At 38.5% G+C, this 144,179-nt stretch overlaps 5 protein-coding genes across 6 annotated transcripts; 2 read left to right on the top strand and 3 right to left on the bottom strand.

The window, feature by feature from the left end:
* Positions 1-30,186: 30,186 nt before the first annotated feature.
* Positions 30,187-41,043, bottom strand: grxcr2 (glutaredoxin and cysteine rich domain containing 2). Its single transcript, XM_084940636.1, has 5 exons — positions 40,529-41,043; positions 39,857-40,040; positions 38,150-38,259; positions 33,218-33,445; positions 30,187-31,509 (listed from the first exon to the last, which is right to left on the bottom strand). Exons 1-5 carry the CDS (start codon positions 40,583-40,585, stop codon positions 31,336-31,338), a joined length of 753 nt encoding a protein of 250 aa, XP_084796762.1. The 5' UTR covers positions 40,586-41,043; the 3' UTR covers positions 30,187-31,335.
* Positions 41,044-75,850: 34,807 nt separating this feature from the next.
* Positions 75,851-91,438, bottom strand: plac8l1 (PLAC8 like 1). 2 transcript variants are annotated; one of them, XM_084940635.1, is made up of 4 exons: positions 91,159-91,438; positions 90,317-90,777; positions 88,673-88,809; positions 75,851-76,954 (listed from the first exon to the last, which is right to left on the bottom strand). In XM_084940635.1, the coding sequence occupies exons 1-4, from the start codon at positions 91,182-91,184 to the stop codon at positions 76,934-76,936; spliced, it is 645 nt and encodes a 214-aa protein (XP_084796761.1). In that variant the 5' UTR covers positions 91,185-91,438; the 3' UTR covers positions 75,851-76,933. The 2 variants fall into 2 exon arrangements, with proteins under 2 accessions (XP_084796761.1, XP_084796760.1); XM_084940634.1 differs by lacking the exon at positions 75,851-76,954 and adding an exon at positions 86,837-88,265 and having other exon boundaries at positions 91,159-91,399.
* Positions 91,439-93,644: 2,206 nt separating this feature from the next.
* On the bottom strand, positions 93,645-114,657 carry lars1b (leucyl-tRNA synthetase 1b). Its single transcript, XM_084940633.1, has 32 exons — positions 114,546-114,657; positions 114,190-114,311; positions 113,736-113,823; positions 113,542-113,622; positions 113,138-113,275; positions 112,707-112,868; positions 112,358-112,470; positions 112,052-112,115; positions 111,387-111,475; positions 111,005-111,230; positions 110,747-110,834; positions 109,916-109,992; positions 108,454-108,507; positions 108,212-108,352; positions 107,790-107,867; positions 107,614-107,699; positions 107,336-107,401; positions 107,049-107,131; positions 106,065-106,203; positions 105,584-105,796; positions 104,594-104,651; positions 103,743-103,806; positions 102,423-102,606; positions 102,142-102,232; positions 101,789-101,929; positions 100,467-100,607; positions 99,312-99,422; positions 98,949-99,059; positions 97,674-97,778; positions 96,834-96,929; positions 96,451-96,583; positions 93,645-94,587 (listed from the first exon to the last, which is right to left on the bottom strand). Exons 1-32 carry the CDS (start codon positions 114,549-114,551, stop codon positions 94,382-94,384), a joined length of 3,555 nt encoding a protein of 1,184 aa, XP_084796759.1. The 5' UTR covers positions 114,552-114,657; the 3' UTR covers positions 93,645-94,381.
* A 239-nt stretch (positions 114,658-114,896) lies between these two features.
* Positions 114,897-134,820, top strand: rbm27 (RNA binding motif protein 27). The gene is made up of 21 exons (XM_084940632.1): positions 114,897-115,073; positions 118,266-118,384; positions 119,617-119,744; positions 120,251-120,324; positions 121,040-121,245; positions 121,706-122,014; positions 122,745-122,972; positions 124,431-124,607; positions 125,533-125,679; positions 125,769-125,922; positions 126,395-126,548; positions 126,687-126,920; positions 127,020-127,151; positions 127,347-127,472; positions 127,648-127,722; positions 127,826-128,002; positions 129,114-129,218; positions 131,079-131,306; positions 131,510-131,593; positions 131,750-131,869; positions 132,803-134,820. Exons 1-21 carry the CDS (start codon positions 115,015-115,017, stop codon positions 132,905-132,907), a joined length of 3,141 nt encoding a protein of 1,046 aa, XP_084796758.1. The 5' UTR covers positions 114,897-115,014; the 3' UTR covers positions 132,908-134,820.
* Positions 134,821-139,690: 4,870 nt separating this feature from the next.
* Positions 139,691-142,206, top strand: pou4f3 (POU class 4 homeobox 3). Its single transcript, XM_084940631.1, has 2 exons — positions 139,691-139,931; positions 140,284-142,206. The coding sequence occupies exons 1-2, from the start codon at positions 139,809-139,811 to the stop codon at positions 141,214-141,216; spliced, it is 1,056 nt and encodes a 351-aa protein (XP_084796757.1). The 5' UTR covers positions 139,691-139,808; the 3' UTR covers positions 141,217-142,206.
* Positions 142,207-144,179: the final 1,973 nt, after the last annotated feature.

The raw sequence follows: 144,179 nt of genomic DNA, 5'->3' as shown, positions 1-144,179 counted from the left end.
CCTGTGACACCCCATTAAAGAGCCGTAGGCTGTGGATCTCTTAAGATCTCACTGTTGGGTTTGTAAGGCCATGTTACTCCTAAATGTCTGTCTTGTTCAAAGAGAAGATATAAAACAAAGTTCTAAGCTAATCGACCTTAGTGTTCTCCTTTTTTAAAAATAAGAATCGATAAGAGAATCGATAAAGAATCGAATCGTTAAACAGAATCGAAAATGGAATCGGAATCGTGAAAATCTTATCAATACCCATCCCTAACCATGTGTGGAGGATTTCACCCCAAATCCAGCACCCTGAGACTGAACACTAAGCAGAAGAATAGAAACCCAGGACTAGTGAGAATCAGAAGCATGATACGGGATGAAACAACAAAGATCCATGAGTACAATACAAAAATGGTCACGGAGCAAGAACAGGAACCATTATGGGAGGACAGGCCCCTGCACAGCAGACAGAAGAAATGGCTGAGATCAAGAAAATGACTGGACAGATTTGGCATTCGTTTGTTCCTTATACATTAAAGCAGTCCATATCAGATGTCTGTATAGCTGCAGTATATTTGTCTGATCTTAAACTGTCCCCTTATGGGCCGTGTAATATTTGATCTTTCTTCTTTGGTCCAGCTTCTCTGCCTGAAACTCCCATGCTGTATGCTGCCCCCTGCACGAAGCCTCCAATATTACAGTATGCACAGTCAGCTGTAAGTGTAATTAATTTCTCATTAGTGTAGGCAATAATAACTCTTGCTTGCCCTTTCTCCCTCTTGCTTCCACTCTCACCCTCTCCCTGCATATGTATTCCCCCCACACCTTGCCACACCTCCCTCATTTTTGCAACGCCACCGATTCCATGCTGAGGGGGACTCATGTGTGTACTCACGTTTGTGAAAAAAACAACACGCAAACAAACAGCAATTAGCTTCCTGTTGACGTGGAGAATAGTAGACTCATCTCCTGCAAATTACCGCTCACTGAGGAATAGGCAAGTGGGGCTTTTATTTTAGGTGTTTTTAATGACCCACCTACATGGAAGCTAATCATGAAACTACACACACAGGAAAAAAAAGCATCCACAGTAAGTAAGGCACCTCAATAAAATTGCTATCCTAATTGCAATCATTTTAAACTACTTGTAAAAGCTTATTAACTTAATGTTACTTGTAATTATTCTTCTTGGACCACTAAGTATCTTGCTTAAAGTCAGCATTACTGAACAACTTAAATTCACTTATTTGGTATTAGCAGAATAACAAGTTAGGCTGTAACGCCTTATTATTTAGGGTCAATGATAGTGCCTACACATTTATCACTATTTTCTTTCATTTGCTAAACCACACGCTGTCTCCTCATGTCTGGGGCAAACTCTGTAATCAGTTAAATAACTTACTGATGACCGAGTTCTTTCTCGCAGAAGAAGGGTTTAATTGTGTGAAGAAATATCAATTTTCTGGCAATCTTTAAACATTTATGCTTCAATACCATGACATTTGGAGCAGAAGAGCATGAAATGCTGTTCTTCCTGTGTTTCGCAGGCTAATGTGCCTCTCACTCGCTCTCTCTCTCAATGCACATAATCCATCTACTGCATATTTTATCTCTTTTTCTCTTCCTTCAGTTTCCTTCCTTCATCCTTACTGGTGTGAGTCCTTCTGTCCCTCGCTCCAACTGCAGTAATATGTCAGATAAAAGTTAGACTTTGATCGCTCTTTGACTTCGAGCACAGCTGTGCCCCTCACTTTTCATCTAATAGATTTACCATTTCACCACAGTCCAATTTCAAATCAGCTCAGAGCTTCTTTTCCACTCGTTCATTATGCATCACTGAAAGTTGAGAACTTTTGGGCTTCCTCTTGAATACCAAGTAGTGTCACAATGAAGCAACTCATTAAATACAACTTTTCACTTTGAAAGAGCAACATTTTTGTAGTGACGCGTTTAGAATTTGGTTGTAAATAACACTTTAGCTGTGAATTCATTAGATGCTAAGTGTGTTAGAATAGAGAATTAAGTAGTGAAACGCGAAAGAGAATGTTGAATCAGCATTTCTGTGTCACTTATCACAGCAGCCTCTATCCGTGTGAACACACCCGAGCTGAACTCCAGTAAAATGCGTGGTTTTAGAGGACCATAAAATCTGTTTTAACCAACTTCAAACATTTTCAGTGGGATGCTACATTTAAACATGTAAACTTGCTGCATTTTGATATAGAAATGAATAAATTGTGAGTTAATAATTACCCAAACATGGATAGCTTTAAAAAATCCACATAGGCACAAGTAAAAATATGTGGATTCCATTTTTTTTCTAAAGGCCGTCCACAATAACAGTGAAAAAAATCCAAAACTTTTACCATATGATCCTCAAGACTTTCATATATGGCAAACGAAGGAAAAGATAGAAGGTGTCTAAGGGGAGGCAATGAAACAGTGTAGGGTCCATCACATCTCAGCTGCTTTTATCCCAATTAAAAGTGGTACTAACGTGCACCCACGCTACACAAAGTTAAGAATGCTAAATAATTTAACACCTTGCCTACTGTTATCATTTATTGATGAAATGCAGAAACATTCCCTATTATAAAGCCCAACCTTTGATATTACAGTGAAATGCTTTCAATCACTGTGTGCTCTCTTTAATTGGGTAAACAATACTGAGGCTTATTACAAGAAAGATCAGCCTATTAGAGGGACAAGGAATTAACCTGACATCGTTACCATTTCTTTTTCTCTTTGTACTTATAAAGACTGAACACATAACACAATCATATGTGAAATCTTGCATTAAAGGATGAGCATGTGTCAATCAACCAAGGGAAAAGTAGTTTAACCACAAAAGGCACCCCCCCCCCCCCCCCAAAAAAACAAAAAAAAAACACACAATGGATGTCAGTGGATATGATGCATTTATACAGAGCAGAAAGGAGCAGCTAGTGGATGCCATTTATAAACACAAGCATAGCATTAATTCAAAAAAAGCTGTCTAATGAAGTGCCCTTTTCTAAGCACACAAAGCTCTTAGCCTCAGTTTAATTGAACCCTTTTGAGACTTAACTAAAGTCTAAACGTTTATACAGGAAAACGCTCCTTTTGTGAGGTGAGCTGCAAAATAAGATCTTATATGAGCGACGGCAGAAATTACAGGTGTCACTCTCGGATGATAATGACTCTTTGTTCCTCTCTCCCTTCATTACGTAGACTTACATGTGTAGGAATCCTTAAAAATGTTGTTATTGCTGGTTTATTGTATGCTCCTGTCACTGAGTTTCTTAGCATATATACTATACATCCACCTCTCATTTTCTTGTTTGTCTTGTACTCTTGTTTCCTTACTCAAGCTTTCCAGCTATTATTTCCCAGTTTTTGTGTTTCTGTTGCTTTGCTTGTATTTTCTCATGTGACCTTTGCTGTTTGAATGCTCTGCATTTAGCTCTGTCTGGTATGACCACTGCTGTTTTTGATTAACTATAAGATTTCAGATTTTACACAGCCTCCATGTGTCCTGCATTTGGGCCCTCTCCTGTAGCGTGTTCGTCACATTACAAAAACAAAAAGAACAACACATGCTCATGAATGCCAATGCATACATTTACATACATATATCCCTGTTTACACATTTATCAATGCAAATTATAAGATAAAAGTAGCTCCTGAGCTATAAATCAGTCAGAACAGTTCTTTGAAGCAACAATCAAGTTTAGCATCTCCTTTTTTCCATTTCCCCCCCTTTCCTTTGGATCCTACAAAGCTAAGCTAAAGGCACACCTTCACCCTGTGGGGAAAGGCTCATCAACCTAATAGCTGCAATCAGAATATTCTTTGTTACTGAGAAAATCTTGGAGCTAATTGTGTAATCTTCTGTGCTGCATGTTGAATTTGCAAACAATGGAGAACGCTGCGTTCTGCTCACAGCTCATCTCTGGGGACTGTTCTTACAATAACCATTGCTGTCTTGTGGCTAATGGAACGAATAAAAGATGCATTAAAGAGGTTGTGGGAAGAAAAGAGAGAAGGAAAGGAAAGTTACAAGTGCTGGAGAAACAAAAACGAACAGCAGTTGAGTGTAGTCTCCAGCATACTTGATCAGTATAGGTCCGAAATCAGGGAGGGGTTGGAAAATGCCAGTATGGGCATGATCGATTGCGGCTTTATCACCAGGAAACCAAACAGGAGAGAGAGAGAGGAAAGCATCCCCTGACTACATTTGTAGACTCTAAAACGCAGAACTGCCATATAAATGTTACCTCAACCAGAAAGGAGTGATTGATTTAAAACAAAAAGAGAAACCCAAGGTGCTCTGAACTTTCTACCCAAAAGTATAAGAGTACTTCTTTTTACTAACGTAAGCAGCACACAGTCTATATTGAGTCCCCCAAGCTATATTTTTTTAATTTGACATTTTCCTTTTCTGGCAGTTTCACTTTACAAAGCCTCTCTGAGCAGTCAGTTTTCATCTGTGTTCTCAAAGACTGATTCTCTGAGTCAAAGGATTAATAAATAGAATGACACAATTTATTTCATCACAAAATGACCTGTCAGTGTAATCATTTCTCGTTGTCGATGGTGAACGGTTAGGAGATTTTAGATTCACATTGCATTGCCACAGTGTTGACATGTAATTCAACATTCCTGCTTATTTAATTTGAGCCTCGGCAATACCTGCCCCCTCTCCTACACCAAAAGCCACAGTCTGGTTGTACATAGACTGCACACCACCAGCCTCTCAGCAATATAACTCTTGCTTTTTGTCTCTTCTGTAAAAATTTGCTGGCACTATGTGCAGCACAAAATCTAATTACGGTTGTTAGTGGCGTTATGGAAAAAAGGAAAATTATTGGCTTATATCTTCATTAAAGCAATGAAAACAACGTGTGTTTGTTTGGCTGCACTGTCTACATATATACAAACTGGTTTTTTCCCCGATGCATTTCTCAGCAGTATCTGAAAACCCATATTATAAACAGGAACCACAGTTGTTGACAGATCTGTCAGAAGTATTATCTTTTCTTTTTTTAGAAAAAGAACATGGTTTTTGAGGTCTTCACATAGCAGTTGGCAACACAGCAGATGTTGCCACTATGTTACAGTTCAAGAGCTTTAAAAAAAATTCACACGGAACAGTTTTAAGGACTATAAGTTGAAAGCATATTGTAATGAAAAGTATGAAACTGATTTAGGAATACTCCTTAGAAAGACACCATGTAGTCAACAACTGCAAAATTGTGGATGTGATTCCAGGTTTCTGGTCCTAGTGTTTGTCCAGGAACTGACAGCAAAATGATCTTGTATGCTATCTGTTAGTCATTTTGCATGTACACGGTGACGCTGCCACAGCTCTGTATCACTTACAACCAGTGTTGGTCAAGTTACTTGAAAAAAGCAATTAGTTACTAATTAGTGATTACTTCTCCAATAAAGTAATCCTGTTACTTTACTGATTACTTATTTTCAAAAGTAAGTAGTTACTTAGTTACTTTTCAAAAACATGATGCACAACCTGAATATGTTATAAAGCAATAGACCTTTCAGCCCAATTTTTTTTATGCATAATCCATCATATAAAAGTGAATCAAATGGAAAACCTCTTTCTAAAAATTGTTTTATTAGTTTTCCTTTTAATTTTATGCACATTGCATCAAGCAAAAATTAAATTATATGCAACTGTCTTTGACAGAATTTGTTTAACATTTAAACCTATTTTATGCATAGTCCTGTATATAAAATAAAATAATGTTTTGTGTTTACACTCACTCGTTCAAATAGATTCAAGTAAAACACAACAAAAAATGAATAAAATCAAAGATTCAGCAGCACTAAGTCCTGTTGCTCTTAAATCTATTGTCACCTGTTTAGCAGGAGTGGGGCGGGCGGAGTTTTGCCCGGTGACACAGCGGTCATTTCAGTGGGGGGATTCGGGGGGTTTCTCTGTGAATTTCACATTCCTGTGGCGGCTTGCAAGGTGCTTGCTCAGATTTAAGGTTTAATTTTTCTTTCTTAAGTTTTCTTCCCACGCAGAGTGTACAGCGGACGCTAATGTTTTTGTCACTTTTCACGAAATAAAACATAAAGTAATGTAAGTGCGTCCACGCTTTAAACGCTGCATGGTCATACTCTCTCCCGCACTCCATATTATCCATTGTTGATCTACACACGTCTGTTGCTGCCGCGGACGTCACACGTCATTGTCATGAGACACTCTCACAAACAAAATCATGGCAGTTTAGTAATGCAGTAACACAGCGTGTTAATTGGAAAGTAACAGTAATCTAATTACTTTTTGGCAATAGTAATCCCTTACATTACTTGTTACTTGAAAAAAGTTATTGGATTACAGTAACGAGCTACTTGTAACGCGTTACTGCCCATCTCTGCTTACAACAACCCTGGTATATGAGAAAAAGTCAAAACTGGGGGCAAATTAATTGCAGTTTTTCCAAAAAAGTCTCATCTCCTATAATCTATGAATCTCTGAGGTTCTGTTCTAAGCCATTAAAATGGAAAATAAAAATAAAAACTGACACAATTTTAACATTGTGTCTTTGATCCAGCGGCGGCGTGCCAAACAATACAGTCTGAAATGGCACCAAAGCACATTGTGTGAGAGCGGATTTGATATCACTTGTCATCCAGTGTCATTTGCAACGGCAAGAACAGCAAGTGTAAATTGGGAATTATTGAGAGGTAGCCATACATTTACGATGGCCTTGTTTTTATTAGGATAACATCGGCCAGTTATATGAAAAAATAAAAGACCTCCAGTATAAAGGAATTGAAATTACAATCTACAGTAGCTTTCTTTCCTTTTTTTTAGTTTCTAGGTTTACATTTGGTTTCACACTAAAGTGTTCCACATCCACTGCATTATGGCATCTTTCTTTCATGCTTTTCTGCTTTTCTGTTAATGTTTTTATGTCACTAACCTGGGCAGCACAAGGCTTGGTGATTAGCACTGTTGTTCAGCTCCACCACCTGGCCAGGCCCTTGCTGTGTGCATGTTCTTCCTGCGTCTGTCTGGGTTCTCTCCAGGTACTCCAGCTTCCTCCCTCAGTCCAAAGACATGCAGCTAGTGGGGTTAGGTTAATTGGTGAATCTAAATTGCCCATATTTGTGAATATGAGCGTGAATGGCTGACTGTCTCTCTGAGCCCATGCCCTGCAACCTGTCCAGGATATACCCTACAGCTGCCCCTCCCACAATCCTGACAAGGATACGTGGAAGAAAATGGACAGATGGATGTTATGCACCTAAAGGGGTCCAAAAAGTCCTGCGATGAGCTAAAGCTTCCTGTGAGGGGCTAGATTTACTCAAGTTTAAAACAAACCTATTTCCCTCTCAGACCCTATGACAATATGACAATACGCTGAAAGGCAGTTAAGGACTACTTCCCTGTCCAATGATCCTAAAACCATGTTGCCTACCCCTGCTGTAATGCACTCAGTGATATCATTCAGAGTTTAATTTAGATACAGCATATTGAGTACTTGGCGAGCTAACAGTTATGATTGCTTTGATGTCTTCCCCCATTCAAGTACTATACCATCTACTTTCACTAATAGCGTTCATTTATAAAGCAAATGAGTTCATACCACTGCTGTTCACAAACAGAACACTTAAGTGTGTGCAAACATGCACAAACAGAGGCATATTGTCATTCATGTCACGGGTATTAATACATTTGCAGCTAATAGTCACACACACCCAAACTATAGTCACATCACTATTCTACAAACCTTAATTAATCACTTGTGTGCTCCCGGTCACAGTGATTCTTTGACCGTCTGCACTGTCACTCGCTTCATAAAGAGGTCCGCACTGAGGAGAAGACAGGAAATGGGAGTCTATTCAGCCACGCAATACTAGCAAATGATGGTCTTGTGCGTTCCTGCAGACACTGGGTAATATGTCCACTGCTGAAAATAGGATTCTAAATGAAAAATATATAGCACAATGAAGGACAAAGAAACAAGAAAATGCATCAAAATCGAAGGACCACATATGAAAAGAGTTTGAGAACTACTTCAATTGACCATTACTGGTTTTATGCTGTAGTTCTAATAATACATTCCAGTTGTGCTCCTGTTGTTATTCACAACAGCAGTTTATGATGTGTCATGAATGTTCTCTCCTTCTCTTGGACCTGACAAATTTTTGTATCCTCTTACTGTCTTTATTCAAAAGAGACTCATTTGAATAAAGACAGGCACTGGACATGACAAAAGCCTGTTCTGTTTCTGGGAATCCTCTGCTTTTATTTGGCCCTTAAAATAAGGCAAAAGCTGAGACATAAAAAATTCACATTCAGCTTTAAAGTAATTATGTGGGGAATATGAGTATCATTATATATTGGTGTCATTCTGTAGTTATTGCCCATAAGGATACAGGACTAAATGCCCTTAGAACCACTTCAAGTGGAAAAAAAAGTGCCAAACATATACAAGAATGGACTTTAAATAAATACAGTTAGGGGTCATAAATATTAGGAGAGAGACAACTTTTTTGGTTTTGTACATTACCGCAATGAATTTTAAAATGAAATGACTCAGATGCAGTTGAAGTGCAGACTTTCAGCTTTAATTCAGTGGGATGAACAAAAAGATGAGGAACTAAAGCATTTTTAACACAATCCCTTCATTTCAGGGGCTCAAAGTAATTGGACAATTTAAATAACTAAAAATAAAATGTTCATTTCTGATACTTTGTTGAAAACCTTTTGCTGGCAATGACAGCCTGAAGTCTTGCAATCATGGACATCAGCAGATGCTGAGTTTCCTCCTTTTTAATGCTCTGCCAGGCCTTTACTGCAGCGGCTTTCAGTTGTTGTTTGTTTGTGGGCCTTTCTGTCCGAAGTTTAGTCTTCAATAAGTGAAATGCATACGTATGTGACTGACTCTGCCATTCAAGAGTATGCCACTTCTTCGCTTTAATAAACTCCTGGGTTGCTTTGGCAATAAATTTTAGGTCATTGTCCATCTGTATTATGAAATGCTGCCTAATCAATTTGACTCCATGTTTTACAGATGATGTGGTAATGCTTTGGATCATGAGCTGTTTCCCGCCTTCTCCATACTTTTTACTTACCACCATTCTGGTAGAGGTCTATCTTGGTTTCGTCTGTCCAAAGAATGGGTTTTCGTTTTTGTTTTTTTAGCAAAGTCCAATCTAGCCTTTCTATTCTTGAGGCTTATGAGTGGTTTGCACTTTGCAGTGAACTCTCTGTATTTACTTTCATGCAGTCTTCTCTTTATGATAGACTTGGATATTGATACACCTACCTCCTGGAGAGCATTGTTCACTTGGTTGGCTGTTGTGAAGGTGTTTCTCCTCTGTTGTCTACCTTGGAAGTCTAGGTCATTTTGCGTTGCTGAGTTCACCAGTGAACTTTCAGTGAACAGGATGTATCAAACTGTAGATTTTGCCACTCCTACTATTGTATATCCTTGTATAGTTTTGTACATACTCCTAATATTGTAGCAATTTCTCAGATGGGGTTTTTTTTCTGTTTTTGCAGGTTAGGGATGTTGTTTTATCTGTATGGGGAGCTCCTTTGACCACGTGTTGTCTGTTCACAGCAAAATTTTCTAAATGTAAGCACCACACCTCAAATCAACTCCAGACCTTTTATCTGCTTAATTAATAACAACATAACAAAGGAATTGCCCACACCTGCCCATGCAACAGCCTTTGAGTCATTGTCGAATTATCTTTGGTCCCTTTAACAATGCACAATGCACAACTCCTAAACCGTTTATCCAATTTGAATTTGAATTTGGATACCCTCAAGTAAAGGTCTACAGAGTCTACACAGCATGTCCATGTCCATTATATAACTATTACTGATATGTTTCTTTAAACATTTAAAAAAAAAACAAAAAAACTTGTCAGCGTCTAAATATATATGAACCTAACTGTATGCAGAACTTGCAAACACTGACAAATAACTTCTTTCACATCTCATATAATTTCCCTTTTGTTAACTATTTATAGAAATTGCAGTCAAACCTTGTTTTGACCAATCTGATTAAAAGTTACAGGGATATTGTGTTTGCTGTTGGTAATGGAGAAATGACACCGTCATTGTTTAGCTTGGTTGCCTAGAAATCTTTTTTGAGGAAGTGTGTCACCAATTACACAAACCCAAAGCTCTACATTTTATCTTTATAATTTTGTAAATTGTTATGCTTGTTGTTGTCATTGCTTATCTGTATTCTGCTGTGTACAGTGTCCTTGAGTGTTTTGAAAGACGCCTTTTTAAATAACATTTATTATTGTCATTATTATTATTATTATTATTATTATTATTAGCTGATAAACTGAAACCTGGAAACAGCTAGCCGTTAGCAGCTAACTATAGGTTAGCCTAATGATGTGAATTGTTTTCAGAAGCCAAAACAGAGCAGTTACTTATTATATAAGAATTTTTTGAGACTCACTCATCAAGGTTAGGATGTTCCAGTGACAAAAACAGAGAAGCATTAGTAGGCTAGTACTTGTTGTATAATATATACACAAGTGTGTTGCATTTTTGTTAAAAATCCATTCTCAAATAAAAATGCACTGTGAAAAAAATTATCAGCCTATGATGAGCTGGTGCTGATTTTTCTAAACAAGAAAAGGAAAAAAAAGAGATTTTGGGCTCCAAGCAGGGTGAATATCATGGTTTGACCGGGAGTTGATGCTGAATCATGGTTGGTTTCATCCATATTTCAGGATGTCAGTGGGGCAGTTTGAGCTCTCGTTGGCAGAGTTGGGACCACATTTAACAAGTCTGGAAAATAATTTGAGAGAGCTGATTGACCTGGAACGGCATCTAGCTCAATGCTTGAGGTCAACTAGTTTTATTTATACTATTTGTATATTCAGTAGCGGTGCATGCTTTGAGCTAGAGTGCAGTTGTTGCCAAATGCAGTGGTCAGATCAATTTATTCAGATCTGAAAAATCGAGCTTTAAAATTTGTCCAGAAAATTAGTCTAGCACCTAGCATCATGTGTCCAAAAAATATTTGTAACCCACTAAATATTTGCACAAATTTTATGCGTCTGGTGTGTAAATGATTCATATTTTAGACATTTTTGTTTTATTTATTTCCTTTTTTTTATTTGGTGTATAGATAATACATTTGTATAGTTAGTAAATATAAAGACACATGGACAGCAGTTTTATTATAAATGTATTTTAATAGCCCGTAATGAACAATACTCTTTATCATTATGGTAAACTGTCGTCCACTTTTAGAAAGTGTGTATTATGTCTCCCAAAGGGAACTTACTACATCATCTGTCTAAACTCACTCAAGAAACCCACATAGGTCTGTGCCAAATCCAATGCCACAAGCTGGTTACTAGGCAAGGTAACCAGGTGGCGTAATTGAAGTGAGGCTATTATCCAATCAACGAAAAGAACAACTGAGCTCAGCTTTCTGTTACAAAACGTGCTACAAAAGAATTCATACATTTATTCAGGTCCTTTGGCAAGTGGAAAAGAGATCCCATGCCACTCAGAAACACCCAGATAACACCACTGGATCACTTCTGGTACCAAATAAGTTGCAATTTAATTTTATTTACTGAACTTTTACTTGTTTTTTGCCTGTGGACGAAGGAGATGATTGATCTCAAAATGGTTAGTTATCTGTACTGCTAGAGCATTATCACTATAAAGCTGTATTTTCCAATGAAATCAGTGCTCGAACCCTAATTTATTTTTTAATTGATTCTGTTTTTTTATTTGATCATTTGTTAATAAGGCCTAAGAATTTATTTAAAAGTTTGGTCTTCTTACATACCCAATGCCTCCATGGTAATGTCAAAATAAAAAGACGGACCAACAAACTTGTAAACTTATACCTGATTTGAAAAAAAATCCTGGAATCAGACTCAAAATTAGAATTTCTATTTTTCATGACATTATATTTTATATACTTATATGCTTTTTTAAAAAAAACTGCATTACTTATAAGTGATAGGCGGCACGTTTTTTTGAGTATTTGTCAGATAATGATGTGACCATTATCAAAAGCTGTTGCAAAAGATCACAGAATTTTGGATAATTAAGTCTTTCTATCCTGCAGTACTGCATTAAAAGGACAACACTTTGGATTAACTCAGGAAAGTGTTAAGTTCTCAGGATATATGCTAAAGAATACTACTGGCTTTCTGTTATATTTACATCGGCTACTAAGAAGTTAAATTGAGGCAAAAAAAAAAAGATGGACTAGCTCACCAGCTTCCAGAAATGTGAATTGCTCATGAAATTTTAAAACATAGTAGCTTCTGTCATGAGAAGGCTCTGATTGAATCCCACACCAGCTCTGTTCTCAGAAGTAACTCCTCCGCTCTCTCAAGTCTCTTCTGCTGTCACTTCAGATCAGCTTGCAAGTTCACTTTTAGCTGGATAGCTGGAGGTTAACTTGCAAAAGGGAGAAGTCAGAGTCAGCAGAGCACCCAGGCTGTCTGCAGACAAGAAGTCCATTTCTAAACACTCACACAGGGACAACACTCCATTCCTCGCTCGCTCTCCTCTCTCTCGCTCTTTCTCTCTCTGTCTCTCCTTTCTGCACCTCCTCCTGCTCTTTGAAGTATATAAAACAGATTCCCAACTTGGCAACTTAATTTTCCCAATTGTATCACACACTGAGCCTTGAGCTATGCATAATTTTCATAATGCACAATTTCACACTTAAAACTCCAGATGAATCTTAAACCAGAGTTGATCAAAAGTGTTGCAGTAGCCTGTGTGTGAGATGGAAAAGGAGAGTATATGAAGTTTTTATTCTTCCTCAATTTATCCATTTTATAGTCAAGTGCATTATGATGTAAGAAGTATTGATTGGACCCTTTTATAAGCGATTATACCATTCGATCACCCAGTCTTTGTTTACACAGCTACATCAGACAAATCACGATGCATGCTGGTGGACAGACTGACAGACAAGACCGTGTAAAAGTCTCTGTGAACTGTCATGTTAGCAGATGACTTTGTGATCCGTACTGAGAGCAGGAGTGTGTTTGATTGAGACTGAGGACAACAGAATATAAGGAGCGAAAGTGGTGAAGGTGGTTGAGTTAAAATAGTCCACCTCTCTTCTGCACACCCTGAGGGTGCAGTCAGCGTTAAGTGGATGGATAAAAATCTCGGGAGTGATTTGGGGCAGAAAAAAAAGAAGCAAGAGTAAAAGAAAAAATTTCTAAAATGGTGTTGAGGCCAGCTGTGGTATACGGGCTGGAGATGGCACCTTTGAAAATAAGACAGTAGAGGAGCTTAAAGCAGTTGTGTTAAAGATGCTAAGATTGTCACGGTCTGGGTTGAGTGTTAGGTTTTTTTGGTGTAATTTTCCACTTTGGCTCCTGTGCCAGGATTCGCTCTGTGGGGCGGAGTTCTGCTTCCCGCTCCAGCCTCCTCTCACCTGTAATGGATCAGCCGTAATGAGCAGACCTGCATTTAAGACCAGATCAGTCTTCCACTCCCCACCGGATCATCTGCTAAACCGCGATGGTAAATCGGCCTTCATGTTGAGCTCATACCTTGTTACTCCTTGTGTCTCCAGTTTCCTCTGCGTTGGATCTGTCACCCTTCTGGTTTCGCTGGTGTACTCTGCCATCCCGCTACTGCTGAACACTTCCCTGCCAGCCTCTTCACTTCTCTCTTTGCTCAACGCTTCTCCATGGCACTCAGGATATAGCATAAGACTTTTCCTGCCTGCCTTCCTGCTCGCCGCTTCCCCTTGGAATGCTGGGAAAGACAGAGAAGGTCTGATATCTTGGTTCTTCATGCTCTCTGACACTCACTCCACCTCTGAATTTATTGCTCTATGCTTCTCTTCTAAGCATTCCTCACCCACGCTCTGAAGAAAAGGCTACCTTAACAGTCTTTGCCTGGCAATAATCCTCCTCTCCCTCTGTTGCAGTGGACTCCACTCAAGTGACACTCGCTCCCTGCCTCGCTTTAATCATTAAGACTCTTGAGGAGGTTTGTACATTGAGGTAGTTGGCATAACAGAAAAGACAGTAGGAAGTGTTCCCCTATGATCAGCTTTCATGGCCAATAAGAAATACCAAAAGAGAAAAAGAAGATGAAGGTGATGTCACTATTGAAGACAGGGAAAAGATAAAGACACTTAAAAGATCATTAGCATTCCACAGCCTTCTCTGCAGAGCAACAAACATCGCAGACCCCAGAGGATAGATACCCCCATCCTCAAGGACCCTACCTACCCTGACATGGGCTATTTATACTTCTATCCTCAGGCCAAAGGGATAGAAGTGTGAAATCTAGAACCTGTATATTAAAGAACTCATTCTTCCTCACTGTCATTAGACTCCTAAACACCTGACAGGGGTTGATAACCTTGGTCTACCTCAATCTACGACTGTCTATTTCTATGTTTGCACACAGATAATTGTGCAGTCACTCCTGTCTACTCAGTGTGGTATTCTTAATTACATAAACAAGTACATCTCTTATTGCAGCTCAGAGTTTTTTATTTGTATAGTTATATTTTGTGAAGATCTTATATTTCTTATTTGCTGTTTTTATTGTTTTTAAATTAAATGATAAATATCATTTATTCTATTTATGTATTTTATATATGGAATTTTCTGTTACTGGTTGTGGACAGCAAATTAAGAGTTTCACTGTACAAGAAAACGTGTGTCTTTACAATAAAATGTTTATGACAGGAGATGAGCGGGTAATATGTCATACAATAATGCCATTTTGCCGATTTGGGTAGTCTAAAATTTAAAAAAAGACCTTAATTGAATTCAAAGTTTCCTCTTTCATCAGTAATTAAAAACTTGAATGCAGATTATTGTTCAAAAAGTAAACATTGCCAAACGTTACATCACATTATGCTAGCAGATAAGACTTACTTATGGGGAGGTATTGTGGAAGTTTGGATACATAATAAATATAAATAAAGACTGAATAATTACATCCATCCAGCACTGAACCTGGATAGAGGTGGTCTGTTTGTGTTGACTGACTCAATGATATTAGATCTGAACACAAAATATTCTAGGCTCAGCTAGCTCCTCCTTATCGGTATCTTAGCATATTTGCTAAAAAATAGGAATGATCATACTCTCCAGATACCAAGGTAGAACTTAATGCCAATGTAGTCTAGCCACAGGAAAAAAAATGCTGCATTTGTGTATTTTAAAACATAAATGAGACCGTTTGAGTTTGACAGTTGTTTGAGTAGCAACCAGCTAGGTAGAAAATGCCACATTACGGCTGCAGGCTACGATCGATCATCCTGTCATCATGTAAAACATTTGGAGAAGTCAAAGCTTGCGTCCACTCTGGCTTGGTCTTCCTTTTTATCTCCTTCTCTTTCTCTTACACACATACACACACACACACACACACATCGTGATTCACACATTATTTCATTACCTCCTTGAGGAGTTGTTAGATAATGAAGTCAATAGTCTCAGGGATAACTAGTGGGGCTTGAGTGTAAACAAGTCACTCTCACGTCTACTTTAGAATTCTCTTTATTCTATCAAGGATGTCCTCTAAAGGAGTCTGCAGGCTATAAAATTGGCAAGCTAGAAGAGCTTGAAAATTCACTTCAGTGCTATTTAACTGGGCGACCTGACAAAAGGAAAAAGGAAGAGGAGTACGAATAGCCATGTGGAAAACACAATAGCACATTTTTAAAGAGAGAAATCTGTTTGTGTCAGAAGTAAAGTTTGAGTGTATCTCTCATAAATAAAAGGTTAACAACTCGCATATTTCATAGTTATTGAAGAAAACAACATAAATGCTTTCAGACTATAATACATGATCACTACACTAACTGATTTCATAGGACGTACAGTTGGAAATTTAATCTACACAATTGGTAACATCCTTTACTGCGGCACTTTCATGTCAGGGGTCGCTCTTTGTCTTCCTGGATATAAAGGCGATGCAGAACCAGAAGGCAATTTAGATGTAAAGTAAGATGCACCACCTTTAATTTTAAAAAATGAATAGCAGGAAATAAATAAATACATATTTAAGAGGTGGCACTAAAGGAACAAGCAGAAAAGGAAAAAGGCCAAGAGATCAGGAGCACAGACAGGCATACTGATTTTGTTTTTCGACAGTTAAGGACTTGGAGAAATTTAAAAGAAGCTGAACAATTACCTGATTCATGTGTTTGTCTCGATTCTAGATTAACATCCTTTAGTGAAGTCTTTCCATTTCCAACTAGTTGTTCAGTCAAAAAGTATATTTTTCTGTCACCAGTTGAAATACCACAGCTTGTCAAAAACCAGTGGATAATTTACAGTACTTTGATCACAGAAATGCTGTTTCTGCTCTTCAAGTACAGATCTAAAGATGGTAAACAGTCTCTAAACATTTTCCACAACAACATTTTCCCACTGCAATGGAAATTAAACAAACAGCCTAAAATCTATGTCTGACTTCATTTACAATTGTTAAAAATGAAATTTATAAAAACAAAAACTAAGTACACTTTTACTGCTTCCACAAGAAGTCCACAAGTTCAAACTGATCAGAATGATCAGAGAAATTGCAACAAACCCAAGAGCTACATCTTACTTACTCTCTTACTTTGCATGTATATGGTAAATGTCATGACAGTATAGTTAAAAAGAACATGCCAGAATACATCTAAGCAAATCACATGACTTGTGGAACAATGTTCTTTGGACAAAACCAAAGTGGAGAAGTGTGGCCATAATTCACAGTGCCATGTTTGGTGAAAACGCATATCTGCACAAACACCTCATACCAACTGAAAATTACAGTGGTGGTAGTGGTGGTAAGATATTCATGGTCATGATTTTCAAAGTATTCTAGAGTGAAGAAATCTGTACAAACACTAAAGCTTTGTACTAATTGGCTCATGCAGCAAAGCAAGGATCCTTAGCACAGCGGCAAGTCTACAACAGAATGACTGTAAAAGAAAGGGAATAAAGGTGTTGCAATGAGGTCAAAGTCTAGATCGCAATCAGATTAAAATGCTGTAGCAGGAACCTAAGAGAGCTGAGCATAAACAAACACCCACAAACTCCAATGAACTGAAACAACATTATAAAGAAAGGTGGGCCAAAATGCCCACTCTGCAAGATGTTTGAGACTACATAAAGTCATGATGAAAATAAGTACTGTAATGGCCCAGTCAACAGCCCAGGCTAAAATACTGAGGTGGGACCTCAAGAGTGCTTTGCATAAGTGAATGCCAGTGGGTGAGCAAACCATCGATTGTATCATGATAGCGCAAGTCAGCACGCAAAACCACCACACACTTGTGCCCTCAACAGCTCCCCCAAAACTGTTCTTGTTACAGTCACTGCAATTCCCAACTAACGATCTTTCTGTATCAATCAGCTTTTCTCCCATAAGGCAATCTACTGCTACAGCTGCTTCCACCATCACAGCAACTCTCAGTCTCTGTGTTTCCACCAGTCTGCCTCACACTGCCTCAGTCCAAGACATGTTGGAGAGCGGCCCAACAGGGTGTGAATTGATGCCTCATACCCATCTCCTTTTCTGATTGGACTCCAGCTCTTCAAAGATGAGCATCTTCTCAGCAGCCGGGCAGAAGCTGCCAAGGCTGCTGTGATGGGATTATGGTGATTATTGTGTGGCACATGCAGCCAGTGACGAATAATAGCTCGGTTGACTGACTGTCGTTCAGCATGTGGCCATTTAGAAAATTGTTTTACAGGTACGATGTAACAAAAGTTTAATTTGTAAATGTATGTTATCATTTTTCCTTGAAGCTGTGATCCAGTCTTAAAAAACAAACATGACTACGGGAACGTTGTTTTCTGTTGTTCTCACTTCAAAAGTGTGGTGAGCTCAGATTAGTGCCAGTATTCTAATATTATTTCTCTTTAAATAGCAAAGTGTGTTGCTGCTTTATTAAAGTTTAAAATCTTATTTATAGAACCTTTAATTCGCAACCTTGCACCTACCCACACAAAAGCACTAACCTCATGCCTAATCAACTGAAATTACGTAGGTGAAAATGCATGGTGAGATATACTGTTATTAGCTTGTCCTCTATTATAAATATTTTATATTTTTTCAAGCTGGGCACCATTTTCAACAACATGAAAAATAAAGAAAAACATTTAGCTTCTGTTTATTCACATTGGCAGCAGAAAGTGCCATTATTTTTCTTCTTTTCTTCTTCTTTGGTCACTTGATCACTTAACAAAAGAATTAAATCCTCAAAGAATGAAAATCTGTTCCTCTTTCTAACCTGCTTATCACAGCAGGTTTCAATGACGGTGTAATTAATGACCAATCAAGGTGTCTTCTGCTTCATATTTTAGTAAACATCAATCATTCACCTCTTTAATATTAGGAGATATAGTACTTACATTTCAAATTTGCCACAAAACTATTTAAAAAATAGTTTTTTATGTATCTGTTAGCTATATTTACTTACCCCTCAATTATTAGTAACTAAAAAGAATACGTGAACACGCTCCTATATGCTACATTAAATGACAGGATAATAAAAATAAATGATTTTACCTTTCACTCGTCTTTATCGGAAATACACTTTACACCATATTGCTACCATCATTAATAATCTGTAAGTCTTGCCACACTTATATCACTGTGACACCAACTTTATACCAACCATCTTTACTGACTGTCTCAATAAAATAGATTGACTAAGGACCAAATAGATTTTTCAGCCTCTTGTCTTCTTGTTAGGAATGAAACGTTCATATTTTAAATACATTAAGTGCATTAAGGGGGTCCAGAAGAGCCATTACTTGCTAGCATTACCTGCTTATGTAGCAAAACACAATAATTATTTAAGCTGGCTGTAAGCCAGTGATCCCTTTCTTCTGTAGCCTTCTTTGTTGCTTTCAGTAGAAGATGTGCAGGTCCACTTATAAAGGGCTCACATTTGAAAACACACAGTACATTTGGGCAATCTTTGATACAATTATCCTAAGCTCATGCAAATCCAAAACAGTGATAGTTTTTTTTAAATTTAAGAAGATTATTTATTGTTATGATAGATGCATTTCCATATATACAAGCAAAACGTGTGTAATGTAAAATAAATAAATAAATAAGAGCCATGCATTGTGCTTTCCGGATCCTATTTTGGGATTTGTACACATTTCTAACCATAATGTAATATTAAGTAAATTGTAAAGAAGGCCAAATGTAACATTCTCAGAAGGAACAGAAAAATAATATAATGTATAGAGGAAAGAACAATAGATTTGTTTTCACAAGATAGGGTGAAGATTGTGTGTTTCTTGTGATTTTTATGATTTGCGCTTAAAAAATATTCCAGCAAGTGAACACGCCAGATAGATCTGCAAATGATCTGATTTTTTTGTCATTGTTAGTAATAATACTTTTGTCATAGTCAGTAGAGCCGTAGGACTCAATATGCAGGACTTGGAAGGATCAGTTACAGTGTGTTTATTCACAGAGCAATAGGGAACAATGTTAACAATGGAAGGTTTGTTAGTAAGTGGGTCCAGGCCTCCAGTATTAACAGGTTCTACAGAATGAATGTTGAGCTGCAGTCCACGAAGAGCATCCTCAGGCCTTCAGACAGGTGGGAACCGTGGCATGAGTCAGGGAGAAGTTGAACAGCCTGATGAGAATCCCTGCCAGTTGGTCTGGGCAGGCTTTAACCACAGCCCCTCGGTCAGGGCAGGCAGCTCTCCTGGGGTTCGCCACTCTCAGGGGGTTAGGGGGCTCTGGGCTCTTCAACTTGGGTGTTGAAGAGAAAGCCCTATATCCTCCTCCTGTAGCTCTCCTTGCCTTGTTTGAATCCCCTCCTCAGGTTGGCTCTGGCAGTGCTGTACAGAGAACTGTCCCTCAGCCTGAAGGCTGAGTTACGTGTTTTGATCAGAGCTTGTACTTCACTCGTCATCCAAGGTTTCCGGTTAGGTTTTAGTCAGTGTCAAATCCTCTACAGAGCACTTAATGTAAAAAAGGACAGACTGAGTGAAGGTCTTCAGGTCCTGCTGTTCAAAGCTGGACCAGTCTGTCAGATTGAAACAGTCCTGTTACTGGAGGAGAGCACCATGCTTTAATGACCTGGGTGCTTGGTAGGGATGGGTACCGGTATCCGGTGCCATGATGGCACCAGTTCTGACATAAACGGTAGTAACCAGACCGAAAAGCATCGCACATTTCGGTGCTTTATTTCGGTGCTTTTTTTTCCTGAGATGTCATACACTTTGAATTCTAGCCAATCATTTTACGTTTCCGAGGATAGTAGTACATACGTTCTTTTAGAGCAGAGCTACAGATTAAAAATGCCCAAGGCAAAGCGGTCAAAAGTCTGGCTGTACTTCACAGCAAAATATGCAAACTCAGCAGCCTGCAACAAGTGCTTTAAGGTGATACTGTGATACTGTCAAAGGAGGTAACACCTCAAATCCGATGAAACACCTGGCGACGCATAGCGTTTTTTTTAAAAGCCGAAAAATGCGCCGTATTTGATAGCTTGCTGCGAGACCTCACACCGAGCGCATCTACTGCGGGTGTGGTGCCTGTTATCGGACCCGGAGTTAGCAACATCCCCCAAAAACCTGAAGAGGAGAGTCCTGGCCCCTAGCCCTGCCAGTGTAGCAGAAATGATGACGGATGATGATGGCAGCAGCAGCCGTTCTTCTCTGCGTGAGTAGCTTAATGTTGTTCGTGTATAATTTACGTTGAATAGGCTCACCGCGTTCTTCTTGTGGAAAACAGTTAAACATGAGAGGTTTTTAGACAAAGTTTGTGTTTTTTCCATTGTTTAAGCACTGCTTCCAGCCAAGAGTGAGACCATATATGCCCTATAGCTGCAGAAAAGGCTAACATTGTTATCTTTTTACAAAAAAAACAGCTGAACATGAGAGGTTTTTGGACCAATTTTGTGTTCTCCATTCTTTAAGCACCGGTTTGAGCACCGTTTAAGCACCGTTTCAAAAGTACCGGTTTGGCACCGGTATCGGATAAAACCTAAACGATACCCATCCCTAGTGCTTGGAGGAGTTTGTTTCCTGAGAGGGGTGTGGCCAGGGATGAGAAGCAGAGAGAGGTGGTCAGGTTGTCATAGGTGGGGGAGGGGTGTCGCTCTGTAGGTATGCTTGATGTTACTGTACACATGGTCCAGTCTCCTGCCCCCCTGCAGGTCACTTAACATGCTGGTGGAATTTGGGGAATACAGAATGCTGAGCTAACATTAGCACTGGTAACTATAGCTACTGTTAGCTAGTAAGGTTCAGCAGGAAGACGCAGTGAAAAGGCATGAGAAACACAAAAAAGGTGTGCAGTATTTCTTGAGGGCACAAACGTGTGCTGACATTAAATTTTATAGTGAAGTAGCAGGTAATGTACAACTTACCAATATAAGACATGAGCTACAGGCAGAAACACATAAACAAAGACGTCTAACTTATCTATCTCACTCATTTGCATTGAATGAGATAAATAGTTGTGGGACCTCATATAATTTGCAGTTTAGTATTAAAACAAATGTAAAATTCTTCCAGTAAGGCAGCATCAGAGTTAATAACATATGAGCCATGACAGTGATTCTGAAAGAGAACTGTAGTCACACACCTCAAGCTGATCAGCGTCAGGTGAAACACAGTCGTCAATCACGTTCAAACAAAACCAGTCTTCATCATCAGCTTTCACTCCCAGGTAATGGAACCCTTCTGGTGATTTTTTATTTCTTTTTTGATTGGCATGACCGATTACTCTGTCCATCAGTGTGCCTGTTTCAGTTCTTATTACCGCACTGAGTGATCATTTCTCTCATTCTGTGAATTTTGTGTATCACATATCTCATGTGACACTGAGTCATTTGGGCTCTGCTCTGCGCAGCACAGTGCAGATTGCTCCAGCCCTGGCCGATTCATACTCTGTGCTTAAACACACTGGGGAGTGCCTTCAGGAGCAGAGCCTATTTCATGATATGAAAAGCCCCGCCTTTCCTCTATATACATCTCCCTCTCTGTCTCTAACAAGAAGGTTGTGTGAGGACCATTTTTGTCTTAAATTATAATTGGTAGATTTAACTTTGCCTTTACTGTGTTGCTCAGTGGTATTTGCACAAGGTAGTTTGTAAACAACAGGAAATCGACAGAAACAACATGTGGCACAGTTCACTTTACACTAAAGGATTGCTTACATACCGAGAAAGGAATTAATTCTAGTTTGCTGTTGCATAAATGTTTGCTTGCTAGCTTCTCAATTCCACTTGGGAGATGCTTTAGGACTATAAATTGATTTCTGTTCTGACTGATAAACATTCAGTATATGATGAAATGTTTGCATTTGTTTCACCCTGAAGCAGCAAAGCTAGTTCAGTCAGGGAGATATCATGCTGGTCTGCATTTGCCTAAGGGAGATATTTTGCTGTCTGGCTTTTTAAAGAGAAATGATTAAACCCACTGTTTGGATTCAAGACACTCTGCATGTTTTAGTTGCCCTTCTAACCGCTTTGCTGCATCATAAAACCTGCAGTGTCTGAATTATTTTTTTTTTTAATCAAATCATGGCTGTGAAATTAGTTGGAAACGCACTGGATGGTGCAAACGTTTTTGATGCTTTGGATGTTGAAATGTTGAAAGGCTTTTGAATCGTTCTAAATTCAGTCTGCAGCATGACAATGACCCTAAACATCTGTTGTCTATATAGCAAGAGACAGCAAAAGGATGACGAGGTGTCCCACAGACAGTGGAATTGCCCCCACAAAGCCAGTCTGGAGCTAAATGAAGATGCCACTGAACCCACCGAGACAGCTTAAAGACGAGCTCCGCCAAGTTCCCCAGGAATCTTGTACATTAGTCAGTCACCACCGAAACAAAATGACTTAAACTGTTTTCCTGGAGTTAACATGAAGTTAAATAAGAAGAATATTCTTGATGTGACTTTAAAAAGCATCCTCACTTTGTTTTTAATGGCAAAAACTTTTTGTGTGCTTGCTAATATAAGAAAATGTACAGGCTCTGAGCGGCAACCTCGAGAATCTGCTACATGGATGAAGCACTTCATTTTTTTTTCAATCCCTTTAAATAACTGCAGCTAAATGTGGTGATGACTAGCTAGTGAAACTTTTTTAAAAGTTCTAACTGTATATAAAAGTTGGCTGCTTCCTTCTTTTTTTTTCTTTTCTTTTCTTTTCTTTTCTTTTCTTGAAGGCCAATAGGGTGGAGTGGTACCTGTGTTATCAGGTTTATGAGCAAGCATAACACAGACATATACAAACAAATGCTACTTGGATACATTACAAGAATGTCACTTATTAAAAACAAAAGTGATAAACTTGCAGTCATGTGTATCGTTATTTTCCATGTTTCAAAAGTGTTGCTACCACTCAGCGAGTTGCAGGCAAGTGTTTGTAGACAAGTTGCCATCTTCTATACAAACTACAGGCTGTTGCAACAATTTGCTTGTGACCAACGTATTCACAGGGACATTTTTAGTCTTTGTGACCATTTACATTTCAGGATATACACTCTTTCCTATTGCAAGCTGAGCTATAGGCCTGTGTGACTGGGCCCTAAGAGATTGCTGTCACCTAAAGTGGCTGTGCACCTGATTTTGATTTATATAGGTTTCAATCTTATAGCTTAAGGAGCTATAAGGTTGTCATTATGTTTCTTTAAATTTAAATCTAAATTTGGGGATTTTGACATGGAGACCTATGGGGTTTGACATGATTTTTGGCCATTTGAGGAACTTTTTTTTGGCACCTCACACTGGCTTCAGCTTTCAGCCACATGGTTTAAACAGACCAAAATGCATGTACCACAATAACGTGTCAGTACTTGTCATTTGTGATGCCAACTTCCTGACAGGTGCCACCTTCCTGAAATAAAAGATTATAGTTAAAAATTATTACACTTTTAATTCAGTTTAATTCAATTTCATTTTTATAGCATCAGTTTACAGTATTGGAAGGTAAAGACTCTACAATATTAGAGAGACGTCCCAACAATCATAATGATTCCAATAAGTAAACTCTAGATTTTAAAGTAGTTTCTATCTTTCTGTTCATATTTTGCTGTTGCACAAATGACCATTGCCACAGGTCTGCACTGTAGTACAGCGGTTAATACTTTCACCTCACACTAAAACTCTAAAAAGGAAAGCAGGTATGGCTAATGCTGTGGTACATTTGCCTTAGTGCAGACCTTTAAATCAGTCCACTCTACTGAATTGACTTTTTTTTTTTTTGATGGATATGTTATGTAATAAGCTGAAAATTCTCTCTGATATCAGGCAATTTAAAGTGCGCTGCAGCGCTTGTAATGGAATAGGTCAACAGTTTTATGAATTCAGTCCATAAACTGCAGAATTCCCCATCCTCTGTGTTTTGAGGTAGTTTAATCTTTTGTTCCTAATTCCGGTGAACATGAAATTTGCCAGCAAAGCCTCCAGAATGAGGAATTAGAGGCAGCGAAAAGAGCCATGCTCAACTGTCGTTGAAAAGCCACAAAAAGACTTTAATTTGTTCTCTAACTTTCTGGATCTCTCTCACACATGCATGAGCAGGTGCGCATGCTGGGAATGGATAGAGTCATTAGAAGTTTCCACAAACTTGGAGGTGGACTCCAGGGATGTAATTCGAAAGATTCGTCACAGGTTTACTGTCTCTTTGACACCACAGTCTAAGAAAGCTTTTAGTATTCAGGATGTTTCCATATAGACTGCTTTGGGTGGCAATAGGCCTGGCCAGCCGATAAGGAAGGTGGAAATCACATGACACAAATTTTTATGGGACTGATTTATAAATTCGGGTTTTAGCTGCACTCTCACCCTAAGGCAGTACCGTAAGAGGGCTTTGGGTGTTGGACATTTGATGGGATTGTACAAACAGATTTTTATTTTTCTCATTTGCTAACACAAGAGGGGGGGAGAGTGCTGTAGACTACTGCACATAAACTGAAACTAAGTTGCAGCAGGACACACAGGAATACATAGTTATATAGTTACATGATCTAGCACTAAAAACAAACAACTACGGGATTCTGACTTGATGCAAGAATCATCCATGGATGCTGGTGTTCTCAGACAGTGCAAAGAGCATTGCATGAAGTCATCCTGTTTTGATGGTGTGCAAGAAGAAGACCATTGCTCACAGAAGGGGAAAGAACCCTGTTGGACACTCCCATGCTTTGGTCAGATGGAACCAAAATGAATGTATTTGGATTAAACATTAACATGAGGCAAAAACATGATCTCAGTGACTTACCGTGGCATTAGTGTTGGATCAAAAATGCGTGACACTCTTCTTTGATGCTTTAGTTTTTGGATTTTTAACAGTCCACAAGGTTTACTCAGCAAGGTTTGGAAAAAAAAAAAGAAAGAAACACTTTGTTGATGAGAGAGGCCAGAGGAGAATGGCAAGGCTGGCTGAAGCTTAAAGAAAAGCTACGGTAACTCAGATAACCTCGCCTTATAAATGTTGTGAGCAGAAAAGCATCTCAGCATTCACAATACATCCTTGAGGCAGATGGAGCTTCAAGAGAAGTGGAAGTTCACTTTGGGTTACACACATGTCAGCCAAGGAAAGAAATCTGACTGCAGCTGCCAAAAACTCGCCGAAATTGAAGTTTTTATACGAAGAAACAGATTAAACTGAGATGGTTGTAGCATCAGATATTTCCAGATAGATTTAATTTTATTGTACGTTGCTAGAAATATGACTATCATACTTATTGCTGATGGTAATTTTTACTTGTTTATTTCTTTGATTTATAATCACTAATTGTTGTGTTGTTAAATGTTAATTGTATTTGAATACTTTTTGTAATTAAAAGGAAAATGTGATTGTTACTCTCCCTACAGAGAGGTCAGAGGTTGGGAACAGCTAATAGACGCTGAAGCCAGGGCGAGTGGGTTGGAGTAGCATTTCGCCTGACAGAGTACATACTTGCTGTGATGAAGGTTTAAAGCCACAACAGCTTCTCTAATCAGCTTCTCTCTAATCACTACACAATCACTATCCTGCTGCTGTGATCTAATAAAATGAGGCTGTAGCCAGATAATATTCTAATATTTAGCTACTATTAAGACATTATGCTGGTAAATCTAAAATCTAGAAGATTTCTTCTTTTTTCAGAAAGTATCTAATTATATGAAAACTCCTCAGTACTAAACAAAGAGAAAAAGTTAGGGTTTTCACCAACACGTTATTGTATGAGTGCTTATGATTAATGCCCACAGGCTGCTCCCGGCTTGTTTCCTTTGTGTTATGGGCTTTAGGAAATCACAGATATTTTTATCTATGAAACACCAGAAATGTTGAATCCACTAGTGAGGGGACTGTGCTCTTCTCAATTTAAAAGCCATTGTTTGCTAGCTGCCGTGGGAAGACAGGACATTATCTCAGATTGCAGTGGTTTTGGTGTTTTTATAGTTTTGGCTCCTGTTTTTTTTATGTTGTAGGACCACGTTCCCAGTATCTCAGCTGCTTCCAAGGCCTTCTCCCCCCCGTTTGTTTATATTTGCTTCTAGTGTTTCGGTTAATCATGCTTTCATTTCCTGTCTTACTGGGTTAATTTTTCTTGTAAGTCTCTGTTGGTTTTACTGTCTTTTGATGTGTCTGTGGACGTCTTATTGATAAATCAGTCTTCTCTGAGCTTCTCTGAACCATAGATAACACAATGAATTTCACATTTCTCAGATTGCAATGATTTTGGTGTTTTTATAGTTTTGGCTCCTGTTTTTTTTTTTATGTTGACCAAAAACCAGCATATGAGGTTTGCACTGAATTTGAAAAAAAAAGCCTAAGCAGCTCTCAATGAATAAGCTTAAGATGTTGATGAAATTTTAGTCTTCACTGTTAATAGAATTGGGCTGTTTTTGCATTTTACTCTTCATCACTTGTACTGTGGTGTACTTATTTTTTGTATTTTCACTGTGTGTTTTGTTATACAATCTGATATCCCTGTGTCACTGTTGTTGTCATTGTTGTTCCTCCATCGTCATAATTAAGTTGACCCAGGGCCCATACTGCAACTGACCAGAGATGTTGCCTGAACATTCAGTTAGCCAAGAAGTTAGCTAATGCTATTAAAAACAAACCAACAACGAATAACCTAAAATCTGGCTGACAGCAAACCTAACTTGATGTTTATTAAACTGTTTAGTTAATAAAGAAAACAGAAGGCTTGAAATGTTCCAGAAAGGAGTTTATACAGTTTAATTAGGCAGTTTTTTCCTTTTTCCCATCACAACATTACATCCAAACATGATTGGTCAGTTGCAATGTTGATCCTGGATCAACAATATTATGATGATTCAGGAACAAAAGATAACAATGTTATCTTTTACGTTAACAAACGTAAATGATTGGCTAGAATCTGAAGTGTATCACATCTCAGGAAAAAAAAAGCACCGAAATGGGCGCTGCTTTTCGGTCTGGTTACTATCGTTTATGTCAGAACCGGTGCCAGATACCGGTACCCATCCCTAGTCAGCATCGGTGTCCTTTTTTCAGACCCAGAAGTTGCTCCTATTTTTCATAAAGTCTGTAGTGATGAGGCATCACAGACAAAACACTGTGATTCAGTCTATGAGTACATGAATTGAATAAGCTCCCAAACCTAATCAGACTCAATCATACAATTATGATTGTTTCACTAAAAATAATTTTTACACACTTCGATTTCCTGCTTTCAGTGATGCCAGTAATTTGAGTGATTGGGACAGGTGAAGTGGAATGATATTTATCAGACTTAATGGGCTGTATTCCTGTTTTTGGGTACCTATGCATAATTACAGTGCATGGAGGTCATCACTAATTCTCGGTGACTGGCTGGAGCACCCATCCAGCTCATCTATATCCCCATAGAAATATTTTAATAAGCTGGGGCTCGCTCGGGCCACTTCGGGGGTGGGGTGCCCTCGGCCTCTCGGCCTGGGGCTCGGTCACTCTGGCACAGCTGGCTGCCAGCGGAGCTCACGGGCACGTCACTGCAACCCCCCCTGGCTTCTGCTCTGCGGCTGCTGAGTGACCCCTCATCTGGGACTCTCCTCAGCTCTTTCTGGGATAGTGGCGCAGCTGCCCCTCTGTTGGTCTTCCTTGGTCTCTTGTGTTCTGGGGGCCTCTGGATGTCTGGAGTCTTGATCTCCTCCATACCTGCTTCATGCCCTGGAGGACAGGGCTGTGGCTCCCCACACCCTCTAGCAGATCATTACATGAAGGAACCTTTTAAAAACAAGCGCGTCCATGCTTACAGGTGTACACACGGGTGCTCACACACACAAACTACACCCTTTTTGGCTCCTACCTCAAAGCACACTGTGCGCTGTCGATCTTACGTGCTGCACAATAATGTTTAATATTTAGTATTTACTGTTATATTCCCATATATCATCGGGATGTTGTTTATTGTATTACTCTCGTTTTCTTCTGCTTGTTTTCTTTTTTCTTTCTCAACAGGTGATCCAGGTGATTGATATATGTATTTTTTTTGTCTGCTTATTTAGTTGGTTTTTGTTTTTTTTGCCCTTTATCCCCGTCCCTCTTCTCCGCTGTTTTTCCCCCTCTTCCTTTCTCCCTTTTCTTTTCCTCATTCAAGTCTGTCCCGTATCTAGCAAGTGAAAATAAATAAAATAAACAATAAAAGGTGAATCAAATAGACCATTACGGCAAGGCTGGGATGGTCAATTTGGTAAAGTAAATCCGTTGGGCATCTTTCTTCGCCTTTAGACAATAATTCTGATGGCAAAAGAGCCAAACGGGACAGGCAAAAAAAAAAAAAAAAAAGAAATCTTTTAATAATTATGCCTAAGACTCAATAAGAAGTGCTAATTTTGATTTTTGATTTTTCTTTTATAGTTTCCTTAGTTGTACTGCAATAAGACCTGATAAACATGACATTTTTTGGATATGTGTTGATATTACCTCACTAATACATCCTGGGACATATAATCAAATGTACAAGGGCATTTTCTTTACCAAACTTTACTTTACTTTTCTGCACTTATTAAAAGTAACACTTGTACACACAGCTACCCTTTTTGAACTTGCAAAGTGTGTGATTTCCATTCCCCAGTGAATATCATCTGTCTCAATTCCCCTTTCTGGAGTCCTACAAACTTACAGTATTTAGTGTTACACTTGAGTGTTTTTACCTTCTCCCTTATCACTGTAGGTCCTGCAGGATAGAGGAGGCCAAGAACAGTGGCAGTGACCCAGTTTCCCCTCACTTTGGTTTACCCCGTGGAATACTGAGTGAGAAGCGCTAAAATGACAACGTTGGAAAAACACAATTTTAACTTCTGCATGGGTGGCAGATTTTTTAAGCAGAGAAAGAGAGTGAGACAGAAAAGAGAGAATATAGAGTGAAAAAAGAATAAGAGTATGGATTTGGGCTACCGTGGTCATCCCAGAAATAGACAGAATCTGATTGCTGATGGGGCTTTTGACCAGGCTGCTGCTAACCCTTATAGTTTCCTTTTAAACAGAATAAAATAGTTGAAGCCCAAGCACAAATATAGGTGCAGAGGCAGGGATAGAGGGCTCTAATGGTGCTTGTCTGGCATGACTTTTTGCCACTGACATCCCAGAAGATGTGGTCAGCGCTATTGAAAAATAATTTGATTGATCATCTCTGCCTTGCCAAATAAAGGTAGTGGTGAAAAATGCTACTTCAGCAGCCACTGGAAAATGTCCTGGGGATCATTGCAGTTCAGATTTGATTATAAAGGCATACTAAGGGGAGCCTGCTGTTTTGAACTGCAAACTATAGTCAAATGCACAGACATGAGAAATCCTCTGATTTTGGACTTTAAAGTTAAACCTTAAAGACTTGAAAAACCTGATGGGTAGATTTTATTAGCGCTTGCGATGAGTTGATGTAACCTTGCAAAAATCAAATGCATGAAGGTGATCACTCAAAGCTGACAACAGCAGTGTCAGAGCTATTAAAAGCCTTTCCCAGTGAGGCAAAAAGATTTAATTTTGTTTTCCTTCTCTGTTAAATCATCCTCAAATGTCACGATAGAAAGTAATATGGTTGATTGCCTTTGATTTGAGGTGCAATGAATACGATGCAGACACTGGGGATTATGTGGCGTGTTGCATGTTTCCTATTTTTCAAATTTGTAACAATAAACAACTAACTCACAGTAAAAACAGCCATCTGAGGAAAGACTTTTAGGTAATCAAACATGTATGATTGGAGACAGAGAGTGACGCATAAGGCTTTTAGGAATAAAGTCAATAAAACATATGCTCACTGCAAGCATCACTGTTTTAATAGATAAGATCTGAAATGTTGCCATAAAAACACATCTCCATGGGCACCCTGGGATGTGGATTATACAGAGGACAGAGTAATCTGATCCATACAACAATCCTTTTTGCATCAAAAGCTAAACTTTAAAACAATAATGAATAAAATAAAATAAAAAACATTGAAAAGGTATTCAGGTATTTTTATTTAATTAATTCACCCCCCCAAAAAATGTGTAGATATATCTTTAAATGATCTAAAAATGTTACAAAACAATCCCAATCTCCTGAGCTGAGCTGGTCTACAATACTTCTTCACTTCACTTCTGTCATTTAAATCATTATTTTCATTCATATTTTCATCCATAACACCTCTTAGACTTTTTATTATTAACACACCATCTGAAATCAATACTGAGAATGTCAAACATTTATTATCTGTTGAGATGAAAAGTGGTTTAAAAAGTTTGCATATTTACCCCCCACCAACGAGAAAAGCACGCACGTCTGTGTTGCAGTAACACCGTTATTTGGGGGGAACTCACATTAAACATCATCTCCTGATTATTGCTGTCGCCGTTTATCAAACAGTCCCATTTGTCTCATTCCTCTCTGTATTTTTCTAAAAAATAATAGCATCAATTATCCCGGTACAACCCATTATGTTCAAGTGAAAAAGGTTTCAGTGTCTCTGGTGAATAGACAGGGGAGCTATGAACAGGGAACCCTTCCCAGTAGACACAATAAACTGTGAAATGTTTGCATCATTTTAATTAAAATGATAACTCTGTTGTGGAACCAGGTTTTATCAGGATGAAGGCAGCAGATGCAAAATAACGTGACAACAAAAAAAAGCGATTATGTATTTGTGTTATCGCAAGCCATGTTCACTGCACACAGTAATTGTATTTTATGATTTTGTGCCCACAGTCACAATCCCCCTCTCCAATGTCCAATGATGGCTTATGTTTCCTAGTAGTGCTTCGAAACACCCCACCAAGAACGTTTTGGATTAGAGCAATACTGCCACTGAGACAATTCTGAAAAACCCGTAGCACACTGGGCTTACACTCACTCAGCCACACACTCTCATTCACTCACTCACACGCTCGCTCTCTCACTGCCAGATATGGGTGTCAGCCAAATGGTGCTATTTACTGGAGCAGGACTGGCACTTCTCCAGACCATAGGGGTAGCAGGCTTGGCAACGCAGATCACTGATGGACTCATTGAAGCGGTTCGCCAGCATGGACAGCTTGCTACCGTGACACAGAGAGCAGGGAGCGGAGCCCGAACCGCCACAATGCTGGCAGCTGTCAGCCTCCTGGAGACAGAAAAAACACATTAGGAGATGGAAGAGGGGTCCTGTGAGGTAAGCAAAGGGGTCACAAAGGGAGGAAGGGGTGAAAAGGAGAGGGGATGCAGGGATAAAGATTGAGCCGAAAAGGGGAGTCGGTCAAGTTTGAAGGAAAGGCTCATGTCCCCCCATATCTGAAGGCCTGTATGAAAAATGTGTGCAAATGTGAGGTTTGTTGCTTTTGAATTACAAACATCTGTTTCTGATAATAAAACACAGTTTTCCACTTAAAGTTAACACAAACATTTACAATGCCACCAAAGGCAGCGTCATAATCAGCAAACATTAACGCCGCTATCATGTATAACTGGCGTGCCTGCTGGCAAAACACTAGAAACCTTAATGATACAAAGAATTTTTCCAATAATATTTCTAATTAAATGGCTGTGGTAAGTAGCTGTGCTGCAGGATAATGTCCAGCCAGTCTGTCATTTATTATACCCAGTTGGTCATTATTGCAAAGTTTACAGTAATGAGCAGCTGCTCTGTATGTTATCAACCGAATGATGACTGAACAGAAACAGAAGCTGAGCTGTGAGGTTACATTTGAAACAGGATAATTAAAAAAAAAAAAAAACATATTCACTTAGATCCTTCATGAGTCCCAAATTGTTGTAAATGGAAGAGCTAGACAGCTTGGTATGCAAGGGTCAGCCAGAAAAAAGTCTATAACACACAAAAAAAAGTCAACAACAACAAAAAACCCTCTAAAGGTGCTGCTTTAGTAGGGCCCATTATTTGCTTCTATATGAGTGCAATACAACAGAGTCATATAAAACAGGACACAGTATTTTCCAGCAGAAAGCAGCTACAAAAATAAAATGGTGCTGAAATTCACAAGGCAAAGGGGCAGGTAAGGTTTGTCTTTCAATTACAGTTTATGTTCTCACTTATAGCTTTGGTGACTCCAAGATAAACATAAGGATGCTTGTATATTCAGCTATTATTATTTCACAATCAGGTTCATGTCCAGATTGTTGTCCAACAGTTGCAGAGAATTTTCATGTATAAAATCAAGTGTGAATCTAAGCTCTTCTTGGAAAAAAAGGAAGACGATGAATATAATGAATTGCCGCTGCTAAAGATGGTGAAGAAGAGAACGGAACAAACAGGAGTGAGATGACGAAATATAAAACAAAAAACAGGCTGAGAATGAACTTGTATGGAGGCGGAGAAAATGTGAAAATAACAAGAGAGCTGAGAAAATGATGGAGGGATAAGGGAGAAGAGAACAGTAATCATCCAAGGAGGTGAGAGGGAGGGAATAATAGCGACCTGGGTATCCTTGCTGGCTGGTAAGCAGCAGGCAGATGCTGCAAGGGCAGAGTAAAACTGTGGACTCATCAGTATTTGTTCACAGTTGTCAGATAACACTAGGACAATAGGTTGGTGGCTGTTGCAGCAGGAAGGTAGAAAAGAAAGAAAATAAGGATACAAACAAGTTTGCATTTACAAGGAAACACAGAGGAGACTTTGGTGTGAGGCAGAAACAGAAGAAGATCCTGCAGTTGTTTTCTTGAAAGCAAAGATAAAGTGAAGAAAAGATGGCTGAAGACACATGCAGAGAAAGTGGGATGGGGAGGAGGACATGGCGAGAGTGAGAAAAGCAAGAAACAGAAATGGGGTGATAAAACCTTACCACACCACTGAGAATAATTTGACCAAGGATCATTACCTTGGTATCAGTGTCGCAGATCTGTTTCTCCTCCTTCTCCGCCTCCTCCTGTGTGAAAACTGCTTTAGCCCTCCTCCTGCTCCCCCTTTCCTTGGCCTTTGGGTATCCTTCCAAGTCAATGAGAGGCACTGTGTGCTGCCGAAACATTTCAGGCTTCTTCTGCGGTGCTTTGATAATGCGCAGATTGCTGGTATAGATGATTATCTTACCAAAGTCCAACACTGGGGACTGAAAGAAATATAAAATATCAGATAATCCTGCATCATTTTCTATTAACAACATCAGTGCCATGTTGTTGTCTGTGTCTGTCTATGTCCATATGTCTCTCATCCAGAATTATGAGTTTTGTTGGTTCATGATTTCTTTTTGGTTTTTAGGAAGAAATTTATGATTTTTAGTTCTTGTGTATTCTTGTAAGCTACAACATTAAAGTTGATTTTATTTCGTTCATTCACATCTCCCCAGTCCTGCATCTGAGTCTGCATTCTGTCTGCCACACAGCTGTTTCATGACAATTAGGCCCAAACAGACAAATAATTTTAATTAACTTATACATATGCTAGATGTCGTCTACATTTCCCAACTCCAACTGCTCTCTGATATTAAGAAAAAAAGATTTCATGTTGAAAAGTGTCATCGCTTGTCTAGAAAAACATGCACATCCTCAGTGGTTATCTAGACAATGAAACAGTGCATCTGAACAGGGCAATAGCCCTAATCAATGCTAACAGCTGACCTAATTGTCTATCTACCGGCACTGTTTTGGGGGGCAATAATGTGCAAATATTTATTCTTTAATCTATTATTCATACCATTTTTGTACTTTTTATCCACTTTAAAGTTTACTGTGTTGTGTCTGACGTGGGATAGTTTTCCAGTTTCACTGTACTATTGTAAGTATGACTGTGCAATGACAATAAAGAGTTATTTTATCTTATCCTATCTTTAATAATGACAAATATCGATACTTTTTATATACATTATATTCGCTGGCCACTTAATTAGGTGCACCTTACTAGTATCTGCTTGGACCCCCTTTTACCTTCTGAACTCCTTTATTCTTCATGGCATGGATTCAACAAAGTGCTGGAAACACTCCCCTGAGATTTTGGTCCATATTAATCTGACAGCATCACAGAGTCGCTGCAGATTTGTCAGCAGCACATTCATGATGCAAATCCTATTCGCTCTGTTGGACTGGGCTCTAGTGTCTGTGCAGGCCATTTGAATATATCAAACTCCTTGTTACTGTATGTTTAAGATTCCAGTTTGAGTTGATCTGAGCTGTGTGACATTTTATGCTATACTCCTGGAAGCAGTCATCAGAAAATGGATACACTGTGCCATTGATGGACATGGTTAGAAAAAATACTCTGGTAGGCTGTGGTGTTGGTACTAACGATCCCAAATTATGCCAAGAAAATATCCCACATACCATTATACCACCCCCATTTGGTTATGCCAAATTCTGACCCCTATAATCCGGATGCTGCAGCAGAAATCGAGACCCATCAGACCAATCTTCTATCGCACAGTTTTGGAGAACCGCGCAAATAGACTCTGTGTTTGCAGCTGACATGACTGGCATCCCAGTGTGGTCTTCTGCTGCTGTAAACCATCCGGTTCAAGGTTCGAGGTCATCTTCACCATGTCTATTTTAGAGCTTTTTTAAAAAAAAAAAATTCTTCATTACATTTAACCCTTTGTTATTTTGATGGCTGCTTTCTGTGGGAACAAAGCAACCAGAGAAGATTGGCAACCTTCATCTTATTATGCAGGGATGTCTTACTGAATCCAGACTCATGTTCACACTCTCTGTAGTATTCAGGATGATGTAAAAAAAAATTTTTAATACATATATATATGAAAATATGAAAAATATACAAGCAAAATAAAAGAAACATATTGATTCAATTTATCTCTCTTACTTTAAAACTGAGAGTGAAACCCTAAAATAATGCAGCCTAGAATTATCATTAAACCTTGTTAGGTGAGGGACCTCTGTAGAACCACCGTGCCATCCTTTCAATAATGCCCTAAAAGGATAAGCTAACTCCAGATTGCTGCTCTCTACTGATAAATGTGCTAAATACTGACTTGGTGACCAGGGCCAAGCATTCCTTTGTTTGGAGGATAAAGGAATGAAACTGACATCAAGCCAGCAGGCAATGTGGCTGACCTCCCTTTTAGCCTGCTGCACTAATGAAGCTGCTGCCGTTGTAGCTCAGTAAAAATGCATTTTTCAGTCAGATTAACAATTTTATTGCTTTTGTTGCACAAATTTCATTGAGCAGCATGCAGCTGATGTTCTAATTGCCTAAGATCCCTGTTTCATATTTTAAATCTGGATTGTATGTTTTGTTTTTGTGTAGCCATAAATTAATTATTACATAACTTTGCATTCACTGATAATTGTGTAATGCTTTACTGTGGTGTGTCTGCTTGCTTTTCAGTACATGGACTCTTACTATGCATGTGTATAGTGTATAGTGTAAATCACTGAAATCAGTTTTTAGGTGTGACAACTGGCCATAAAACATATTGAGAAGATCATGTAAACAGTGTAAAAACAAAACAAAAAAATCTTGATCTGCATAATATAGAACTCAAGATCATTCATTAAACCAAATATATTAGAAATTTACAGTTAATTGCTAGCTCAAATCTGTAAAATCTGCGGTATAGCTCGTTGGTGTTTCTTTTAGCATCGCATGGTCTGACTTTGGGCTAAATTTGTTGATAAGTCTGCATTGTTTTTTTACACACCTGAATGCTCCAGAGCAGAAATCTTCTGCTTTCACAGAGGTGGTCACAGTTAATCACAAGCATCTACAATGAAAACTCTTTTTCACATGACAGAAAATCTAAAAAAAAAAAAAAAGTTCAATAATTGGGTGGCACATAAATATAAGAAAAGTGCGATTAAGAGTTTATGAGTTTAAGAGTTTATTAAGTTTATGAAACATTAGTTTTTGTCTTGATTGGCTTTTATTCTTGTCAAAAATTATTTTTAGTTTTCTTACATAAAAAAAACTATTAATGAAGACAGATAATTGCTATCATTAAATCCAGATGGTGTATTTGCCAAAACTATAAATGTATTATTCTAAATCAACTGATGCATGTAAGTTATCAAGCTTCCTCTACAGTATATGCCACAAAGTAGCTACGAACTGCCCATGGAGACAACCGTTGATATTTGGTCAGCTGTGATGTGCTGTGATTTACAGTACATGCTGTAGACAGGGATGGTTATTGCAAAACAATGTGATGAGAAAACTTTTACAAACCCAAAGTATTTGTTTGTGCATTATATACTGTTTCATATACCAATCTGGACCAATCTGAATATCACAAGGTACAGCTGATACTGGCCAGCCTCTTTTTTATGTATACATTGTTCCACTGTAACCCTAAGTGTCTGTATATCAGTGCTTTCATTTTATATGCAGAGAGAAACAATGACACTTTATGCTTTCCATAAAGCATCATTGAGATGCTAATGACTCAATTTCGTTGCCAGTATGTTTTCTTGAGAATAAAAGTTAACTAAATCGTTCGTGAAACTCTTAATAGCGACTGACTGTTTTGGTTCCAGCTCATTTAAACTGACAAGTGAATTAGAGTCTTTCAGAATTTACAAAATCTGAATTATCAGAACCAAATGGACAGTGTCCAAAACGTATTTACTGAATTAATCTTGTTTTTTGGCAAAACCTTGAACAATTATATACAGTTTGCATATAAACACATTTTAACTGCCATGTGTGGCATAACAGCTGATGGGTGGCAGAAAACATGCAGCACAGATGCCATTGCATTAAAAAAAATGCTACAAAATTGTTCACATTTGTTGCTAATGACATGATAAAACCAGTAAACACCAGTTTGCAGTGCACAGAGAGCAGTGAAAATAAAAAGGCACTAAACACTTATATTAATTAATTTAAAAAAAAAAGCATGCTGCTTAAGAGATTAAGTGGTGTTGTATCTACACATCACAGATAACTGATGTGCTAGCACAAAAAAACACGCATAGTTACCATTTCTTTTTAAACAAAACTAACAGTTTCATAGCATTTCTGCACAAACAATGTGATTCCCATATAGCCATTGACTGAAAACTTGTCATGCCATAGCATGGAGTGCACCCAGATTAATGTAAAAACCAAACAGTTACAGTTTCACGACTTTCAGTAGTCCATAAGATTAAAAGCAGTCACACTGACTTCTGTGTTTTCTCAACCCTTTAAACTGACTTAGACCCAAATTTCAGGTCCTTATGTAGCAAGTGTACAACACAAACTTAGAACGATCTAAGATGAGGTCAAAGCCTTTTCTCTGGTATCCTCTAGCTCAAAAACGTGACGCTGATGAATAACTATCTTGTTTACCATATGCTGTAAGATGCAACAAGTCAGTGAGTCAAAAGTAAATGTTTTACTTGTATATGCGAGTAAAGCATTGATCTTGACCATCATATATGATTTATTTGTAAGTTGGAAAATAATCTGTAGTTCAGCAGTTAACAGTTAGCAGTTAAGTTTCCCAGCTCAGGATCAGGGAGAAGACACGAATGCCTGGGAGGGTTTCGTCAGAAAGGGCATCCGGCATAAAAAATCTGTGCAAATCAAATATGCAACCTCTTGCAAAAGGAGCAGCTGAAAGAATCTTTATTTTTTTTTCCCATGACTTCTTCTTATGTTACAAATGAAGCACCTTTCATGAAATCTGACACCTCAGCCTAGACCTATGCATAAAGCACATTCCTAGCCTCACAATTCATGCCCAAACATAGAGTTCTTTAAATTAATGAAGTCTGAAAACAATGTGTTTAAAATTTTGAGAAAAACAGACATATATAATTGTCACTGTTAGTGAAAAACCTACAATAACTCAACTAAAATATAATATCAAATTCTGGATTTTTACCTTGCTGTCTCCCTCTCCTTCCTCAGTCTGGCCAACTGCAGGTTTGTAGCTGCCCATTCCTCTATATACATTTATTCTCTGGGCTATGAGCCCTGTTGGAGGATAGACACCTGGGTACAGAATAAAACATGTTGTCAGGCTACAGTGAGAACTTGTATACAGTATTACAGACTCAAGTGCAGTTTTCATCTGTAGCAACAGCATGTGCTCTATTTCTAACACATCGATGTGCAGTGATCACTTAGAGCCAACTACTGAAACCAAGCCTATAAACAGTGGTATCCAAAGCGGCTGGTGGGAGTGTGGACCAGCAAAAGACATCCAAAGTGGTAGAGTCCATTTCCTTAGAGCTGTTTTTCTTATTGGGTGTGGATAAGTTGTGGAACACTTAAAATATTGCGACCGTGTCCAATCAACTTGCAATCGCTCTGCCTTTGAAATGGTCGCTTTGAAGAGGGAGACGAGGCTTGAGGCCACTCTAGTCAGTTGCCCTCTTCAAACCAACTCTGTTGCATCAAAACAGTGATAAAATGGTGATAAAGTGGCAATAAGATGGGTTCAGATTGCTATCTTATTTCCCCAATCTATTTGTGATAATACAGCAATCGGCTGTGACAAATAATGCATTTGTTGCCGTCTGTTGCAATTCTTTTGCCCTCTGATGTAGATGGCAACCAGTAGACCATGCAGAATTCACACACGTGGCACAACTCTCTCAGCCACAGACTGAGACAGATGGAAATAGGACAATACAATTTATAAATTTAGAATATCTAAATGTATGTAAAGTACAATCAAAGATGAAGATACTTCATTTAATCAATGACCATAAATCTACTTAGAGATGTGTACAGTAGACCTGCATAAAGCTTCAAGATCATCAAGCAAGAAACAGATGACTAACAGCTGACTAATCAACAACATTAGCTGGTTATAAACTCCCATTATACCAGCTAATCTTAAACTTGAGTGTCCTAAAAATAATCACACTTTTCCTCTGATAAATAGTGTGATTACATTCTCAGATCATATGAAAGTTTATTTGTTAAGTGTTTGACTCCCACATTGTTAGCTCCACTTCAAAAGAGTTTTACTAACGCCAGCTAATAGCAGCAAAACCAACAATGCTAACCAACATAAACGTTCAGGATATTCTCAGCAACTCACTTCAGTATCACTGTCATGAGACAGAAATGAGCTTCATCTACTTGTATTGTACACCTTTTATAAAGTTTTACAGCCTCCTCCAGCGCAAATAGAAGTGGACACCTGGCATATTTGCAGGTGAGGTAACACTGACACCTTACGATCACTACAGATGAACAGCAGCCAGAGAATTCTGCACTACAGCAGCCGGTATAGTTAGGACTATGCATTTGAACTGGGAGGGTAAGAAAAGAGAATTCAGCTGACTGAAACTACTGACATCTAGTGGGGAAATTTTACACACAGTACCTTTAAATACATTGATTAGGCAGTCAAATAATCATCTCGGTCACCAACATCAAAATGGGCTTTAAATTCATTTTATGCTACTGGATTCATGTTACTGGATTAACTGTGCATGTTTTTACTTTAATGGTGGAAAAAAAGATCACTTTATGCAAACAACTACACCTTGCTTGCCTTGCCTGCTCCCAGTTTACATGCAGTACTGCCCAAACAAACAATCCTAAGGGCAACCATGCATATAAAGTAAAAACCCACTCTGTTGGTCTCCATGAGTGTCCTCAAACCCACAGAGCTGCTCCATCTCGAGGTGGCTGGGAGGGATTTTGCGGTGGATAAAGCTGTGAGGGTATTTCTCCTCGGGGCTGTCCAGCTCTTGACCGTCCTCGTACACGTGCTTCAGCACTCGGCCACTGTAGGATGATGCCAGCTTGAACCTCACCTGCAGTTTGGAGTGGAAGGTGACATCTTTGATTCCATTGCTTGTTGTTGCTTGTCACACCAAAAACATTAATTAGTAACTAATGAGTGATTAACAAGTAACTGTAGAGTTTCTTTTATCTTATAGTACAAAGCACGTTGAGGTGATTGTTGCTGTGAGTGGGGCTATATAAATAAATAGAATATAGGTAGGTTCATAAGCAGAAAAATATGGTATCTGACCATGTGTGCAAATATTTGCAGAATGTTAATACACACATCAACAGTCCTGTGTCATTCTCTATTTGCAGCTTCACAGCATGAGCTGCAAACAGAGAACTCTTTAACTATGTGCTTAAAATCACCTGCTAATAGTTTTGCAATTGTTTAGAAAAAAGAGAGAAAGAGGAGGCTTGATAATTGAAACGACCTTAACATGTCTTTTCCTCTGAAACATTTATAACGGTGAAACCTATAATTTCAAAATAAAGTGGTGTCATAAGAACTCACCTTTCTTGGCTTGGTGTCTTCATAGCGCTGATTCAGTTTTCTCTGGAGTTCCTCCATGATGGCTGATTGAAGAGTGGATGCAGAAAGGGGGTCACTCCATCCAATGAGCTCCTTACCTTCTTCTAGCTGGACACCGTGGAGCCTGCTGTGCTGAAGGGTTGTTTGTAAGGATGGATAAATTCAAACTTGGATTAATATACAGCTCGATGGAAGCACAGCAGCCGGACTAAAGAGCTGTAAGTAAGGAGTGGGCGGATGACAAAGATAGGATGGCAATGCTCTCTCTCTGTGTCCTGCCTCCAGAGTTTGCCTGTACCTGCTGTTTTAAGGGACCCACCTTTCTAGCTCTCAGTGCTAAATTATTCACAGATAGATCGAGTGTACAAAAGGGTGGTTGCGAAACCAGAAGCCCTGTCATCAAATAATTATGATCACAAAAATAGAAAGCATTTGGAGCCTGCGTGTTGCTCTGTGTGTTTGTGTGCAAAATGGAGCGAAAGAGAGAGTAAGGCAGTGAGTATGGGTACATGTGGGAGTTGTTAGATAGTTGTAGCTGCAGCCTGTCATTGGACAGGAGCCGAGAGTATCTGTGGTGGAAAGTAAACATGGCATTTGATGTCTGTTGCTGTCATAAAGAAAACATTTAGCCTTATCAAAATATCTCTATAATTAGCGAGCTTCAAGTGGCATCTGACTGAAATAACATATTACTTTTGTAATGTGTCTTCACATTATTATACTGTTAACAGATTGAGTGGCTCATCCCTGAAAGTCTAATCTGAAGTGCCCTGGAAGTGAAACACTAGTGTTCTAATTTATATGTGCTTGGGTCTGATTGATGTAAATTTCATCAACAAAGAGTGAACACAAGGCTCCAAGAAGACCTCTGTGTGACCTCTCAGTGTGACTCTGTGCTACCTGCACTATGAAGGTACCTTCTACATATGAGTCTTTCAAGTGGACTATGCAATAGGATTATAAGAACTTTCCCATTATACCTGTTATCCATGTCTGCAAATTGAGGGAATTCTGGCACGATGTGCCCAGAATCACCACAACCTCAAAATCACCTTTGCTCCATGAGTTAAGACTTCACAGACATTCCAGAAGATTTTGGATACAGAAATATCAAATATCCCAAATGTTAGTCCTTCACAAAAAATTGAAGGTTACTTCAATGCAGACATGAAATAAATATTACTAAACATTGGTTTAGGCTTCAACATTGTGATTTACAGACATGAACTTAGAGCAGCGGTCCCCAACCTTTTTTGCACAACGGACCGGTTTATATCCAACAATATTTTCACTGACCGGTCTTTAAGGTGTCGCGGATAAATACAACAAAATAAAACCCAGTACCGGTACCAAAAAAACAGATTTTTTTTCATAACACACAGGAAGAAACCCAGGGAAACCGAGTTAACGATAAAAATGATTTAAAAAATAATGATAAAAACTCTGAAAACCATAAATTTCACATGCGAGCCTCAACACTCGTGGCCTGGTACCAAGCGACTCACGGGACACGGACCGATACCAGTCCATGGCCCAGGGGTTGGGGACCGCTAACTTAGAGCACTCCTCTGTGCCTTTTCTGGACAAACTTCAAGCATGAGTAAGTTCAAATGGTACGGAAAAATGACCACAATGATTTTTTTATATGAACATTTTATTGGGATTCAAATGTTTTGCTTTATTGATGCAGAGATCTTTTTGCTACCTATAGTTATAGCATAGTATAGTGGACAAAAGTTTTCATAGAACTCTGTGATGTCCAGTGAAAGCTAAACCTATAGCTTCCATAGAAATTAAGAGGATACGTAGAAGCCAGGTGCTGCTAAACAAATGAACTTGATTAATTGGTCATCTGCAAGTATGAACATACATCTTTTTTGAGTGTATGATAAAACAATGTCACAATCAATGAACTACATCACAAACTCTACAGTCTCTTTTCTCTAAAAAGAACATGGCAACATAACTTAGGTTTGCAAAGTTGCATCTGAACAAACCACAAGACTTCTGGTATAATGGTATATAAAAAGAGCACAGTATATCAGCACAAATACCTCATACCAACTGTCAAGTACTGCCACAGGACCTGGGCACCTTGAGGTCATCGAGTCAACCATGAACTCTTCAGTTTACCAAAGTGTTCCAGAGTCATATGTGATGCCATCTGTCCAATAGCCAGAGTCATGTGACAGTACGATGACCCCAAATATAACAAAACATCTATAATAGAATGGCTGAAAAAGGCCCAGGGAAGGTGCAGACCTCAACCCAATTAAACTGCATTTAATCAACAAGATTGATAAGCATTAGTGAGACCTTAGAGTTGTGAATAAACAAATGTCTGCAAATTTCAGTGAATTTAAACAACATTGTAAAGAATAGAGGGCCAGAATTCCTCTACAACGATGTGGCAGAGTGATGAGGTCATACAGAAAAAGATCGCTTCAGGTTATTGCCACTAAAGATTGTTCTACAAGCTACTGAACCATGGGTTGAGTTAGTTTTTCACAGAACAGCACAGAGCCCTAAAAAATGTTCACAACTTGCCCAATTAAGCAGTGCTGTGGAAGTTTTCCTTTTAATAGATATTATATCAAATCCAAAACAGTACATTATGTTACACTGTCCACCAAATGGAGCCACACACTTTCTCAAGTTTAAGCCTTTCTAAGAGGGTCTTTGATATGAGCAAAGGAATACACTGATTTCCAGGAGAAACTGAATTTTACACTATGTACAAGACTGATATTTGATGCCTCTCTAATGCCTTTGATAAACAATGTTTTTCTGTTTTTCAAATGATCTCATCATATAAAGGGGTCACTCATATCTCTAATTGTGTTCTTCATCTTTTCCAGAATTGGCCCATCAGACTATTATTAGGACTAACTGAGTTTGATCAGCAGTGATTTAAGCTTTATCCACAAATATAAAGAGTAATTTAAGATTTCAGCCACAATTTTGAGTGGAGGTACTATAAGAAAATTCTGCATCCCCTCTGCTTAGTCAGTTGTAGGTCATCATCATACTGGTATCACGTGTGGGACCTTGTGTGTATCTGTGTGTCAGTGAGTATGTGCATCTATTTTCCAAAAACCTGTGTAAATCCTATGTAAACAATGGATCTGGAATATACCGATAGCTATTTGAATTGCTCTGTTTACACAGTTTTCTTATTCAAAGTTTGAAACTGCTGATGGCAGTGGCAACTTTTTCCCTGCATCTTCAAGAAGCGATTTTACAGAACAAACACTAATCTAACAAATGGATCTCATTTACCCCATGCATGTCGAGATCAATCTCACAATTATCCTTACAGATGACTGTTATTAAATCGAGAGGGAATGGATGGTCTTAAAGTAGGGGGTGAGAGCATTCAGATCACACAGAGAGCCTCCCTTGTCTCTTCCGTGACCGAGAGTCAGCTTAATCAGACTGCAGAACAAGCAAGTATGCCTACTCAGGCGAGAAATTGTTTTGGGTGCATCGCAATAAAGGAATCATTTAATGTGCCAGGATTCTTGCTGCTTTCGGTTTAAATGATTGCCACTGTAAATGCGTATCTCTGTGTCTCCACATTAACAGTTCATGTATATTCTATTATCCCCATTAAAGCTCCCCCAATAAAATATTCAGTATGAGCTTCATCACTCAGGTGCAATGCGTGGTGTCTATTTATAAATCACCTAATTCATTTTTAGTGCTCTAAAGACAGTGATCAAAACTGGGAAATAACAGTTTTGTTTTTACTGTACTGGTGATAATGCCCTTTGACTCAAGTGAATAAAAGAAGCTTCAATGAAGCACAAATTGAAATCCAAATAGAGGTCCAGCCACCCAGATGGCCTGATGCAACATCTATGTACTAAATTTGGATTTGTAAATTAGAACTACAACTATAACTTGTATTGCACCAACAAATCAGTAATTATTAAGATGAATGCATGTTGTTCCTCTCCAGATCTTTTAATCTAATTCTGGTCTGTTACACCCCGTGTACATTTAATGGCCTCCTCTCAGTTGTTTATGCCTCAAACCCTGCGCAGCTATTGTACCACATCTTACCTTATGCTACATCAATCATAGACACTTTGTATTTAAGTTATCGAGTGTGGGCTAAGTTTGATTATCCACACCCCCAAACCCAAAGAATCTAAGCGCACTCAAAGGAAGTTGGTGTGTTTTACTAGACAAGTCTCACTTTCAGGGCCTGAGGGCAGCATATGTCCTTGCAACCCTTTTGTGTATACCCTCAAAGTTTCCTCATCTTTGTCTCTCCAGATGTAAGTGCAACAATAAAATGAAAAAAAAAACAAAAAGAGAGAGAGAGAGGTGAAAAACTCACTCACAGGAGACATACTCATTATTTTTTCTTTTTCTGACACCCTCCCAAGGGGGATGTTATTGACTGACTCTCACACGAGCTGCCTATTTTCAAGCAACAATAGAATTTCTCCACCCTGGTCATGATCGTGAAGGCAAATGGTTTGGGCAAGGTGGAATTAGTGACATTTAAGGAGTATATAACTATGAAAAAAAGGACAGGCGCTTTGCCATTTTTAATGAAACCACTTATATTCTACAGCCTCGCTCTCTTTATCTACCCGTTTCAGTACCAACCTCGCATTTTAACTCTACTGCTCTGCCCTTAGCAGACTAACAGGCAGGAGCGAGCAGGAGCATCGGAGGAGGAAGAGAAAAAGACAGAAATTAAAAGAATTGAAAGGCTGAAATTAGAGATGGATGGGACTATGAGGGTGGTACCCAAGAAGAGATAAAGGAGGAGTGATGAAGCTACAGATGAATTTGAAAGACTGTATTTATCTTCAGACATTTCCTAACACACTAATGTCACATCTTTTCTGAAGGTTACAGACAAAAAGAAAGAAAAAATGGACCCCAGACAATAGACTGGGACAGTTTCTTCTGTGTTAACTGAATGGAATACAATTATCATATGTTCACTGTAGAAAGAGATCACATTTACGATTTGCAGGTGATATAACATGTTGTCTAGACACATGAAATAGTATAACTAAAATTACTGTGTGAACAACTTCTTGTTTTCTTCTTTTTTTTTGATGAATGTCATTGAGTAGATCAGGAAAAAACCCTGGTTGATAACTTCACACCACAATTTTTAGCCTAACAGTAATAAAGGCAAGTGTATATTGTAAGAATCACATTTTTTAAAAAACACATGAGAGCTAGTGGTCCAAGTTTACAAAAAGACTTGATGACAACGCATAAACCTTTAACACTTAATTTAATTAAGCTGCCATTTAAAAAAAAATCTCTTCCACAGCAGCAATGCTTTAAATAGAACTACTTATGCATTTAAACTTCATTATCTTAATTACAGTGTCTATCAAATGATAAATGTGGCAAGTAACACTGAAATTAATATTTAATATTTCACTGGGACTGATTTTCTATCTCGTTTTAATTAGCTGTTCGCTGGTGATGATGGTATGTGCAGCTTTCATAAAAGCTTATGCACATGCAGAAACGCATGTCTGGGATGTTTCAAAGGCCTCCTGCAGTGACCTCTCCACCCCACTCTAATTTCATCTTCAGGAAGAAAAAAAAAGTCTCAGAAATGATGCATGGCTGTCTCTGCCAACTGCAATCCCAGCCATAATGAGATTCAGGACAGCGGCAGGGAAATCATGGCCAAGAATAAGCATTCCACTCGTACTATGCTTTGTATTTTGCTGCAAGGTCTATTTGATTACATTGTCCAGAAAATAATTGAAGGTGGCTTGAGGTGGTGCCCACAAGCAAGACAAGTTAGTCTCGCAAGACAAGTTAGTTCAAGTGGAAGAGGGAAAGAATTAAAGTACAAAAGTTCAAATATATTTAGACGCCTTTAACACTATACTTATAGAGAGAAGTGCTGCGAACAAAGATTTATTATAAATCATCACTATTTATTTGTCACCATCTCAGTTTAGTGTGTTAATGTTAAAAGCACAGATGGGGCTGTGATTAATTTTGCACTTTTTATTTTATTTTATTTTTAATATTAATATAAAATACTGGCTTTTTTACTTAACCAGCATGAACTCACTCAAATGATGCAACAACGTAACAGCAAGCAATCCATCTGACAGAACACTGTCGCTAGCATGGCTAAAAATACAGAAGTATTTTGAGTAATTGTTACAAGTTGCTTTTCTTAAGCAAACCTATTGATGTGAAGGCTAAGAATCCACCAATAGAATTATGTGTCACTGATAAATCAGCCTTGGCTGACAGAACTAGCCCAGTGGGACCTTTTCAGGTTGTCTAGCTAAAGTCCTAAGTAACTAAGTTAAGTATGTAAGTAAAATTTATCATAAAGCACGATTCAAGACACCTTTTTACTGAACAAAATGTGGTACATAGTAGTAGGAACTACGGTGCTTAGGAATAACTCATTTACAGAAAACACAAATATTTTACAAATCTGTCAAAAACGTAATACTTAAACTGATGTTTTGGCACACCGGACTTCTCTGAGAAATCAGAAATTATTCAAGCATCACACTCAACCACAAAAAAACAACTAATTATTCTGTTCAGGAATACAAATAAATAACTGTAATTTGGCATCTTGATCAAAAATGTTAATGTGCTTTACTGCTTTTTTCAGCTTGTAAAGCAGTAAATTTGAAAATTAATGGATGACAATAATTACATGTCAGTGTTAAAAATATCATTTTGATTAAAGTGACTGCAAATACTAATATAGTTAACATTACAGAAACATGAACAAAATTATTTTGGTTATTAGCAACACTGTTGATTTAGTGCAGCTGTGACAGAAACCTTACATTGACTGATTAGATAGACAGACAGACAGACAGACAGACAGATAGATAGATAGATAGATAGATAGATAGATAGATAGATAGATAGATAGATAGATATCCATAAAAATATGAAAATATTATAGATAAATACATGAGACACAGATTAAGAGACCTTCACCAGTATACTGACAGCAACAACCAGAGAACAGCGAAGGAGAAGCAGAGTTACAGACATAACAACAAATGGAAGATTAGTGGGCTGGAAAGGACAGGGAATAACGGTGAGTGTTGAGCCTAGACTTAAAAGCAGAGATGGAGGCAGCACTGAGGGAACATGGAGGGAACTTTTGATTTGATGCGTGACCTTGGGGCATGTAACTTTCCCAGTGGAGCTGAGAGACTGGAGGCAGAATGTAAACAAATGGGGTTGGTGGTATATGTTAGAACCTGCCTGTTAAGAGCCTTAAAAACAATTAGTAAAATATTGAGAATATTGAGTTGAGTGCAGAGAAGCCAGGATACGAGTGATGTGCTTCTATTTTCTAGTACCAATGAGTAGTCTTTTGCTTGTATTCTGCACCATTTGCGGGGGAGACCAAGGTCTAAGAAACTGTAATAGGTGACTTTGGCATAGGTGACTTTTTCCAAATCATGATGAGACAGAATAGACAAACTTATCTGGTAAAGTCATATAGAATGACCTCATACCAAAGCCCACAAGACAACCTGGACATAATGTTGTTGGTACATCCCATAGAAAGGCAGACATTGTGATTGAAGTTGAAGTTGTATATAATCTGCAGGATATGACAAGGACACCGGAGACTGAATGAATTCAAACTGACTGAGGTCACTTGATTTTAAACCATCTACATAGTAAATACAGTTTTTCTCAGTCACCTTGGTGCTTTTCTCAGATCAGTATGAAAATTCTCAAAACCATTAGTGCAGCCTCCAAACATTTAGTCATTTTTGCACATCATAGTAGCAATGTCTCCTTCCTCTGAACAAATTGCAAATGCTCTTGGACATGTATCACTTGCTTTCATACAACATCGACAACATTATCATTTGCTTATGTCATGTCAGTCAAAATGAACTATACTTTTGGATGCTGAATAGTCATTCCCAATAAAACTAATAGTCTTTATTTCATTGCTTGAGTCATTACATACAAAATTGGTGAATTCGTTTTCAAATGCTGTCTAGCAAATGTTATACCTTTTTTTATTATTATTTTTTCCTGGAAATGACGCCGAAATTGAACAATTTCTTCAACTTCAGCTTTCACTGACAAGGAGGTGTGTGAAGTATTAGTTGTAACCAATGACAAGCCACTTGTTCACAGTCACTCATCGATCAATCCCATGAACCCTTAATTGGAAAGCATATATGAATCGAGCAGGACATAGTGTGTAGGTCAGCATCGTGGAAGAGGGGTGAGGATGCAGGGGGGGGGGAGAGAGAAGACGTCAAATACATAGGCAGATCCATAATGAAATTAGGGCAACACTTGTTGACCATGTTGTCAATCACGACCTCACAATGGATGATGCTGGTCGGAGGGTGCAACCAAATCTTGGAAGAATCACTGTGAATTCAATCATTTCGTAGGGAGAACAGGTATGCATAGTATTGGACAGTAATCCAACATCTCATAATATCTCATGTTTAGTGTACATTACTGTAATTTTACTATACACGGCTGTACAAAAAGTGTATAGTGCTGTCTTGAGCATTTTCAGGTAGTGTCACCGAATTCTGACCTTTTTTTGCGTTGGAAAACACTGAGAGAATACTGTGAACTGTCATAATGGAAACATGACAAAGCCATTTGACTATCTTGTTCATCAAGATGATGTCAAGACTTCTCATTTTGATGACAATGGCAGTTTCATTGACATAAATACTTGCTTTTGAAGAATGGATTATCGATTTTGAGCAAGTGACCTGCTTTTGCAGGTTATCCAGTAGGTTTTGCAATTTGCACCAATTGTTTTGCGAAATACACTAACTGCTGTGCAAATGTTAATAGTGATGTGAGAAAAGCACCAAAGCAACTGAGAAAAACTGTAATACACTTTCATTTCCCTTTTTCCCCCCATTTTTATTTGATTGGTAGGTAGGTAGGTAGGTAGGTAGGTAGGTAGATAGATAGATAGATAGATAGATAGATAGATAGATAGATAGATAGATAGATAGATAGATAGATAGATAGATAGATAGATAGATAGTTGGAAGCTGTGCGGAGATACAAGAGTTTTGTTGTTTATTCCCTTGATTCCAAAAATAACTAAAGGAGCAAAGGAAATTGAGGCAGCATGCGACTGCATCAGGCTCCATCTAATACTTGTCACTACTTTGAAGCAGCCCTTCATTTCAAGAGGATCTGGCTGTACAGCAAAGAGAGAGATGGCCATGGCAGATGTCACTTGAGTAGAGGGAATTTACTTTGGAGTGAAATCAAGTAAACAGACAATTATTAATCCAATATAAACACAATGGCTTCACAAAAAGCTAAGAATTAAAATGACGCTGTGCACCACCAAATGGAGGCTTTGAAAAACCAGAACCGTGTTATACATTATCAGGAAACTTTAAAAAAAAAAATGCGTTGTGCAAATTCTAAAAAAACTTTTTTTTTAGTATGTCTCATCAGTTTCCAGTTTCCATCACGGCAGGCATGGCAGGTGGTGAATAAGCTCACACCCATGTGTTGAAGTGTATTTTTGAGATATTTTTAGACAAGTGACACACACGGATTGGCTGCATCCACTGTTTATTAACCCATCACTAAAGCTGTGTGTAAAATGATTTCTAAAATCAGATTCATGACTGAAAGAGACTCTTTTTTCAGGCTTACATTTTTAAGTCTCACATGCTCATATATAGACATAAACACAACTGCAACTCCTCACATCTTTAAAAAGAAAATGCTGTTCAGTTTTTAATTAATGCTTATATGAATTTGATGTTTTCTGTGTTAGTTAAATTAAATAAGAACCCAGCAAATGTATCGTGTTTTCATTACAAAACCTGTTACCATGCCTCTAGAGTAGGTGCAGTAGGTTAAGTTAAGTGAGCAGGTGGTGCAACTGGCTCCCGATGAAGAGATCCATGTACAAGGAAGCGTTGCACAATAAATGGGAAATTAAATGTCAGAAAATAATTAACTTAGTCATGAACTCCTCATACCTTTTTACATTTCTCTTCCTATTGTTGTGCATAATGTACCATAACAAGTCTGCAAAGTTCTGGAAATGTAGTTATGATTATGCAATTTTTGCAAATGAATTCCCCGAGGTGTCACATTTGTTTTTCATCTTTGCTGTCTTCCCCAATCTCTCTTCCCCCTTTCCCATCCAGCATGATAATTGGACTAATAATGGCATAGACAGCCTGTGGCTGTGACTCTGCACTCGGTGTATTCACTCTAACTCAGTGCTTCAACCTGTCATAGATTTCCATATTCCTATAGGGAGAACTCATAGTGCTCTCTGTGCATGCCCCTTTGTTCAGATATTACTTCTCTCTGTGTGAGTTCACTGACATAAAACTCATGAAATTCACTGTCTTCTTCTACTCCTTGAAAATGTTGGTGAGTGGTAAAATTTTGGATTAGTTTCCTTCTGAGGAAAAAAGGCGAAATATGATCATGGATCTCACAGCGACTGAGAAGAAAATGTAATCTGAATACTCTTCTATGCCACACGAGCATCTAGATTCTGGTGGCTCCTGTATAACGCAACAAATCTAACGATGACCTTTAGAGGGATATCGCTGTACATTTATAAAATAGGCACATAGGATAAGGCCAGAGAAATGTCAAAATAATCCTCTCCTCATATTTATTATAGCTGTCACTGTTGAATATTATAGCTACAGATGTTAGAAATTAAAACCTCCACAAAAACTTTTCCAATCCTCACTGCAAAATAGCCAACAATAAAAAAGTACACCAAGGTAAACTCAGTTATTTAATGGAGCAGGATAGATGACCACGCATTGTCTAATGTTATATTATGTATAATATATAGCATAAAATTCTATGCTTGATCGGTACAGCAGAGAAGCAGCAATAGAGAAGCGCTGCTGAAGCCCTGAACCAGGATGCTTGACTGGTTTGCAGAGCGAACAGTGAGGCAAGCAGTTTACTGCTTTTTGTACTCTGTGTCTCTCTCACTTGTGCTCTCTCTCTCAATCTGTGTGTGTGCGTATGTGTGTGTGTGTGTGTTCCTGTATGTGTGTTCTGCTATCTATCTTTTTTTTCTGCATAACAAAAAGCAGCTTAACATCATGGCTGGCTCTGTTGTCTGCCTGCACAGTCTGGTCTACTTAGCCTGTCCATCTCCTCCTGAATCCTGTATGATAAGCACAAAACAAGAGAAACATTGCCAAACAAACGCAAATACACATGCACAAAAGAACATTTGAATGAAATAATTCAGAGTCCCACAACAATACAACCACTGGAAAATAACAATTTTGACATGCCAAAAACAAATTGGTGCATCTGCAATCAAAAGCTACTGCTTAACAGAGCAAACAATGCTGCTGCTGACATACATGTAGTAGTTCTGCTTCTAATAGTAACAAGAAAATGTACAAGGACCTCAGAGACTAGAACACCAAGCAGTGAAACCTGAAGACAGTGCAGTGTAAATGTGAAAACAGTCAATATGAATGTGAAAGAAATAAACACATATCAGAGGAGTCGTGATCTTCGTTTTGTAGAAAACTGACAAAACATGCTAAGACATGCTAACAGGGGAGTTTGAGAACAGCCATGATGCAGTTTTTACCTCGTGCATATCCATTTGCACGTGCTTGTGTGCATTTGGTCATTTTTCCACGGCAAATGAATTGATTTAGTCAGCAATGGCCTTTGAGCAAATGTTTATGCTTCAGGCATCATATTGCAATTCTGTCAGCGACTTTGGCATCAAAGCAGTCTTTAACAGTCTCGAATTCACAAAATCTATATACTGCATTTATTTCACTTGCATATTAATGTCACTTACACTGAAAAAAATGTATTCTGTCAAATAATTTATATAAAGCTCAAACTCAGTTTTAATAGACATTCAGTAATTCAGTAAGTCTTGATTGGATCCTGCTTCTAAAATCAAAATCCTGGCTTCTTTCCTTCTGGAAAACTTTGTGAAAATCCTTCTTCTCCTTCTATTTCTTCTTAATCTTCTTAGGGGTCATCATAGCATATGTATCCACTGCATCCATGAATCTTCTCTGGGGTCTCCATCTCTTCATATTCAACATCCTTTGTCCTCTATATCCACGATCCCTTCTGGGCACATAACCAAAACATCTCCGGCCTGTTCCTCTCCTCATCATGTCAATCCTACTCACTCCCAACAAAACTCCAAGCCTCTTAAACTCTGTCAATGAAAGGGTGGACTGGCGTTCAGTTATTAACTTCTCCTTTTTTAGATTAAGTTGTATTGTAATGTTATTTCCAGTTAATAATATATGAAAAAACATAATGCAGAGTATGCATTCTAAAATCCTTCAAGCTCCGTTATAAGTAATTATGATGTAATTATTATACATAATTCTCCTTGACCCCGTGGAGCTTTGACCCAGGGAGAGTATACTCCTTCATCTACCTCATATCAGCTATAATAGGCTCCACCCCCTCCACACCGCTAGGTTAAATAGCCAATATTGAATAGTAAGTAATGACAAGCCTACCAAGAGCCAAAAAAGTCAAAATTTATTAAGATTTAAAAACAAATGCTTATACTACTAAGAATATATGTTAAAATTGACACCTGTCTGCTTACATTTCTTGAAGCTGATTACAAAATGCTGCTGTTTATAATCTTTCCAGGCCACTGATGAATTTTGACAGCGCTGAGCTGAACACACTCATGTAGCACCCTGGCGGATGACATCGTCTCCTAACTCTTTTCCGCTCCACACTTCCTCCCCCGCATTGACCTCCATCTCTGCTCCCCCTCTCCCTTCAGTCCCTGATCTTCCTCTCTTCTCCTCCCTCTAAGCCTGATTTGTCTGTCACACTGTCACGTCCCCCCGGTCTCTCTCTTTCCTCCCTTCCTCCCCCAACGTATTCCACCTCTTTTTAACTCTCGGTAACACACAGCCACTCTGCCTTCCTCTGACTTAGCTAACAGATTTATTTGATACCATGAGTATTCTTTTACAAAGCAGAGTCTTCCTGAACCAAGGCTAAGCATTACACATACAACTCTCCTGCACAAGCAGCTTTAATTACACATGGCTGTCTGCACAACGACCGAGTGCATATAGAGCATGACACAAAGCCACAGTGACAGAATATATACGGACGGGAGGAGGGAAGGGTGAGGGAGAAATGAGGAAGGGAACAGCTAATAAAGACGCAGTAAAGGATGGCTGATGGAACAACATGGAAATATCAGGTAATCTTGGATCCCTATAAAGCTGAAGATGGATATCACTTCAATTTTCATAAAACAATATACAGGGTTTGGCACACCTGCTCAGCAGTTGAGGATATTTATGTCTCTAAAACTGCATTGACAGCCACTCCCAGCAGACTGAGACAATGCTCTAATCATGGCAGACATTAATATCACCCTAACCAGATAAAGTTATTTGAATTAATGAGAATATATTGATTCTGTCAATTACTGGCATTCAATTTTTAGCACATCGTGGCGGAGCAGGTAGACTGGTGTCTGGAAATAAAAAGGAAAACACAGCATTTTTCTATTGTAGCAGGAAAGCTGCATTTACATTGTTGTTTTGCTTTGCTCTGCTGTTCTTTTGGCAGTAAAAAGTAGCAGAAGACATACTTTTATGGAAACCTTCATATTAAACATCATTTTCAGTGCGTTTGTTTTTTACTTCCTGTGTGTGACAGTCAGAGATGGGCAGTAACGCGTTACAAGTAACGCATTACTGTAATCCGATAACTTTTTTCAAGTAACGAGTAAAGTAAGGGATTACTATTGCAAAAACGGTAATTAGATTACTGTTACTTCCCATAAGCATGCTGCGTTACTGCGTTACTAAAACCGTGATTTTTTGGGGAGAGTGTCTCATGACAATGATGTAAGCGAGTGCGACGTTCGTGACAACAGCTGTGTGCAGATCAACAATGGATAATATATCGAGTGCGGAGAGAGTATGAGCCTGCAGCGTTTAAAGCGTGGAAGTACTGACCTTACTTTGAGTTTGATTCCATAAAAAGTGACAAAAACATTAGCGTCCGCTGGTCACTGCGTGGGAAGAAAACTTCTTTTTACAGCGAAAAAACCCCTTAGCTTCCGAGCAAGCACCGACAGTATGCTACAAAGGAATGGGAAATTCACAAACTCGCAGATTCTTCAACGGACAGCTGCGGCACACCTGCACCAGGGTAAACCTCCGCCTGCCCCACTCCTGCTTTACAGTTGAAAATAGAGCAACAGGACCGCTAGTCTTTGATTTTATTTATTTTCTGCTGTGTTTCACTTGCATTTATTTGAAAGAGTGAGTGTAAACACAAAAAAATATTTTATTTTATGTGCTGGAATGTGCAGAAAATAGGTTTAAATGTTAAACAAATTTCTTCCAGTGAGTGAATGTTGCATATAATGTTTGCTTGATGCATAAAGTTAAAAGATTAAAACTAATAAAACAAGTTTTAAAAAGAGACATTTTGTATGATGGATTATGCAGAAAAAGTAGAATTGGGCTGAAAGATCTATCGCTTTATCACCTATTCAGGTTGTAAATCGTGTTTTTAAAAAGTAACTAAGTAACTAAGTAATTAATTACTTTTGAAAATAAGTATTACTTTTTTGCGGAAGTAATCAGTAATTAGTAACTGATCACTTTTTTCACCAACACTGGTGACAGTAAGTAATACTAATGCAGTATGTCAGTGAAAAAAACAACTGAATTCAGTTGAGCTGAAAAGAATGATACCAAACAAGGCAAGGGGGAAAAAATAAAATGAAACAATCTGAGGGTGAAATACAAACAGTTGTATTTCAGTGGGTTAATCCAACAAATCATGGAAAATTAGGTTTAAATTTTTGTTCATGATAGTGCAGATTTCTGACATTTTGTGTAATTTAAGCATGTAACAATTTGATTGTTTTCTAACAAAAAACAGTGTGAAACTTAAGTTAGACTTGTCTTTGTAAACAAACCACCCCATGTTGTGAAGCTTTCTGGATTTTATACTTATTGGGCTACATATTTATTTATTATACAAGCTATACAGTACATAACATCAAAACTCACATGTTTTATGTAACTAAAGTGTGTAATTATGTGGACTACAGACAATATTTAAGTTATAGACTATATTTATATGAAAAACGTGTATACTTACTGCATTTGAATCATTTTAACCATATGTAACCACCTGCATATGTGTTTGGGGGGAAAAAAGGCTTTGATTTTGCCACCCCATTTGATTTCTTTGCCACCCTCATGCCACCCTAAGAAAATTTCTCTAGACCCACCCCTGATCATCTGATGGAACTGCAGGAGAGCTGGCTAATGTGCACATCAGACAGATTTAACATTAAATGGTATTTAGCCTGTCAGCTGCCTAGTACAAACAATGTTGTTCAATGATGTTAGTTTGTGCAAATGTGAGAATCCTGCCTCCCACATGTTCAATTCCAGCAGCAAGAGCATGTCTGAATTCGACTACCGCTTGCTGTGTGCTACATGTGAAAGAAAAATGATTTAATAATGTCCCGTCCTGATTCTCTTGACACTATCTTGATATTATTGTGCATATTTACACATGTAAACTATTTTTTCCAGCAAGTCCACAAAATATCCCTGCATGACAACAAATTGCTGCTGTTCTTAAAACTTCTTCCTGGGTTTTGATCCGTTTTTGTGCATGTTTTTATTTATTCGTCCTCACATCCTCTCTTTTTTTCTTTTACGTTGACAGATCATACCATTAGTGTGCCTTTAGCATCTCTGCCAACATCCTGTCCCTCAGGAGCAGGACTGGGAAGGCAGTATTCATATTTATGGAGCTCAACAGAATTCTGTGATACACTGCTAAAGAAAAAAAGATGAGTATCTAAACCTAAAAGTAATAAATAATATAGTAGCTGTACATAAACAGTCTGTCGAGGTTCCAGGTTCTCTGCTGTGTAGCTGTGCCAATCCTCTGCAGCATAATGCTGAACAAATCATTGTGGCTTGTGTCAATACCTCTAGTCCTTCTCCTTTCCATATTTGTACATGTTCGTGGATGATGTTACCCTGCAGAATCAGCAGAGTACAGTTTGTAAGAGTCTGTGTCGCTGAACTTAGATGTTAGCAGTTAACTCTGACCTCATACCCTTAAAAAGCACCTAACCTGACCAAGTAATTAGGGTGGCTAAAACTAATCAAACAGCCCATTAAAGAAAAAGTAAGCAGTACTTACAAAAAAGTAGCTGAAACAGATAAGGCATGAAAGACACGTGAAGCTACTATTACATACTGGCAGCACCAGTCAAGTGACAACTATGTGCTAGAAGGCAGTGGAAGCGACTTAAAGACAATATGCATGAGACTGATAACTAACAACACCCATTTAGTGAGTTGACAACATTTGAAATGGGGTTCCTATACACCACACACCTATGTGCACTCACTGTACACTTTACTGAGTACACCTGTCAAACTGCAAATATCTAATTAACCAATCACATTCAACCAACTCAATGCATTTAGGCATGTAAACATGATCAAAATGGCCTGCTGGGGTTCAAACTGAGCATCAGAATTTGGAAGAAAGGTGATTTTAATGACTCTGAACATGGCATGATTGTTGGTGCCAGATGGGTTAGCGAAAAGTTGTTGATCTACTGGGATTTGCCGACACGACAATCTCTAGGGTTACAAAGAATGATCGGAAAAAAGAGAAACTATCCAGTGAGCTTGAATCAAATGCAGCCTACAATAGCAGACGACTACAGTGATTACTACTGCTATCAGCTAACAAAAGCCTCAACAAAAGTAGACAGTGGAAGACTAGAAAAATGTTGCCTGGTCTAAATAGTTTAAATCTGCTACTACATTAAGACGGCAGGGTCAGAATTTGGCATAAACAATATGAAAGCATGATCTTTGCAGTATTAAGCCTGCAAGCCTGCCTTGTATCAGTGGTTCAGCCTGCTGGTTGTTGGGTAATAACATGGGGAATCCCATGACACAGTACCAAGTGAGCATTGTTTAAACCCCATGTCATGGACATGTCGGCAACATTGTTGCAACCTTGTTGGTGACATGTCCACATGACCACAGCATACCCATCTTCTGATGGTTTTTCCTGGCTTTTTCCCACGTCTGCCCTTGACAAAGAAATATCTTGTGTAAAATCTTGTACCTGTGCTGTGACTGCTGTTTTTCTCCAGTCTTTCTTTAAGTATCTGACTCAGCTAAAAGATAAGTTCTTCAGGCTCTTCTCACATACATTTCTAAAGAAAAATGGGTAAAAATCTGGTCAGGACCTTGGTCAAAGCTGTTGTTTCTCACATGACACACACAGCAAGAGAAATCTGCATCAGCGCAGTTCTAATGGACATACTTTGTTATTCCTGCCAAAAAAAAGCCCAGGAGGTACAGACCTCCAGTCAGGGAGGCAGAAAACAGTCAACATCCTGCATGACAAATAACACTTTCTCTTCTTTTTGCTTCTAGTATCTTTTAATTAATGGCACTTGGCACAGAGAGTAATTATCTAATAACTACAGACTACACATGATTTCAAGTGATGAGCAGTCTTTTTTCTCTTTATTTTTAAATGTCTTTAGTTCTTTACTGTCTGTGAAACATTGCACTAATTTGTGGTGATGGCAGGGGACAGACAGCCAAATGTCTTCAGATGTCAGATGGCCTTGCTAACACTGCTGCTTTGATTGCTGAACACCAAATGCGCTTTTTCAGGAACGCTACTTTCCAGTTATTTGTGAAGTTTTCCACTGTGATTTGTGATTTTTTTTTCCTTTTGTTTACCAGGATGCATCTACCTGATTGTAGTAAGTAAACAGCACCTTAATTTTATATATAATTATATGTGAAGCGGAAGACAACAACATGTACTCCACACACTTTTCTCTTTTCTGTTTGTCAGTAGCTAGCTCACCAAGTTATGTGTCATATTTCATTTTACTCGTCTTCACTGACTGAAAGGTTTGGCACAAATGCACTATCATGACGCTTACACAACTTTGGATAATAATTTATTAGTCAATAATCTGATACAGCTATGTGATTATCAATCATTTCATTAGCATATTGTAGGCAGTAATGCAAATTCACACACATATAGATATATCACTGATCAGTTTGATTAAGCTTGTTTGCTAGTTTCAGTTGCTCCCTTGTTTATAAGAGGTCACCAGACTACACCAGATGCCCTTCATGACAGAACACCAAAGGGATTTGTTTCTTCTCCCAGAATCACACCGAGGATCGTGTGTTAGGCAAATTTGTCATCTGCATTGGGGAAAACTCTGTAGCAAATGCTTTACATTCTGATCTTTCTGAATGTTTATTTCAGCCAAACTATTCCGATATTTTCAAAGATATGTATCCATATATGAGAGTGAGACCAAAGGTGATGGATGTCATTATTCACAAAGAGCTTCCTGCACTATAATCGTCATGTTCATGACCTTACTTGCTGAAACAAATAGTACCCTTGTATCACCTTGCCATGCCACCAGATTTTATGTACTGTACTGCTCTGATACAAACCCTGAGAATGATAATCCCTTCAATGAAACAACTGCATTTAAAGCACTGCATGCAGAATAGTGCATGCAGAATGAAACCCAAAGGTGTTAAATGTGTTTATATCTTCACAAAAGCAGTTCCTAATGAAATTTAATATATACTCATAGCTTATATTTAGATTTTCAATTCAATTCAATTGTCAATTCCATCTTATTTATATTGTGCAAAATCACAACAGCAGTCACCTGAACATGGTTTATTTTGCAAGGCAGAGACAATATAGCAAAACCCCCTCTGAACAAGGACATGGCAGCATAAAAATTATGGCGAGAGCAGGTTTTCTTCAGAAAGGTGAACAGCATATAAATTCATTCAAATACATACATTATGGAAATTACTTCATATCAAGGGACTTACACTATTATTTGTGTTACACCAGATATCAACATCCCCATTGAGAAGTCATAATCTCACACAACTTCCCACACCCCATCTGAAGTCTGCTCTCCAGATAACAAAACACAATGCGCATGTCAACTTTCAAAAAGCAGCTCGACTCTCCTCAAGACCCTAAAAGTAGACAAAACAAATATTGCCACACCTAAGACGAGCTCCAAAAGGTTCCATCATATCTGACCATATTCAGTTTCTCACTGGATATTGAAATCTCAACAAACACAGGGGTAACCCAGAAAAATCCATTTCCCTGAGCACTTACACTTGTGCAATGAACACTAAAACTCCTTAAGTGACTTTAAGACTTGACTTTTTGGCCAGTGCCAAATGTGGCAATGAGGGTGGGTTTTAATCAAAGAAAGCATGAAATTTGTTTTCAGTGCAGGTGATAGGACATCAGGAGTACATGGACATTGCCCAGGGGCCTGAGGGTCATTTTGGCCTGCCGAGCACTTAAGCAGATAATATAAAAGCAGGAAAGAGTAGACGGGCGCCTCAGAATGCACCGATCAGGCTCAACTCCATCACACCCCAGAGACGCACATGCATGTGTACACAAAGCTTATCTCTCTCTTCTCAACACATAGTGTTGGACAAGTCCCTGGTGTAATGAGCGCTCAAAGAAATGTTGGAAGTGAGAGAGAGAAAATCATTTATTTTTTAAAAGAGAATGATGGAGCTAAATGCTGAAATGTTAGTCAGAGACCAGGCCAGTCAAGGAAAACAATAAAAACTAGCTAAAGCACACTTGTCTGTCTTTACCACCCACCACTCATATATTGTGTGTCATTCATTTTCCCAAAATAGACAAAATCAACATCCCATAGGACTGTTTTGTTTTTGTTTTTTTTTTGGGGGGGGGTTATTTTAATAATAGACATCCGTAATATCACAACACATAAGTGGCTGTGAATGGAGTCAAATTCCCAGCCTGAGTTACTGTTTCAATCCATCCCTGAGCACAGTTAATCTGGTTTTAGTCCTGACCTGAGGCATCGCAGTCAGACCTGGTAACTGTTGACACTTTAACTGAAAACTTCTCTTTGGTCTCTGAATCATAGCCCGAGACCTAGCTCTCATCACCGGTGATGATCTTCAACACAAAGTCAGATCAGTCTGACAGAAGTTGATGTTGGCTCTCATAGTTGTGCAACTGTAAGTCGTGCAGACGTGTCTCCTGGGGAACAATCTAAAAATAACAGACTGCCTGGAAACTGTCAAGGGGTGCACAAAGATACAACTTTGAGGAAGCCAAAGTTAAGTCAAGAGATGTTTTTTTTATTTGTTTTAGAGGCAGTTGTTTCACTTCATTTTTTAAAACTCACTTTATATATTGTTTTTATTTACTCTGTACGATGTTTTGGCAGCTTTATGAGCTGAGATTTGCAATTTCATGCCTCTATTTTCTGTCAACATTTATAAAAAAATAACAGTCAATAAGTGAACAAGCACAAGTAAGTATAATACTTTATTTAACAAACACTCAAGAAAAGATATAACCATACTTTACCCTTACAGAAAGATGCAGTTATAATAATTTCTTTCTAAAGGGCTAATCAGGGTAACTGCTACAGGGATGAAAGATCATGTTCAAGGAGGAAGAGAGAAGATAAGAGTGCTCAAGGACAGACTGTTTGAAAGGTACTATTTGAAGTTATTGATTTTAACTGCCTGTTTGAATGACCTTGTTGTGCCGTCGCATCCAAGAAGGAAGTGCTCATCACAGGATGCAGATCCCCATGTATGTTAAGTATAACAAATTTAATTAAATGATTCATCTCAGCAATTTTTTTTGTCAGCCAGCACACCCTCTGACACTTTAATATAAACATCTTTCTCCACTTTGTTTATTTAACTGACCTCTCATCAAATAGATTTCTTATTCTTTGCCCACCTTTTGTGTATATCTCTCTCAGTTCACCATTACTTTGCCACATTGAGGGGAAAGGTGATTTCATTGTAATATATAACAGAATAGGGCAAGAAGCATAGAAGCATTAGTCTAACATATCTTGCAGTAGCAGAGCAAAATCCATATTTCTGACATGGTTGTCTCCAATGGAAAATAGACCTGAAACCCTTTGGTGCCACATTCTCTCAGTTCAGCTACATTTGTCATGGAAAGTGCAGCAGTGCAGTCTTGCAAGGCCAGCCATATCAGTGAGTGTGTTTGCAGCTGTACATCTGGAGTCAAATGTGGCTGATTTTAGCACAAGTATGGGTGGAAAGGGCTGATTGGATATTTTATGCAACACCTGGAGAAAGCGGTACAACATAAAAAAGAGAACAAACCTATTCCATGCCAGCTGTCTCCCAACAGATTTCTTTACCTTAATCGTATATCTAATTGAATTTCAAGGCGCTCTGTACTTGGTGCAGCATGTTTGAGCAGCTGACAACGGCAATATTGCGGAATCGTTTCATGCAGTCACCATGTGGCTAATCACAAAATGTGGGCAATTACATTTTATCTGGTTTATTATCAGTGTTTCAGTCTTGACCCATGCAACACTGCATCATAACCATACATAACATCCTAGATCTACTATTGCCATGTAAGAAATACTGGTGTAAGTTGGACTTCGGCTACCTTATAGTATTGGAATTAAAGAAGTGGATTCTCACAAGTCAAGACTCTTGTTTTTATCATAATTATGAGATAGCTTCAAGTTGTGATGGTGCGTGGGAAACAGAGGAAACTGGAGAGTACAATCTCAGAATCAGCTTTGTTGACAAGCTTATTAAGTAATTGGGTTCCAGCTCTTTATTTGTTCTCAATGTATGTAACAAAATAGACAACAGGCTTTACTGACAATAGTAACATGGCACAGACAAGAACAGCACATATAGCATGTTTATATATAAGGTGCAGACTTCAAAGACGTTTGAATAAATCATGGAATAAATAAGAGATCGATTACTTGTTATTTTATATACAGTTTATACATGAGGACTGGCTATAAATATACAGTATATAGACATGTACAGAAAAGCTGGTCTGGCAACAATACCTGATCACATCTTAAAGACTGCTTAGGTAAACACTGACTCTCATCATCATGAAGTCCTGGTCATGCCACACATATGAGCCCTCCTTCCTCTGTCCCTGGACCATATTAGTTTGCATATCAGGCTAACTGGTCAATACTCTTCTTCTGTCCTCCTCATCCCTTGCCCTAGACATGAAAACATCCTATGTTGGACTGCTGTTCATAGATTTTAGCTCAGCATTTAATACACTGATCCCGCTGAAGCTTATACACAAACTGGACCAGCTGGACCTGTACACCTCTCTCTTTAACTGGCTGCTAGACTTCCTTAGTGAGACACCACAAGAAGTTCTGGTCAGCAACAACATCAAGCACCATTATGCTGAGTACTGTTGCTAAGGGGACTAAGCACTCAAGTATGTGTGCTTCGTCCCCTGGTCTTCACTCTGCTGACCCACGATTGCACTCCACACTACAACAATAATATCTTTAATAAATTTGCAGATTAGACAACTTTCGTGGTCAACTTAAGAACAATAGTGAGACACATATAGAAGCAAGGTGAATCAACTGGCCATGCGGTACAGTGACAACAATTTCTCCTTAAATGTGGAGATTATCAGTGATTTCAGAGTGCACCCAGCATTCCCTTGCTCACGATCGGTGGTTCTGCTGTGGAGAGCACCAAATCTTTGGGTGTGCACATCACAGAGGACCTCTCCTGGACACACAGCACTGCATCACTGGCGAAGAATGCAAAGCATGCTTCTACTACTCCTGCAAACTGAGAAGAGCGAGGGCCCCAGTTACCCATCATGTGCTCCTTCAACCGAGGCACTGCTGAAAGCATCCTGACCAGCTGCCTCACTGGGTGATTTGGAAACTCCTTTGCCGCCAACCACAGAACCCTGCAGCGCATAGTAAATACAGCAAGAGAAATCACTGGTGCCTCGCTCTCCTCCCTCCTGGACTTTTATAACACGCACCAAGCCTGCCAAGCTATCAGTATTGTGTGCCAGTCCACCCACCTTTCATACAACTTTTCCAGTCCCCTGCCTTCAGGGAGAAGGTCCTGGAGCCTCCATGACTCCTCCAGCAGACTGAGAAACAGCTTTATCCAACAGGCTGTCAGGATATTGAACTCCCTTTCCTCTCTACCAGCTCCCCATTCTCAAGAAGACTCACACACACACACTCACAACAGCCACTTCACTTTACATAAAGAATATTACTGCATCGGTTGTACGGACACTGCAACCAGTTTTTAGGGATTTAATATTTTATAAAATTGGCTGTATAGATCAGTAACAATAATTGTATATAATAGTTAAATAAATCTTTTGAGCTTGTGTACTGTACTCTTATTTCCATATTGGTATCACATAATTTTATAGCTCTCTATTTTGCTTAGTTTTATTTTTGATTCATTCTTGTTCTACATCAGGGGGAAGTGGCATTTCGATCTAGCGCATGTAATGTACATCTTGTAGCATTGACAATAAAGTTTCCTTTAACTTTCTGTTCTTCACCCGACTTTTATTTTTTGCAAATTGTTCCACTGAATGACAGGGTCAAATTATTCTCCTCTTCAGACAGTCAGAGTAACCCTGACAGTTTGGTGCTTTAGCAGTTTCATTCTTTACATAAGTATTTGTCTGGTTTTGCTTCTGCCTGCTTCCTTCCTTCCTATTTTTATTGCAGCTTTTTTTTAAATTTCAGTCTTTTCTATACGTCTGACTTGTCACTTTTCTGTCCTTTTCTTTGTTTCTCTCAATCCTTGCAGAGCTCTCAGTTGTACTAATGAAAGAATGAGTGATGTGGGTGTTAGCTTGGAGATGGAGCCTGTCATATCTTTGCCAGTTATCTAGAGGGCTTGCCTCGGGCCAGGCTCACCTCAACCACAAAGGCTGTTACTGCCAGAGCGTTTCGTTCATGCTGAGATGGCACATAGATGTAACTAAGGTACAATGTATTCATACATATGCACATACTGACTACACACTCACACACACACACACACATGCGCACACTCCTCCCATCCTGCTGTTGACACTGACAGACTGATGTTTGCCGGTGTCTCAGGGAGTGGGAGTCAGAACAATACTCTGTAATTGAATCCCTGTTGCCACTGTGTACCTTCCTCCCTCTTCCTCATTGTGGCAACAATCTCTTACATACAGTCAGTCTCTCTTGAAGAGTGTTTGCTTCTTGCATGTCTTTGATTTTCTGTCTAAATCACCTTTTTACATGCTCCTCTCTACCTGTCTCTTTTCCAACCCACTCGTCTCCTTTTCCTTAAAAAGTAGTGTTCTTCCTGTGCATGCTTTTCATAGATTCCAAAACGGTGTGCACGTGTAATTGACATAGAACACAGAGGAGTTCAGCATCTCGGTTGGGTAACTGTATTTAAATCATTGTGATCCTTTATATTATGCAATTTCAGAGTACAATATACAAATATACAAATTTTCATATGTTTGTTTGCATGCTTGTATCCTCTCCCTGTGTATCCTTTGTGCACTGACTGACACCTCAACCAGTCGATCTCCTCCATGCCTCATCGCTTTTCATTGTTTTCCTGTACGTTTGACTGACATGTCATCCTCAAAAGATGTTCGCATCGTCTAGGCACTCTAGATTGGACACGCTTGCGCGATCCCAGCCGGAGCTGCGTTTGAAGAAAGACAGGCAGTTTGGTTCTGGTTTATTTATAGTCTCCCATACTTGTTCACACTCTGCAGAGTATGTTTTGATTAGACGCCTCACATGGGGAGATCAGGGCCTCAGTTGTCTCCCATTATCTGTAATATTTGTTGCAGTGTTCCAAGATTGCTGAAGTGTAGCAAATCAGGGCAAGTCATATAATTTCTTCAGAAGTTTTTCCTTATTGACAAAAAGCACTAAAGCACAAACATAACTCCAGTGCATGCCATATTGCAATGGGACAAACCACGAAAAATGAAATATGTCATTGCAGTTAGGAACTATATAGAGCTATAAAAAGAATAAATAAATTAAAAAAAACATTGCAAGTAGGCCACGGACATATAGACAGAATTCAACTGTGCTATTTGGTGATTAGACTCTGATGACCCAACATAGTAGAGCAGAAATTATAGGAATTTCTGGGGTCTGGATGCTGGTTTCACAGTTTCTGCGTTTTGAGATGCTGTGAGTTGATGTTTCTTTTTAGATTGTGAGAATGGTTTATGTTTTCCTTTTATTCCTTGTCTCTCTGGTGAATGGGGTTGTCAGCTTCTTTATTATTTATTGTTACCGTTCCTGTAGCCTGTTTGTATTTTGCCTGTTTATTGAAGTCCTGCATTTTAAGTTATCCTTGGGCTTGAGTTTCTGTATTCCTTGGTTAGCCTGTATTTAGTTATTATTTAATTATTTCGATTGTTATGTCTTTCATTTTCAAGTTTTGTTTATTTCACATTTTGTATAGTTTCTTCTGTTTTATTTAGTAGCCTAGTTACTTGGGTCCAATCTGATATCAACTCAAAGTGTGTTATAGACCCACTGGTCCAACATGTGGATGTCACGCATGGCCTCTCCAGATGTGAAATGGACGTACATGTTTAAGTTGCAGTGCCACATGATGGACGGTTGGATCTACACTGTTTGCCCTGATCTTTCTTTTTTACATTGTTTGTTGAGGCTTTTCTTGTTAGTTTTAATTACTAATGATATTTGCTTTAGTTGGTTCCCTTTTGTGTTCTTTTTTGTTTCAGTCTCAACTGTGTTTTTGTCCTTTGCCTTTCTATTTTCATCTGTCTAGTAATTCTGTCCTCCCCTTTGTCAAGTTAACCCTTGTTCCCCGATCGCTTGTATCATCCTGTTTTATTCTGGTAACTGTTGTTCTCTGTCTTGTGTTACATTTTATTTCCCTGATGCCTAGAGTTTCTAGCTTTGCACCGCCCCTGCGTCTCTCCTCTTGTTACCCTGAGTGTACATATTGTCTCTGGCTGTCTCGTCCGACATGACTTTGAGCCCTGGTTCTGTGTATCCTTGTTCTGAGTTCCCCTGTGTTTCAGTATTTCCTGGCATTTCAATACTGTTATTCAGGTCCCCATTTGTTTCTGCATTTTTAGACTAATCATCATTAAATTCTCATTTTGGGTTTACTGCTGCTTCCTGTACTCTGTGTTTAGCTCACATATCTCCATTTCACAGCTGGAGGTGGTGAAGATAAAAATGGAGGCTTGGGCGGGGCTTTGAGAGACCAGGTTGAGGCAGAGATGGACAGAGGATGGTTGTATGAATGAGAGTCTAAAATGGAGAGTATTGATATTTAAAGTAAGCAGAATGGAGGCTGATTGGCCTGAAGAAGGTGATGATCGGAGATGATGATTGGATTAAAGCAATGATGTCAGAACTGAGTTTGAGAGTGTGGGAAAGTGAAAGAAATGCAAAGAACGCCCTGGCAACCGAACACGAAGTGAAGCAGCCAGATGAGCGATTACAGAACTGAACCTAAACATAATCTACATTTCTTCATATTTTGCTTCCAAGGGGCCAGACTTTCTTTAATTTTTTCTTGTCATTTGACCTTGAAGAGGCCTTCTGATGGTCCTTCAAAGTTTTCCTTTGGACATTGGCTGCTTTTTCACTCACTTTGTACCAGTCCATGTACTTGACCACTTTTAGAGGAAGGATTTTTGTTTTGTTTTATTTTTTTGAATTTTTATGTTTTTGAATCGTTCAAACATTTTTTTAAAAAGGACACCAAACTCAAGGGATGAACCAGTGTTGTGTCTGCCCAAAACAGACAATTTAGCAAGGAACCAATTTTACATTGCATCTTTTGCCACTTAATTACTAGCACCCTGTTAGTTAATTTCTTTAATTGAATCTATGAATATTGCCAAAGTCAACAGAGTTTAACAGGTGCAAAATAGTTGGGTTTTTTTGGTTTGCTTTTTTTTTCATCAACAAGGTGATTCCCAGAGAGCTATTAGCTGAAAACTTGTTAGATATTGGCATGGTGTGCGGCATCTCCTTAAAGAATTGGGGAAAACCGAGCAAGTGGATGACAAAAAGAAAGAAATTGAAGGGTCTTAACAACAGATAAACAGTTTCTGAAAGTCCTGTCCTTAAGAATTAGGAAAGATTCCACCAAAGATCTGACACAGGACCTGGGCGACGCACCTGGATCTGCAGTTGATCTAACTGTTCACTGAAGGCTCATCAGAACCGGTCTCAGTGGAAGGGTGGCTGTCAAGAAGTCATTCTCACAGAAGGGAAATGGAGACAAAAAGGCTGAGGTATGCCAGATTATCAAAGAACTGGACTGAAAATCAGTGGCAACACAATTTATGGAGTGATTAGTCCAAATTTAAAATTTGAGAAGTAAAATACTGAGTGTATAAAGCCATCTATAAAAGATACTGGAGGCTTTGTCATGGTTGGGAGTTTAATTTTTCGTGGACTAGCTGTGTAGCAGGTAGGAAGAGGATGCCGGACTTGTTCGACAGCAAATAAAGTTAAATATGGCTTTTATTTGCAGAATCTGTTTAATGCCACAGGGGAAGCAAAACTGACCATAATGCACACAGGATTAAAGACTATCAAAATAAGACAGGAAGTAACCAGCACTGGGACCAGGACCAGATATTACTAAATTGACAGAATGAAAAAGGGACCATGGAGAGACAGCACAGTGAGACCAGACAGACACAGGGACACAACTGAGGATACAATCACAGACAGGCTAGATTTGGAAAAACAGGTATGCAACTCCAAGTACAAAACCAGAGTCAAAAAGACCCATAAAAGAGAAAGAAAACAAAAAAAGATAATCAAAAATATAAAACTAGAAAAACCCTAAACATCCCCAAAATTCAAAACTCTGGGTCCTAGACCTCCAAACCATGGCAGAATTTCTTTCAGTGATGTTGGGCATTTTGTTCAAATTGATGGTGTAGTACTTTAAAGCATAACATCCAACCAGAGTCTCTGGATAAAAAGACAGGCCTCACCGTGAACAGCTTCCACTGGAACTACCCTCTTGTGTCTATGGGAAAACCCAAATCCCCATAAGTCTTATTTAATAAAATCACTATGATTTTGTTAAATAAGACTAGAAGACAGAACACTGTATATATTTTCAATATATTTAAAGGTATTTTGGTTGAGGGAGGGAGACAAGTGGGAGATGTGGACAGGTAAATAAGAGCAGCTTATACAAACCCAACATCCTGGAAAGGAAGTTTTAAGGTCATATCTCAAGTGACAACTGCGACAAGCAAACACATACTCATCCCAAGGTCTGTGATAAGGTAATCCATTCACTGGTACGGGCTACTATCCTGCTATAATGCTGAATGATGAAAACCATGCTTTCATCATTCAGCTCTTTCCCTCTCTTCCTTGCTGTAGCTCACTCAAACCGAGACACATACCTTATCTTTCCAAGGATTAATCAGCTTAGGGGTATATGTAGGTGGTGAGGAGAAAAACGTAACCCTACACAGATCTGCATGTTTTTACTTGAGCCACTAGGCATGTGTAATTCATTCACATATTCTGTATTCGGTTTGTGTTTGAGAGATCCTTTCCTTGACAAAGTTTTGTACATTGTGATTCTATCGACACGTCAGACTTCTCTCCTGTTCAAATATTAGACAGAGGTTTAAAGTTACTGAAGGACATTTCAAAGTGGTGCAGATTAATGCTTGTGCAGTAAAACAGTCTCTACCTCTGGTGTTTGGAAAAAGAACAGCTTTGAAAGGAAAGAAGAAGAAAATCAATTAGGTACTGCAATCTGATACACAAATACACACACACACACCCAAAAGTATGTATGCTGTTTGCACACACACCTGTCACAGAAGAATTTCTTATATTAGGAAAAGTCTGAGTGTGTGTGTGTGTGTCTTAATGAGCTCCGCAGAGCTACATGTTGTTTTGATGTCTTTTTAAACTTCCAGTGTTACTGAAATCTAGCGCATTTGGCACCACGCACATTTCTTTCCTTTTTGTTTTTTGTACTTTGTGTATAGATAAACGCGCATAGGCATTTTATTTGCTGCTAATTAATCATTTTTATATTTGGACAGTGAAGCTGATTGACTAATGTTACACTTGGTCTCTGAGGAAATTCAAATAAACAAACAAGCACCTTATTCCAAAAAACATTACACAGGCTGGGTGCAGTGTTTGTTTGTTTTTCTCACAGCAATTCTTTACAAAATCCTTAAAGATGCAGTGAATCCGAACACCGTATGAATATCCTCCCTGGATATCCACAAAATCCGCATTAGAAAAAAAAATACAAAGTAAGCATGGATAAAAAGTGGAAAAATGGGCTAGATAAATGCTGACTATTGACAATTATGATATCCATCAGTGTTGGCTTTGTGGCTTTGATTTGACTTTTTACCTACACTTTAGAAAATATGTCATTGTTATTTTATTACTGATGACGATAATATAAAAATGTATATCAAGCCAAGAAAACCAAGAAATACTTTTTATCCCATATTTCATCAATTCTCTTGTTACATGCCGTTATAATAATAATAGGATTAATAATAATAATAATAATAATAATAATAATAATAATACAAAATAGTTCTAAATTAGCAAAGCAAAACAGAATTTTCTGTGTTAAATTGAACAGCTGCCTCAGGGTTCTTGAAGTCTTCACCACAGCTTTAAAAGTGTGTAGCCAAGGTTAGCCAATCCCAGAGCCAGTGCTTCTGATCAGTTTATTCAGTCTGTTGGTGTCACCAGCTCCAATGCTGCTCCCCCAGCAGACCACTAGTGCTCCTCACTTGCCCATCACTCCTACATACATCCATTGCAGGATTATCAGAGTATTCCTGCAGGTGGCATTAGCTGCAGTCTCAAGTGACAGAGCACCGCCCAGTCTCATATCTTGCAGCCTCTCTATCAGATAGTCAGTAATCCACAAGATGGTTGTGTTCACTGACATTTCCCATAGCAACATCTCGAACGTATTAAATGCCCTCTAAGAAGGTGATTTACACTCTGTAGCCATTAGCATCTAGCTGGGGCTACACTCTCTGTACCATGTAGATGATTGCATCATCCACTCCCCGATTTGGTCTATATGCAATATAGGTGTCTAGAGATGTTTCTACATGCCGTCACTTCAGTACCTTCATCACATCCAATATGAGAGCAACCGGTCGATACTGATTAGCTCTAATGTTGTCAGCTTCTTCGCTATGGAAACTAAAACGGATATTTCCACAGTGCCAGTGCCTTCTCTGCTTCAGATTACTTCAGGCTGTAATTGTGACTCAGGATCACAGACAGCTGGCAAGCACAGGTCCTCAGAACTTTGAGGATGATACTATCAGGGCCTGCAGCATTCACTCTGTCCTTTACTATGTTTCATCTTTTATTAATACTCTCAGGGCTACAAACCAACATTCTGTAAGAGTTGCTATGGGGAAGTCTTTTCTGAAAGACATCTCTGTTTATATTCCACAGTAGATAAACTACAGCTAAATACACCATCGTTCATGAATGTTGTGACGAGGGGAGAGTGTGGCACAGTGAGTGAAACATTAGGTTGTTGGGTTGAATAAAGGAATGACACTGACATTTTAGTGTTGCAGGAAGAAACCACATTCAAACATTAAGTGCAGGCTGTAGCATGGAAAAGGGAATATTAATCAGTCAGTCCGGATAAACAACGTAACTGGAGTTGTACCTTGCTCTAATAATCCTATTATCATGTGCATATAAACACAGCCTTTGTCAAGTTTGGCTTCACCTCATTAATTTTACAGTTCTTTAAGTGACTAATAGAAAATTGGCTTCAAATTAAGTGAGCCATAAACAGAAACTACCACAGCTACTTTTCTTCATTAGAATAGGTCACCGCAGTGTATCATCAGCTTCCATCCAGGACCTGATGATCTGGTATGGAATTTTTCTGGTTCACATATTCAACCCTCCGACTGATTTCTGATAGAAACCATAATAAAAACAAAGTAAAATAATTAGTCAGGCTCAGTTTAAATTTAAAAAAATATCTTATGTCCTCTGATACTTTAATGAGGGAATTATAAAAGTGTGAGTAGGCTTCTTATCCAGTCTGGTTGTTACTCATTGTTTCTTATGCCAACCCAGGCAAATTACCACCAATGGTAGACCAAAACTCTAACTCTGGGAATATACTGGGTGTGAGTCTTTAACATTTCATGTCCAACTGCATTTTGTTCAGCTATTGCATGGCTTCAAATTACACCAGGGGGATTTGAGAAACTGATTCATTCACTCTGCACAGGGTCTTTTATTGCAAAGACTGGATTCTCTCTCTGTCTGACTTCCTCCCTTCCTGATTTGCTTTGCGCTGCTTAACAGGACTTTGGTAAAAATAAAATTGAGAGCCACTTCGCAAAACACGGTGAAACATTACAGTTAGAATGCAACACAGATGCGCTCAATGTTAAATTACTAGTGTAAGCCCTGGTCCATAACAATAGAAATGATAAACCCAGTGCTTATGTGCGTATTAGCTAAAACACAACATGTGTTGTTGGCTGTATATAAATTCCTTCTCTTCCTGATAATTATTATGTCAAAAGTTGCAAATATGAATCAGAGGGTTTATAGTTAAATCATTAATGATCTGCAGCTGGGGAAGTTACGATGAGAAATGGGTCAAGATCCCCTGTGATCACAAGCATAGGAGGAATAAGGGAGGAAAGATGCAGGAAAGAAGTGCATAAAGGTTGCAGGATAGAGAAGAATCCCCAAGACTTCATTCACACTCACTCTTTTTTCCTCTCTGGACCACTGCAACTGGCTTCACAGCACACACCTACACATTTTCTGCACTGCAGCCTTTTGACATGTAGTAATCACACACAGACACACACACACAGACACACACACACAGGCACACACACACACACTTCTGAGGTGCCAGTAGATGAAAGAACACCCACATCAATGGCAGGACTGTGGAAGTGTGTGTGTAATAGAGATAAAAACATTATGCAACACAAGCCACAAGCCTGTTATGTCAGCTATTAGGCACAGCTACATATATTATCGAATGAGCATTTATAGATCACATAGTATAAGGTCCATTTGTATGGTAAGACAAAAGACGTACAGTAGAGAACGATGATAATGCACTAACGGCATAGCGGAGACTCATCTATGTGTTTCATGCAAGTGAATTATAAACAAGAGAAAAACATCAGGAAACTTCAAAAGACTACATCATGAGGTAGTTAATGGATTAAATATTACCCAAGCCGAGGGTATATAAATACATAGCGTAGCCCAGAGTGAAACAGAGTTAAGCATGAAACCCACACATATTCACATTATGAATCATTAGTGTTTTATCAGAGAAATCAATGATAGAAAAAACTCACAAGAATTTCAGGGATTTGTGGGCTTTTCAAATAAAACACACAGCGTAGAAGTTTAACACACTGAATCCCATAAGCACCATGCTAGCTTGCTCGCCTAGTAAGTAAGATGCCCCCTTACATAGCGTAGGCCGTAGCATACGTACACAATGGCATTGCTATTGAAACACCTTCATTTATCAAATTGAATGCAGCACACTTGACCTTTTCCAACAAGTGGTCTTCTACCATTGTACACTGACAATAGTTACTATGGACACAGGTCCAAGAGCTTATTTGAAGCATCAGTCTGTTGTAGCTGCTTGCTTTCTACCCTCCTGTGTCACATTAACCAGCATTTAGTGTACAGCAGGCAAGTATAAGGGAATAAAAAAAGCTTATTTCATACATCTGTAAAAACAAACTGTGACAGCTATCTGGTCAAAAGGAATTTTTGCACTTAGTGTACTACATAAAAAATTAATACATAAATTATTGTTAAAGTGCTACCGGGGGTGTCATTTTAAGCTGTTCTTGGTTACAGATGCAGTATTCATTCATTTATTTTCCTTTCTCTGAAATACCTCATGGGTATCCAGATTTTTTGTCTTCCTCTTTTCTTTTAAAATTTGTTTTTTAAAAGCATTTTTCTTCCTCATCTCACTGTACATACATTTATGTATCAATAAGAAGTACTGTTCCATATAAATAGTTATACTTCAGAATACTTATACAGTAATGTTAGGAAATGATGCTATATATCACTATATAATGCAGTATTAATGCAATGGGTTTTTTTTTTTTTTCCTTTTTAAGACTAACAGCTACAAAACAAATGTTAATAATAAGGTAGAAGTTGTCCCATAAATTTCAAATTTCCCAATTAATTCTTCATTACTTATAATCTCTCCCACTATATTAAAAATTATATTTTTAAGCACCAAAAATATTTGCTAAACTTGCTAAATCACTTTCCTTAAAATCCCTATTTGCCATTTTTATTTTATAAGAAGAAATTATTTCTGTGTAATATTACTGACATGTGAAGAGGCTGGTGAATTATGTTGACGCACTGCTACGATGGAATTAAAAAGTAATTAACTACATATCTTACTATAATACACAAAATCTTGGTTTGTTTAAAAGACTAGTTAAAAAAAAGTATCTTTTCTTAACTCTGATTTTCACATGAATCTAACATCTGTGCATAGCGTATTTAAACTGGTGCCCCGAATTACCTTAGCTTAGCATAAAGGCTGGAAGCAAGTTTAACTCACAGGTTACAGGTCAACCAAGGGTGAAGTAACACCTGCATGCAAGGGCCTCTGTTGAAAGTCTGTAACTTGTAGCTGTCAAGTGAAATGGCAAAATGTCCTTCTGGCAAACTGAAGGAATGACCTAAACATTTACTTTGAAGTTGGCACAAGAAAGAAGCCATCATGACACTTTCAAATGGAAGGGTTATCCCCTGCAGTTTTCTGTTAGCTGTTAAAAAAAAGGGGGGAAAAATAGTGCTCCCAACACAGTATGGACCTTCTAAATCAGCAGGGAGGAATTGAGAAGGTGACCAGTAGCAGTAAAAGAAAGCACTTTATAATCTATGTTCACATAAAAAAATATGCTTTTACCAAAGGAACTGTGGAGGGAGCAGTGCATTGTGAGCACTTCAGTTTATATATTGTAGCTCCACAGTGGATGTGAAAACACTGGAAACACTTTGACGAAAAGAGAGAGAGAGAAAGAGACATAAGTGCCGTATGTAAATCACCACCCTGACACAATAGATAGATTCATGCAAGAGCCCCTTCTCCAGGGTGCTCAAATGAGAATAGATGACATTCTTGACATTCATCAGAGATGCCTTTCTGACTAAAAACACAGTCATTCAGTTCCCACAGATGTGCTAGGAGGCCATAGATATTCCTGCCATTTGCCACTCTGCTATTTTTGTACATTCAAATCTTTAAACGTGACAGTTCCAGTTTTGATTGGTGTACGATCCCGATGATAGCTTTTTATACTATTTTTGACTATTTTTTTGCCATGATCCTGTTTAATATCATGTTTTATTTCCTTTTTTCTTTTCTGTTTATTTTTTGGAAAGAGGAACTTATTCCATAGTTAGAAAACTTTTTTTCCCCCTGCAAGAAACCTCACAATCTTTTTGAACTCCTTTGAGTTCAATCCCTTGCCTCATGTTGCTTCAGCTCACACACAAAATGTGGTCACATCAGACCGTGTTTGAAGTTGACACATACTGTACATCTAATTGAAATTTAACTTTGAAGTTAGATTTTTCTGCCCTAGCTTAGTTATATAAAAATGATTTATGTCCACATTTCTTATAGCTTCTAGGTGACGTGCCATATGACCAATACATTCACCACAGTACACAACGTATTTTGTTGTTGCTAGATTCATTATCACGTTTTAATGCTTTCAAAGCCTTTTTTTTTTTTTTTTAAACAAATTCAGCCATGTAATTCAGTATAATCCGTGGTAAAACTGTAAACATGGCCATATTTGTTTATTTTAATTAATGCTGGATGAAGTTCTGGCAACCATCACTGTTTAATGACCTCGAATGATGCATAGCTTATTTCATGAAAAAAAAAAAAAAAAGGTCCTCCCTTTTCTTGCCAAGCAAATGATAAATGGATAAATGCATCAGCAGTACATATTCAGTCATAGAAGAAAATATATCCTCTTTGAGTTCTAAGGTTTTATATATCAGGACCTAATAAAAGTAGAAGCAATAATTTGAAGTAATCCTTTTCTGACTTTATCAGTCTCTCATATCATTGTGGAGGAATTTTGGCTCCTTTCTTTTTCTTTTTTTTTTTTTTCTTTCTTCAATATTTCTTCAGTTCATTATGCCTTGCAAGGAACTCGATTTTGCAATGCTCTCCTACCACAGTATTTTCATGAAATCTGGACTTTTCCTTGGGTTTAGCAAAAGAGGACTCAAATACAGATGCATGGAGACAGGATCTTAGCAAAAGGTGAGATGTTTATTTGGCTGAATGTCCAGGTACACAAACAGATCATGACATACAAAGGAAACTAACACTGTCAAATCACCGGAATTGAATTAAGCAAACATTAGGAGACTCAAGGAGCTGGGAAACACTGAACAAATGAGCTGATGAAACTGAAACAATAAATACACAGACAAGTGATTGGTGAGTGAGTGGAGACAGCAGGGGAATACAGTTGGAACAAATCAATATAACGAGACAGGGGAAGCAAACGTGAACAAAAAAGACATAATACAAGGACTATCAAAATAAAACAGGAAACATAATAAACACAGAAACATAGACCCAGACTCAAAACACAAAATTAATGAATTAATGAAAACAACACACACTCCATTAACCTGATTATGGGCTTGCATCGTTAAATACAGTGAAACTATATCAAATAATATGGTATTATATTTTTAAAAAAAGTATTACTGTAAATTACTGGCAGCTGTGGTTGCCAGAATTTTACTGTGGAAAATATAGTAATAATGCAGAATACATAATGGTATACTTTGCTAATAAATGTAACATTCACAGTGAACTGTTGTTTTTTGCACAATAATTACATTGAAATAAAAAACTACTATAATGTAAACCTGTTGTCAAAATACATTTTTAATAAGCTTGATTATCGTCTCCTATTGAAAACGCGAAGAAGAGCTGTATAATATGATACATGATTTTTTTTTTTTCCATTCAAAAAGTTCTTATTTGCATTCAATTACTGGCAGCTGTTGTAGCCAGAATGTCACTGAAACATAATACGGCTGATTGGCATAAAATTTACATTCATTGACTTTTTGTTATAATTTGCTAGAAACATTAATAAAAAACAATAGAAACATTGATTTAATATTAAACTTAATACAACCAAAAACAAAAATGTACATAATAAACAGTCAAATCAAATTTGAAACACTTGATACTTCCAGTGGTTTCACAAAGTTTCTTTTTAACCAGACTTGACAGTAGAGGGCTTTCAAGTCTCTGATGGTGTCGTAGGAACTGGAACAGGTTTTGGATCAAACGTGTTTGAGGACTTGCATGTTGTTATTCAGATGCACAGTGGAGATTAGCTTTCTTTTCTTTTAGCCTGAAAGCAAATACAAATACTAATTTTAGTAACTGATTGTATTTACTATTAAGCTATAGTGTTTTATCAGACAATCTGAGCTTGTTAATATTCACATTTATTTTCATCATGATTTTCTCAATAATTCTAACATTGTTTTGACATTTTGTTAAAGTTAAAGTACGATATGTTTTGAGTGATTAACCCTTTAAAACCGGTCGGAAAGGGCACGCTCCGTTTTGCGTAACTATTTTTAAATCCCTGTAGAACTGCAACCGTGTAAGCTAGCGCAATAATTTTTATGAAACCGGAGGAGTTGTACTTACATCTTATGCCATCAGCTTGTCCTAGGTCCCGGTTTCCTTCCACATATAGCTTTGCAAAAACTGTGACGTCATTTTCGCGGCAATGTAGTTTGTTTTTTTTTACCATCAGGGCCTCATAAGCCTATACTGGTGTTTTTAAAAGTTATGTTTGACTTTATGACTTTCTTTGTTGTTTCTGGGATGCTTAGGACTCAAATTGCACTGCTGGAAATAGTTTGTTTTGATGCATATGCTGTTTTTTTGCAAATTTGCACTATAATATTTATCTTCGTTTTTCCTGCAGTATATAAAAATTGGTGTATTTCAAAAAAGAAAAACTATGAAGACACTCAAAATAAATTTCCTGTGGTGGGAAACTATTTTGTGCAACTTTTTTGTATTTACAGTTTTGAGGGATAAGCCCCTTAAATTTCTCTAACTAGAAATATATGTTAAAAAAACAAAAACGATTTTCAATTTTTTTGTAGTTTATTGCGCTTTTTTGTAATTTATGTAATTACTATGCACTTAATGCATACATATTATTAAAATTTGGGCTATAATGGTTGTATTGATGTATATCAACTTGAAATGCTCCCAAAAATGGCACTACAACATGTAAAAATATAATATAAGCTCTGGCGGACTTGGTTCTATGGTAGGTCTTAAAGGGTTAATATACAGTTGTAAATTCAAATGAAAAAAGCAGGAAACATTGTCATTCATACAGAATTATTATGTAAATTGTAGGGTGATTAATTGTAAATAATGTTACAGATTTCTCCTGTTGTTTTGAAAGACAATGTGCCGTATCACCCAAAATTTATGTTTTTTCAATATATTAGCAGTGTAAAAATAAAATCAATTTACCATTTGTCTATTAACAGAAATTGAACATACATATTACAATAATTTACTCGTTTTGATTAATGGTCATTTACCATTTCAGTTATTTACTGTAATTTTTAACTTACATTTTTTACAGCGAGGGAGTACTGTAGTCTTTTCTACCTAAATTAACTTACATTACCCTAGAGATACATAATATAACAGAAATCTCATAAGCACAAGGAGACTAAATTATACCAACAGAGTCCCAAAAAAGTTGATTCTTCAGTCAGACTGAAGGAGTCGCTTGGATGAGTGACATAACATTTCTCCCACTGAAAACGTTACGTAAAGAATCAGCTTTTTGGTGATTTCCTTACCTGGATGGTTGAGCATGCATCAAGACATATACCAGCAGAGGCTAGGAAACATAAATCACTCCTTGAGATTTAAAAAAAAAAAAAAAAAAAAAAAAACCACACAACAACAATGACCTTATAATGTTTAAAAAGTCCAAAAAACACAAAACACTAGGTCATAGACCAAGAACCATGGCATTTCCTGGGTCATTGCAAAACCTTGATTGTTTTCTTTTTCAGTCATTCTGTTGTAAATTTGCTTCTGTGCTTGGCATCATTGCTTTGTTGCATAATCCAACCTGTTAGACCAGGGGTGGGTGATATCTAAAACCTCCAGGCCTCAAGGGTCCTGCAGGTTTTAGATATCACCCAGGGTCAACACACCTGAATCAAATGATTAGTTCATTACCAGGCCTCTGGAGAACTTCAAGACATGATGAGGAGGTAATTTAGCCATTTGAATCAGCTGTGTTGGAGTGGCTGTTTGGTCTCTCTAATGCAAAGGTCTGGGCATTCCTCGCTACACTGTACAGCATACCCCACATTGTTAAGTTGGAGAGATCAAACATCCACTTCACAAGCACATGGGACAACATAGAAGAGCCACCTCCAAGGGACAACACTCGGCGGTCTATCTGCATCTAAAGGACAAAGGTCACTCCTTCGAGGATGCCAATGTCCACATTTTGGACAGAGAGGACCGATGGTTTGAAAGAGGAGTGAAAGAAGCCATTTGAGCGAGGTCCACTGTGAACGACCATCTTTGAACAGAGGCGGTGGTTTACGACACCAACTGTCTGCCATCTATAATCCAGTTTTGAGATCCCTTCCCAGACGCCTTAACGCCCACTCACATCCTGAGCCGTCTGACCTCAGGAAATCACATGATAGGGTGGGGCCAGGTTTCACAATGAGTTTACCCGAAACCCTGGCTGATTGTGACCCACACCCGCTTTCACACCTTGGCTCATGTGATTAGGTAGAGGATCATCAGGGGGTCCTTTTGTCCCTCTTTGGGGGGTTATTCCCACGGTGGTTAAATTTGGGACTCTCCACCATGTGACCTTAGAACTGAAGAAACTTCTCGGATGAGAAATGAAACATCTTCAAGCAAGAAGTCCAGACGCTTTTCTTTCCAAGCTCCTTAGACAAAGATGACCCGGATGACTGAGAACCTTCACAGACAGATTATCTTTGTCCAGAAACTTTTGGCTTTTTTTTCACAATTTCCTGCTGAGGGACAAATATTGAAAAAGCAAGTCAAAGGAGCTTGCAAAGAAAAGCGTCTGGACTTCTTTAAGTTTACTTGAAGACGTTTCACCTCTCATCCGAGAAGCTTCTTCAGTTCTAAGGTCAAATGGTGGAGAGTCCCAGATATAAACCTAGTGGGAGTATCCCCCCACAGAGGGACAAAAGGACCCCCTGATGATCTTCTAATCGCCTGAGCCAAGGTGTGAAACTGGGTGTGGGTCCCAATCAGCCAGAGTTTCGGGTGTGTTCATTGTGAAACCTGGCCCCACCTTATCATGCGAATTCCTGAGGTCAGATGGCCCAGGATGTGAGTGGGCGTTAAGGCGTCTGGGAAGGGATCTCAAAACTGGATTATAGATGGCAGAGAGTTGGTGTCGTAAACCCCCGCCTCTGTTCAAAGATGGTCGCTCACAGTGGACATAGATGGCTTCTTTCACTCCTCTTTCAAACCATCTGTCCTCTCTGTCCAAAATGTGAACATTGGCATCCTCGAAAGAGTGTCCTTTATCCTTAAGATGCAGATGGACTGCTGAGTCTTGTCCTGTGGAGGTGGCTCTTCTGTGTTGTGCCATGCGCTTGTGAAGTGGCTGTTTGGTCTCTCCAATGTAGAGGTCTGGGCATTCCTCGCTGCACTGTACAGCATACACCACATTGTTAAGTCTGTGTTTTGGCGTTTTGTCTTTCGGGTGAACCAGTTTTTGTCTGAGCGTGTTGCTGGGTCTGAAATGCACCGGGATGTCATGCTTGGAGAAAACTCTCCTAAGTTTTTCTGATACACCGGCTACATAGGGGATGACAATGTTGTTGCGTCTGTCCTTCTTATCCTCCCTCGTTGGTGTCTGGTCTTCTTTTCTGTGCCTCTTTGCTGACTTTAAGAACGCCCATTTAGGATAGCCGCACGTTTTGAGTGCTTCCTTTACATGTGTGTGTTCCTTCTTTTTTCCTTCAGGCTTAGAGGGAACATGTTCTGCCCGGTGGTGTAGGGTCCTAATTACTCCAAGTTTGTGTTCCAAAGGGTGATGGGAGTCCAGACGCTTTTCTTTGCAAGCTCCTTTGACTACGATGACCTGGATGACTGAGAACCTTCACAGACACATTGAAAAAGCAAGAAAATCTTCAGTATTGTAATGTTTTGTTGTTGTTTTATTAAGTCAAATCAAACACATTTGATACAATTGAAAATAAGAAATTTTCATTGGCATTTTTAAACCTAAATTCTGAGTCAATACATAAAAAATATACAACCCAAAACATGCCAAAGCTTTTAGCTTTAGGCTGAACAGCAGCTGAATGCCCTCCACCTCCCCATGCCTCCCATTTGCACAATGGTAACATGTGAGAGAAAGAATGAAAAACACAGGGAGACAGATGAAGGACAAAGATGAGCAAAAGGTTATCACAGAGAAAGTGATATAAAGACAGGGTATGAGGAAGTGCGTGTATGTGTGTGTTATGTAAACCCCAGGTAGTACTTGTTGTCCTGGATAGAAGCAACACCAGGGGGATGGCTGCTCCTGCTAAGCAGGTCTCACCACACCTTTTTCTTTCTCTTTTTTTCCCGGATACACAGTAGGAGTAAGAAACAGAAAAAACATTAACAATAAGGGAGAAATTAAGGGATGAAGGGAAGAAGACTGAGCTTACTGACAGAAAGGGGCACTGGATTTAGCTGGTGTGAAAATGGTAATGTAAAAATGTGCGAGATGGAAGAGAAAAGCTTGATCATTTGAGAAAAGAAGAAGCAAAAGGGGAGGTGAAGTGTATGGTAATGTATGTCAGATATGTGGTTTATGAAAGCCCAAACACGCCACCCTTAGCTTCTTGTTTTTGGGAGCACATTTTGTATTTTATGTGTCAGTATAATGGTGGCGTTTCTGTAACAGTTCATTAAGAGCACGTTCATGATACATCTGCATATATCACACAGACATTTCCACATCCACCCACACACGCACACAAACACAACTGCCTGAGGGGCTGTTGTCAATAACAGCCTGTGCTCTGCACCTGATGCATCTGTAGGGATAGTCGTCTTCATGCTGAAACAGCGGGAAAGAGCATCAGCAGAGATATATTTTATGGTTCCTGTCTGACTGCTGACTTAGATAGATCTCCACTGTTCCAAATCTTGACCTCTACTACTGCTCTGGAAATCCCAACTGTGACCCCAAATCAGCACTTAAGACTGATTTCACCCCACTGAGAAGCTGCAGGAATCACAAGCAGACAGATGCACCGTGAACTGGGGCAACACTGTCCCCTAATGGCTCAGACCTGGAGGTGTATCTGGTAGAGATGACGTAAGGCAAGGCTGTGCTCGTTGATCTAGTCATGGGTTAAAGATGTATTTGAGGTTTAACTGTAAGCCTGTAACGTTTAATTGATACCACTTGACATTTTGTGGCTTGCTCCATAAAACAACACTAAGTCATTCATTATACGGTGAGTTGCCATTTTATTATGTGCACCTAACTGAAAAGAATGCAGTCAGATCATACAGTCCGGCAGTAAACCTTTCATTTTGTGAAGGTCATTTTGTTCAATTTCTCTTGCAATTGTTTTACTCAGGTGCTGATTGTCCTTTATGGTTATTTCAAATGAAAGTATAGTGAGCCCCATTTATCCTTTCACTGATACAAATGGGGCTGACAAAATAATAAAGTTTATCAAAAGTTTATTACATTTAAAGGACTCTAAGAAAATGCACTAGCTCAGCTGAGTAAATCTGGCACAACAGAAGAAATATTAGCAGCACGGCTACTACACAAGTATGTAAGGATATTACAATAGTGCTTCATTGCAAGTTGGCTCGAGGCAGTTCCAGTTCACCAATAGGTACTGAGCAGCGAATCCGTGGGAGGATTTATCAACCTCTGCGTGTAATCCAGACATAAAGCAAGTAAGATTGTACTAAGGTGGCAACGATTTTATGGTGCAGCTGTAATAAAAAACAAAACAAAAAAACAACAGAGCTACTAACAATGTGGGGTGTTATCAATTATAGTACAGACTTGGTATTGTTTAGAAACAGGGATGGCACCAGAGTCTGCGTCTGCACCAGAATGATATATTTTAGGCTGAAATGGTTTTATTTATTTTATTATTTTCAAATGGGACTTTGTAAGCTTTGTTGCCAACGTTCATCTGTTTTCTTTTGTTTCTTTGATGTGCTTGGGTACACAGAAGCAAGGTTCAAGCTGTTTTTATGGTCGTCTGTGTAGAATGTGAAATCACAGTGTCCACAGTAGGATGCACACTGGCAGGTAACCCCAGCAAAATGCAAAGCAATGTTTTGTTTTGTTTTATATGCAGCAATTATTGGCAGAAAATGCTTGCACATCATTGTGTTTAATCTATTTGTTCCTGCTTTAAAATGAATGTGCAAATCTTCTATGTAACAGGCACTATTCCACTCTTAGTCTAATAGTGATTAATTAAGTGTTGGTTAAGGAGAAGGATTGGGAAAACATTAAAAATGCACAAAATACAATCCAAAAAGAAAGACGTGACTGCTTAAGAATAGCAGTGATATAAGAAAATGTATTTACATTCAGCAAATTAACTTATTGAAATGGGAATTGGACTTATATGTGTAATATATGATTACATTTTAATATTCACATCGCTCCCTTTAGAAAGCAAATCAGTTTCTCTATTCTCCTATTTCATTCGAGGCAGCTGCCAGGTGGGAGACCACATCGGAAAGCCTTAACAAATTTGCCCTTTGAGGACCCATCTGTGTGGCGGATAAATAAATTTTCATATCCCTTCTTTCTGGTTGGCATTTCAGGTTCAGGGAGCCACTGCAATCAGACTAGATTAATAATATGATTGAATGCCAGAGGAGGAATCGAGGAATACATGGATAAAAGAATAACAACAATATGGAAATCACATTCCATTAGCGGCCCAGAGGTGCGAAAAATATCAACATTTCACAACTACAGAACAGAAAACACAACATCCCCAGACAGAGCCCAACTATAAGGAAAAGGATACAAGAAAACCACAAAAGCAACAACATTGCACTTTTCCTCTTTGTGACTGGACAGAACCTGAAGTTGATGTTGAGAATTAAAAGAACATTGTGTATGTGTATGAATGGCATTATTTATTTTGAGCAATTTAATTCAGTTCAGTTCAGTTTCATTTTTATAGCGCCAAATCACAACAACAGTCACCTCAAGGTGTTTTATATTGCAAAGTAAAGACCATACAATAATACAGAGAAAACCCCCTATGAGCAAGCACTTTGTGGGATGGAAAAACTCCTTTATAACAGGAAAAAACCTTAAGCAAAACCAAGCTCAGGGAGGTTAAGAAACAAAGCATTTGAATCCGTTCTTTTAAATAATTTGACCAGTTTTCAATAACTTTAGATACTTCCAGGTGATTTTACTCAGTTTGAAACCTGGCTGAGCTAAAAGAACTTTTAAAATGCAACCCAAGTCCCTGAATGACAAGTCAATGTTTCTATTGTATATCACTCTCAGTGGTGTCCTTATGAAGATTTAAAATAAAATCTGAAATGATATGAAATACTAGAATCATAAAGGAATATTTCAACAAACGACATTTATTAATACTGTGATATAATTCTTGGTATATGTTCATACTGCAGAAGCAAGTTTCAAAGAATTATGACTTCTGAAAACTCTTTTTCTTTTAAAGTTCACTCAAGGACGCTGCATAAAGCAGTTTAGAAGCAGGAGATTATTTTAAACTGTCAAATAGGATAGTCTAAACACAAATGATCACAAAAGAGACATTTTGTCTAGACTTGTTCTCTAAAGTGAAATGTGTTTTTTGAAATGTCTGTTTGAGTTCGTGTCTTTGGTTTTGCTTTACATTGCGTTACACATGAGGACCAAGATATTCATGATATACTTCAACAACTGACTGTAAGCTGGACTACTCAGTGGTATTATTCAGTCAGTAGTCAGTATGTCAGTTAATGAGGCAGTTGGCTGTGTTTATCAAATGGACTCACACATTTGTTTCATCCTGTACACGGAAATATATTTTTCAAACTCTTCAAAGCAATTATGTTTACTTAAGTAACCAAATCACTGCTTGGGTCAGACTTAATTGGCTTACAGCTTTCTGTTCTTCCCTGGCTTTACTTGGATTTAGTTTTAAATGGGACATTAAAATGAGATTTGCAGATAGGGTCCTGTGCTCATTGCACAGTTTGTGCCTCAAGGTCTGGGAAGCATTATGTTTCCTCATTTCATCTTTCCTTCACATCTCAGGGGGACTTATCACATTAATGGGTCTGGTGACCTTTGGCATTCTAGACACAATTAACCGGGTGAGTCACACATATCACATACGAGATTTCACAGTTACTTAATTTATAACAACCTTCAAGCTAAAAAATAATGAACTGTTATCAGTGAGCTACATCTAATATCCAAAACACGAGGGACATTGCTTTTGGAAAGACATCGTTCCTCCTGTTGTATCCTATTTTTATAAATGACCACCCGACTGCAGCCAGTATTTAATATCTATGTGGCTCAGTGTCAGTGATTTGAATTTGGCTTTAAATTTAGAGGTGCAATCAAGCAGTTGAAGTAATACAGAATAATAAATTGGTTCTGAATGTGTTTAAAACAAGAAGCTTGAAACACATGACTTCAAAGCATTATATTACAAAGAATTCAGCTTTGAATATATTCATATATTAAATATATGTGTATAAATGTATTGAGTGAGAATTAGACTGCTCTCCTACATAGACTGTATATAAAAAATGGATATGGTAAAAAATTAAAGCCAATGTAGTGCCTTAAATTTACATTCATTCTAATTCATAGTTTTACAGCCGCGTTGACCAACTCGCTACCCTGGAGGGCAAAACATTACTCCATCATGCTGGCCAATAGTGGACAGTTAGTAGTACTGCAGGACAAAAGTGTTTTTGGGGGCTTTTTTTGCCTGTATCAAGCCAAGAATACTTGTATCATCTATCCATGGAGGAAATATTAAGATATCAAGAGAAACTAGGAATTTTGGCGCTTGTGATCCATATTTTGCCCCGGCAGCTTTATTTAAATCCCTGAAAGTGGGATGTCTCTCTCAGAGCTCCAGTTCAGTGACATCTAAGTGTATCTTGAAAAGAATCACTCACCTTACACTGCTGCGACAAAGAAAGCTTTCAAAGTACAGACAGCTACATGGTTTTTTTTTCGATCTGGATGGGTAAATAATGGCTTCATGTGGGAGGTAAAGAACAAGATCTAATGTTTTGTTTATTTTGACACTTACACTGTAGGGCCAGAAAAGTCCAGTAGTATTAATGTCGTGGTGTCTCAGTAGCTTTGATGTCATGTGAAAATTATGAATGAAGCAGGGGGCAACTCCTGATGGGTTGCTGATGGGGGTTTTGCTCTGAAATGCAAATAAACATTTCAAAAAGGAAGACAAAGCAAGGTGAGCTTTACTTTTTAAATGGCAAGTTGCTGGTCAGTAAGCTTGCAGTATTCTTAAGGTTCTTAGTCAGAGCCACCTAACTCTATGCCACTAAATATGCAAACAAACAAACAAACAGTTAGGTTCCCATAGTGAATGACGATCCTTGACCCATCTGATCCTGAGGTTTCCCCTCCCTCAGAGGTCTGGGTGTTACATTTGATTAGGTGTTCAGGTTTGATAAAACATGATGGTTGTCTTGTATGATACTGTTTTTATCATCTGCAGAGCATTGCCCAGCTTTATTACATTGTGTTTCATCTGATATGGAAATGATCATGCTTTAATTCCATCACACCTCTGTTATTGAAATTAATTATTCCTTTGGTCCAGTGTTCCTGCGAGACTTTGGTGAATACTTTCACAACTCCTTATGTTCAGATTAGTGAGCTTTTACATCCTGGTTGTACCACTCACTCCCACTGGATCAGTGGACACTACTGATAAGCAGCAAGTCTGCTTTTTGTCATTCTATTGATCTATATATAACACCTTTTCATCTTTTTTAAGTTATACTGTGACTTTTCTTCTTTAAAAAATGCAGTAAAATTGCATTACATGCTTACATCAACCATCAGTCATATCTGGTTTCAAAACACCCAGACAGTAAAAGCACAAAAAAAACCAAAAAAAAAAAACACTCAGTTTGAAGCTTCACAATTTTTCTGCACTCACCAGAGGGTGACTTCATGTTCAAACATATTGTTTATATGGAGTCTGTGCTTTCATCTCATCATTGCCCAGCAATAAGGTTTAAAACTACATCGAGAAATTGCAAAAGGTACAAAACATAGCAGACAGAGTTAAGCTTTGTTGTGAGTAGAACAACCACTGGAACAATGTTTAAAAGTCTAGACTGGTTACATGTAAGAATATATTACTATAGTCAATGAATGTATTGATTACAAACATTATATTAATCTTGTATAAAATCATCTTTCAGTTTAGACAGGCATGATTATGCACTAACAGACCGGCCGCATGAGGAAACATTACATTCTGTGTAACACATCAAAAAAAATTAAAAAATTCAGTCTGTTATGTGCCAACCTGTGCAGGGCTGGTACTTAGTGCCAACACCAGTAAATAGTAAAATTCCCTTATATATATATAAAAAAAAAAAATAAAAAAAAAAAGTAAAACTGCATATTTTGACAAGAGATTACGAAAAGAGAAGGAATATATTTAGTTTTTTTTAAATGAATGTGTGTTTTAGTTTGTTTTGATGTGTTTTGTTGTTCTCCATTATTAAAGTTTCCCAATATTAAGTACAAATTCCTAATGCAATCACACATCCTTTTTTTTAACTGTAAGGAGCTCATCTTGTTTGTGTGTGTGTTCTAGTTATTGATTTGTTAAAAGTGTCTGTGTGATAGTGGCTTCAGTGGTGTAGGTAACAGGCATTGTAAAAAGCTAAACTTACTTGAGTCTTTCTAAATTTTCATTATGTAAAATGGCGCGCAGTTACCTCAGTCACAGAAGTTAACCCAGGCTGTTTCTAAAACCAAAATTATAGATGATTTAAGAATTATAAGTGCCGGAATTTAATGCTGCAGTGAAAAGTTGGTTGAGCTGATCTTTCAAATATAATTAATCAGACCAATACCTTCATAAAAAAAACTGCTCTGCATTATTCTATATGCATGGCATTATTCTATATGCAATGGCTTTTAACGATCTTTGAACTAACTACATTTAAAAATATCTGCAATTGAACAAAGGCAAGAAACTCATCTGTGTTGGTTCACGTCTTACAGATGTACCTTTAATGTATGCCATTACTTTACGTTTTCCCTTTTCTATCACTTTTAAGTATTTGTATCACAGGCTTGTTTTTTTATTATTCAAGAAGCCCTCAGGGGCAAGTTCAAACCTCAGAGTAATGATTCATCCTATTGTTCATACCAGTAATCTCTGCTGCTCTTCACACATTTATGATAAATTGAAAAAAAGGAAAAAAAAAAGATCTCATTTGCTGTTTCTTTAGGAGCATTCGAGTGTAGTAGACACATGATATGTCTGAGTCTTCATCCTCCACTTCATTTCTCTTATCATCTGACATACAGCCAGAGGGTAACAGCAATACACTGTAGTCCAGTCCTCACACACACTTCCCTGTGGATAAGCATGTAGGACAGATGAGTGCATGTCTACATGCAAACACATACAGAAGCACACACACACAACAACAACGCAGTGGGAGCAGGATGGGTACACGATAAGATGAAAAATGCAAACACAGAACTTCATTTACACAAATAACATGAATATTTTACTGATAACCATTTAGAAAGAAGCAGTACAAGGGTCGATTTTCCATTTACTAGAGTTGGAGTTTTAAAAACGGCTGAAACGTCACAGCACTAAAAACGAGTGCGGTGGTGCAGTTTCTATTTCATTGGAAACTTTATGGTGTTATGAACAGGGTCCATTTTGACAAATTTGCCTTCCTCTGTCTTCAAGGACACTCTCACAACAGTACAGCATACTGTATACCTGCACACACATAGACACACACTCACCCGTATCTTGTAGCGCTCTCTGATCCCAACTCGTATGGCAAAAGTGGATCCTGGTAGTAGAGGCATGCACAGACACTCCCCGTATTGGTGAGCTAAACTCAGGTCTAAACAGCACGGCACGAGAGCCCCGAGAATACCTGCGAGCACAACGCAGCACATCATGTGGGTACATGAGTGTTTGTTTATGCCAGACAAAATCCTTCTTATATGTCTCTGTCAGATCCAAAAGTACATTTAGAAAGAGACAATGATGATGTATTGGCTCTTCATTTTGTAGAAACAAGTTAAGTGAAAAGCAAAATACATTGTGTTCCCAATCATTTTCAGTTTAGAAAAATCTACGTAATCTTAATTAAAAGAAAAGCTACTTAAAGCAGTTGTGCTGAAAATAAATAATCTTGAGATAAAAAAAATGCTTAAATACTAAATTGTTTTGCAAGAGACGAGTTATTAAAAGTTTGTTAAAACTGAAATGATGCAACTGAACTATAAAATAAATGGGTAATATTCATTAATATTAATATTATAATTACAGTATTAACTATATCTCAATATATTGACATAACGCAGAATGCAAAGCACCACTGGAAGAAGAAAAAGGTAGTAAATGGATATCTGAAACTGCTGCTATTTGAAATTATTTGCACTTGGCTCTAAACTAAGACTAAGTTTCAAACCTTTTTTTTTCATATATGAATTGTATGCTATGGTACATCTGATGGTTTAGCTGAATGGAGTTCTGGATAGCTGGTGAATGGTCACGTAGTTCCAACGAGACTGCACCATCAGCAGCAGAGGCTGAGTGATGATCTGAGCTGGAATAATGCAACGTGAAATGGTAAAGCCCCTTAGGATCTCTGAGTGTGTCAAAGTGACCTCTGTGAAATATTTTATGTATTACAGACCATTTACAGCCACGATATTAAAAGAATATATATATTTTCATGCAGGGCAATGCACCACCCTATGCTGCATTAAACTCCCGTTGCTATAGGAATAAAAACAGAAAATAAAGGCTTGGTCACCATAATTCCCAGCCGTCTGTCCAACTGAAAGCATGTCATTAAGGGAGGTCTATGTAGAAGGGCAACAGCATACCTCTAGAGAGCCTCCTCAAATGAATTAATGCAGAAAGTGTAAGTTTATTGCAGTGGGGCAGAGGGCTGGGAATTATGTCGATCAGGCCTTTATTTTCAGCTTTTATTACCATAGCAACCAAGGATGGTCTTACAGTTCAAGAAGTTAAAGTTCAAAAGGTGGAAGAGCTGCTCTTATATGAGGTGTGACCATCAAGTTCTGTGACCTTATAGCGTCTCCCTTTTAATGGTCTCTTTGCACAGCATGGCCGTTACTTTTAGATCGTTCCATATTTTTAATAGCTGAGTTGCTGTTTTTGTGTATCAGTTTTTTTTTCACCAAAAGCTAGACAAAAGTCTAATATGTGTTGAACTTGTTATGGCCTTCATTTGGCATTATTATTTAGAACAATCAATATTTATGTTTTTTTTTTTATATATTATTATGTTTATAAAGTAATCTAAATTATTTAGGGTTAAAAGGAAATGTCACATTTGCTTCCTGTCTTGTGGATGAGAGGCCTGGGCTTACATAGGAATACAGTATCTGGCTGTGTGTCTACATTACATGTTGTCTTGTCTCTGCAGACATCAAGCAGGCCAGTGCTCCAGTCCCCTCCAGTCTGAGTGATGGTGGTGATGGTGGTTTTGGTGATGCCAAGGCCGGGCTGCATCACTACTGGTTCCAACGCAGCAGGGGCTTTGTTTGACCCCCAATTATCTTCACTTCCTGTGGTGACCCGCCCCACTTCCTTCTCTTGAAATGCTATTGCTGAGTCTGTGGTGAGCACCCCCACTTCTTCCCCTTCTTCCTTTTCTAATGCTGATGCTGAAGGTGTGCTGAACACCCCCACTTTTTCCCCTTCTTCCTCTTGTAATACAGATGTTGAAGGTGCGCTTAACACCCTCACGTCTTCCCCTTCTTCCCCTTGTAATACAGATGTTGAAGGTGCAGTGAACACCCCCACCTTTTCCCCTTCTTCCTCTTGTAATGCTGATGTTAAAGGTATGGTTACTAACGGTTCTGCACTGAAATTAAATTTTGAATAAATATATCGTTAGATGGGTTCACCAACATCTAAACGTCAACTGTTACTCAAGTGCAAGAGAAACAATTTCAAATCAGCAACCTGGCCTCATGTTTTTCATAATTCTGCATTAAAAGCAAACATCACATTGAGCTTGGCATTTTAAACCAAGAAGTGCAAATGCAGGAGCTGCAGTAACAACAGATTCAAAAGCTTCTGTTTCTTTTTTTTATTATGATTTATCATAGAGGCAGAAAAGAATAAACACAGCAGCATTATTAAGTTGGGTAAGATAAAAGAGCTGTTGGCTGTAATTCTATTGTGTTCAGCGCTGACAACAATGTGTAGTGGTGGGGACAAAAAAACAAAAACAAACACTTACTCGTGTGTGACTGTTGCATCCTCCATGACTAGCAGCTACTGGCATCCAGACAGGGGTAAGACGACGAGGCGAGAGAGGACAGCGAGCAGGGAGTCAGCAGGAATGAGGAGGTGGAGGAGGGGGCGGAGTGACACTTTCCCAGTGAGAGGGTGTGCATCAGAGCAGATAAACCAGCAGTCAGATGGCTCGGCCAAAAGCTGTGTGACAGAGATAAGTCTTGTAGTTTTCTTCCGTCTGAGACTTTGCCGTGCACCCTGCTAATACAGCAAATGCAGAATCGGCAGATACACATCAGGGTGCATGAACATGAATGTCTGGAATAAAATAATGTGGATGCAAGCGCGCACTTAATACGAACACGCCAGCAGGTCAGAAGACCTCAAATCTTGCAGAAAGAACTGAAACCTACCAAAAACAAACTGAGAAAATGAGGGAAATGCAGTAAGCATGAATTATTTTATTGTTTGATAAATGGTGGAAGTTAAGAATAAGCTCGAACAAGAGAGCAAACCTATTCTTTTGTTTGACCTGTGACTGATGAATTTAAAACCACTTACAGTAAATGTTACGCTTACCCTTAAGGTAGAAATACAAGTCTATAGAGTGGAGCGCTGGGAAGTGAGAGATACAATGAATTACTTGTGGTTTATGTTTAGAGGCAATGTGTTCATTTCCTGTGTTCTCTTATTGACCTTTATATTTAGACTGACATATTTCACGTCTGACAGCAGGTAACGAAAAGCGAAAGAGGGAAGCAAGCAGCACTTTGTACGTGGTGGAGAGACATGTAGTGAAACTAATGATGGTTTGGACGCCAAGACGGTTCACACACAAGTAAACCCAAAGAGAAAAGTGAAGGGGAACATAGCAAATTACTAAAACATTATACTGTTTAATTTGAAGTCCCCAGGATTAAAGCAATGCATCATTTTCTCATGATTATTTTCACTGTCATTCCTGATTAAGTCATTCTGTAAAAGCCTTTCTAAGAGATACAGGTCTGAAGCTTGTGCTTTTCTGTCCACACTGGAAGGTTTTAAGTTTACCTGTACAGTGGTCTCAGCTTGGATCTTTTTTTTAAATCAAATTCCATGTCAGTCTATAACGCCAGCTTAGTTTTTTGGAACAAGAAGTTACCATCCTTGGGCAAGAAGGTAAGATTGGCAGGCTTGGCTAGCACCATGCACAAACACACATATCTGCCAATTAGTTCTGCATCACAAAACAATTGATTCCACTTACCTAAACCAAAACTTCTTAGATGGGGTGCAGAACTTGTTTCTCTGTGGAGGTTACATGTTCTCTCTGTTCCTGTGTTGGTTTCTCCCACAGTTCAAAAACATGACTAAAATAACTGGTGTATCTAAAAAGGCCATGGATGTAAGGTGGACACATTTTTTTTAAGTGTAAAGAATAAAGTGCTGCATGAATGTATAGTTAAAGTGTGACTTGTAGTTAAAAGCTCTTTGAGTGGTCTGGAAGACTAGAAATAAATGAAAATAAATATGATTATATTATATTACCTTTGCATTAACAAACACCAGAAGCATTACAGAATAATCTAAAAGGAAACAAATTACAGTCAATTTCTTCTGAGCTTACTGAGAGCAGAACTCAACAGAGTGGGTGAGGGAGGTCATAATATTAGAGTGGGAAATGCATTTACAAGTTCCACACATGCAAGATGTCCTGTTACTGCATTGAGTGCACAGATTTACTTGCAATAAGCAATTTTTGTTCATTATTGGTAGTTGTGAGGATTTTTGCAATCAGCGAGCATAGAGTTAAATTATTATAATGGTGATAAATATTGAATTCCAGCAATCTGAGAATTTTCTCACCATTTTCACTTTAAAAAGCTCTGGACTATATTGTGAAGGCATTAAATATGAGCAGCCTGTGGAGGTTAATTCCATTAAAAATGTTCCAAAAGGGACCAAAAGCACAAATGCAGTGAGAGCAGTTTTCAGGCCTGACAAACACCTTGGATGGTGTGCTGGGAGACCTGTCAATCAAATCAATATTTCCATCAAGCTGTAAAAAAAGATTTTTTCCCCAAATATTGCAAGTTTGACATTTTAACATGAGACTCTCAGACTCAATTTTTCAGCTGTGAGATTGTTGGTTGATTCTGACAAAGAGGTAGAGTAACCTCATGCACAGTGTGTTTTTATATTTTGTTTTAGAACAAAGATTTGGTGAATTAACAGAAGAGATATTGGCTATACAGTAGTTGGATCCAGGCTGCTTTACTCCTCAAATGACCTCTAACCTTTCACTATAGACATCTAGATTGAACTCGTGAATAGTAATTTTAACACTTGAGCTTTAGTTCCCTGTGAGATGTGATGGAGTAGAAGCTAACAGAGGTGTGAAAAGCACAGAGATCTCAAACATGCCCATAAGTATAAATCTTAAGTAAACATATTTTGTTTTATTGCGCTACTGCCAGCATAGAGGTTAGAGGGAGACAAACACCACAGAGGTTTAATGTTTCATAGGTTTTATTATTCATCTGGAAATGCCAGACACACACCATCCACAGCTAGAAAACAGGAAAGCTGTCTGACAGGCTGACAAACATAAGGGAACGATGCGCCTCACCTTGGATGTATAAAACAACACAAGGCACGTTACCCTCTGTATGAAACCATCAGGCATTCTGGAGGATGCAGGAGCAGTCTCCCAACATAAACATACATCAAATCAGTGGTTTTCTGTGACAAGAATAAACTCTACAGACGATTTTAATATGGACACCGCTGACTGAGTTCCTGAGTCCTGAAAAACAGATGACAAATTCTAGTGCTGTCCTTGATTGCAACCATGACAAAAAAGGTCAAAACTTTTAGGATAGGTTTGCAGTATTTTGTTATAACTGTTTTGCAATACTGACTTCTTAAGGAGAAAACTGTACCAGAGGGATAGCCCAGAGGCAGATGTGGATGTACTACAAATATAGAATTTGTTTTAAAGAAAAGAAGACAGAAGCCATCATTTTAGGTCCAGCTAGTTTCAGTATTTCCTGATGTCACACTCATCAGTTTACAAACAGAAATATCAATTATAAAACAGATACAGCTTTGAGTTGCTGCCCTGATGCTTTAAATCAAAATGAGTTGTTTTGCTCTAACATTTCTTGATGCGTTTGAATCTTCAACAAAGCTCAACAACTACTGAACATGCCCCCTCACCTGTGTGTGTGTGTGAGATCAATGTTATTCTAATGAACCAGATAAACCAGAGTGTCACCAATGTCTACAGTTAGGCCGTTGTCAGCCAGAGTGACCTTCTTCTCCTCCAGATTGATGTTGAACACAGATTTGTTGGAGATGAGCAATTTGCCTTGTTCCTCCTGTCCCAGGACAGGCAGCCGGCGAGGGCCGAGCAAAGGGTCCTCATACCTCATCAACTTGACTCTGGACAGATCTGGTGGAGTGAAGGTGGACAGAGATAGAGGTGAGGCAAGACAGACAAGAAACATGGGAAACAAAACAACTGAGAAAATGCAGAAGTACTGGAGGTGGGATAGATAAACCAGTAAGAAACAGAAAGCTATGCTTGAGATTAGGGAAATTGGAGAATATAAAACAAGAAGCAGGATGGAAAAATGAAAAGAAAGAGAGACTTCACTGAGATATACAGAAAAAAAAATTGAGATGAGACATTACAGGCAGAGAACAGAGAAGTGAAAGAAAACAGGCTACAAAGAAAATTGGGTCATATGTTGAACTGTTCTAAGCCAACATTATTCAGTTTTTCTTTTCAAATCTGAAAGCATAACACAAAACTGAAGCCAAACATAAAAGACAATATGGAAACAGCAGAAGCAGAACCTCTCAAAAGGCAGAGTGCCTGGTGGTGCAATCACAGCGGAAAGCTTTCTCAAGCGGTTCGCACAAATTTGATGAAGGATGGCTGGTGGTTGTTGTGTTAGCAACACACTGGCAGAGATATTTGCCACAGTTTTAACGGCATGATATGGCTGTCAGCTGTCATCGGAGAGCTCACATAAATTAGCTTGGAATTAAAGATGACTGAAGCGAAGGTAAATGAATGCTCTACAGTAAGTGTCTTTGTGCAGAGACACTGAGGCTGTCTAAATAGCTGAAAGAGAGTGAAAGAAAGAGAGCGAGGTGGTGGATCATCCCAGTGCTACTTTGCTCAGCAAAGTTGTTAATGATATGAAGGAAGTTGGGACCACAGTCACCAAGAATACCACTGGCAACACACTATGCCGTAATGGGTTGAAATCTTGCTGCGCCTGCAAAGTCCCCGTGCTCCAGAAGGCACATGAGGTCATGAACTGTAAAATCTTGGATGCAAACCTCCTTCCCCCACGCTGGGTCTTCCAGCATGACAGTGACCCAAAACATACCACCAAGGCAACTAAGGAGTGGCTAATGAAGAAGCACATTAAGGTCATGTGACCTAACCAGCCTTCAGATCTCAGTCCTATAGTAAATCTATGGAGTGAGCTGAAGATTCAAGTAACCAAGCACCATCCAAGAAACCTAAATGATTTAGAGACTTTCTGTAAAGATGAGTGGGCCAAACTCCCTCCTGAGATGTGTGCAAACCTCGTGACCAACTACAAGAAACATCTTACCGCTGTGCTTACAAACAAGGGTTTCTCCACTAAGTACTAAATCATGTTTGGCTTGGAGATCAAATACTTATTTCACACAATGACGTGCAAATCAATTTATCACTTTTATGTAATTTATGTAAAGCTTGGGTTGATATTGTCTCTCTTTATTAAAATGAAATTTGCATAAAATTCGAGATTGTTTATTTCTTTGTAAGTGAGCAAACTTACAAATTCAGCAGGGGACCAAGAAATTATTTTCCCAACTGTATATTCAACCCCCTGTGATAAAGGCCCTTCTAGCTCAGTTATTCAGTCATGTTATTCTAAACTTTTCACAAATGTAAAGGCCACTGTGTACCTGGGGACATTTAAAACTTGAGGTATGGTTTCATACCCATCACACTGGCCCAGTCAATTCACTCTGTCACTCTGTTTTTTTGCGGGGGTTGTTTTTTAGATGTTTTCTGTTGTTCCCTCAAACCTTCCCCACTCCTTCTATATGATTACAACAGGCTGGGGAAGAGTAGAAAAGATGGATCAGAAAGATATAAGAAAGATATAAGACAAATGTGTGTTGAACATCACATGATGTTGGTTAACTGAACCCAAATGCTTTCAACTAAACTGAGCAAATACTTTTATCCTCTTTTGATTTAGTCACTAAAAGTCATTTTGGCTTTATTTATTTTTGTCTTACTAACCTTTAATGAGTCTGTTGACCTTGGCTAGCCTGCGGACGATGCTGTCTCTGCTGTCCCCCTGTCGGATGTCAACCTTTGTAGAAAACATGCCATTGCACGGCTGAGGGTTGACCAAGGACACAGAAACTCCAGGCTACGGGGATTAAAAAACGAGGAGAAATGAAAAATGCAAAACTGGCTTTTTGATATGAGTATAAATAAAATAAATTACTTTGTTCATCACTGGCTGCTGCACAAAATGAAATAAGTCAGTAAAATGAGCACAGCCATAAAGAATATATGAAAACTGTGGACAAACGTGTTAGTGAGGAAAAAAAGCTAAAAGTGATCCTCTAACACGCACAAAGTCTGGCCAAAGCTAATAAGCATTGAAAAGTATTTACCTCTGATCTGAAAACACTGAACGGTTTCCCTGGGCAACAGTCCTCCTTCACTTTGTCATCAGCCTCAGAAGCAAACAAGATGTCAATCTGCTCCAACTGTCAAAGAGAAAGGATGGAGGGGAAAAAGATAATCAGCTCAGCAGTGTAGTCCACAGGGAGTATGTTTACAGGTGCGTTTGGTATGCACACTGGCAAATGCTGATCGTACTAACCATGCTACAGTAATGGGAGACTAGTTTGTACTTGGGTCTTTAAAGACCACAAATGGCAACAGACAAAGTGCTTCTCTCCTCATCTGTCCTATGATCTACAAGCCTATTTCAAGCCACACCAGTTAACCCACTTCTTAGAGTTGGTTTGTGAGTAAGGTAATGTATCACCCTTTTTTAGTCCTACATGATACAGCGTATTTCATTTCATTATGTCTTCCTTGTCATCAACTTATCTTTAGCTATGATCTATCAGAAACATGAGAATTTAAGCCGAGCTATTGCTTTGATGTACATTAAGTGCAATTTTCCTTTTCTGTGGATAAATCTGCTGGTTTTGCAGAAGTATCCTGGGGACTTTGGGCTATTTCCCCCCCCTTTTCCCCGCCTAGGCTAAGCTTTTGTGCAGACAGTGGTATTAAGGGGATTTTCTGCAGAGAACTGAGCTCAGGATTTCCTCAACTTACTTCTGCAAAGGGAGTAAAACTCAGCTTTAAAGCATCTCTGTGCGAGTTTGACATTTATGTGAAGACACACTGAACCAAAGTTCTGCACACTTTGCTGCACAGTTGTTGTCCAACAAATTTTAGACACCAACAACGTGGGGTAAAGGTTGGATCATAAAGCTTACCTCCAAAGAATTAGTCAAGTAGACCAGGTTCTCCATGAGAACTGCTCGCTCATCAAATTCCAGCTCCAAATCCAAAACTCTGGGTCCATTCTTCTCCAGGTTCTCCTAAAGAAAAAAAGAAGATCCCATTGTACATGATAAGAATCAGAGCTATCATCACAAATGATCAACAATGAATAATGACTCCATTGAGGAAGTGCAGAGGATTTCCTTGGTATAATTTTACACAGAAGCTGAGATATTTGGAAATATAAAAATTAATCTCATTACTGAGGCAATCGTGCTTTAGTTTATAATACAGCGCACACACAAAGTTCATTGCTATGTTGATGCCACCACCACAAGATTATCAAGAAACAGATGTTTATGAGCCAAAAAAGTTAAAAACAAACAAATAACGCAGGGAGATAAATCAACATGAAAGATACAAGACCAGCTTGAGAGACAAACCGTGGATGAATACAAAGCTCATCATGACTATTTATTAGCTTCATTCTTTTTGATCACTGCAGTGAAAGAGCAAAACCTGAACAAAGCCCAGAGCACAAGAGATGTGGCTTCTAAAATTTTAATAAGCAACAATGCTTCTGATCATTTATTAGCACCACTTGATCTTGAGTGAATATGTAGCTTTATATAACAGAAACAGCAACTGCAGGCATAATGTTATTTGTGATATTTGTATCATCTGGTGGCTACTGCTTTTAGAAACGTTTTTGTAACATGAAAGGTGGGGATGAAAATTGTAAATCAAGACATGCAGACCTGCGGCCGAGACAGTGAACATATTTTTTGTGGATGCTGCAAATAAATGGAAAGTGGCTGACACAGCCCATCAAAAGTGTTTTGTGTTCTTTTCAATCAATAAACACATTAAACTGTGCAGAACAAGTATTCCTGAAATTTATCTGTAATGTCAGTGTAACACTTGTTCAAATTTTTCATTGTATTGTCTACAGTTTTGTTATTATTTAACACAAAGCACTAAAAAAAAGAAGAAAAAAAAGAAAATAGCTTTTCAACTCCAATCTTCCCAACAAATTATCAGGGAAGACTTTCCACCAATCATAAGTTGATCAGTGTGAAAAAACAGTCAACTTATGGATTGGCTGTTGTGTAAGAGACTTATTAAAAAGGAAATCACAAGTGAAAAAACGTCTCTGGAAAATTCCATCTATGTGTAAAGATGACAAAATGGTTTATGATCATTGGTGGAGAGTGGGCTGTGTACGTCTTCATAGTGAAACATTAATGTTGGCCTTTCAATATTTTTACCTTGATCATGGCTACAAAAGGCATGACTCTCTTCATGTATTTCTTCAGTTCTGGCAGAGCGCCTAGTTCACTCGCTATCACTTTGTTGTCCGGAAGGACCCCGTTGTTGGTCTAGACATACAAACAGGAACAGAAAAAGAAAAAAAGAAACAATTAATGAACTTAAACAAACAGGAGCATCGATAGGAAGACACAGAGAAACTGAAAGAATTCAATTACATAATCATTTAATTCTGAAATTATTGATTTACAGAAATAAGCATATTATTGCACCACTAGGCAGACCTGCAGTTCTTCAGCAAACAATAAATCTTCAAACCTAATGCTGTGAATAATGTTGGGCTTTGTGTGTTTGTTCCCTACCTTGTAGTGCTTGCCGAGCAGGGATAAGGCACTGTGCTGCCATGGAGGGTAGCTCTTGGCCACGTAGATGGTGCAGTGGGAGGGCTTGGCTGGAGGCTTGGAGTCACCTTTCTGTTGGAAGGAAAACAGGATTAATGTTTGTGTTTATAAGAAGCCTTTCACATTCATCTTGTTTATTCATACATCAGGACCACAAAACAAGGTGGCCTCAATCAGATTCCAACAGGGTTTGGATTATTCAAGGAAAAGAGCCAAACAAAGAAAAAAGGTGTTGTGTGTGTGTGTGTGTGTATATATGTGTGTGTGTGTGTGTGTGTGTGTTCTTTAGCATAATGATCTGTGAACTTGTATTACATGACAGCTGACAATTGTACTGTATGTTTGTTTTCACAAATGTACCTTCGTATTATATTGTCACAGTATGTAAAAAGTTGCACAGATATTCTATAATGGGAAAATACTGGATATATGCTGCTGTGGGAATTTCTTGTTTAAATGATTTTACTGTAAGTTACTTGATAAAATATTCCATATTTTCTACGTGGGGGTGGGGTTTAGGGGGCCTGGAGCCTATCCCAGCCATCGTAAGGTGAGAGGTGGAGTATACCCTGGCCAGGTTACAAAATTGTTTTTTTTTGGTTTTATTATATTTTTAATTTTTTGTACATACTCACAAATCCCCTTTTCTGGGCTGATTTAGAACTCACATGCTAACAACATAGGTGTTACTGCTGAGAACGCTTATCGTATGAAAAAATAACAACTATATTTTAAAAAAAAGAAAAGAAAAAAGAAAACCTTTTCCTTTCTCCTTTTCTCTTTTCCCATCATCTTTCCAATGCTACTTCAATGGCAACAAAGCATTTCCAGTAAATCAATAACGGGGGCCTGGAAACCTGAGATATTGCCTGTCTTAGATGTTGTCAATACTTGTTTTGCTTTTCTCTAAGCTGCCTACAGCCACTTATTGAAGTGCGGAACTGTTAACAAACAATAGACTGGCTTTCCTGCTGTGAACACAGACATAAGCTCGCAAGTGTATCAGAAAGGATATAGGATGCTGCTGTAGAGTTGCATCAGTCTGTTTTATGTTGCAACTCAAAAAGTCACAGCATATCCACGAAGGCAAAGTGTACAGACAACTTCATATCTTACCTTGCTTTTAGGCGGAAGCATGTAGGCTTTGAGGCGAAGACGAAGGTCGTGAGCAGTTTCCATCAAATATTGAGAGGAACGAATCAGAACCTCGTCCACGGGCCCGGCCACAGGCCATGATGCCTTCATCAGAGAACCAGTCTGTCAAGCAGAAATAGAGAAGAAAAAACAGTCACTTAGTGAGCAGTGTAAACTTTTAAAAACTAGTACGCAGCCTCAGATCCTCAAGTAGAAACCTGTTAATTGCTCCCACCTCAAGTTTAAAGACAAAAAGGCAATCAAGTGTTTGCTGTTAGCCCTGCCCAGGAAATCTGGCTTGCCTCATTAGTGTTTTCTTATTAATCATTTATTTAAAAAAAAAAAAAAAAGCTTTCTGAGAAAAAAAAGCTCATATGTAAGGCTTTCTATAAAATATACATTTTAGTATAGATTTGATTTCTTTTGACATTCTTAACTCCATCGTTTTCTTTTTACTTTTAGATTTGCATGTTAATTTGAAGTTATTCATTACAATTGGAATCACACTGCATCTTATTCCAATTTTGAAATTGCAGTTAAATCTTGCACGGCCTATGCTAAATTGATTAGTAATTTCTTTTTAATTTTCTCCTAGTTTGTTCTCTTACTCTGTGTTTCTGTGAAGCATTTGGGTAGCATTGGTTTTGGTAACTGCTACACAAACTTTAGTGTTATCATAACTACACAACCAGAGGTCACAATGGTATCATAACAGTGGCATGTGTAAGTTCTCTGTGTACCGAGTGCCTCTTAGCTCTTTAGTTAGTGGTAGTGAACACATGACTAGAGAACATACTGGTGTTGGGGCTTTTTTTGTTGCTTAGCGACAGCCAAAAACCCATTTCCATCACAGCTGCACTCCTTCATATTCATAAATTTGAGTGTTAAAAATATATTTGTCTCCCTGTGCTATTTGAAGTGCACACCTGTGTGTGCATTTGCTTCATGCTGCAGTGAGAAAAAGATCCATAGCGCGAAGATATGCTCCCGGTGGATATGTACATCAACAGTGAGAAAGTCAGTAACCATTTCACACAGGTAATAAGCAGCGGGCCCAGAGCTACCCAGAGGTCTACCTAAAGCTGTAGCTTTCAGCTCCTTGATCCCAATTCTACTCATGAATACAAACAAACACTGGATGTTAAAATGTTTCTTTTGACTGTATTCCTGTTTTACTCTAAAATATACAAGACAGATAAGAACTAAGGACAGAAAGGAGAAGTTAGATATGAGTCAAGTCAGAGCACAGAGCCAACTCAGAGCCTGAAAACAGGAATACGACGCTAAATCCATGTGTTTCTTACCTTGCCAAGCAGACCCCAAGTGTATTCACAAAGGTGCGGGCAGATGGGGGCCAGCAGCAGAGTTTGCCTTTCTATGAACTGGAAGACAAGGTCTCTGTGCATGCCTTCGATGGCCAGCTCCCGATACTTATCTTTGGCTGCCTAAATACACACAATAAAACAACACAAGGTTCATCAGCGAAACTCGAGTCAGTCTCTTCTACTGATTTAACGATGACCGCAGTATCTGGAATCTAAATGCTCTACTACTGTTGTAGATTATGGGTACTTGAAATCATGCTACATTGTCTCTTATATGATCTCATCAAATTATTAAGGACTCTCAGAGGTGGAATTTTATCAATTTAATTTACCTGAAATTCGAAAAAGCCACTTTTCAAAGCCTCCTTGTACATCATCCTCTCATAGTGCTGCTCTGTCTTCAGGATGCCTGCATTCATCTCACTAAACAGGAAAGAAAATTATTTTTTAAAAAATGTACTTTCAAAACATTTAACCACAATCAGGCTTTCGCCTTACATTTATTAATGCAGACATAGCTGTGGATTCTTTTGCTTTATCAAGGCTGAAATTCAATAAATTTCAGAACTTGTAAATCCTTTTCATTCCAGACACTTTTAAATCCTCAGACTACCTGGAAAAAACCCGATCATTAAAGGTGTCTGTAGGTCCCGTCCTCAGGTTGTTCTGGTTGGCAATCATCTCCTTCACCCATTCCACCCAGGTGTAGAGGCGCAAGATGCCAGCATCAGCCATGGTCTCTACAAAGTTAGCATCCTCCACTGTGTCTCCAGCATCCGCTAGAGCCAGACGCATACCTGAGAATGGAAATGAGAACATGTGTTAAAACAGCAGAATGTACAGGTACAATATAATAGATGTAAAACTGATATACGGTCACTCTCACAAACGCAACTGCCTTTGTAATTTGCTCCAGTTTAATATCCAACTATCTGAATCCTCTATTCAGGATATACAATGAACACAGCACTTTTTTTCTATTCTGCAAAATAGTTCAACAAAAGGTGAAGTGCAGAGGCTCTGTGGAAAATTCCAAAGCTTGAGAAAACGTCAGTTATTCAGCAGACATCCCTCCTAGCTTTAAGACAGGAACAACTTTATGTGTCTATCTGCTGGCAGACCATGAAGCTGTTTCCTCCCACAGCAGGATATCTTCTATAGAAGCATGAACTATCCATCTATTCTTCAGCTCATTGAAGATATAAAAAAAAAGAAGGTGGAAATTATCCATCTATCCATCACTAAAGTAAAGGAAAAAAGTAAACATATAGAGAGGAAAAACATAAGTCTTCAATTCCCTGTGGATAATCAACATTATACCAAACATAAAAGTTGTAATGTTCTCACTTTCCAGCCATTTCTAAAAACACAATTTATCTTCCTCTTATATTCTTCTAAATATTTTATTTGCTTTTTATCTTTTGAAACCGCATTCCTTGAATATAATACATCTGTAAATACATAATACATGAATGATAGAGGCAATTCTTTTGCAACAACAAAACAAAATGTTGAACACTAATTAAAAGCTTCTCATCTTAGAGCACACATTGATATTGAGAACATCATGCATTCTCTATTTTAAAGTGTGCATATTACATAATTATACAGAAATGTCTTACTTACAGTCCACTGACTGACCTCACAAATACAACAACTCATAATACTCAACATCAAAACCTCATCTATCTTATGAAAATGGGTTCATTTTCTAAACACCTTAACCAGGGGATAAGAGATGTTAACAATATAATCATCCATAACAGCCCATGCACTGGGAAAACACAGTTGAAATCGGTTCCAAATGTACACCTGAAGTGTTTTCTCCCAGGTTTCATGGTAAGATGAAAGCGCCATTGAGAAGAAAACTATGAAGAGGGAAAGAAATAAAAGAGACAGAAGGAGAGATAAATCAAGAAGAAACTGATTATACCGTCTGCTGAAAACTTGTCAATGGCTTGGCTGAGAGTGAGGAAATTTCCAGTTGATTTGGACATCTGGTCGATAAAAGAAACAGATGTTAGCAGCCGCAATCTTTCAAGTCTGCCCACCCACACAGTCTTTCTGTGTTTAAAACCACAAAAGAACCCAACTACAAAATACAATCAGGAGCAAAAACAGAAAATGGCATTCCTAAAACCATTCAGAACTTAAAGCTTATTTGAGAAATGTTTGGCTGTTATGTTTAAAATCTGTCGGTCAGTCAAGGAACACAAAAGATCCCATCAAATGAAACCAGAAAGAAAGCGAGATTTCATCTTAACCAGGTAACTTTAGCCCTAGCTTTCCTGGACTGTGAAGGCAGTTCTAACGGGGGGGGACCTCTGTGCATAGAGAGTAGCAGAGTCTAAAATTTTTCTATTGTATCTAATATCTTTGTATTTCTATGATGAGCATTAGTGGTCAAGGTACAGTGGTCAGAGGCTCTCAACGCCAATCCTTCCATGACAACAAGCACTTAGCTAGATTGGGAAACCCTGTGTTATTTTAGTGAGTTGATAAACTGCTTCATGTGACCTGCTTGACTAAACTGACTAAACTGCAATAACAGAAAGATATTTTTTTATTAGTCCTTTATTTATCCAGGTAAAAAAATCTCATTGAGATTAAAAATCTCATTTCCAAGAGAGACCTAGCATCATGGCAACAAAATATCCTTGTTTGTTTATATATGGGGTATGTTAGACTTGGGGCATGGTACAGGGCCCTAAACTTACAGGGTTATAACCTAATAGCAAATTAAATGATTTTAAAGTAATACATACAGCTTAATACTTCACATACCTTTTCAGAGTTGAGGAGCAGATGTCCATTAGCTCGCACTGCTTGTGGCCACTTCCCGCTGTAAAAAAGAAAAAAAAGAGAGAAAAAAAATAATTTTTTTAGTGTTATCTTGTTATTTTCATCATTACTGCCATTATCATAGTGAAGTTTACCCAAATGCAAAGCTGAGCTCAGTTTATTAAAAATAAAAATAAAAAAAATTCGGCAAAACAAAAGGAAGATTGGCAGTATGTTAAAAAACATCATTATGACACTGATAACATCACACTGTATTGTGATTATTGATTTACATCTTAAATGGTAAAAAGCACAGTATTATCACATTCTGATAATGCAACATTACCAAAACCTTAAAAAAGGCATATAGTACCTGACATAATTATAAATATTCTATTACTGAATCTGAATTATTGTCATGTCACCTTACTGTAGTGTCACCGTAACATAATGTAAAAAAAAAAAACCCAAAACTTATTTTAACTTATGTACATAAATACAGAAAGAGTTGCGGAAACTACGACAAAATAAGATCAAATCCAGTGAGTCCGAGCCAAGAGTGACATCAAATAAGGGTATAAAACAGACTCAAAAGGACTGTTTCCATGGAAACCACTAGAAACTCCAAAAAGTTACTCGTTTAAGCCAAGAATTAGACCAGTGTACCAGTCGTGAACTGCTGAAATGTTTTTACACTTTTACTTTTGCACGTATTAAACTAATGGGATATAATGTGTTAATTAGAGCTCTTTAGAGGTGCTTGTTGTGTTGGGCACACTTGCCAAAAATATTCATTTAACTGTCAATCACATTTTTATGAAACATCAGCTAAGTGGATGTGAAAAAAATGTCACAATTAGACTAGAGAACATCATTTTTGTAGCATGATAAGAGTGTCATTCAAAGCTGATAGCTGGAGGTTCGAAATTTTGTTTGTCGCCCCTCATTCCTGTCCTCTTTTTTTGTTCTGGTCAGTCCAGTGGGAAAACTTACTTGTCTTTGGGCCACATGGCCACATGGTTGTACAGGTAGTATGACAAATGGTTGGGCACCAGGTCTTTGCCAGATACACGGACATCCACAGGGTACCAGTACTCAAACTCCCTCCTAAGCCTCTGCAGATGCTCTTTAGGGATGTTGGTCTTGGGGAACGGAGAAGTCTTAAAGAAGATGAAGTCCCACACCTCTCTGGTCATCTGCTCTGGCCTGTGGTAGAGAAAAAAATAGAAGAAAAAAAAGACAGAAATGAGGCTAGAAACAGAGACTTATTGTGTTCAAGTGAGGTGAAAAGAAGAAATTGAATGCTTGGTGTGACTGTGTGCGTTTTATATAATTCAATAGTTGACTGTACATGCTTCATTTTAATTTCACATTTATTTTAGTGCAAAAGAAGGGACAAGACTTAAATGAACAATGATTTGGAAATTACTGGTTTCTGCATATTTGTGTGCACATGCGTTTGATGCATCCATACTTGATGCCCAGTGGTGACTCTCCTTGGCCGTTAAGCACACCTCCCTGCAGAAGGTGGGCTACGGTGTAGTAAGCCATGTAGATGGTGGAGTCTGACAGGGACTCAATCAGCCACTGCTCGTCCCAAGGCAGCCGCGTTCCTATGGTAACCAGGGGATGTATGCACGCACACACACGCACGCACACGCACACACACGCACAGGAGAAAGAAAACCAAAATTCATTCATTTTATGACAACCGACATCTCATCTGTTTTAACACAATGTTTTCTTGTCAAACTGCACACACACTGGTGCCAAATATTGAGGAAATGTAGAACAAAGTCTTGGCTTTACTGTGTGATCTTCTGTACACAAGCCTAAATGTAACTCTGTTGTCAAATAAACCAAATCAAACCAGACACCAAAGTAACTTGTGCTTTCACACAAATAGTTTGACACTTGTTTCCACAGATTAGATTTTTAGGATTTTGGAATCCCTGTTTAGCAAGAATTTACAAAAGATCGACTATTTAAGCAGCCTCAGATCAGCTAAACTCAGGTTGGTGACAATGTTAAACATCTTACAGGCTAATTGTCTGGTAAAATGACTGGACAGACTTTGTGTTTTTTATTCTTAAAACATGTGGAGAGATTTATACAGCGAGGAACAGTTTACAGCTAGCCTAGACTGTACTGCATGTCCTGCGCTGAATGCCAGCTGGCCTTCAGTCTGCATCTATTCTTATAAAAAGCATCAGAGATGGAGTGTTGCTAGGTGTCCAATCATTAGTCCTTTGTCTCCATCTATAGACCAAGAACATCGCTCAAATACAAGTTCAAATCTTTATATAAAAAAAACTGTTTCCAATTAGACAATCATGATCTTAAAAGTGTCAGCAAAACTAAAGATAAATAAGAGTGGTGGTTAGTTATAAATATTTACTGAACACACACACAGACAGACAGACACACACACACACAAACACACACTGAAACCACCTACCAAGACCATAGGTACGTGAGCAGGCATGCTCCTGCAGCCAGTCCAAAGTTGCCTCAAAGTTTCTTCTGGTCTCCTCACAAAATCTGTATTGTGTTGCAAAATGAAACATCAAAACAAAACAAAACATGAATTAGGCAAGACTTTGGACTGAAACATTTTATTTCCAGCATAAAGCTTATAGGCAAATAATAAAATTGGTGTTGTGAACCTTTACAAGATCCCCCACAAAAACACTAGAAAAGACAAATTTGATATAAAATGCAAATCAATTGCATCAGAGATCTTACGTTTCCAATGACTTCAGGGCTTCATTGGCCTGCTGCTTCCACTCAGCATCCCCATAATCCAAATACCTGTGGGATGAACAAATAATATTTGCATAAGGCTTATTGAAGACAGTAAACACTAAAAATGTTTTTAAAAAGTTAAAATTACAAGAGTTTCATGACCAGAATGACTGAAACTAGTTTAAACTTAACCAGCTGTTAACTTTTTGTCACTTTGTAATTCAAAGTATCAAACACCAACAATTATGACTTTATTTTACAGTTCCTGCAGCACTCACCACTGGTCACAAAGAGCCACCACACACTCGTCAGCTGAACGTGACATGACCTGCTTTTCTGGCTCCATGTAGATCATGGCCTCTCCCTAGAATACATGAAAATAGAGTCAATAATAATAATAATACAGAAATAAATAAACAATAACTTTTTGTGACATTGCAAATAATTTTTTTACCCTTTCAACCATCATCTTCTGGATGGGCTTCTTGACATCCTGGACCTTCTGGCCCTTGTAGCCTTCCACAAGCATGATCTAGGACAGAAGATTATTAGCAGAAAGTCAAACACACTGATGCACTGTTTGAACTATTTACAAGATTTACCAGCAAATGAGCTATGCCTCACGAATGGTTACAGAACTTCTTCTTGCTTCAGTGTTTAACGATGGTAAACAGAAGAAAACTACCTGAGGGTACCTAAAAATCCACAGACAGTTGATGAATGATTTAGGCTAGCCTTAAGCTTCAAATTACTTGATTTGTGCCTGGGAGATAAACAATACAAGCTTCAAACCTAAAATGTATACCTGCAGGGCTTTTGCAGACAGACTGCATTTTGTTAACTAACATAGATGCTTTGAATGCTAATGGCACTCACCCCTTCATAAAATCCCTTCAGATAAACCTTCTCCTTGGCTTCAGCCAGTTTCTCCTTGTCATTCTGGCTCTGGATCTTCAGCTCATCACACACCAGAGGAGCAGACAGGTTGCCATATCCTGGAATCTCAATGATAGGGATCTGCACACAAATAAAAGCACAATGACTTTGCATGGTGACACAGAATGCATGAATTTTGTGCAGCATAAGTAAAATGAATGGACTTTAGTAGTTCAGCTTACCGGCTCAAAAGGCAGAACCATCTTGTCCTCAATTCCATACTTCTCCCGCAGCGCCTTTTATTCCAAGTCCAAGAAAGAACAGTGACATCAACAAAGAGGATGTGAGAAGAAATGTCTACATTTTGTCCACAAAACTAAAATCAAATTGAAATATTACGCACTTATGTGAAAGGTTCAGAAATTTTGAACTTATTGCTGGATGGTATCAGAACCTTTATATTTCTTTTGATTCTGCTATGAAAATGGTAAATAAGTGTAGTGATTTATTGATACATCTGTACACATAAATGGAAATACAGCAGAGTCTGCACAATTCTAATGAGCTATTCAATGCAACTTGAACTCTCTTAGGCAAACTTTCTTGTCGTTTCTTTAAGTAGCCTTCGCAAATAGTTCTCCAGGCTTCTTGGAGGACATTCAAAGCTCTTCTTTGGATGCTGCCTGCCTTTTGTTTTGTTCTCCGTTAGGAGGATCCTACAGTTTCAATAATGTTGAGCTCCGGGCTCTGGGGAGTCCATCCCTTGACTGATGGTGTTCCACTCGGTTTTATTCATGATTCATTTACTGAAATGTGTCTGGGATCATGGTCATCCTAAAACATGACAACATTACCACAGAAAAATAACTTTTTTTTTTTGGTGGATTAAAATGTCATGATACTTTTTGTGTTCATCATTCCATCAGTTTTAACAAGATCACCAACATCACTGGCTGGAATGCATGACAGAGCCTCCACCGTGTTTTACAGATTTACAGTTATTCACACTCTCTGCTGTACCTGTCTCCTGACACCAAAATTCCAATTTGGATGAATCACTTCCTAAGACCTGCTGCCACTGATTCCATCATGTGGAATAATTTGGCATACCTCAGCCTTTTCTCCCTGTTTTCTTTAAAAGTGACATCTTGACAGCCACCTTTCCTGCGTCAGGTTTTTGCTGTAGTTTTTCACATTTCTTAAAGAAATGACTTTTAAATCATGTTCACCTGCTCTAGATAATTTTTAGGACTGTCACTCCTTGTGTTCTCCACTTGTCCAGATTCCTCAAAAAGAAAATTTCAGGACATACTGCACACCATGTCCAGATATGTTTTCCTCTAAAAGCTTATTGTAAATCACCTTGTTAGTACAAAAATAATATTTTATGACTGTGAAACTGTTCAATCATTAGCATTTTTTGTGTTTTCAGAACACGAGAAACTCGTTTTTTTTGACAAGCTGCTAGTATCAAAAATGCCTGAAGTAACAAAGTAACAAAGTTCTTCGATATGTTGACTGTCATGTGTAGACACAAAACTATTCATCCCTCGAGTTAGGTGCCTTTTTCCGCTTTGATCAGATCAGACAAAAAGACTGGATTAAAAAATGAGTGCAAAAGAAGTCAATATCCAAAGAAAAACTTTGAAAAATATAAAGAAATGCAGGATGGCTCAAGACCTTTTCGTAGGTTTATATCGTCACCTGTTTTTTCTTGATGTCCCTGAGAGCAGCAATGTCATCAGGAGCATCAGATGGTACACTGGTAACAACCCCAGTACCTAAGACAGACAGGAAAGACACAACAATGCATAAAATCTATAAAATGATAATGCAGTTTTTTATTCTTTTCCCTTACCCTTCATAACCCTCAGAAACATGATGACACAGGGGGCATTTATTATTAAAATTGTGACATATCAACTTAGTCATTGAGAAATTCCAATTATTACTAACTCTACAGAGATTCATCAATAGGACACAAGAGTACAAAGAGACAAACTACTATCCTGGAGCAACACACGCAAGAAAAATAGAGAAGTCTGACTTCTAACAGAATAGAAACACTCTGCAATAAGGTCGATTTTAAATGATTGCAAATGTTATGTGCTGGAGGGAAACAAGAACTTATAGCATCCATCCTTTGACATTGCAAACAATGCTTCTGAATTCTACCTTGACCTTGTCCTGCTATTTTGAGTCCCAAGGATTTTTCTATATAGCTCAAGCAAAATAAGACAGTGTTTTAAATAAGGATAAATCAAATTTCAGTCAGATTCTGTGCAGAAGACAGGAAGAGGTGGAAAAACTGACCTATTTAGAACTACTTGTGATTGCCAAGTACATAAGAGAGGAGGGTGCCACTCCTCAGGAATATTCCTGCTGTTTTGAGTGCAATCACCAACAGCGTCCATCTACAACTATGATGCTTAAATGTGAGAAATTTCTGCCTCAAAAGAAACGGCACAATTTCTCAAAAACAAAAATGTACTGAAATTTAAGCTACAAATCTAATCCTAGCGTTTTGGCTCATACCTTTATCCTCCTTGATGGTGACCATAGGGAGAGCATAGATGATCTTATAGGAGGTCAGAGGAGCACTCAGGGCACAGCCGAGGATATCCTACAAAGACCAAAAAAAAAAAGAAAAAAGGCCACTGAATCAGATACACGAACCGCTGGTTTAATATTAGATAGCATTTTATTTTTTATTCCACTGAAATTAAATAAATCCATCTAAATGATCTGAACTTATTTGCTGTAGTTGGAAGCAGCACATGAAAAAAGTAGTACCTGTCCCAGTACTTCCATTATTACTGGCACCACTCCATTTTCCTTGGTGAAGCCCTGGAAAGACATATTCCTGGCAGCCCTTCTGGTGGAGATGAAGACGTCCCCATTGGTTGTCTCAAAAGCAACATACTTCATGTCAGGTCTCACCCAGCAGTTGGTCTGACCAAACATGGTCTCTGGTCTAAGTGTAGCAGCCACCAGGAAGATGTTTTTGCCTTTCATACCGCTGTGGGAAGTACCGAAACTAAGGCTTAGTGGCAGGATTTAAAAAGGATGACAGTTATATTCAAGAGGATAAAATCAGTCTTTCTTTGTAAACCTGTCATCTCCAAGAAAGTTTTGTTTTCTTTTTTGTGGAAGTACAGCGTTAAGTATTTGTTACCTGCTATAAAAGACCTTGGATTTGAATTTTGCTGTGTAGGGTTCAACGACCTTCATCTTGATCAGGGTGTATTCCTGAGGTCCAACTCCCTATAAGTGAGGTACAAATGTTAAGGAAGAAAATTTGATAAATAAAAGTTCCTCAATCACTACAATTTAAATTGTAAGAAAGTTTTGTGGTAAAATAAGTAAAACAAACATTTTTTAAGCATTTCCTGCAGTAAATCTGTGGTTAAATACGCCTCAACATTGTTACTTTATTAGGTATTAAGTCACTTTGAATGTGGCATTGTTGTTGCTGCTGTTATTAGTCTACTTGGATTTTATGACACAACCATCTCTAAAGACAGAATGATCCAAAAAGTAGAAAACTGCTTCGACCAGATAGGAGCAACAACAACTGAAATAAGCCCTTGTTACAGACAGACAGACATCTCTGGATGCACAACATATCGAAACTACGAAGCAGAAGACCACATGGGGCCCCACTCCTGCTAGTTCTTGTTCTGACAAATCTGCAGCAACTATGTGATGCTATCATGTCAATATGGACCAAAAAACTTGTTGGGGGGGGGGCAACCCTGACACTAGTGAGGTGTACCTAATCTTAAACAATACTACAGTTTCAGAATAAATAATTTTTTCTGTCAAGCTGAGGACGTCTACCTCTCCTGTCTGTCTGTCATGGTCCATGCATGGTTGTCCATCCTTGGGACAGTAGATGGTATACCTGCAGGGGAGTTCAGAATAGTCACGATATAGACTCAATAATATAAACAGAATATACAGACTCAGAATAGACTCAAAGAAGACTAAAAGGAAGAAATCAAATTAAACAGAATTGAGAAAGAAAGCCACTTAAAAAAAAAGTCAGTAATATATAAACTATGATGATTTTTTCCCTATATCATTAAAAAAAAACAAAAAAAAAAACCTTGTGGTAGACGACAAGAAAACCTGAAAGCATCTCACCTTTTACCAAATTTGATCTTTTTCCTCTCTTTTAGAGTAACAAACTGCCACCTGACAAAGGAGTCGTAGAAGGGGTTCACGTCTGTGGTGATGAATGAACGCCTCCAGTCCACCTATGAGGTAATGACATAACAGCATGTCAGCACAACTGAATAAATTCAGTGCCTTCCTTTAGCCATGAAAACATGGATGCATCAATGTCACTGTACTTTTTGTGTCTCTTATTTAAAAATTACAATGTTTTGCCACATGAAACTGCATGAATGTCTAAAAGGTATGTGCAGTTTAGTCTTAAAAATAATTTTAATCAAAGCACAGAAAGAAAAAACAAACAAACAGAGAAAGCCACCTTGACTCCCATCCCTTTGAGATCTTTGACAGCCAAAGGAGGGAAATAATCCAGCCAGTGTTCAGCATCTGCAAACTTGACAATCTCCTGGTCAGTTAAGCCCAGAGACCTCATGATGTCCCACTGGAAAGCGGAGGATCCAGATTTGGCCACTGCTTTACTCTGGCAAAGAAACGAGAAAGAGATGATAACAGCAGAATGATTACAAACTTTCTTTTATCTGAAAAAATGGAGAAGCCATACACTACTTAGATAACAGACTAATTTTTTACACCTTCAAACCAAATTTTATGGTACTGCTTTCATCTTAACTCTGCAAATTCTGTCCTGGGTAAAAAAGGCCTTAAAAGAACCAGCTCAAGCTTTTATCATAATAGCATAAGTATAATAAATTCATTTTGAAAATAGCATTTCTAACCTGTGATCCTAACCTTTTTGCCCTTTGCTTTGTCCTTGATAATGATTTCATCAGATGTTGTTTGCTGTTGTTTCTCTTCTTCCTCCTCCTCTGGAAACTGTGGAGGGTTTCCATACAACTCCATCTCTCTCTTCAGCTTGTCTGCACAGGCCTGATGGATACAATTATTGATTAAAAATATCAGAAAAAACACAAAGATCTGTTTAAGAGAGATGGATTATGACAGATAGATAGTAGCATAAAATAATTATGTTAAAAGTTGATTTTGGGACAATAAGAACAAACTGTAATTGCATGTTTATATGATGAAAAGTGATAGGATTATGTCAGATTATAGACACATAGAAATCTTATGAAAAGTTTCTGAATAAAAAAAATAAAAATGAAAAAAACAAACAAAAACCCAACATTACTTACTTTGATCGGCATTCCTGTACAGTGCAACCCGAATGGAAAGAGGCATTTCTTTCCCTTAAGAGACTGGTAACCAACAGCAAACTGCAGGAAGAGAAATGAACAACAATGGCTAAGAGACCACATATCAAAATGTTTCAATCTTAACTTATTTGCAACAGGTGGTGACTCAGGTCGATGTTTGCCTTTAAACTTACCTCACATTTTGACAAACTGAATGTATGGCCAAGGTGCAAACGGCCATTCATGTAAGGATAGGGAAAGGTGACCAGGTACTTGTTTTTACTAGAAGGTAAAAAAAAAAAGGTAAGGTAAAAAACAAACAATTTAGCTGCAACCCAACAGGTTTGCCCAAGATTGTAATGTGAACTATGAAACAACATCAGACAACATGATTCAGCAACAAAAAAAATGTACTACATACTACATATCTATTACAATATAAAACAATAAGTGTATTATATTTAGTTCTACAAGGAAGTTCTACAGAAACTGCTTTCACATTCCAGTGTGCTGCAAATCTTTGGAAATCTTTCTTTATATATGGGCTTACAGTTGCATATTCTCTATCTGGAACAATTTGAGAAATACTGTAAAACTGTTCAGAAAACTGATCACGTGGTTGTTCTTGAAAACTGAAAAGATACTCACTTTGTACTTTCCCCGACTGTTGTCGGTGCATTTTGCTCAAATGTTCTCTCCCTCTCCCATTTCTCCTGGATTTCCAATTCAATCTTTCTCAGAAAGTCCAGCTTTGCTGTTCCTTTCCGCTCCTGAAATGTACCGTCGAGCAAAGAATCACAAACTGAATGTCATAACAATAACAGCCGCAATATCCAGCTTAACAGAGTCAGACTTTTTTATTTCTGTAATTGTCTCAACAGCTCATGTTAGCTAACTTTGCTAATAGCCACATTGAATTAATGCTCTAAGGCAGAAATTTTCTTTTTTACAAAAAAATAGCATTAACCATTTCATACTGCGAGTAATTAAAAGATTGGACCTACCGTCATTTTGTCTAAAACTGCAAGTAATTAGTTATACTGTTCAAAAAGAAGAAATAGTGTCTAGTTTGACAAGAGAAACCCACGCCACCGGTGCCTGGCTGATGACACCTGTCGCTTGGTTTTCTGGGAAATGTAGTCCATCTGACTTTTCAGACGTATCTTAACCCATCTGTCGTATTTGCACATTAATTAGAATAGCTAAGATTTATTAATCTTAATTACTTTGATAAACAAATACAAGCCGTCATATGTGCGGCTTTTTTGTTTGTTTGTTTAAATGCATAATAAACATCCGCCGTCGTGCTTGCGTTACGACAATTTGACCATGTTGCCATGCCGTAAAATATTTTGTACGACCTGCCTGTGAAGAGAGACAGAAGGCCTTAAAGCTTATAAATTTATAGACGATGAAAGTAGGGTTGTCAAAACGCTCTTTCTTTTTGTAGACAGTATTGTAGTCCTTCTCACAATGATCATAGAAAATGTTGAAGCCTTGAAATCGTGGCTGGCAAAGCTCCTGGAGCCGATGTAAGTATTGAAATGAAATGACATTTAGCGTGCATGCTACGTAGCTGCTTTAGCCTGCTAGCCGCTGGGTTAGCCTGGCATCAATGGCAGATTCTTGCACGAGTAGCTAACCATCGCTTGTTGGCCTTTCGAAGCACAGAGAGGCACTTTTACTTTTCATTAGTAATGATTGTGCATGATGTAGTGAGTTTACTTGCGTTTGATGCACTGCGAATTCTTGCATTCTGACACTATGGTAGTTAAGAACGCAGTTGGCGCACGGTAGTGTAACTTTATCACAGTTCTGTAGCAAGCTCCTAGCCTTCAACGTGTAGCCCCTCTTGCCTAAAACAGCTGTTGTATCTCTGGGAAAAGTTACTGATTAAAACTGTAGCTATTAGCTCGACATATTTGATAGTTAAATGCACACAAATACTTTGCTTTTGGAGTTTCCATAGTAACACATGCTTTGTAAGCGTTACGCTTTCTCTCTGTTTTGCTAACACAAGATCCTAAAATTCTTTTAAATATGTTGACGAGCTCAAATGGGTAATGGAGTGCATTAAAGGATTTAAGTTACCCCCTCCCTCTCTTTTTTGTGCTGTTGGGACAACACACAGTCACTGTTTAATCAACTAATGGAGTAACTCCACAATATTATCGTTGTGTGTCCGAGGTTCATCCTCTAAAAACAAGGAGTTTTTTGCATAGGGGAGAAAAAGTCCTTGCAGAGCCAAAGTGAGGCGTATTTAAGCTGCTTTATCTAAAGGCTGGAGTTCAAGTAGGCATAGTTTCATTCACATTGTTATTACATTTATATTGTTGGTAATTATTAATCATTGGGAATTTCCATAGTCAATGATCCTGTAGTTAAGGGTCAAATTTGACTGTAGCTTTAGTGAGTCAGCAGTTAATTAACTACTAGCAGCTTGTTGCTTGAACTTAGGGCTGTTCGATATAACGATATATATCGGATGACGATATAAAAACGTCTATCGTTTCATTTTACGCTATCGTTTGTTTCGTGGTGTCGCAAAATAAACTGTTTACGGCAATATTTTTTCCATCGTTTTGATGGTCACTGTAATGGCTATATTAATTTCTTAAAGTTCTCTCTTTCTCTTATATTTTATATAACCACACTACGGAAGGACAAGCGCCTGTTTTTATGCGTTGTGGTTGTTTATGTTCCACATAAACCTTTCACAATAAAGCTCAAGATCCTGTTGAGACTTTTCAAAATAAACTGAATCACGTGAAAGAGCAGATTATTTACGGATGGGAAGTAAAAAAGAGCCACCAGGTGCTAAAAAATAAACCTTAGACTCAAACGTTAGAACAGGCTTTTCTCCGCAGCACACCGTGTAATAAATGCTCACAAAGAAAACAGCGGCCGTTACAACTTATGTTTAAAAATGTATAGTTTCATGCATCGGTTAAAACACTCGACTCCAGCTACATGAGGCACAGCTGGAAACACTTCCCGCAAGTCGAGCTGCTCGAGATTCATAGAATTTACAGAAAATGTTACATTTTTGTGATTTATATCGTTATCAGACGATAGAATTCTTATATCGGGATATGAGATTTTGGTCATATCGCACAGCCCTACTTGAACTTGTTAGGGAGTGTTTTTGTCAAGGCTTTTGGAGGGTTTTTTTTCGGTTCCAGTAGTTCCATAGCTGACAGGCTTGGAGATCTTTTAGCTTGATTTCTATTTTTTTAAGTTTAAAAAAGCAAATGTTGTGTAAGTGGAACATTTAAACTTTTAAACTCATAAATTATTTTGAAAAAGTGCAGGTAAACACACTGAAATCGTTTTACCAGGCTTTATATTAAATTTTAAAAAAGGCATTCGTGCTCAAACTGCAAAGATTACTCTGCTGTTAATTGATTTATTGAGCTTCATAATGCATTGGTCCAGTGCTATATGTCTGATAACTTTGATACTGAAAACCAGCCACAGACTTTTACTTGCATTTTGCAGTGAAGTATAACAAATTCATCCTGTCAGTTTGCATAAATACAAATTACTCTTAAGAAGACAGCGGTGGTAACTGCAGATGAAGCCAACTAGTTAAGATGCATACATCTTTTCCCTAGGAGACTGTAATGTTTCAAACATGTAAAACAAACTCAACCATTGGCTCAGTTTAAAAGAATAAAATAGGTTTGATGGCTAAACTGTAACTATTGTGAGCACATGATGCAAACTGCAGCAAAACTGTATACCAGTCAGCATAAGACAATAATGATCGTGTTTTATGCTTTATGGGCTCTGAAGCTTACATATTTTGTTGTTTTTGTATTTTATTTTGTATCACTTTTGTTTTCCTGTACTTAATTTATGTATTATTTTCTGCATTCATTTGTGTGTTACTAGTTTATGGAACTTAGTTGATTTTACAGCTGTCTGTCTTGGCCAGGACACTCTTGTAAAAGATATTTTTAATCTCAAGAGTCACATTTTCCTGGGTAAGCAAAGGTTAAAAACAGTGTAGATAACACTGAGCTTTTTTTTTTTTTTTTTTTTTTGGAAAAGCTAGCAGTAAGTTAGACAGACACACCTTGACATGTCCCTCATTTTGTCTTGAAATTTAGCTTACTTTGCAGGAACATCTGAGCATTTTCTTTATGCCCACAGAAAGGGTGACCAGCTGTAACACAGTGAATTGCAACACTTGTGTAAAAAGCCAAACCACAACGACACTTCAGACATAGTCACTACCCTATGTCATTTCTTTCACATGCTCAAAAACCCCTACATTGCATGCATTGTAGCACATCATGTGCAGAGTTTTCAAAGAATGGTCATCAAACTTAGTTGTAATCATAATTAAATTTTAAGCTATATTACCAATGTTAAGAAATGCTCCCATGGAAACCTGTACTCCTTTCTTTCCTATGAAAATAATAACCTTTCTTTTACTTTATGCATTTGGTGGATTGTTTAAGTTTTGTGGCAATGATCTGTCCCCCTTTGAATTTTACGCTTTGCATACATAGATATGTAAATGAATTTGATATGCATTATATTTCAGTTGGTTCAACTAAAACATTTCTCTCAGCTTTAACAGTTTTTTCTTATTAGATATATGAATGAGTGTGTGTATATATCTCTATCTATCTATCTATCTATCTATATATAGATAGATAGATAGATAGATAGATAGATAGATAGATATGTTTTAATATATACATTTTAATCTGCAGATGTGATGCTGACCCCTCTGCATTAGCCAACTATGTAGTTGCTCTTGTGAAGAAGGACAAACCAGAGAAGGAACTGAAAGCACTTTGTGCTGATCAGCTTGATGTCTTCCTACAAAAAGGTATGCATTTTATTTATATAAAGCTTTTCTGCTAATGTGTCAGCAGGCAATTTTGACATTTTGTAGTTCTTCCTGGTTAAGGTGGAGGAAAAACCTTTGCTCCATCATTAAGCTAACAAGGGATTTATTCGTACTCCCCTTGCACATGTCAGACAATAGAGGCTTTGCAGTTAGGTCACAAATCCTTTGGGAATCAGACCTGGTGGCATTGTCGAGGTCAGTGACTAAACTGATTATTAAAAATTAGTTGCTAAGTTTAGAAAGATCAGAAGCTTTTTTCCTGCATACAAAAAATGCAGTACCCCTGCGGAGGGGATTTAGTTTTCTTTTTTCCCCTCATATGCCACGAAGACTGTACTATATAGTTTAAGTAGCTCAAACATGGAATACATGTGGTTATCATAAATAATATTGAAATTATGCAACTTGTTTGATATAGTAAAACAGGCTCTTTGTCTTAACAATGTTAAAAAACTTGATTGAGGCTAGAAAATGACCAATATGGAAATAAGCTGATCAGAAGCATTTGATCCAATTGATGTGTCGTCTTGGCTTCCAATTAAACTGATAATGTTAGCCATTACCTGGGATTTTTGAAAGATTTGCTTTGGAAGAATGTCAGATAAACAGGCTCAACATTTCTGCAACACAAACTGCTTTTCAGCCCCCAGAATTCATATGTATTACCCATTAACAGTCACACTTATGTAGCCTGCATTCTGTAACAGGCCATGTTAATGAAATATCACCTGTATAAATATAGTGAGGCAGGCAGAATACAATGAAATGTATAGAGTCTTAAATTTGAATTGGAACATTAGCAATGCTATCTTCTCTGCAGTATCACCACCTCATGGATGCCATTTGTGGACCCCACATGTGGCCACCAGAGGGAGTGTTGCATCGTTTGATAGTGACTCTGTATCCAGTGTGATGTGTCCTGATTCAGTCTCTTTATTTTTAGCTCTACACTATTAAAATTAGTTTAGGGGTTTAATTTAGTTGGAAAACATGTTGATGGTTATTACATATGTCTCCTGGATCACTTTAGAATTTTTTAATGTTACATTTTTTTTTTATCAGGTAGCTTTCCCACATTTCATGGATGCAGTGTTCATATGCGTTATTTTTTTCTGTGTGTGTTATGCTCTTAGACGTTTGGCCCTTTTTCACAAGACTGAAAACTGCATGCAGTTTTTAATGTGTTCTCGTGATTAATTTTGTCCTTGCAGAGACGGTGGGATTTGTTGATAAGCTTTTTGAATGTTTGACGACCAAGAACTACCTGGGGAATCCTGCTGCCAAGGAAACTCCCAAAGAGGAGATTAAACTGCCTGCAATCAAGGCTGAAGTTGTTGAGGTACACCGTGAAATTGAATAGCTCGCCTTTTGAAAATGAGTGTGCACACACACACACACACACACACACACTATTTTTTTAAACTGGTTGAGTGGTTTTGTTGGAATGGGCATTTCAATTTGAAATCAAAGCTTTTGATAAAATCACTTATTTTGAATGCCTTTTTGTTTATTAAGGCTACGTCCACACGTACATGGGTAGTTTTGTAAACTGAGATTTCTCATTTTCATTTAAAAAAATATCTCGTCCACACGTGCAGTTTTGAAAAATATCTCCGTCCACATGTAAACGCAGAAGTAGCTCACAAAGAGCCAAAGTGAAGTCCTCGACCTGTCAAAATTATCTCGCCATTCTTCTGGAAGAAACGCGTGTGAAAGAAAGGCCCAAACGCATAGAAAAAGCTGCGTTTTCAAAAATACCCATGTATTTGTGGACGTAGCCTAAGTTTTAAAGTTATATTATAGCTGATGTTTTTTGTTTTGTTTATTTTGTTTTTTCTCCTCAAGGCTGAAACACCCGAGGAAGAGAACAGGCGAAGGAGAAGTCCTCTGAGAAATCGCTCTGACTTCAATGAGTCCAGGTATATGGCTTGCATTTAACTTTGTCTTTATAAGCAGCTAAAACATTTGCAGGTAGGACACACTTGTTGAACTGTTTAGTACATATTGATGTTGTGTAGTTGTATAGCGATCTTACCAAGCAGCTATATTTCCAACCCTCCGAGTCCTGCTTTTGGCTTGATTAGGCCCTCGTGTCCACTAATGTGTCCCTTGGCTGTGGCATATCTAGTGTTGGGTGCAGATGGGAGAGTTCATTCACTGATATACGATGATTAACGTAATTTGAAAAGAGTTACGTCTTTAATATACAGGTTATATTTTTGCATTTTCTGCATATTTTTAGAAATTAAGTTGTCATTAATTAATTTATTTTTTTACTTTATTTTACTTTCTTGAGCTTCTGCTGTGAAAAGCTTCTGTTAATGAAACTAAGCACTTCCCAATAGTTTTAACACAAACAGCCCATTTGGGGACTTAATGGGATTGTGCACACATAAAACAAAGGTAATTAAGCCTTTCCCTAATAACTTGTTTCCGATAAAAGCGTACTTCTCTCAAACAAAGATCATTATTTCAGGGTTCATGTTATGTTAAAGACATACAGAAAGAAATGATCCTTGCGTCTTCATTTGTTGTAAGAAGACCCACATTCGTGTCTGAAAACCTGTGAAGTATTCCTGTGTGATTTCTACATTTAAAATCAGCAACGCCTCTAACTTCTCATCATCCACACAGGAACCGCGATGAGAGGAGGCGAGACGAGCGCAAGCGCCGTGACTTTGATCGGCACGGGAAAAGCGGCAGCGACTCCCACCGGGAGCGGGAGCGCCATGAGCGGCGCAGGGGCAGCCCCCGCGGGAGAAGCTACAGCAGGAGCCGCAGCCGAAGCAGGAGCGGCAGTCGTGGAAAGAGCAGGGATAGGGAGCACAGAGGAGGCAGAGGTGAGAAAGTCCCCCCTCCCACAACTAATAACAACAACAGCACAGGGGAACAAAGATTGAGGCACGAAGAAGCTCCTGAATCTCTCGTCAGCACTGCTAAACGGGGCATTAGTGACGGTGACGTGCTGTTGGAGACATGCTGGTGTGAGGCGCTTTAGATGAGAAGACTTGTAGAAATTACGGATGTAGCCGACTCTCGTTTTTATTCCTGTCGGATTGTTGGACAGTGTTGCTGGGAGTTGGTAGAAAGGAAGGGAGAATGTGGACAGCTTTGCAGTCCTATCACTGGGGGTTCAACAACATGGGTTGGGATTGGTCTTCTTACCACCAAGGTTAATCTGCTCATCTTTGTCATTACAAGTCTCTCTCTTTTTTGTAATCTATTATTTAATGTAGTGCTTTTAAAAGTCAGCTATGATACAGTACACAATGATTTATGTGATTTACTTGTTTTCAACAGACTTCAAGTCAAAGTTTGAGGCAGAAAGGAAGGACACTGACGGATACAACTCTTCCACCACATCCGGCTCTCAGCAGCAGCAGCAGCAGCAGCACCCGCCACCTCTCCTGCCCTTGCACACACCTCTGCATCCCTTTTCCTCTTCTTCCTCGTCTTCAGGAGCTGGGGGTGTACCGGTAGCAACATCGGCTCACTTGCCCGACAGCACTACAGACAGCTGGTCTAGCTACTATGGAACGAGGCAAGATGGTGTTTGCAAACCTTTCAGCAAGGCTGCTTCACTCAAACAGCGCTGCAGGGATTACGATGGTAGGAGCAGAGTTAATCATCCTGTTCTCAATTCCTTTGATTCCTTCTTTCTGTCATTTCGTGTGTCTGTGTGTCTTTTATTTTATTTTTTATTTTTCCATCTGAGAGCCTTTTATCTGCTACAGCCCAGTAGCATTAGGGAGATGTTTTCTGTGCATTTCAAAGGGGATCAGAGTAACACTGGAGCTTTTTGATGAGATTTAAAGGAAATGTTAAGTTTAAGACGGCTGTTGTACAGTTTGCTCAAGTCTCTAGTTTAAACACTACCTTTTTCTTCCCCTGAGGCTTCTGTGCCTTGTTTGGTCTCTTCACTAATGACCACTGCTTAGCACTCATCCTCTTGTCCCCAGTGAAAGGTAGAAAAGCAAGCTGGTTCCCTCTCACTCCCCTCTACACTGAGGCTCAGGAGAGTTTAAACTTACCCACTGTCCCTGAAGTACACTGCTTTCTGTCACAGTGCTCAAACACAGCCACTTGGGACCCAGTTCCTTAATGAGGCTTTGGTGTAAATACATGAACTGTGTGACTTAGCTGCTTTAAACTCAGATGTTTGTTCATTTTGTTTAATTCCCATGAATTTTTTATGTTATTGTGTGTGGGGTCTTTCTGTTTGTTTGGCTTTATTAATGCGTGTGTGTGCATGTGTGTTTTGTGACTGTAAAACAGCAGTTTATATAAACTCCATGTTGTGTACGATATTTATGAATAATCGCTTCTCTCCCTCACACAGAAAAAGGATTTTGTGTCCGTGGTGACCATTGTCTCTATGATCACGGCAGTGACCCCCTCATAGTCGACGATGTCAATCTACCAAATATTATTCCGTTCCCACCCCCACCTATTCTGCCACCCGCCGGGCTGCCCATGCCCCCCATCACTGAACCACCTCCCTCCCTCAGGATGCCTTCTATGCCACCCTATGGCCAGCCACCACCACCAGGTGTTTTCCCTATGACAGGTGAGTATTAATGTTCCTCTAATCCATCATCATATTGCGAAGTTTTACAATTTGCATCTACAAAATAGTAAAGCCAGAAGAACAGTGTTCCTCTCTCAAACATTTGGTTTTGTGTGAGACGCATTGTTCTTCCGCTTCCCTTTTTCAGTCTGGTCACAATATACATACCTTTCCTTTGGCCTGTAGTATCATTGATTTATGAAGATCTTTTTGCATGAGTTTCCCTAATTTTTGAGAGCTAACAAACATCTCTTTAATATAATAGAAGTAGGATTAAATCATAAATCGTTTTCATTTAGAAACAATTTTGTCCCCACTCACAACAAAATCCAGCTAACTAATATGGCGATGTGTTGAAAGTATAGCAGGTCACATGTAAGACATCGTGGCCTCAGTAATGTGATACTGTACTCCTTACTCTGATGGCTGATTTGAAGACACCAGAGGTTTTAAATATGTAAAGATTCAAATGAACGGTATATTGAAATGAGATGTCACCACTCTGGAGTGTAGAAAAGCAGTTTATTTATTCAATAGTGTGTGTGTGTGTGTGTGTGTGTGTGTGTGTGTTGTAAAGAGTTTTTGTTGAATTTCTCAAGGGAGGAAATCGACCTGTGTAATCTTCCTGCCTTTGAGTTGCACTATTGCCGATCAGTTTCACACTGGCTGTGTTTTGTTTTTGCAAATCATCATGATGATTTAAAAAGCTGTATTTAAATCCAAAGCTCAAAAATCTTATGTATCTACATACGTTTAGAGCAGATGTGCTACACAGTAGATAGCTGCCCATTGATCATAAACAGTACATAAAAAATATTTTGCCTTTTTTTTTTTTTTAATATATTTCAAACATGGGGGGTGATGACTGAAACATTTGACCTGATAGGCTTTTATTGTTTCAGCTACTTTTTAAGGCTGTTAAAGTTATGAGATTTTTATCTTCCACTTGATAAATGGATAGTGTGTCATAAAGTTTAAGCAAATCTATCGAGAAGACGCCACAGTTTCCCGGTGCATCTGCTTTTATATTAAAGCAGTCAGATTTTCACTGAAATACTTCTTTAATACTATACATGTAATATACTATAGAGTCATTGCAATTTTGCATTTTGTCATTTTCTTACTTTTTTTTGGTAATTTTTATTTCATTTTGATTTTTTGGTTTTGATTTCAGTTGAGTTTCATTTAGTTTCCAGAGTTGATTTTTCTCATTTATTAGTTTTATCGCTACATTTAGTTTTTGTTGTTATATTGACTCCATTTTATTTCATTTTAATTTTCCCAGTTCACAAAATAATTTTAGTTGGTTTTAACTTTCTGTTTTGTTTAATCTAGTTTTTAGTTTTCATTTAATTGACTGATTTATTTTCTTTCACATCTAGTTTTAGCTTTTAGTTGTAGTTAACTATAATGACCTTTTGTACCTGAGACATCAGCTTGGGCTTGTGTCTCCCTCAGGACCCCCACTGATAGCAACCAGTGGGATTGATACCCCCAACCACCAATCTGCAATCACTTCTTCTCCTCCCGTCGGACCGCCTGGTGTGGGCCTACCTCCTACACTTCCTCATCCTCCTCCACCTCCTTCCTCGACCTCATCTGTGTCTCTTCGTCCCCAATATGTCCAGTCTGAATGTAAGCAGGGCTGCTTTTGCTTTTCAGATTGGGACTGTGTATTTGGGAAGAGATTTTGCTGTGTTGCTTTTTATTTGGGTGTTCCTTTTAGTGTGTTTATGTTGTTGAGTTGTTATTTTTTACTTCTCATTTCTGTGTGCTTTAATAGTTACAGTATAATAAAGGTTAGTTTACTAAATAGCTAAAATAACTAAGATGGTAAGGGTTATTTAAAACAAAAACACTTTTTGGTTCTGTTTCTGTTTCCTGTCACTGTAAAGTAGTTGTATGCCGTGCGTGTTTGTGTGCACAATTGGCATGTGTTTCTTGAGCCTGCAGTAACAGTTGTGGACCAGAAGGTAGCGCTGTGTATTAACCTAAAAAAAAAAACAAGCATCTCTGGGAAATTTTGTCGTGACTCATTTAGTTGAGTGCTTCCTGCTATGATTATGCACATGAGGGTTTCAGTTACAGAGTCTTTTAAAGACTTTAAAGAACTAAAAAGAAATTGGTCTATTTGGTATTTGCAAACTTTGGGTTTGTGATCTGTTACCACAACTGCCGTGAAGGGCCTCTTTCTGATAATTTTGCACTTGTGTGTCACAAATGTAGATAAGAATGAAAAGCATCATCTTGATTGTTAATTTTTATCTTTGTTTGTTTCTTGCTGGGTTATTTTGTGCACTTACAATAACTGTAATTTTTATTTCTCACATTTTGTAGGTTTTGTTCATATTTTTTAAAATTTTCAATTTTAAAATGTGTCTTTATCCTGGACTACATGTTAAACTCATGTCACAGGTTGCTACATATTCAGTGGTTACATTTAAAGTCAAAGATTCTTTTTTTATTAATATGTTTGCTGGTATTCACTTTTTCATATTTTTACATTTTTTTTCATATTACCCCCTAACAGTATGTGCGTCTGTTCACTTTTACACATTAGACAACTACGATGCAGAAGGCTACAACCCAGAATCTCCAGGCCTGACTGTAGCAGGACGTAACCCATATCGTCAGTTTATTCCCCGGGTGCAGACTCAACGCTCCAACCTCATTGGCCTCACCTCCAGTGAAGGTCAAGGCTCCAGAGGTAACGAACTCTTTTACAGTGTTTTAATTCAACCTGATCCTGGGAAATTGACCTTCTCAGACTGATTTGACTTCTTGCGTATCTTCTAGCTGCCAACATAGTGATCCAGACAGAGCCAGCTACTGCACCCAGCACTCCTGGAAGTAACGTGTCCCGTTTCAACACAGAGCAGGACAGCAGGAAGAGGACCATGGGACCCAGTACAGCTGAAGGGCCAGCACCTAAAAAACCCTGGATGGAAAAGTAAGAGATTAAAGAAAAAAATGTACATATTTGATTTAGGATGTCATTTATTCTGCACAGTGTTTTGTTTTCTGTGAAGAAATTGGAGTACGGTAGCCAGCTGAAATGTAATCAAGTTGGTGCCTCACCCCATTACTTATTACTGCTAAGGAGCTTTGTTTTAAGGTGAGGTGAGTCAGGTCAGCAGCAAGTGTTGTCTCAGTTGTAAGCAGGTAGATACAAGCATCCCAGTCATGAGGATTTCTTTGCACCACCTCTACTTGGAGTACATTTAAACTGTCATACAGGTTGTAGGTTGGTAGTAGTCTTCTGTAAATAAAACCATAATATGGCCGAAACTTGAATCCCAGATCACCAATCATCGCTAAATTTTGATTAACTCATCTGCTTTTTTCCTTCATTTATTTATTTATTTTTTTATGAAAACAAAACTACCAAATTAGTGATGTTAGCACTGAAATGTTCTTTTTAGGCCGAGCTTCAACAACCAGCATAAGGGTGCTTTTCCCAAGAGGACTTTTTACGTGAACACAAAGTTGGAAGTGCGCAGGATCCCGCGCGAGCTCAACAACATCACCAAACTCAACGAGCACTTCAGCAAGTTTGGAACCATTGTCAATATACAGGTAAAATGCATCCATTTTTGTTTGTTGTTGTTGTTTTGTTTTTTTTAACGAGTGCTCCCCACAAAGTTCATAGAGATTAGGCCTGCAGGAGAATGAATTCAAAACATTTACGGACTTGCACGTGCACTCTCAATCCAGGTTGTGTTTGGCGGAGACCCAGAGGCAGCATTGATCCAGTACACAAAGAATGAAGAAGCCAGACGAGCCATATCCAGCACAGAAGCGGTCCTTAACAACCGCTTTATCCGCGTGTACTGGCACCGCGAGCTTGGTGCTAATGCCACAGGCCTTCAGCAGCAGGAGCAGAGCTCAGGGAGCCAGGTGGCCGGGTCAGTGCCCAACCAGGGGCTGCAGCACAGCAACATGCATAAAGTTGGTATTAACAGCGGAGACATTGAGAATCCTTTGATGACAATTTTATATATTTTTTAAAAATATCCATTGATTTACCCTCACTTGTTTTATCTGCAGGGGATCAAGCAGCACAATCCAGCTGCTTATGTGTTGAACAAGACTGTACCCAAGCATCATCTGTCTGCAACAGCTGGGGCCACGACAAATGCCAAGTCGGACAACCTGAATCCAAACACGGACACGGCTGCTGTATGTTTTAAGTTTATCTTGCAGACAATATCAGGCAAAGTGGATATTATATAATATACAAAAGTATATTATTATGATGGCACGTGTGTTACATTTTCACAGTGATTTATGTGTGTTTGTTAGCTAAAATTGTATTTGTAAAGAAATTAATTATATATTAATTTCCTTTTTTTGCCCCCCCACCTTTCTCCTTAGGTGGTGCCTGCTCCTACAAACACCCTGAAGGGCCACTACACTTCCACAGCCGCCAAGTCTTCCTCAAAGAGCCTTGGGAAAACGGGAAAAGCACTGGAAGCACATGAAGCTCTCAAGAAAAAGCAGGCATGTTGCTTAACTTGGTTACGTATTTTGACCATTAAAAGAATAGCAGAGCTAAGCCATTTCCTTCTCTCAGGAGCCACAGCTAAGAAGGCTACCACTGAGAGAGAAAACTGTTTGGGGGTTTTTCATCTCAGTGAATGTTTTTGATTCCCTTTTTCTTTTTCCCCTCCTTTAGGAGGCACTAAAACTCCAGCAAGACATGAGAAAGAAGAAACAGGAGATGTTAGAGAAACAGATTGAGTGTCAGAAAGTAAGACATTTAACATTGAAACTATTCTTATCTGTAATCCTTCCTCTTTTTCTCCAGTGTACTGTCAACGTTCTTTCTGATACCATTTTTCGTGCCCCTCCAGGCGCTGATAAGTCGGCTGGAGAAAAACCGAGGCATGAAACCTGAAGAGAGGGCCAACATCATGAAAACGCTGAAAGAACTAACGGAAAAGATCACCCAGCTCCAGAATGAAATGAACCCTGCCTCCCAGGTCTCAAGCGCCAAAACTAACCACAGCCAGCCCAAAACCAAGACTGATGTAAGTTTGGCTTCCTTTTTGTCTTTGTACGTAACTGAGAGTAGGGGCGGGAAATTTAGGCCGAAAATTATATCACACATTGGTAGAGTTGTTTATTTGCCTTTTTTCACACTTCACAGGTCCTTTTTAAAAAGGCGTTTCTTCACATAAAAAACATTTTTATATGAAGAATAAAACTGCATACATTGAGTAGGTAGATGTTTATGAGTTTTAATTTTTTTATATACATTTTGTGTACTCTAAACCTTAGATGCTGGTGTATTAAGGTATTTATGGGGTCTTTATTAAGCAGTAGAAAGAAAGAACCTCCAGATCTCAATTTATAATATCTTAAAAATATTTGCTGTGTGTTTTCTAAGTTTAAGAACTATATAATGTCTCTGAGCCACTGGTAAAGGGAAGGGGGAGTACATTCCTTTCTTCTTTTTAGGGTTAGACAGCTTGCTTCGAGTGTGCTGACCGGGGGGGGGTTGGTGAGAGTGCGTAGGATTCCACACTGATGTTAAACCAAAATGTGTCAAAAAACATTCTCTAAAGGCTCTAAAAGTACTTGACCACAAGGTATAGACATTTACGTATATACAGGATATGTGCACACAGGCTGTCCTATATACCAAGTGAATAACTGCTCAGCCTCAACAAATCTTTGCTGTTTTCACATTCGTTTTCTCCTCTTTGCATTTAGTTGTGTCCTAGTCCTAGGCCCTTTTCAAATTTCAGCTGTGTGATGTTGAGTTCCTATATGAGTTCCTATACCTGGGATTGGGTCCTTTTTAGTCTGAATGCAATGAAAAAATTGGTTCTTTGGGGGGGGGGGATGTTATTTTTCCTGGAAATTCCAAGGAATGCTTATACAAATCTTTTAATCCATATTGAAAGAAATGGTTCTTACACTAATCTTAGGTTTGCAAAAACTGAAAAAAGATCAAAAAGTAAATGTTGGTTTTACAATTTCGATTCACACAGTTTTGTCTTGATTGACCTTGTTAGACCAACAGCACACTCCACCCCCCCCCCCCCTCCTTTATTTGTAAACACAAGTTGATATTTGTGTATTTAATTGCTTCTCTGGATTAAGTAAACAAATTTCTTTTCTATGACATGCGATCAGGCCCAGAAGGAGCTGCTAGATGCTGAGCTGGACTTTCACAAGAAGATGAGCTCTGGAGAGGATACAACAGACCTCAAAAGAAAACTGGGGCAGCTACAGGTGGAGGTAATACACACTCTCTCTGTCTCTCTCTCTCTCACACACACACACACACACACACACACACACACACACACACACACACACACACACACACACACACACAGAAAATACACATGGATAGAAACAGACACAAAGTTAATCATTGACAGCATCTTGCATCATCAACACTTTCGTTGAGAACTGAATTAGAGGATGTGATACCAAGAAGTGCCTTAGAGGAAGTGTGCAGATGAGATTATAGTCGCAGCCTGTTCTGCAAGGGGTGGAAAGAGATGGTATCTGTCCACCAATAAAATAAATCAAACAATATATTGAATTCATTAGTTTATTTGTGTTCTGTCAGATGTGTCAGGCAGAAAGGTTTTTTTTTAAACCATCTATGTTCTGTTTGTTTTATTTGACTCTGTGATAACTGGAACCTGATCCTGCAGTTTCTGCACAAGCTCCAGATCCGCTGTGTTTAGTGTTATTCGCTCAGCTCGAAGCTTCGTAAGAGTCCTAATGAATCTGATGCTAACGTCTTGGTGATACCACAAGACACCTACACAAGATGTAAATGACCTATTGCTTCCTTCCTGTTAAAAGGGAGTTTCTCTTTCCCGCTTGCCCCAATCGCTACTCATAGGGGACCAACTGACTGTTGTGGTTTGCACACTATCGTCACAAGGTCTTTACCTTGCAGCATAATTGCCTTGAGGCGACTGTTTTTGTGAACTGGCCTTATATAAATAAACTTGAATTGTATTCAGTAATTAAAAAAAAAAAAAGAGGTTTATGGTAAATTTTCAGTTTACCTCTGTACTGTTATCTTAGTCGGCTCCAGTAGTTGCCAGACGCACTCCTCCAGATGCTTGTTTTGTAGTCCCCTCGGGGTTTTGACACATCAGATTAAACAGCATTTTATTACTACACTCCATCAACGTGTAAGGAGGTAGACTTACACACACTTATCTACTGAATTGGTGGCTTTTCTTGAGGTAATTAGTATTGCAGTTTTGTTTGGAGTATTTGTACATTATATTTCATGTTCTATAACTTGCATTTAACCTCATCTTTGTTGCTTTCATTCTGGATCAGGTCTCTTGTAAGTTAGCGTGGTTTCCTGGTTAAATGAGCAATGACACATAAATAACACATCTTCCCAGTGATTCTGCCAAAAGTCATTAATTAGGTTTCAGGTTAGGTCATGCAGCCCATACATTTATTTATTTGTATTTTTTGGTGTTACACACAAAGTGTTTCCTTCTTCTTTATCCTCTAAATTTGCTGTGCACGCAGACGGCTGTGGCTTAAGATCAGGCTAACAACAACATAGCTTTTGTTAGCAACAACCTGCTTTGCATTTTTTTCCTTTAACCCCAGGGTCTTAAATTGGCTAGTTGTTTAAAAATGGATGTGCATCCCCCAGCCATCTAAACTCAGCCCGCCTTCTGCACATTAAACTGCAGCCACTTAAGCAAGCCCAGAGGAACATCTGCTAACGAAGCCAAATAAGACACACATCCTACACTGATGGAGCTGCGCCTCATTAAAGTTTGAGACACTGGTCCTTGTAAGAAAATCGCAGGATGACAATTAAAGGGAGAGTGGTTGTGAGCTTGTGGAGTGTCTGAGAAGGAAGGAGATGTTTTTAAAAATGGAAGAGTGACAACTAGTGGTAAAGGGCAGAAAGTGAGAGAGTAAGAGTGTGTAGAAAATGTTTCAGCCCTGAAGGGTCTGCTCCTTTTTGTTGTTGTTTTTGTACTTTTCCATAAACCTTTTTTTTTAAAGTTATTCAATATATAAATTAGACACACAGTGGTGTGTAATTGTGCTCTGAAATCAAATAGCGTCCAGTCAACCGCCCTTTCTGTCTTCCTTTAGGCAACACGTTTGGGTTTGATCCGGCCTCCAGCAGGTCGAGGTCGCGGCCGAGGAAAGCTGGGCCCAGATCCTGGTGCGATGCACGTGGGCCGTGGCCGGAGTCGAAACCGGGAAATGATGGCACGCGGCGGGGCTGTGAACCGTATGGTGGTTGATCACAGACCCAGAGCCCTGGCTATTTTAGGGGTCACTCAGGAGGAAAAAGAAGAGCTAATGCCGCACTTTGTGGTAAGAATATGGCAGGATCTCTCCCTCCAGTAATACAGCACGATGTTATTGCTAAGTAATAAAAACTGTAGTAATAAATACCACTTTATTCCCTCTTATATCTTTTAGATATGTTAAGTGAATAAATTTCCCTGTGATAAGTCATAAATGTTTTGATGTGTATAACTATATCCTGATTGGCCAACTGATATTTTTAAACCTAGAAATTTGGTGAAATCGAGGATCTCCGTGACCAAGACGCCAACAGTGTCGTCATGACCTTTAAGACACGGAGTGAAGCAGAGAATGTAAGTCACATGGCTCCAAATGTGTATGGGCTACATGTTCTCTTAATCTTGCTGCTTTTCCTCAAATCCTCTTCTAATAATAATAGAATAAATTAAAATAATTAAAATACTCCAGTATAGCATCTAAAAGAGCTGTACCTCTCTTTGGTGTTCTAGGCAGCAAACCAGGGAGCTAAGTTCAAAGGTCGTGTTCTGCAGATTTCCTGGTACAAGCCCAAGACGCCCTCTGTTACAACGGAGCCAGAGGAAGAGGAGGCTAAAGATGATGACAGTGCGGTATGACAAATACACACACAGCTTCATGTTTTCCCAGTGACTAAAACAAATTAAGGAAAGGGCGTTGTGTACGACACAACTTGAAAATCTGAGTTGGGGAAACTTTTGAAGTTTTAGTTACATTCACAAAATTTTACTTTCTGCTGCTTGTTAATTTTTAACAGCAGCTCCCAAAGGAAAAGGAGTGCTAGCCTCTCAGTACTAAGAGCATCTTAGCCCCATGAGTAAAACTGCATTACTGTCAGGTGAAATCCTTATACTGTATTTATTTAAGGGGTTTGTTTCCCCCTTTGAGGCTGTGCCATTTCTTATATGTAACTTTTGTTTTTAAAGGTACGGTTGCCATTCTGAAAATGTGTCTGTGCACAGGTAGAAATTTGTGGTGCTTAGATTTGTGGTCAGATTTCCTCTGACTGCAGATCTACTTATAGCCACTTCATGCTCATCACGTTTTATCACAGGAGCTGAAACAGACAGATTTCTGGACAGGTCTACAGACTAGTGTGACTGGCAGAGATTAGAATTAATTTCCTGAGACTGATCAGCAGGTCGCCCGTCATGGTGGATTCACCGATGGCTAACCAATAGAATGGAGGATGTCTAAATCTAAAGCATAAGAAATATCAGAAGCAGGCAGTCTGACCACTATAGGATTTTTAAGACCAGTACCAATATTTGGTGATTTTAAAATCTGATATTCCAGTATATTTTTGGATTGTTTTTATTTTTCTTTAAACAGTTACCTAACATTTTTTATTTGTTACAATATTATTAAAAATTGCTAATATCAGACTAAATAATTTCCCTCTACTACACTTTGAATCACTTTCTGTTTGCTGTGTTCTAAACATGCATGTTGCCAGGAGGAAAGCTGACTTAAAGTTTCCAGGAAAAGCATAAATATAAATGCTAACATGGTATTTATTTCTACAGAAGGAAGCTAGCTCTTATTTACCTGGGGAGGAAGAGGAAGAAGAGGAGGAGGAAGAGGATGACGATGAAGACGATGAGTACGAGAGTCGATCTTGGAGGCGATAATGACATTCGTCATTATCATTAACTGCTCTCCGGCAGAATCAGTGGTCCCCCACTCCCACTCCCACGCAGATTAAAATTGATGTAAAGGAACTCACTTTTTTTTTCCCTTTCCAGTATTTTCAAAGTAATTTTAGACTCTAATCAAAGTAAAAGAAAAAAACGTCTTTACGTTATTGTACATGAAAAGAAGTGTAGATGGTCAACAGTTTTTTGTATCCCTCAACTAAACAGTTGTTTAAAACATCTCACTTTTGCTGAGAAAGATACATGTTTAGTTGTTCTTATAGCTAGAAAAACTTATGTAAGTTTCTGTGTGCTTACCAGATGGACAATATCAGTAATGCACAACATTTGTGTCGACTGTGAATAGGTATTTTTATACATACTGTATTTAAGCTCTTTTTCTCACCAGTTTTTGTAGAATCTTGTCCTCCGTTCAGGGACAGCCATTCCATCACCAACAGAACGTTCTCTGCCGCTACCACAGAGAAATTTATTTATTCTTTTTCCACACTGCATAAATGCACTGTGCCGTACCGATATTGGCAAAGTATGGTACAGTTTTCACTTTGCTCATAGTTTTGATGTGGTAAAGCCCAACATGTTAAAGGATTGCGTGTTTCTTTTTCCCTAAATGTGTGCTGGTATGAATATTTGCCAGTGCACATGCATGTTGGTGTTCCTAATAAACAGACAGACCCATAGAGATGCTGTACCGTGGCCATACAGCCAGTGCAGGTACAGTAGGATACCAGTGCAATAAAAAAAACACAATCAATGTTTACAAACTTCCATGCACTTCACATACAGTCATGTAGTCATGTTCGGGAAAAAATCGCCCCCACACACTTGTATTTTGTTTCTCACTCAGTTGTCCAGTGCCACTCTGTGTAAATACACACCCAAACACATGTTGTAATGTTCATCTGCTAAGAGTGCGTAACATTTTCACTTGTTTTCTTCTGTCACTTGGTCATTCAGAGGCCCTGACGGGACAAAGATCAGATCACCCATTTCAAAAATGTGAGATCCATAGACAGGTGTTTGAATGTAATGCTTAAAAAGGAAAAAAAAAGAATATATAAATAATTTCTTTGCCTTACACAGTCAGCGGATTGCTGAGTTTTTACAGGACGTGATTTACTTTTGTAAATTTTGTAAATGCTTGAAAGAGAAATTACTGTTCTTTTTTTTTTTTTTTTTTTTTCTAAGTTTAATATTTTTTTGTTTTGTTTTTTTCCCTTTTTTTTTGGTTTTAACGACTGATGAGGTTGTATCAGGTAGAAAATGTTGAGCAGGAGAGCTTAGCATCTCTGCTTTAGTCGCAAGAATTTTGTATTTTCAGTTCAACCAGTTCATATTGTTATTTGACTAAACTTGTCATTTAAGTAGGTTTTTGTTTGTTTGTTTGTTTACGAAATATAAGAGCTGCTCCGAGCTGTGGAAAACACTCTGAAAGACACTGAGTCATGCCCGTAACAACATTGATTTAGCTTAAGTGCAGCTTTGCCTCTATCTGAATATTGTCAAACTGTGCTCCGAAGCCACTCTGTGAGTAAAACCACAGTGTGTGAGTTCATGATAAATATTTTTATTTTCTGTTTTGCCTTTTTTTTTTTTTCCCATATACTGTATTTTAGAATCCTCAAGGTGGGAGGAATCTAAAACCATTAAAACTCACATACAAATGTATTTGGTTAAAGAATTAGTCCTGTTGCTTCCCTTCCACCAGATACATTTACATGCAGCTTAATGATGTTTTGTTTGATTTATGCTTTTCGTAACTCAGCTAAACTGATCATATCCAGTTTGAATGAAGCACCATAGGAGAAGAAAGACTTTAACTTATTACTGTGCAGACTTTACACAAGACATGCGTGTAGAAATGTGCACATATATATATATATATATATATATATATATATATATATATATATATATATATATATATATATATATATATATATATATATATATATATATATATATATATATATATATATATATATATATAATAATATGCACATTTTGGCCTGCATGGTCATATATTCAGTCAGTGATTACAATTGGTTTTCTTTGCTCCCTAATGCACGCTGGCACCGCATCTAAAAGGGTGCAGATCTTCCTCCCACCTACAATGTTGGTAGTGCTCTTGTGTGGATTGCATATCTGACTGTTGACTGATACTCAGACGCCTCCTGCCAGCGACCTCATTGTCCCAAAGCTGATGTTTTTATTTCCAGCATTAGCGTCAGAATGATGTGTGTGTGAGAGAGGAGAGGCTGTTGCTTTTCCCTTTGTACTTCATTATGATTTTCTCATGTGATGTTTTTTTTTTTTATTATTATTATTTTTAATTTAATGAGGTCACTGGCAGGTTGAAGGGATAAACCTATACTGGCGAGGTTCTTGCTTTGTGTGAGTGAGGATTCAGAGAAGGTCTCCCACTTTTTGTACTATCACACAATGGTGTAAAAAATGTAAAGTGTTTATTGGATAATAGTTTTGGATTTGTTACTGTTTATATTTGCAGGATGTGGATGTATTTTCTTCATGTATTTTGTTTGTAAAAATGGATTTCTAATTTACTAGCATGTTTGCTTTTGCCAATAAAGATGGAGGAATTGGGTGCTTATAAGGCCATAAAAAAAAAAAAGAAGAGGGGGGAAAAAAAACAGAAAACATACATAAATATAAATTGGATCTGGGAGGGAAAAGAAAAGTCAAAGAAAATGAAAACATGTTGGCATTGGCAAGGGGGGGGAATTTCCAGGCAAAAGCATTCCAGAAAATATCAACCTATTCTCTTGTGTGGTCTCATTCTTCTTGCATGTGCTCAGTAATTAAATAATTCACACTGCAGTATTAGTACTTAAAATTAAGCATAGCATTAAAGATTATACCTGTGCTTAAAACACATCAAATGTTATGACTAAACAGTGGAATTACTGAAAGCCATTAGATTTTTTTCCTTATACTTTAAGTACTTTGATGCGCGAGTGCATTAACCTTTTTTTAAATGGTGTGTTTATCAAACCTGACAATTTTGTTTTGCTACATCTGGCATTTTTTGCAATTTATGCTTAAAGTTCGGGGTGAAGGCACTGATGACGTACAAGTGTCAGAAAAGCATATCACAAATGACACTTAAACCCCTTATAACACTGAATTTCCTTATGGTAGAACCTACTTTGAAATTCTACTCTACGTGTGTATTCACATTTATCCAAGTGTTATTAGGTCAAAATTTTAGCTCTTTTTATTGGGGGTGGGGGAGCTCGAGGCTATCCCGGCTATCATAGGGGGAGAGGCAGGCTGCAACCTGGACAGGTCATCAGCCTGACACAGGGCTAACAGAAACATGGACAATAATTCACACCGATGGGCTATTTAGAATCATCAGTTAACCTATCTCCACTGCATGTCTTTGGACTGTGGGAGGAAGCCAGAAGAGAACCCATACAAACACAGGGAGGCCCCAGGCAGATTGTGGGGTCGAACTCCCGACCTTCTTCCTGTAAGGCAACAGTGCGTGCCACCATGCTAGTCTGGGAAGTGTTATAGGGTCATTTCCAAGCATTTTGAAGTCCATCATGCCATCAACATGATTATTCACAAGTGGAAAATATTCAAGATAGCTGCTAATCTCAGGAGTGGAGGTCCCAGCAAGTTTATCCCAAGGTCAGACTGAAATACGCAGAGAAGCTGCAAAAAACACAAGCTACATCTCAGACTCTACAGGCCTCAGTCAGCATGTTAAATAATAAAGTTCATGACAGTACAATTAAGAATAAGACTGAACAAGTGTGGCTTGTTTGGAAGGGTTGCCAGGGGAAAGCCTCTTCTCTCTGAAAAGAAGATGGCAGCATGGCTTAGGTTTGCAAGAAATTGGATCTGAACAAACCACAAGATTTCTGGGGGAAAAAAAGTCCTCTGACCAGGGGAAACAAAAGTGGAGTGTGTGCCCATAATGCAAAAAATTAAGCACAACATATTAACAGCATACCAACTGTCTGTGCACTTTGCAGTCACTTCTCTGTATCCCAAAGTATTCTAGAGTAAAATGTGAAGCCATCTGCCCAACAGATAAAGCTTTGCACAACAGCTGAGGAAAAAAAGAAGTGAGATTCTGCAACGGCCCAGTCAAAAGTCAAGATGTCAGTTCAACTGTACAGTCATGCATAAACAAACGACAACCCTCAATGAACTGAAGCAGCACTGTAAAGTCGAGCGGGCCAAAAAATTCCTCCAAAATAACATGAAAAACTGAAATCATACGGAAAACGATTACTTCAAGTTATTAATTGCAAAAGTAGTTTGATTCTAACAGATAATTAACTATGCGACCTCAGAGTAAAGTAATTCATTTAAGGAACAGTCAAGTTTGAGAAGCATCCTAAAGACCATTAATTAAAGTAAGATGGGTCAGCGCCCCAGCGTCACTATGTGATAATGATAATGTGAATAAGTAGATGGGATTTTTTTTCATGAATTTCCAGAACACATGAAAACAACTTTTGCATTTTTATTTTTGTAATATTACATAATGAAGGATAATATTAAAAAGAAAATTTGTAAAGGAGATCGAGTTACATAAAAGTAGGGGCAAAGCTGATTTATGGCTTAATAATTAGCCAATAAGACAAGCCGTTATGGTCATGGGCGTCCACTTTGATACGTTCCCAAGAAAATCCCAACGCATCTGAGTGAAGACACCATAGAGCAGTTGCGACATATTAAAATATCACTGAATAATGCATGACCATTTCTTACTTTAGGAAGTCAAGTGAAAACACTCAGAATCTGTTTAGCTTAATGCAAGAACTTCCAGCTCGTCCCAGGGGAAAGGACTTGAAGGGCTTGACAGTTCAACATTCCTACCAGATTTCATTCTGACCTGGTTACTGGGAGGTGAAGGAACAAGCACTGGGAGAATTGACTGTGCTTGTGTATTTAATTATATCATCAAAAGTAAGCTGCTGATTGGTAGCGCGCTTATTTATTTATTGTTTCTTTCCTGAAATGACTCATCACGGTGTGTAATGAAGGCTGTGACAGTATTTAGATCGTCTGGTGGAACTGAGCTCCAGATGTAGGCTGGCCAGGTAGATGGGCGGTGCTGATGGTGTGGTGTGGGGACACGTTGGAGAGGTGGTGCTGCAAATATGACAAAGCGCTTTATAAAACACGTCAGGGCCATCTTCAGAATATGAAGAGTGCAACGATGACATAGTACAATGACCACTAAATTATGAATAACCCCAGCAGTGTAACAGCAAGCAGGGGTTTCATGCTTTCTACAGACTAATGCGCAGATTCAGGTTCTTGTATCTGATTTTTATTCTCACGCTGATGAAAAATGATATCTTCTGGTGAGATCTCACGTGTTCACAACTCAGTTTAAATAACATGTTGGGTAACTAAAAGTATCCCACGAGCGATCAGACTCAAAAAAGTCAATCAGGGGTCAGTCTCTTAAATGCATTTAAAAGGAAGAAACTTTGAGGGTGTTTTCTTCTGCTGAAAGTGAAAAGTTTCTCAAAGTCTGAGAGGCGTGCTTTGTGACATCACGCTTCAGCCAGAGGCCAATCCAGGTTGAAAAGGCGACTTGCAGAGCTATGTGGAAACTTGAAGCCTGTATTCACATACAGTGTGGATAGTCTGTCAATGATGCAGAAGATTATAGTTAAATTTTCGAAACTAAAAAAGATTTAGTTTAATATTTTAGAGGCATACATGCAACGTAATACCAGAATATGCAACAAATTATCGTTCAAAGGACGTATATCTGCGTTTGAATTACACCAGGAGAAGATCATTAAAGGTATCTCTATGAGTCTGTGTTGAGTTATTTGAATGCAACACTCGCAAATATGAGTTAAGGCCACATGCTCTTCGCAACCAAGTCTGAAAGTCAAAGTTTGCCCGGATCGAGAACTCCTTGGCTGTTTTAATCTGTGTAATGTATAAGAACCTGCCAGTGTGGTAATGGATGCCTGCCACGGTGGTGCTAAATTATTCACAGTCTGGGGAACCAGAGAGGCAGCAGGATCGGATAGACTAGGCTGTGTCATCGGGACCCTCTGCCAACCTGGCTCCTCTTTCGGACCGTCCAGGCCGACTTCGTGAGTTTTATCCAGGCGGCCACATGAGAAGACCGCAAAACAGCCCGAGGACTGGCGTTCACAGTGGATGGGACAAAGCCAAGGCCGTTGGGTCGACCGGTCAACCAGCAGGCCTTAGATACAGTTTGGAGCACGCAGTCCAAATCCATTCATAAAGTCATCCAAACATATCCATCCACGGTTTAATACACACTCAGTACTACTACTCAAAATGCTGCGCTGTCCTCGGTGCTGAAATGATTGAAACGGTCTTTGTGCTGCATAATAATTGCTATAATGCAGCCTGCTGTAAGCCTTTCACTCTGCTTGTCACCTATGACCTCATCGTTGGTAGTGGTGGGGGGCTCGGGGGTATCCTGCATGAACTTAACACTGGATTTATAGAAATAACATAGGCTGTAAATGTCGGTGTGATAATACACATCTATATCTCAGGGGAAAGGAAATTACACGACTCCAAATATCAAGGATGCCGTCGATAAACAGCCTTTTAATTAAAGAATTGTGGGGCTTTTTGGTTTTGCTTATTCTTAGACGCTTGCGCACAGAGTCCACGATTCTGCAACCTGTAAGTTGAGCAGAAGAGAGGGTGGGTGGGAGGAGGGAGACTGAAAGAGGAGGAGGGGAGGGGGAGGAAGCGGGAGAGGGGAATGCCGGGAGGCGCTGCTGATGTTAACTGTTCAGTCTGGTGAAGGAGAGCAAAGGAGCCGTGTAGCTGTCCGTGCCCCGACTTTCATGTCAGGGGCCACACTGCTAGCGAGGTGCTTGCAGGGAGGATGATGATGACCATGAACGGCAAGCAGCACTTCTCCATGCACCCGGCTCTGCACGAGCCCAAGTATCCCGGCCTGCACTCAGGCTCGGAGGGCATGCGCAGAGTCTGTCTGCCCGCCCCACAGGTACGTTCAGGTCAGGGGAGAATGACTGGAGTATACTGGGTGAGAGAAAGGGAAAAAATATCACACTGGAAATGTCTGTAAAGTTGATTTGACAGGACTTTGTTCTATCCGCTATCTCTCCCTCTCTCTTCTGTCTGTACCCCCCTCCCCCTCCCAACCCCATCCTCCCCATCTCATCCACATGTCTATTCAAGCAATGCTCTTGCTTTCATATTAATTTTTATGACCTGCGCTTTGAGGAGGGTTCTCTTCTCTCCTCGGCGCTGCTTGCCTTTGGAAAATGTTTTTTAGATCCTGAGAGCTGCCTGACAGAATTCCCCACTGACTCCAGTATGCGCACTCTTGCTTGCAGCTGCAGGGCAATATATTCGGAGGCTTTGATGAGAGCCTGCTGGCACGGGCAGAGGCTCTGGCGGCTGCTGACAGCATTGTCTCTCACGGCAAAAGTCACCCGTTCAAACCAGACGTGACTTACCATACCATGAGCAGTGTCCCCTGCACCTCAGCTTCATCTTCTTCCTCTACTACCGTGCCCATCTCCCACGTTCCTTCCACCATCGCCTCTCATCACCACCACCACCTCGGACAGACCCTGGAGGCCGGAGACCTCCTGGACCACCTCTCCACCAGCCTGGCTGTGACCGGGATGGGTGCCCCAGAGCCTCCAGGGATGACCACGCCGGCGCACCACCACCAGCACCCTCATCACCACCTGCAGACTATGGGGCAGCTGCACCAGGCGATGGCCACTATGGCCCACCCTCACTCCCTGTCCGTTCACGGCGGTATGGCTTGCGTCAACGACGTAGAGTCGGATCCCAGGGAGCTGGAAGCCTTCGCCGAGCGGTTCAAACAGAGGAGGATCAAACTCGGGGTGACCCAGGCGGACGTCGGGTCAGCTCTGGCCAACCTCAAGATCCCAGGAGTGGGGTCTTTGAGCCAGAGCACCATCTGCAGGTTCGAGTCCCTCACCTTGTCCCACAACAACATGATCGCGCTCAAGCCGGTTCTCCAGGCCTGGCTGGAGGAAGCCGAGGCTGCCTACCGGGAGAAAAGCAGCAAGCCGGACCTTTTCAACGGGAACGAGAGGAAAAGAAAGCGCACGTCCATCGCCGCGCCGGAGAAGCGCTCTTTGGAAGCGTACTTTGCCATTCAGCCCCGACCCTCCTCGGAAAAAATTGCGGCGATCGCCGAAAAACTGGACCTGAAAAAGAACGTGGTTCGAGTGTGGTTTTGCAACCAGCGGCAAAAACAGAAACGAATGAAATACTCTGCGGTGCACTGAGTTACACAGATCATGAATAAAATAGCCTACTACATTTTTGATCGAGTGATTAATAATAGCCTAAGTAACCTAACTAACAGGGATTTTGCAACGTGTCTCATTTTGGATTGTTCCCAGAAAGACTTTTACTTCATCCCCATTTCGTGTCACGCACTCTTCATTGTTGCACTTTTTCGATTTTGTTATTAATACGGGACTGATAAATGTGTTATAGATCTGTAAGGAGGATGACTTTGATGTTGTTTGTCTTGTATCTTGCACACTCTAAATGTGGATTTTTAGGAAATTCACCCTGACAATTTGTCACATTCAGGGATTATTAACTCACTTTTTATAAACCATTACTTGGAGTTCGTGGAGGCTGAATTTATGGGCTGTTTAAATGTTAAACTGGTGTTATCTGAAGAGACAGACAGAGTCTTCAGGAATTCGAGAAGAAAAGAAAAAATAAGATTTTGTAAGATAACTGGTTGAGACCTGAGTTTGTCCTCCACATCACTGGCTCATATACACTGAACTATATGTCGTTTTCACCGCTTTTCTTTTCCACTTCAGTGGAATGTGTCCTCAATCTTAAATTGTTCACCTTTTTAAATCACTATTTTTTCTTGTTATTTTTCTTTTTTGCGAACTATTCAGCTCTCTTCGTGAACTGTTTGAAGGTAATTTACGCACAAGCAACTGACTCTTTCACAAGGTATATGACACTGTGAGTCTGGCTATCTTTAATTATTTAGAAATGAAAATGACACCGTCTTAGATATATATGAGGCACAGACGTGTGGCTTTGGCTGCTGCTATATTTTAATATTTTGATGTGAACGTGTTTTGGACCATTACAGGTGAGCTGTATATTTATCATATTGGTGAGATATATCCAGTATACAGGCCTCCATCACCTGCTCTAAGTATTTATTTTCCTCACTCTTGATTTCACTTGGAAAAAACATGTGTGAATTTTAAACTTAATAAATTACCGGTTATTTTTTAAAATCCCACTGGGGCGACTTTATTTCTGTGACTTATGAAGCTGCATTCATTTTACTCTTGAAGTTACAGCGCAAGAGCCGTTACCGTGACGAACAAATCGCAGGCCGAAATCCTCACCGATGGGCCATAACTTCATTGTAAACAGTTTGTTTTTATGGGACCTCGCCAGACTGTTTTATTTATAAATCCCCAGACCTCTGCTGGAATTAAATATGTATCGTTGTATATGATAGGACCAAAAAAAGAGACGGGCCTCCGTTTCTACAGCGATGTTCACACCGCAGAGCGCTGACTGTGTGCGCCCTCTACACGCTACTTATGGCCCCTTTCTCTAATTAGCACGGTTTTAATTATGGATGCCCTCATGTCACCGTGCATGGGCTTTGAAATTATTAAGTAATGACGATGCAATATTAATTATATATTGGTATAAAACGAAGTAATGTGGAAGAGTTGGAAGTAGAAGCCTGACTGGGAACTCTGGGAACTCTAGGGAGACATTGGCTGCACCACAGTTTAACGCAGGAAAGATGGGAATGGTTTTTATGATTTTTTTTCTGTTTATCTAAGTAAGTATTTAATTTTATTTTTTGCTATTTACATATTTTGTGTAGTTTAAAACAAATATTTTAATATTTTGATATAATTATTTGGGGGAAGCGCGGAATAGCCTATCGCACCCAGCTATTATTATTATTATTATTATTATTATTATTATTATTATTGTTATTATTATTGTTGTTGTTGTCATATTTCTATATGGAAAATATCCCAGTGCTTTTAAAAATAGGCACCACCAGTTTGTTTTAGTTTTAACAATAGTATTATTAAATTAAATTAAAATAAAATACATTTGTTAACAGTTTCGGATCAATTTACAAATACACGGAAACGTTTTGGGGTTTGTTGATGAGAAGTGAATACTCACAGTGTAATTTACGGGGAACAAAAAGAATTTGAGATGGGGGACGGTAAAATAAAATGCAAACTCTCACCCAGTTGATTTTTGACCTGTAAACGTTAATTTCATTTAATTAAATGTTATTTTATTGGCCTGTAAGAAAACATTTCACTTTAATTGTTATTAAAAATACTCCATTAGCGTGAAACTCTTTTCAAGACCAGAGCCAAATTTCTCTCTAACGGCCGGCATGTTTGTGGCATAAAAATGAAGATAAAACAAGAGCTTGGCGGTGTGAATAATTGATTTTTGGAATACCAGTATTGATATCATAACGTCGTCCCTATGCGGTAAGTTGAGCTGAAGGCTTGTGCGTTAGCGACATGTGGCGACTGAGGGCACCTCAATTATTCAGCAGCAGCTGAAAGGTATATTGCGTTTTCTCGTGCAATAACAGAGACGTGATCAGGGGCAAATTCATGCGTCTGCAAGGCTATATATATGTGTGTGTGTGTGTGTGTGTGTGTGTGTGTGTGTGTGTGTGTGTGTGCAAACTCACAGCTAAAATAGTGACGGGTGAAGGACTTGAGACTAATAATAATAATACTAATAATAATAATAATAATAATAATAATAATAATAATAATAATAACAATAATAATAATAATAACAACAATAATAATAATAATAATAATGATAACAGTGGTAAAAAAGAAACAGGGCTAACACTGCGATAAAGGGAGCAGGGCTCTGTGAAGATATGGTGAAGATGTTTTCATGCTGGGATGACTATTTTCAGAGGTGGCTGTACTTAAGTAAAATTTTCAGGTTTTTGTACTTTACCTGTGTATTTATTTTTGTGACAGCTCTTTACTTTTACTCACTACATTTCTAAACAAATATATGTCCTTTCTACTGCTTACATATTCAAAACAGGCTCGTTACTTTGGTTTAACACATTTGAGTGGAGTTATTAGTTCACGTCACTGTGGGTCTTCAAACATCAAACTGATCTGAGTCTAAACAGTAACACATGACAGGCAGTCCCGTTTGTGTGTTAGTTACCACGGAA

Source organism: Perissodus microlepis, chromosome 10, assembly GCF_051167445.1.
Source record: "Perissodus microlepis isolate ML-2025 ecotype Zambia chromosome 10, ASM5116744v1, whole genome shotgun sequence".
NCBI classification, from domain to species: Eukaryota; Metazoa; Chordata; class Actinopteri; order Cichliformes; family Cichlidae; genus Perissodus; species Perissodus microlepis.
This window is presented reverse-complemented; position numbering and strand designations above follow the sequence as displayed.

Bases quoted from the DNA above. Each gene is read 5' to 3' on its own strand.
- grxcr2 (XM_084940636.1), bottom strand. From the start codon at position 40,585: ATGGAGGAACTCCAGAGAAAACTGAATCAGCGCTATGAAGACACCAAG. The intron at 38,260-39,856 runs GTGGGTTTTTAC...TTCTGTACCCAG, and splicing joins CACTCATGGAGACCAACAGA to GTGTCTATCCTCCAACAGGG. The intron at 31,510-33,217 runs GTAATGATCCTT...TTCTGTCTCCAG, and splicing joins TCTGCGACACTGATACCAAG to GAGGCTGACAGCTGCCAGCA.
- plac8l1 (XM_084940634.1), bottom strand. From the start codon at position 91,184: ATGGAGGATGCAACAGTCACACACGA. The intron at 88,810-90,316 runs GTAATGTAGACA...TTGTGCTCGCAG, and splicing joins CTGCAGAGACAAGACAACAT to GTATTCTCGGGGCTCTCGTG. The intron at 88,266-88,672 runs GTGAGTGTGTGT...GCTTATCCACAG, and splicing joins GAGAGCGCTACAAGATACGG to GGAAGTGTGTGTGAGGACTG.
- lars1b (XM_084940633.1), bottom strand. The intron at 112,471-112,706 runs GTGGCTTTCTCT...ATTACCTCATAG, and splicing joins TCAAAGGGATGGGAGTCAAG to GTGGACTGGAGGCGTTCATT. The intron at 97,779-98,948 runs GTAAAAATATTG...TTTTTTCTTTAG, and splicing joins CTTTTGTAGCCATGATCAAG to GAGAACCTGGAGAAGAATGG.
- rbm27 (XM_084940632.1), top strand. From the start codon at position 115,015: ATGATCATAGAAAATGTTGAAGCCTTGAAATCGTGGCTGGCAAAGCTC. The intron at 126,921-127,019 runs GTTGGTATTAAC...TTTTATCTGCAG, and splicing joins AGCACAGCAACATGCATAAA to GGGATCAAGCAGCACAATCC. The intron at 128,003-129,113 runs GTAAGTTTGGCT...ACATGCGATCAG, and splicing joins AGCCCAAAACCAAGACTGAT to GCCCAGAAGGAGCTGCTAGA.
- pou4f3 (XM_084940631.1), top strand. From the start codon at position 139,809: ATGATGATGACCATGAACGGCAAGCAGCACTTCTCCATGCACCCGGCT. The intron at 139,932-140,283 runs GTACGTTCAGGT...TCTTGCTTGCAG, and splicing joins TCTGTCTGCCCGCCCCACAG to CTGCAGGGCAATATATTCGG.